Source organism: Patiria miniata, unplaced genomic scaffold, assembly GCF_015706575.1.
Source record: "Patiria miniata isolate m_02_andy unplaced genomic scaffold, ASM1570657v1 HiC_scaffold_13, whole genome shotgun sequence".
NCBI classification, from domain to species: Eukaryota; Metazoa; Echinodermata; class Asteroidea; order Valvatida; family Asterinidae; genus Patiria; species Patiria miniata.
The window spans coordinates 3,995,972-4,140,150 of NW_024037051.1; the positions used below are offsets into that span (position 1 = coordinate 3,995,972).

At 41.5% G+C, this 144,179-nt stretch overlaps 8 protein-coding genes and 1 long non-coding RNA gene across 14 annotated transcripts; 6 read left to right on the forward strand and 3 right to left on the reverse strand.

Moving 5' to 3' along the window:
* The first annotated feature begins 2,402 nt into the window (after positions 1-2,402).
* LOC119721520 lies at positions 2,403-5,328 on the forward strand. Its single transcript, XM_038191597.1, has 3 exons — positions 2,403-2,637; positions 3,667-3,829; positions 4,409-5,328. The coding sequence occupies exons 1-3, from the start codon at positions 2,403-2,405 to the stop codon at positions 5,106-5,108; spliced, it is 1,098 nt and encodes a 365-aa protein (XP_038047525.1). The 3' UTR covers positions 5,109-5,328.
* A 9,197-nt stretch (positions 5,329-14,525) lies between these two features.
* Positions 14,526-55,650, reverse strand: LOC119720243. Of its 2 annotated transcripts, XM_038189866.1 has the most exons (11): positions 55,516-55,650; positions 51,879-52,186; positions 43,039-43,339; positions 24,298-24,533; positions 23,162-23,307; positions 20,130-20,213; positions 19,177-19,290; positions 18,084-18,125; positions 16,635-16,718; positions 15,527-15,799; positions 14,526-14,881 (listed from the first exon to the last, which is right to left on the reverse strand). In XM_038189866.1, the coding sequence occupies exons 2-11, from the start codon at positions 52,096-52,098 to the stop codon at positions 14,711-14,713; spliced, it is 1,671 nt and encodes a 556-aa protein (XP_038045794.1). In that variant the 5' UTR covers positions 52,099-52,186; positions 55,516-55,650; the 3' UTR covers positions 14,526-14,710. The 2 variants fall into 2 exon arrangements, with proteins under 2 accessions (XP_038045794.1, XP_038045803.1); XM_038189875.1 differs by lacking the exons at positions 51,879-52,186; positions 55,516-55,650 and adding an exon at positions 47,632-47,902.
* LOC119720257 lies at positions 37,621-39,390 on the forward strand. Of its 2 annotated transcripts, none has more exons than XR_005270085.1 (3): positions 37,621-37,708; positions 37,740-37,913; positions 39,331-39,390. It is a non-coding gene; the product is annotated as an uncharacterized LOC119720257 (long non-coding RNA). The 2 variants fall into 2 exon arrangements; XR_005270086.1 differs by having other exon boundaries at positions 37,641-37,739; positions 37,771-37,913.
* A 1,660-nt stretch (positions 55,651-57,310) lies between the features above and the next one.
* Positions 57,311-62,382, forward strand: LOC119720265 (transmembrane protein 26-like). 2 transcript variants are annotated; one of them, XM_038189905.1, is made up of 3 exons: positions 57,311-58,203; positions 59,343-59,511; positions 61,423-62,382. In XM_038189905.1, exons 1-3 carry the CDS (start codon positions 58,013-58,015, stop codon positions 62,047-62,049), a joined length of 987 nt encoding a protein of 328 aa, XP_038045833.1. In that variant the 5' UTR covers positions 57,311-58,012; the 3' UTR covers positions 62,050-62,382. The 2 variants fall into 2 exon arrangements, with proteins under 2 accessions (XP_038045833.1, XP_038045823.1); XM_038189895.1 differs by having other exon boundaries at positions 57,313-58,203; positions 61,417-62,382.
* A 3,598-nt stretch (positions 62,383-65,980) lies between these two features.
* Positions 65,981-68,723, forward strand: LOC119720275 (transmembrane protein 26-like). Its single transcript, XM_038189918.1, has 3 exons — positions 65,981-66,380; positions 66,623-66,791; positions 67,145-68,723. Exons 1-3 carry the CDS (start codon positions 66,178-66,180, stop codon positions 68,000-68,002), a joined length of 1,230 nt encoding a protein of 409 aa, XP_038045846.1. The 5' UTR covers positions 65,981-66,177; the 3' UTR covers positions 68,003-68,723.
* A 6,881-nt stretch (positions 68,724-75,604) lies between these two features.
* Positions 75,605-81,172, forward strand: LOC119720295 (transmembrane protein 26-like). Its single transcript, XM_038189940.1, has 3 exons — positions 75,605-76,405; positions 76,782-76,950; positions 77,687-81,172. Exons 1-3 carry the CDS (start codon positions 76,215-76,217, stop codon positions 78,335-78,337), a joined length of 1,011 nt encoding a protein of 336 aa, XP_038045868.1. The 5' UTR covers positions 75,605-76,214; the 3' UTR covers positions 78,338-81,172.
* A 109-nt stretch (positions 81,173-81,281) lies between these two features.
* LOC119720284 (transmembrane protein 26-like) lies at positions 81,282-93,789 on the forward strand. Its single transcript, XM_038189929.1, has 3 exons — positions 81,282-82,898; positions 90,664-90,829; positions 91,251-93,789. The coding sequence occupies exons 1-3, from the start codon at positions 82,612-82,614 to the stop codon at positions 92,166-92,168; spliced, it is 1,371 nt and encodes a 456-aa protein (XP_038045857.1). The 5' UTR covers positions 81,282-82,611; the 3' UTR covers positions 92,169-93,789.
* An 8,484-nt stretch (positions 93,790-102,273) lies between these two features.
* LOC119720305 (protein angel homolog 2-like) lies at positions 102,274-114,873 on the reverse strand. Of its 3 annotated transcripts, none has more exons than XM_038189949.1 (6): positions 114,718-114,873; positions 110,826-111,465; positions 109,588-109,823; positions 106,885-106,954; positions 104,898-105,518; positions 102,274-104,458 (listed from the first exon to the last, which is right to left on the reverse strand). In XM_038189949.1, exons 2-6 carry the CDS (start codon positions 111,382-111,384, stop codon positions 104,097-104,099), a joined length of 1,848 nt encoding a protein of 615 aa, XP_038045877.1. In that variant the 5' UTR covers positions 111,385-111,465; positions 114,718-114,873; the 3' UTR covers positions 102,274-104,096. The 3 variants fall into 3 exon arrangements, with proteins under 3 accessions (XP_038045877.1, XP_038045885.1, XP_038045889.1); XM_038189957.1 differs by having other exon boundaries at positions 114,708-114,860; XM_038189961.1 differs by lacking the exon at positions 114,718-114,873 and adding an exon at positions 114,521-114,684.
* Positions 114,874-127,869: 12,996 nt separating this feature from the next.
* LOC119720327 lies at positions 127,870-139,066 on the reverse strand. Its single transcript, XM_038189972.1, has 2 exons — positions 138,717-139,066; positions 127,870-131,031 (listed from the first exon to the last, which is right to left on the reverse strand). Exons 1-2 carry the CDS (start codon positions 138,805-138,807, stop codon positions 129,032-129,034), a joined length of 2,091 nt encoding a protein of 696 aa, XP_038045900.1. The 5' UTR covers positions 138,808-139,066; the 3' UTR covers positions 127,870-129,031.
* Positions 139,067-144,179: the final 5,113 nt, after the last annotated feature.

Consider the following 144,179-nt stretch of genomic DNA (forward strand, 5'->3'; position numbering starts at 1 on the left):
CGATCAAAATTAGTAGCAAAATCGCTACATCAGAGTTTAGCGTTTAGGGTAGCATTGGCTGTCTGGCCGTACGGCATAGCTTGCGATAGTACTGAACGGCCAGATGCAGTCGGGCTAACCCACCAGGTACCGCCTAGGAGAGATAAACAACTTGCAGGGGAGCTAACCCTTAGGAAATACCCTTTGAGTTGTGGGAATGGAAATTTGCTCTCCTCCGAAGTACCAACGTCACTGTTAAGGGAGACACAGGGAGTGTTTTTTTCGTACCTGGGTCATTCCATGTCAGACCAACGCACTTTTTTACCTCATGTCTTCCGATTTTGATAAAAATTGCTGTGCTTGTAGGTCCTGATGAGCAATGAATGCACACCAATTTTTAGCCCGATCCGACCTACCATGTGGTCAGGGCAGAAACCATAAAAAATGGACATTTTTAGAGTAAAATACCACCCTTTTGGTAGAAATATGTCAAAACCATGTCAATTTTCATCGAATATATGCGAATTTGGTATCAAAATAATAACAATTGCATGCTCAAATCAACTCTTTTGTCAAAATTAAAGTTTGCGAAAAGTAGGTCACGTGACCTTTAATATGTTATTGTGACCTTTGACCCAATTTATGTACTAATGTATCATTCCGAAAATCAACAAAATTAAAATGACTTGATAGAGCATGTCTTCCTCTATCAGAATCCACTAAAAATCAATTGGGGTCTTTAAAATTTACAACTTTATGACTATTTTTGTACAGTTGGTAGGTTACATTTGAGTAAATTTATAGACTTTACATTAGAAATCCACCAACACAACTTACTATTCTGTTCCTAAAGCTACTTAAATTAATCTTGGTTTGGGAATTTCTCATGTTTAGGGCTGGTGAGGTCTAACCAGACTCATAATATAAATTATCAGCAGTGGCGCACCCAGGATTTGGCTTTTTTTTGGGGGGGGGGGGCAGCTCATAGCTTTTTGTTTTCAAATTTCTGTAGAGGATTGAAAAAAAAAATCAAACAAACAAATTGAAAAACCTTCGAGGGGAGTGGGTTCAAGCCCCCCCCCCCCGTGCCACTGATAATTAGTTATTTCACAAGCGCGCTTGGAATATTGGAATATGAAACAATGCAATGCTGCTGTGACCCATATGCCACCCGACGCACTACATTATTCCGTGTTCCACGAGCCATAACGCATTTATCTTTAAGCAAACTTGACGTCGAATGCGTACATTGTACGTGGTGAGGGATGTAGGTGCATAGTGTATTGGACCATTCAGCAGCAAATAAAAAGAACACAATACATACATGTACATGTACATTCGATATCTGGGGTGCAATATAGCTGTGCAATATTATATCAAAGATCACACTGTTGTTGCTATAGATGGACTAATCAGGGTATAGGATTCAAGTTTGCTTGAAGATAATACTCAATATCGCAATCAAAGGTCATGGGCGTCGCCAGGATTTTTTCTAGAGGGGGGCAAAAACATTTTTTGCCAAAAAAGGCTTGTATTTCTCAACACATTCTCGATTTATCAGTTTTAGAGGGGGGCAGGGACATTCCCCCCCCCCCCCAACTCATTAAATTTACACCACTTTGTCTTCGCGCCTCTTTTTCTTTTCTTTTTTTCTTCCTTTTTTTTTTTTTTTTTTTTTTTGCTTTTCCAGGGGGGGGGGGGCAAGTGCCCCCCCTTGCCCCCCCCCCTCGCGACGCCCATGTCAAAGGTACCTTAGTCATTTATCACTGCGCTTCTTGAAATTTAATGAGTCTTACAAATTTCACCTGGATGTGTGTCCGCTGTACTGGGTCCGGGTAAAAGGCATAGAGCTGTTGCGTACCCTAAACAGTAACTGCTGATGACAATCGACTCTCAAGCATTCGACGTCAAGTTTGCTTGAAGATATTTGTTAGCCCACTTGCACTCGTGGAACACGGAATAATGTAGTGTGTCGGGTGGCAAATGGGTCACAGCATCATTGCATTGTTTCATTTTCCAAGCGCGCTCGTGGGATAACTAATTATCAGTGGCACCGGGGGGGGGGGGGGATTTTTGGGTCACTTTTATTTTTAATCTTCTACAGAAATTTGAAAACAAACAAATTATTAGCCCAAAAGCCAAATCCTAGTTGCGCCACTGCTGATAATTTATATTATGAGTCTGGTTAGACCTCACCAGCCCTAAACATGAGAAATTCCCAAACCAAGATTAATATAAGTAGCTTTAGAAACAGAATAGTAAGTTGTGTTGGTGGATTTCTAATGTAAAGTCTATAAATTGACTCATTTGTAACCTACCAACTGAACAAAAATAGTCATAAAGTTGAAAGTTTTAAAGAACCCAATTGATTTTTAGTAGATTCTGATAGAGGAAGACATGCTCTATCAAGTCATGTGGCACTTATGGCTGATGTCCAAGCCATGTTCCATCAGGTCAAAGTCACTCATGAAGAGCGAGATGTCTTGAGATATTCGTGGTGGTCTGATGGTGACAGCTCTCGACAGCCGAGTGTGTATAGGATGACTGTACACTCCTTCGGCGGTACATGGAGTCCAAGCTGTTGCACCTTCGCTCTGCAACGTACCGCTGAGGATAATCGAGCGGACTTCCAACCCGACGCAGTCGACACAGTCATGCGTAAGTTTTACGTAGACGACTGGTTGAAATCTGTCGCCAGTGAAGAGAAAGGAAGTCAGCTGGCACAGGAACTCCAAAGTCTTCTAGCTAGAGGAGGTTTTAGGTTGACAAAGTGGGTAAACAGTAGCCCACAAGTTCTTGCGTCCTTCCCCATGGAAGAGAGAGCGAAGGATGTCAGGGAGCTCGATCTGAACTAAAAATGCAGTGGGACGTTGAACTGGACTGTTTTGGCTATAAAATCAGTCCCAGCGACAAGCCATTGACGCAGAAAGCTAACCTGGGATGAGCCACTTCCATCAGAGCACCGCGACAGTTGGCAACAGTGGAAACAAGCACTACCAGAGATAAAACAGTTCAGGGTGAACAGGAGTATAAAGCCTCATGGTTTTGGAGAGGTAGTTAAATATCAACTGCACCATTTCTCGGATGATTCAGAAGTAGCTTACGGAGCGACAACCTACTTGCGTATGACAAACTTGGAAGGCGACAATCGGTCTTGCCTTCTTTTGGCCAAGTCACATCTAGCCCCCTTAAAAAGATGACCATACCCAGGCTGGAATTGATGGGTGCGACAGTCCGTCAAACGTGATGCTATGGTTCGTAGAGAGTTAGATGTGCCATTAGAGGATTCAGTATTTTGGACGGACAGCACCATAGTACTGCAGTATGGGAAGAATGAGGAGCGACAGTTTTTTACTTTCATGGCAAATAGAGTTGCAGTTATCAACAAAGGGTCGTCACCAAGTCAACGGTATCATGTTGAATCTAGGCTTAATCCTGCCGATGATGTTACAAGAGGACAAACAGCTGAGGAGCTGCTTACTAACAAGCGATGGCTCAATGGACCCGACTTCCTTTGCCTGGAAGATAGTGAATGGCCAAAATCGCCAAGAGTATATTGAGGTATACTGTGAGACATTTATTTCAATCATTTTGTTAGAGTCATTATTGAACTACAATTGCAGGAATGTAGAAGTGTACTGAAGTATGCCTGCAGCTGTTTACCTTAACATTACCTTGAGTGACCAGAGCTGAAGCAAGAAGCCAGTGATTGGCCGAGCTGGTGTCAGAGCGACGAACAAAAGCACCAGTACATTCAGCAATATTTGGACAAAGAAGGAATTCATCTAGAGTGGGACAAGATCAAGAAAAACCCGGGACTGAGGGCCATTGCCAAACTCATGCTTAACAGGTAGGCGAGACATATACATGTATTATTTTTACTCATGCACATTTTACCACGATGTTCATTCGTTTGCGTAGAATACTTTACTTTTCTGGCGACACCTCTCAACCTTCCATAACATTATTTATTTTGTCACGAACAACAATCCAAGGTGTATCTCATTTCAATTTGTTCGAACTCCCCCTGAAAACAATTGCTTTATTAAATAATTTAAGGGAAAACAAAATGTTAACCTTCAAACAGATATACAGAGTGCACATTTGAGTATAAAAAAAAGAAGGTTTTTTAAATTTCCGGAAGAGCTTTTGAATCATTAAGAAATGTGAGAATCGATTATCGTTGTAATTATGGCAACACATAGTCCATGCACGAACAAGCGCAGCTATTATTTACACAAAACGGTAACACTCTTACTTTTAAGAGTGGGCTTGCCCCATATATATTGAATATCAGGTTGAACACAAAAGTCATGTGGTCACATCAATGTAAACTTATAACAATGTTTTGGGTTTTTTTTTTTTTGTCCTGATATACAACCAGTTGTTACTAATGATTTTTTTCTTTTTTCCCCCTCCATTCTTTTAGTTTCTGGGGCAAGTTTGGTCAGAGGCCCAACATGAGCAAGACTACGTACGTGAAGGACCCTACCGAATACTTGGACATGATGACACGCGATGGTCTTGAGATACAGGGCGTGAACTTTGTCAATGACGAGATGGTGGAGGTCCAGTGGCAAAACACAGGAGAGTTCGTGGAGTCATCAGGAAGGACCAATGTGATATTGGCCGCATACACGACCTGCCAGGCTCGTCTTAAACTGTACGAAGTGTTGGAGAAACTCGACCAGCGAGTATTGTATTATGACACCGACAGTGTAATATACGTCAGTCGTGATGGTGAATGGGAGCCCGAAACTGGTGACTTTCTTGGGGAACTAACGAACGAATTAGAATCGGACAATCACATTGTTTCATTTGTATCGGGTGGGCCCAAAAATTATGCTTACAAATTAGCCCGGCCAGACAAGGGCGGTTACCTGACTCACTGTAAGGTGCGAGGTATTACCTTGAATTATAGGAACCAGTTCCTTGTTAATTTTGACACCGTGTCCCAAATGGTACGCAATGAGGGTCCAAAGAGAGTACAGGTGACAGATCCGTACAAAATATCGCGAAACAAGAAAACCATAAACATTGAAACCAAAGAAGCGAAGAAACATTACCAGGTTGTTTACACTAAACGTGTACCCTTGGAGAATTACGACACCATACCTTACGGATATTAATAAACTGTTCACATTGTATGTCATGAAATACCCCAATGGGGTTCAGTTCTGAATCGAAAAGTCGACTTAAATGCGAACGATTTAATAATTTCTCAGCCAAAATAAAACCAGACGGATTTTTCTATAATTATTCGTTGATACACTTTGTTTATTCTGTAGACTTTCACATAATTGTTTCATATGTAGGCTAGAAAATAACGTGTGAATTGGCAGAGTACATGTACATCCTTTTGTTGTTTTTCTGATACTTATTTTTTGTTTTTAAAGGTAGATTGGTTCATAAAACCTTCCTATTATATTTGCTCCAATATACAATGTAATATAATCCTACGCTTTGCTCATTGTATCTATATAAACACGGAGGTGAAATAATATTTAAGATGAATACATGTACGAACATGTATGTGTATACGGATTCGCATCAGATACAAAAAATAATTTGTACGATGGTATTTGTTGTTATGATATTTCGATTGTATACGTCTGAAAATAGACGTTTTATGAAGTTGGTCAAATAGGTCTTAAGAATTACGTTACAGTTAACGTTTGCTTCACACCTGGACCTCTCATACTTCCCACAATGACGTCCACTTTGAACGATAGTTGTTTGATAAGCCGCAACTGAGACGTGCGTGTACATGTATTTGAATTGTGTTTGACTTCAAGTCAATGTAGTGTGCTTATGAATTTGGCTTGCTGTAGTCCTCTTTTTACACGAAAAAAATTCGGAAATTTGTAAAGTTATAATGCTTTGATTAAACTGATTATTAACACGTAGTTAAATTTGATACGTATTGCTGTTGAGTACTCCAATTTGCACGGTTATGAAATAAATGTTTTGAACAAAATAATTTTGTCAAATGCGTATTATTTTGGTTGTTTTTTTTTAACGTTTTTTTGTTGTTGTTTCTTTTTTGGTTATACATGTACATGTACAATGAAAAACAGAGGGCTTCTTGGTTTTAACATAATTTTTACAATGTAATATTCGCAGAGATAAAACGAACTGTCAACACGTACTCTATAAAAGTACATGTGTGTGATTTTTTTACAATTGATCGCGCTATTGAATTCAAATAATGTTGACTATTATGTAGTATATAGCACGTACACACTCTTGGTTCAAACGTCACAATAAACGTGACAGGCAAAATTATAACAAACATTTCTTGCCTAGGCTTAGTTCAGTTGATTTCTTCCTCCGTGGCTGTACAAAATGCACGAGAGTCAACGTTGTAAATGTGTTGAAAAGGAAGTATTGGGATGCATCACTTATACGTAAATAGTTGCTGGGTATTTTATGTATTAATATCGCATTGTATGTTTCATTCATTTTTTGGTTTGTTTACTATTACAAGTATCTCATTAGGCGTACAATGAGTATCTTTATGTATTATGCGGACACGCATTATTTCAATTTTTACTTTCCCTTTAAATATGGTGTACTTGTATCATGGAGCAAGCTTGTATCCAGTACATAGGGGCCTACAATCATACATAAAATCCTACAATACGAAAATACGTTCTTTGATTTTGTTCATTAATATGATTAAATTAATTACAAGCCACATCATGGGTATTTACTGTATACGTATACTATATAAATAATCCCACACAACAAACAATGGTACGTTCCTTTAATTATTTGCATTTACGCAAGCCCCTCCGCCAGTCACACTCCCCCGTGCTGAATGGTAGATTCCCGTTGCTCATTTTATGCTAATGAGGGTCACGTGGGGCCAAATCCGGCTTTCTGATTGGTCGAGAGCCCGTCAAAAACGGGCAGAATTACCTGGTTAGACGGGCTTCACTACTTATATATAAGTGTAAATGGAACTGGTTCAGAGCATTTCGACTAGAATTTTGAGGCAAGAAGGGTTTATGCTTCACTCTGTTATCTCGACCGACAGTAGACCATGACGTGTTTCCTAGTAACACTGACAGTAACACTAACACAGTAGTGTAGTAGTGCGACCAGGAAATGCGGCGTTGACAAAATGCATCTTATTATTAATTCGGATTATTAATTTGTTATTACGGATTATTTAATTCGTTATTACGGATTATTAATTCGTTATTACGGATTATTTAATTCGTTATTACGGATTATTTAATTCGTTATTACGGATTATTTAATTCGTTATTACGGATTATTTAATTCGTTATTACGGAATATTAATTCGTTATTACGGATTAATTAATTCGTTATTACGGATTATTAATTCGTTATGACGGATTATTTAATTTGTTATTACGGATTATTAATTCGTTATAACGGGTTATTAATTCGTTATTACGGATTATTAATTCGCTATTACGGATTATTAATTCGTTTTAACGGATTATTAATTCGTTATTACCGTTATTACGGATTATTAATTCGTTATTACGAAATAAATCTTGTACTCACACATACGTGATCAGTAATGCACTGATAGCTGGATAGGGTTTAATCAAAATGCAAAATTTCGGGAACAAATATCATCGACCCTGATCACAGAATGGCCGGTCTTAAGTTTTGCCCCCCCCCCCCCCCGAAAGGAAAACAAAGAGAAAAAAAGGAAAGAAAAAGAGGCGCGATGTAATATTGCTGTAAATTTAATGGGTTGGAGGGGGGAATGTCCCTGTCCCCTCTAAACAATTATGTTGAGAAATATGTTTTTCCCCCTCTTGGAAAAAAAATGTAATCCGTAATAACGAATTAATAATGATCCGTAATAACGAATTAATAATGCGTAATAACGAATTAATCATCCGTAATAACGAATTAATAATCCGTAATAACGAATGAATAATCATTTATAACGAATTAATAATCCGTAATAACGAATTAGTAATCCGTAATAACGAATTAATAATCCGTAATAACGAATTAAATAATCCGTAATAACGAATTAATAATCCGTAATAACGAATTAAATAATCTGTGACATAATAGGATGGAACGCCGTATTATCGCGGTACTTATCACGTTTCTCGTTCGGATTACAGATTGCCCTCTAACATTCCCGAATTGTCCTGTCTTTTGTGTAGTACTCTTCCTTTTCAAATTGATATAAAAAATCCGACAGCGGTGTGGTTTATTCCGTGTACGATGCCTGTGAAAATAGACATGCTCGGAGTGTGCGAACGGAGGTGGACTATATTATCGCGGTATGCGGGAAGTGGTTTTTATAAAGATCTCAACTTTTTTTTCATAGTTAATGTTTTACCAAAACATCCCCTGAATAAAGTCTGATATTTTCCCCGTAACGTTCAAGTTGATTAAAGACTATATAGCCCTGCAGGATGATTTCTTAAAACCCTGCCTTTCCCCGAAAGGAGAACAAAAATATAGGGGGCGAGTTGACCTGACACCCTTTCATGGGGGGGGGGGGGCATTTTTAAAGGATTCACTGTCTCCTTCGAAATGAAATTGGAAAATCACACCAAAATAAATTTCTCTGCTAGCTTGCTAACTTTGTAACGGGTAGGTAAACTCAAGATTTATGAACAGAAATATTTTAGGACCTCGTAATTAGGGGGCCGCGCATGTTAAGTGACGTAAACAATACATGTACTGTCACCGTACTGTTCTAGGCCTGGGATAGTCCTATAAATGTGTCTCAAAATATCGGACTTCCACAGTATAATTATTTTCTATATAAATCATAAAGGCTCTCCTGATCTGGGTGATATCCAAAACTGCTGAACTATAACTTCAAATATTGAAAGTGTAGGACTTTTGTTCCCTAAATATGGCGGTTTAACTATTATTATTAACTGATTTATTGGTACAGTGTACAACATAAATTAGAAAGATGAAATAACAAAACTCTAAAATTGTTATATTCCTTCCAAGTTTATTTTATTTACATTGTAGTACATGATCAAGCATGAAAGTTGGACACTTATCTTGGCTGTTTAAACTTTCTGACACAATCTTTTAAAAAGGGAAAAATAAACAAACAAAATACATGAAAGTTGAAGTTACATCATGTTATTTTGAAGTGACATACAGCAAACAATATGATACATCTGGCATGGTAAAAATATTCAAATGGCATTCGTTACTTTTTTCTGGTAAGAAACATTTGCATATTTGCTTTCAATGCAACTTTTTTGTAGTGTTATTTAGAAATTGCACCCAAAAAGAGATTCTACTGAAAAAAAAACACCATTAAATCAAATAAACATACCTTAAGTACTGCAGTCTCTCACAAAAGTCTTATACATGTACTTAATAAAAAAGTACTTGTTTCACTTAGCACATGTTTGTACCACATTGAAAGCAAATGAAAAATACCAACATCTTATTTTCTGAGCTAAATCACCATCGAATTTGCAAATACAATGACATTTTATTTTTAAAAAAAAATCATCGTTCTTAAGTGCATAAGATATTTCACAATAACGTTTCAAAACAAATATTTTAAGGTGTAAAAATATATATATTTATTGTATTGTATTACATTAATATCGTTTTATGAATACAAAATGCTACATGAGAAAATGCAAAATTTATATTTTAGAGTTACATGTATTGTCATGCTTCAGTTACCATTATGTAAAAGGGCGACACAACTCAACTTTTCACAAGTTATAGAAAATTGATACAGCAATGAACTAAACTCGGATATCCCTGATCTTCCCTGACATAACATGTGAGGATTGTGTACTTTGAAACTCCTGGACCCAGTTACACAGAACTGCTACACAGCAAATATTGCTCGGCAGTATGTGCTTATTAAAAAAAAAGTTGATTACCAGTCACAAGCAAGAATCACAGCGAGACACTGGCTGGTAGCATGTTTGTTTGGTTGGTTTTCTTTCTCTCTTTTTCTGTGCTTTTCCAAGCATGTGGTCTCCATTCGTAGCAAATCTGTGTGCTGAGCACGCCAATAAAAAGAACATTGACTCCGATCGTCATTGGCAAAAAGTAGGGATATTTCAGAAGCATCGCATTTGGTAAAAATTACGAATAGCATTCCACAAACTAACCCAATGTCTAATCCTGTATAGGACACACAGGACAGAATTTTGAAGTACATAGTTACAAAGACACTTGTTTAGGAAATCCTTCATCACAGACATAACACTTGGAACATGCTGCCAACATGTTTCATGTTACAAAGAGAATTATATCAAACAACCCAAATGCGCTTCTTGGCACGCCTAGTGACATTTCCTTCCTTCTGAACTGACCCAACCCAGTGAAATGTTCAGTTCATTAACTTGCAACCTCTCGTGATCATGTCGGGACTCGGATAAGTTAAGAAAGTCGTGGCAATATGGATTGCATACTAACATAATTATGTACATTCCTCTTATTTAGCATCATCCTATTGTTCTGTACAGCACACTAGGGAATACGTGCCCTCGGTATGTGGTAGGGGCAGTTCTATTTAAAAGAGGGCGCAATAATCAACAGCCATTGTCTACCTGTTATAGTATACAAATAATGAATGTTTGTGAGTGCAATGGTAAGAATAATTTCGTGAGGTGACAGATGAAATGTTTCATTCCATGAGGCGAAGCCGAGTGGAATAGAACATTTCATCCGTCACCGAATGAAATTATTCTTTCCATTGCACGAACATGAAACATTCATTATTTGTTTTATATAACACCTGAATAAAACCACGTCATCTGATTGGATGACTTTTAATAGCCTATTTATTCAGGTTAAAAACTGTTCATACTTTGTGGAAATGTGAATGTGAGAGAAATATGATATCACAAAAAATTCTCAAACAAAATCCACTGGCATTGACAAATGTTCAACTTCTGTGAATTTACAGAGTGAAGTCGCCCAATGATGTCACGAATCTGCAGTTGCATTAAATTCTGCACGGAGTATGAGTCACCATTTAGTAAGCTTGGCTGGAAGTGCTTGCAAGTCAAAGTAAAAAGATAGTTCCAAGACTGCTAACCCTTTTAGCCCAAGCATTTCCCTGCTAATTACAGCGCAAAAAGCCACATCTTTTACTATCTTACAATTTCAATCTGTGTCTCGCATACAACGTACACGTACATCTGTACCAGAAAGACGGTTATTCTACTTGTAGATTCAACTATGATATTGAGCTACACTAAAACTGTGACAGGACTGAGTACACATCCTAACTAGTTCATTTCCAATACACATACAAAACAAAACAATGGCAATCTTTGCATAATTAATTACAGCAGTTTTACATACGGATATTGGAGTAACCGACTGTGTACACCCGTTCCGATATTTGGCTTTCTGTATTACTGATATAGTTACAATATTGTACAAGGCACAGAATAAAAGATTGGTCGCACCATTTAAAAGGTAAAAAGTTGTACGAGAGTAAAGACCAACTGCCATTAAGACTGTGATCAGGCAAGGTATATGAGATATGCCAGAGTTGTTAATCAGAAGTTAATGCACAAGGCATGACACAAGTAACCACGTATAGACAATGCAAAGGAATGCCATTTGTCCTAGTTCATTGGAAAAGCTTGTCACTTGACTTAAAACTGGATGGTTTGTGATTGGCATGTTAGCAACTCTGTTCTTTGCAAGGTACAGCAACACACATCTGAGTTGGAAAAACAATAAAAACATTTCAAATGAAGTACATGTGAACTTTCCAGTACAACAAAAATTCTTGGTTACATTTAATTTGTTATTATTCTGAGTACTGCGGTCAAAAGCATAAAACACCATACATGCAAAGAGGTAATAACCTCATTACCCAATTTTTGAAGAAGTACTTTGCCTTCTTAAAGAGAACAGTTATAAGTACTTTTGTTAAATCTGTGTAGTTTGCTGGCAAATCTCTATTTTCTGCTTGATACAAGCACATATTGGAGAATTTTGTATCTTATTTACAACTATTAAATGCTAAAATTATGTAGCCGCCTACAAAACAATTGCTGAAAGCACAACAAACTGAACTTAAAATATCAAGCTCCCGTTCTCAGACAGGAAAACATGATCACTATTAAGCATGGCAGTGATTTCAAAATCATAAAAATCAAAATTGCAACCATTTAAGGGCAATATAAATGCTCTAATCATTTCCAAATAAATCTGGCAGCTTTGCTTATAAGTATCATTGCAAATTGTGCATCTTTGGGTTTGCATGTCTCCCAACATAATGTTAAGTGGTAGTCATTTATTTACAGTTGAATATTATGTACACAACTTTACTTAACCCCTTCTCACTGACTGAAAGCTATAGAGTACCAGAGTGAATACATCACGTGCACAATTGTGTGTGTAAAAGACATTAGCGTGTGATTCAGCCCGTAAACCAACATGTGCGCACACACTCCATTCGTTCACTACACTCCACTCATGCACTACACTTCCCGGTTCAAAATGACGTCAGACTTTGGTACTCTATAGCCGCAGACCAGTAGTATGCCGACATATGCCGTCTGTGGGCAGCTGCTACTGTGCAGTGCCCCTACTACTGCTACTGCCCAGAGGCTACTGGGCAGTGAGGCATAAAAACCCAGTGACAAGGGGTTAAATCAGGAAAATAGAGACAAGGTAAAATACATGTATGGACTCTGTGGATAAACAGTATTTTGTGACCTCTTTTGACAGCCCGGTCGCTGTGACACACCGCATGCGTGCACTGGTTTGAGCACGTATGGTGCGAAGTACGCACAACAAATTCGATTCTGGATGAGCACACTCCTGTGCTGTCTTCGCGTGAGCATCAGACGTCTTACGCAATGCGTTCAAGAGTCCCTGCAGTGGTCTTCCCCGACTCTCCCTTTGTATTACCAGTGATGACGGGGTACTAGTGCACAGGGTCAGTAACTATGGTAGATTCCCCCAAAACCGAATCCTTGTTAAATGGCACCAGTACTGTAGAGCCAGCTTACATATAACTGACATCCCAACCTTTGATATTTGGATTTTGCCATTCACCAGCGTAACTTTATAAGTACTGTGCAGCTTAGGACTTGTGAACAAAAAAATTCACAAAGTTACTTCAATGGGCTCGACCCAATTTTGCTGGTGTGCGAAGAATGTGGTTTGTTGAGCGAGTACTTTGAATTAGCGGGAGAAAACGAGTGAATGACAAATGAACAAATCTTTGCAGCAGGACATAGACTCGGAAACTGTAATGGGAAATTTTCCAGTATACCTTTTTGACCAGTAACTCAACAAGCGTCAGTGCATAGAGGTTCATTCCTGCTGCCCCATGTTACATGTTAGTATGGACCAATCAGGGTACGTGATCACTGTACATGTACACCCACAAAGCCCCCTTCAATGGAGATTGCACAAAGCAACTGCCCTGTGTCGGATTGCCTGAGCAATAGCTTACACAGTGCTTTTGCCATTGACAGGGGCCTCCGTGATAGCTTGCAAGGTGGTCTATATATGCTGCCGAAGGCGTGACTTCACTCGGAGGTCATTCCAGTGCAACCATGGTTATCAGTTCAAGCAAACTGCTAGTGGCCAACATGAACACAGTCGTCTGGGAAGCAAAATACGTGCGACTGCCATTGTAATGGTGCGGTGACAAGTAGGGTATAATATTGTGACCATGTGTGTTGAATGTGCATGTAATGTGTCATTAAAGCTACAGTCCATTATTTGCAGCTATACGAAAAGAAACTGGTATAATTATTGTTGAAAAAACATACTTGGTTGAAAGATAGTAAGGGGACTAAACTCCCTGTGAAATTATTCTTTCTGGCAAGCTGTCATTTTGAAGTAATCAATGAAAGAAGGCCTTTCCAACGGTGCTTTGTAAGACGCATCGTAGGAAATTTAAATTAGTAGTTCGTTTTGTTATTCGGCGAATTGCGCGCGCAAGCATTGGCACGACGCACACGCACGCGCGGTTGCTATAATTCGTTGGATCAGTGCGCAGAATGTGTCTCGGACACTGAATTCAGGCCCAGTTCAAAACATGATTCAGCAACTTTTGATTTGAAATTGAGATCCTAGAATGCTGTTTTTAGTCTCGGAATATACAGCTGAAGCTGAGCTGAAACTTCATCAGGTTAGTTGTTCAGTACCCTTCTTTAGATTTTGAGCACTTTTGTTGCTTCAAACGAACAAAATGCACAACTTACAAATGATGGACTATATCTTTAAGGAATGCGCATGACCTGGGGAGGAGGTGATGTCACCCTTCGTCAGCGTATAAATGTCAGACTCGGGGAAAAAGGAGTGACACAACATGCAGGTACAACAAAAAAAGCTTGCTTAAACTTACAGGATAAACCTAAGACTTCCTAAGTACTGTGCTGGGGAGATTACATGTATAACATTAACCCGTCCAGTGAACTGTCCGATGACAAGTGATAGATACAATACATGTACAACACTAAACTGAAAATCTATTAATGCTACTGTACATGATGCCTGCACTGCTGCGTAAGTGCAGCTTGGGTATCAAAAAGCTACAACACCTATCGTGTTTTTTTTGGTATTTTTTTTTTTTTTTTTTTTTCCTCTGTTTTTTTTTCCCTACAGGATGAAACTTGACTTAAATTCTTCAATTCATTCGATTCAGATTAAAATTTTATTATAAAATTACTTTTTAAAGAAAAAAACATCATATAAAAATTGCTTAAAAATATATACATTTTTACCCCATAAAAAAAAGTCTTGTTCTTGTCTAGCTTGTCTTTGGGCACTGCCAGTAGTGAATATAGCAAACTCTTTGTGCACTGCCATCATCTCCCGAACACCTACAACGATAAGTGATGGCTGAGCCTGTTGTGTCCACCATCAAGTTGGCTAAAGTTCCACCAGTGGTTGCACACGCTACTCCAGTGATGATCTTATCCTAAGCACAAAAAGAGGAGAAAGAAGCACGGACTATGGTAAATTTTAACTTTCTTCTCAGAAGCACATTTCTTTTACAGATACCCCCTTTGAGGCTGGTGTTCCAGAGTCGAATAACGCCAAATCTTTCTTAAGATTTGAATTTCCAGCATCTTGTCAACAGGAAATTTGTGCATAAAGTTTGCCCATTTGAAAACCAAAATGTACTAGGGTGGACCCGAGTCACTTCTTACACCATTCAGTTCATCGCAAAACTGGTACTCCAGACTGAAACTTGTGTTAGGGACAAGACCAAAAACATTTTTCCCGTCCTGATGCGTCCGAACGGGAAGGAACGCCCCTATTCTTCATATTCTTCCCGTTCCCATTCTGCACACATTCCTGTTTGCATCAATACAGTAGCACAGTCATGGTGCGTGTGCACGTTTTGTGATGTACACTTGAACTCCCTTGAACGACGGGGCGCATCACTTAACATAACAAATGCACAGTACAATAGAGCACAAGCATATTTGTTGGCAAACACAGAATTTGCTGACAGGTGGATGATTTTGCCGGCAAGATCACCTAATTGCAAGGGGGGGGGGAGGTGGTGGGTAAAGGACACAGGAACTAGTAAATGTTAAGGTCCCAATAGATCACGTACCGATGGTGTAGTGACCAGCCGGCTGAAGGTGGCACCTACAGAAGTGTCAGTTGAGGTAGAGAATTCCTGGTGATCACACATGGAGAGGTCTCCTGCCCCCGGCTGGCCTGGTGGGCCTTGCTGTCCCGGCGCCCCGTCCGTCCCGTTCAACCCCCGAGGGCCTTGCATCTTGCTGATGGTGTCCAGCTCGCCGTAAATGGTGCGGTTCACCTGTGACAGGTCCAGGTCAAACTTTTGCCGGAGGTTGGATATTTCTTGCTCCGCAGTGCTGATCTGTTGCACGTACCAACAAAACAGAGAGCAATGAGAAAGTTTGGTGAAACCACTACAGCATACAAATATAACATGGTTTGAGGGTGGACAGTCGATATTCGCTAGGTTGTCAACGTATCGACTGTCCACCCGAAATAAACCATGTTCCATTGTATATTTGTTTTACAATGCCTCATACATATTCAGTTGCCAATTTTCCCGTTGCAGTATGCACCTCGCGGGCCTAAAATCTAAAAAACTTGTCCAGCTCACCAGAAGAATATTATTTGCTCAACCTCAGAAAATTTCAGTTCGTTTGCAATACAGTTACTACTGTTGTCAATACAGTTGTTTGTGGACATTTTTTTTTAGTACAGAACGCATCTTTTTTGTCCACAATACTCGCCAGTTCGGCATCATTGAGCTCGGAAAACGCTAATTAACATTTACGTGTGCAATCATCTTTTCGTGTGTAGCTAGGACGATGTTCGCGTGTGAGTACTTTACCCGAGCAACAGTTCCACGATTGCTTCGTAAAGCGCATGCGTCAGTCTACTTCACACGCGTATGTACCTTGTGCATGAATGGTCGCGTGCGTGCTTGGTAAACAGCAAAAATAGCATGGCACGTGATTGCAAATGGCCTGAGAATTCGGCTTTCGATCATGAATATATATGAGGTATAGTAACAAACTATGGTTATACATTTAGGTTAAGACATTTATGGTTAAGACATTTAGGGATTCTATCAACAATTTGCAGCTGACTTTTTTTGTTTTTAAGTGTCTTCTTTTTTTAAAGCTAATTACTTTAGACATTGACAGAGAAGGTTTGAATTTCAAACAGAAGTTACTTACAGCTGTGCTTTGTCCTGTGTTTGTGTTCTCATTGGTAGTGATGCGCATGCCCTGTCCAGCAACCAAGGCCGTAAGGCTCCTCATCTAAAGTTTGGGGAAAAATGCAAATGAAAACATGATTGAAATACTGGTGATGAATACTGGTTTCAGGCTGTATACCTGTAGGGAGCAGCAGGTAGGAACTGATGGGTGAAGGGAAATCAAGCCTAGCCAATTACAGCACCTGTACTAAATTGTATTACGATATGTTAAATCACTGATGAATCCAAAACACCACAGAGTGCTTGGGCGGCTTCAGACGCTACAGTGAGTAATTGGCAGGGCGCTTTGGGGCGGTAAAGGGACTAAAGTGTTTTTGTACATGTACATATGTAGAGGAGGAGTGGCTGGATTGAACTTTCCTTAATCCATCAAATTCAGCCGGAAACATTTTGGGGAATAGATTTAATGATAGTTTTTAAACTGGTAACAATATGTTGGGTCTGCTTATGTCTTAGACTTGGTGCCTAGTTGCTAATTGTACGGTACCGGTTACTGGCTCCACGCACGCAAAATATCGCTGCAATGCGCGTAGTCTGGTTCCCAGACCAAAAGATGCTCACTACTGATGTTCAATTACTGACTTGGCGAATACGTTTTCAATTTTGTACACAACATATGGGTGTATTTTGAATCGCTAGCGAATTCTATGTGAGCACTCTGATTGGTTCAAATTCCAGAACATGTTTTAAGCCGCAACGGCAGATCATTCTCATTGCTCCGAGGGTTTTTACTTTGTGATGTGTAACAATACAAAGTTCATTATTGGGCATACACGACTCAAATAAATCAACTACATGTATATCACAATAAATACATTTTATTTCTATACACAATTGACCAAGCTGAGTGAACTGGTCGTTAAAATGTCACCAGATCTGCAAACATGTCCCTGACGTATTGAGAAGAATTCACCATGTAACGGAATGAATGAGTCCTCTTTTTCATAGCGGTGCGCGATTGGATCTCACCCCAAAAATGCACTGCCTATGTATTGCGCTGCTTGCATACATGTAGGAACAACGATGCGAGAATGTCATCATCAAATCGTTAGATATGTCGCAATCCGGCCGATTACGTACTGGTCTTATACCAGCCGCGCCGATAGAGTTCAACTGAAGTTCACAGACAAATACGACTATCTAACGACTTGTCAACAAGTCTAGTTATGTCTGTGCTTTAGACACAACTCAACAACAGCCATGCACCCTATTGTTTACATTTGAAGCCGTGTGGCTTCGTTGTTATACATATCCTCATCTTAAGCCACTTTCCGCATGGATATTTTCAGTCCATTTTGTCTCCCTTGCACAGTGAGGCCTACAGGTTTGAATAGGCCCAAATATGCAAAGGACACTAAACAGACTAAAAATGCAAAAACGGTTTTAAACTACACGACATGCAACTTACCTGTATGTCTAGCTGCCTGGTGCTATTTTCTAAAGAGGTTGTCTGTGTACCAAGGAAAAATTAAAACACAGTCAAATAAAATGCTGTGTTGAATTCTGCATGTTAAGATGTCACAATTGTCCGCCTTCAAGTTTGTTTCGCAAAACACGCCCCCAAAATAGCACACATTCCTATACCAAAGGATGAATCTAAGGTGAACATGATGCAGGCAATCACATAAAAAGTTAAGCAGCTAATTTTTTTAAACTTGGAAAGGGCACCTATTGATGCTCACTGGGATATTTACATGTAATTAATCCAAGTTGCCTGATTAAATCATCAACTGATATCCTTTCTATTGGCATGAAGAATTGCAGTTAACTTTTGGGGCTTCTTTGGTAGAAACCTCCTTGAATCTTCCAAAATCTACTACCCTGTAGGGGCCCCAAATGACACATTCCTTGTGCTTCATACTTCCATGGGCCATTTAATCAAATCATCAAATCTTCCAAACCTCCACGGGGATATGACAGATTTTGGAGGGTTGAGGTTAAAGGGAAAATACAACATTTGCAAACATCAAAAAATAAAACTACCAAATCATTTTGAAATACCTTGCTGGACTGTTAGTGAATGACAGTGTAAAGCATCCTGTAAAATCATGGCACCTGGTATATAGTCATTTTCAAAAAAAGTGTTATTTTTGTATCAATTTCCAACGCTGATCGGCCGATCAGCGTTGGAAAAAACTGGCTTTTTTTTCAAATACTGGCCCCAATTGACCATCGCACTTGTTTTCAATCGATTACACACACTATGAACGGGTACAAGCCAGATAGACTGGTTCCCTGACCTTACAATTCCCCAATGTATGTAAACTGTTCTGTTTCTTCTTCAATGGAGTCAGGGAACCAGACTACAGGAAAATGATTGTTTTTCTTGGTTTTTAAAGCATTTTTGAACCCAAAACCTCAAAAAAGTCAGTGTAACTATATTTGCTATATATTTCCAACCCCCCAATTCCATCCATTTCTGAAAATTACAGCAAAAGCAAATGATGTATATTCCCTTCAATGAAAATCACTGCGGAAGACCAAAATGTACATTCACTTACTCTTCCCTTGGTGGCCTCCAAACTATTGATGGTATTAGACTGGGTAGCCTGGAGCAAAGCAACTGTTCCCGTGGGACCGTCCAGAGTAATGACCCTGCTTTCTAAACCATCAATCTGGGGGGTAATAGAACAGAAAAACAGCATGAAGTGAAATGAGAGAACACAGCAAGTTTCCTGAAGCCAGAGACTCATCTATGTCATGTTAGCCCTTTAGTTAACACACTGGCCATAGGCAGCGAGAACTGAAATTCATCTACAGCACCATACAGAAATGTTTGTAGGACTGGAGTCCATCTCGAGTCGCAATTTCGGTGACTCGGACTCGACTCAAAAAATGACCTTTTCTAAACGAAATTCTGATGTTCATTTTCTGAAAGTAACGTTAAAGCAACAAAGCAACGCAAAGAACGTTGAGCACACCAACCATACAGCACTACTCTCCAGGAAGTGTTTGTTATTAAAGGCGCCCTCCCTATTCCCACGACAGCACATCACTTTCACATCGTTTACATATACAAGTATGTGTGTCCACATCCATGCAGATCCATATCGTGCAAATGTAACCCAGACTCAGGTGTGAACAAAATGACTCAAGCTTCAGACTCGGACTTGACCCAAATGACTTGTGAGACTCGGGACTCGACTCAAGAGACTCAACTCATTGCCATACAGCCAGCAAAATCAACCATCTGTCGAAACAACAGTAATCCAATCAGTCACGTCATTTTAGTTGGGACAGCCACATTATTTGCCTCATAACACACATCTGACTAATTTCATGAAGGTACATGTACTTGTGTTTGGGATACCTGCCCCACAGCAAAGTGACATATTATGGGCACATAGTTCATGGACGATCCGTCACATTGTAGTCTTGCAAAAATGTCACTTCATGATGCACCCAACAAACTGTACAATGTCCGTTGACTGAACGATAATTCAGACAGACTAACCTTTATTGTATTCAAGGCTACTTTGGTACTCAGTGACGCATTGACTTCACTTCCCCCACCAAGCATGGTCTCTAGTGTACCAATCTGTAAACAAATAACAGAAAAACATGAAGATAAACAAATGTTATGTGCAATATGCTGTATCTGTGCACAAGATTGTGGGCAGCAGTTCAACATTTGTATTAAGTGGCCGTCAGCCCTGGATTTAATTTCTTCTACAACACTACATGGAAAATATACACAATATACCGGTACATGTATGATGATATACACACTTACTTAGCATGAGTTAGCAGCAGCATTTTAAATAAATCTCAGAACTGCATTTGTTTACAAGTTCACTCTACCGGTAGTTTTGCTGGACCAAGTCATACAATTCATTTCACTTCTTGTTTTTGCTGGTCGAGAGGGATCAACCTATAGTCCTTTGTGTGCTTGAGTGTCTGACTGACTCACTCACTGACTGCCTGTTAATTGTGAACGAGACTTGCTTTGGTCTCACATTGGCCCAAGAGTTTGAAATAGGATGACCAGTAAGATCAATGAATAGACAAATCCGGCGGTAACTATTTTCTGCGGTAGCGCAAGGCTGAGACGCGCTCAGGTAGTACACATGCACTCCAGGCTCCTTGACCAATAGTAATACCAAAATGCGCGCGTGCCTCGTCTTTAAGAACGCATGCAGCATGCACGCGTGAGTGTGACACCACCACAGTAAAAGCTTCTAATTGTGGTCAGCGGATTCCACTATAGGCTTTATTCATGAGTCGGCTATATTAAATTGAAAGCGAGGTAAAATCTTCATTTCTGGAATTTGCGAACAGAAATGAAAGCAATGAAATAAAGTTCATTACAAAGTAATTCCAGTCTGCTCTGATGATTAATTAGTTTAAACTTTGTGATTAAAACACACCGTAATGTTTTAAGCCTCATTTAAGAAAAAAAAATTGAAAGTGAGGCTTGGAACGCAGAAATAGTCTGGCACCATCCCATTCAACAGTCTACAATTTATAAAATACATTCAGGGAACATGATCAAAAATGGCTTCCCTGTGATGGGCTAAATCCATCCCACTGTGCAGGCCGCATGCATGAAGAGACTACCAGTGAATAATCATTCTGAATCCATTGAATGGAATTTTGTGCGCACTGGGAACAGCCTTACTAGATTTGCCTTGCCTTGGTATGTACAGGTTGGTTAAAAAAAAGGACACCCACTTTTGACAGCAATTTTCACCTACTTAATGAACGTATTTGATATATTTTTTCACATAGTGGTAAAGTATAGGCCTTTAACCATGCATGGTGAAAAAAAGCTTAGTAAAAGTCGCAAAAATAGTGATATTATGCTTATTTGAATACAACTCACCAAAATCAGTCTTGTCCACGGGTTATTCTATGTAAATTGGACGTTTTCATAGTTCATACAAATTAAAAAACCTTCCCACCAAAATATATTTTGCCCTGGTAACTTTTATTGAAGCTGTCCAGTTATTCATGTCAGTGTTAAGATCATCTACTCCATGAGCTGTTGGCTTAAGTTCATTGTTGCATAACATTACATAACATAATCAAATGTCATGCCCTTTCAATGTTAAGATGGGCTTCATTGTTAGCGCGTTTTTTTTCAAATGATAATGTTCAAGCATGCATTGGTGCATTTTGTGTTGAGAGCATTTCAATGCCTAAGAGAAAGGTGGTACCTTCATTTATATTTTGATGCTATTAAAGTAACACAACGAAAAGAACAAGAATTTGAAATAGCAATCCTTGTTTGAAGTGTGCTTATATTTTGCCTTCAAATAAAGCTCCGATAGCTGAGCTCAGTCAAGCGAAGGGAATGTATACCTCCGTGGACAAACAAGTTTCGCACATGAAATGTTCAAATTAGCATAGCTCAACAACAAAATGTGCAAATGCAACAATTTTTTCGTCACGTTTGCTTAAAGGCCAGTACTTTAATAGCTACTAATCGACAGTTAAAAGTAATTTTTAAAAATAGGTGAAATTGCTATCAAATGTGGGTGTCCTTTTTTTGTTAACCACCCTGTATCAGAGATGAAACTCGCATATGGCAAAAAAATCGGAAAATAGGCCGAACAAAATACGTGTCCGAAATCTAGGCCGCGCTGCAGTTACACATGTACATGCATGTACAATACACTTCATGCCCAATTTCCGGACACCAACTCCTGCTTTAGTTTCGATTCTAACAAAATTTTACGATGAAAAAAAATGGTCAGTGTTTTCATTGCATAAAATGCCTGAATTACGGTTAGAGTAATGGAGTCATCAATAAAGAAGTTCACTTCTTACTTGAAAAAGTCGAGGGAAAAGTCCGAAAGACAAGGGCACCGTTCATGGTGCTTCAATCATGTCCATGATTCAACCACACAACTCCACTACTCCACTTGCATTCTTACGTGGGGAAAAATCAGGCATTATCGTCTTTCTCTTCCAACAAATGCCAGTGAAATGTTTCGCTAAGGCTCTCTTCGCTATCCTTGAGATAATCATCACGATTTTTAAAGCATTGCATTTTGTACAACTAAATCTGAAACCTCAGAAAATCGCACAACATAATGATCTTATCCTCTGGATTGTTCACAAGGCCACCGGTTCCCGCTAGCAGACGGTACGGTGCGGTACGTACACCGGTACCATTGCATATATTCGCACGCACGTGCGACACAGTGATTTTTCCATGTCGCCTGTCAATGTTTAACCTTTTGTCCAGCCGGAGAAGGCTCCCATCAGTGTTATGCTCTTTGTTTCTACCGTTGAAACACTTAATAACGCCTGGTGAAAGAGATTAAAACTACGTTCGCGATGATTTTAATGTGCCATTTCCATCGACTTTTCATCGACTTTTCTTCGAAATTATGATTGAAATAAAATCAAATTTTGTGGGACACACTGTAAAAAAATCGGAAATTTCGTTGGAAAATTCAAAAAGTCGGATTTCCGATTAAAATCGGAAAAGTTTCATCTCTGCAGTATACATTACATGACAGATTAATGAGAATATCTTACTCTTGCTTGCAAGTCCAAAATCAAGCTTTGTTGTTGCTGTATCATTCTCAGCAACTCATCAGGGACTGAGCCATCCGACCCCGGAGTTGTGGCAGGGGGATCCGTGACTTTGGGCCGCACCTGCGTGTCTGACGAGCCATTGGAAGCTGCAAATTGTTTTCAAAAAGGAAAGTGGTTTGTGGTAAACATTCACTGTCTCCTGACACTTGTAAACCCCAATGACCTAGACGCACACTTGGTATTTGTGTAAGGTCACAATATTGGCAACCAAAGGTGGGACGTTACCGGTAGATGTCTGAAGTGAGATGAAAGCTGCATGCTGTTAGTTTTCTCTTAAATTGTTGGGAGAAACCTCCCTTTAACATGTTTAAGTGGAAAACAACATCGAAAAGATAACAGGCCTAATATATTTCACTGCAAGGCAGATTGTTATTTTTGGACAGTTAACTTAAGTAACATGGTGTCCATTTTCCACTTGTGCATTTTTCTGCAAGTATCAAACAAGGCAATTGTGGGCTTCTTGTAAGTCTTGTCAAGTAATCTATTACTATTAAAATCAGATTGTCGGAAAAAGCTTGAGGAGAAGTGGGTTTATTCACTAATAAGTAGACACTGTAACTAACGTTAAGTGAACGCTGGAACTACAGTGTAACCTTAAACTGGTGTGCTCTGATGTTTAAAAGAGTAAAAAAAAGGCAAAAGCATTTGGCAATAGAAACATCTAAATTGACTGTTCTTGTCAAGTAATGTTATTGTTATTATCAAGCTGCCTGCAGTTTATGAGAAAAATTAAATTAAGTTTAACGTTAGCTACTCCGTCCACTTAACGTTAGTCACACTCAACGTAAAGAATATTGCAGGGGCTGTACATTGTAAATTTGTAATTCAGTATTTAAAACAAAGTATTTCGGGGGAGTAAGAATAGATACATGTAATTAGGTTTCCTAAAATGAGAATACTTGGAAAAATCCCCCTCCCCTAAAAGGGTGTTCCCCAATCTAACTCTTTTAACTTCTTTTAAAAGAAAAATGAATAAAAATGGGTTCCAGTTTTTCAGTTGAGGTAAAAATGGACAAATGATGGACCCCCAAATACACCCAAAAGACCAAACAAATACACACACAATCCATTCATACCTGGCGTCTCTATTTTGCCTAACATGATGAGCACCACAGCGATGATGACCACAGCGACTAAGACAAAGATGAAGACAGTGGTGATGGGATGACGCAAACATCTAACAGGGAAACTACGGCCTTGACCCTTGGAGGAGGAAGGGGCCTTGGGGCCACTCCTCTGGTACCCCTCCTTGCTCGTGGTGATCTTCTCCATGGGACCCTCATAGCGATCATAGATTGGGTTGACTTTCTTTCTGCAGATAAACAAACATGAGAAAATAAAAAGCACTGTCAGATTATAGTTCTGAGCTCGGTAACGGTTCAAATATTATGGTCACATCCTTGTCAAGGGGAGGTTGCAGCAGTATTAACCCTTTCCTCACCATGGGCAACTTTTGTCCACAAGGAACTACGCCCGTGCTGCTTACCAAAGGCGACTTTAGTCGACCAAGAAACCACACAAAGAACACCCTCAACACAGATTTATTCACTGCTTTTTAACAAGCTAGCATATTGGTACATTTGGCCACCCATAAATACCAGCTGAAAGAGTGTTTTCGGATATTTACAAAAATGTAAGAAAAGTGCTTCCGAAGTATGTCCACGCACAATTTGAGGTATGGAGTGCCTTTTGGTGATGTGGTGAAATGGCAATTGCAGTTTCATCATGTTCTTGGGACCAGATAAAAAAAAAAGGCATAACTTTCTTATTTTGCACATACGACTTTGATTTGTACATCACACAAAAGAGTAAGGCTCAAGGAACAAACTTTACACGTAACATATTTGATTTTAGTCGCTCCTTGACAGTGAAAATCAGGGTAGATAAAGTGAGTTTTCAACTTGTGGTCCATTTTCCACGCTCTAGTGATTTCCGCATGACCGAGCAAACAATTTGGTTCTGGGGAGAGCCAAGTCAATTAACAATGCGGTAAGGAAAGAAGTCAAGTTCTCATAAGTCAATTTCATGTCAGTCACAAATCCTTCTATCTCAAGAGCAGTAGCAAGTCACGTGTCATCCGTTGTTTTTGTCCATCCCTTGATGTAACCTTACTTGTGATTAAATTTTTGATAGAATCTCCAGCAAGCATCACAGTTGCTGAAATCTGATCATTAAAAATCTCTAAAAATGTTTGCTTTTTTTCAGCTGTTTTTGACATAATCAACACAGTACAGCAAGGTGTACATAGTATGTAAACCATCAAAGGTGAAACTATAAAATATATTGCCTTTGACTTTCAGTTAATTTGCTTTGCAAAGTTTCACTGTACATGTACATGTTAAATCATATTTGGTTTTTTTGCCAGTCATAACAAACATTATTGTTTCCATAAATAGGTCAACATCATATGATCCAGGATGTGGAGTTGGCAACGTTTCGTACATCATGCCATTCCGGCTCAACAAAACTATACAGTCATTTACAACCCAGGCCTCTTCACAATCCTCTGTCTGCATAGGATGTGGTATTGCCCTGGTGTATATTTTTGTTCTGGGTGGTACATTTACAGTACAGGTACATCCTTTTTCAACGAAAAGAAAAAGGGAACAAAAAACAAAAAAACAATGGCAACAACGAATGAATAATACTCAGTCACCCAAAATTTGGGAACGTACGTACATGTATGTGCATATATTGTACATTATATTGTTTTTCACATTGAGTACAAATCAACGGATGTATCATCGAGCAACTGGACAAATACCGGTACCTTTATCTTGGCCATACAATCACGCAAGATGGGCGTTGTGAAACAGAGATAAGAAAGAGAATTGGCATAGCGAACAAAATCTTTTTGAATAGGCAAGTCTTACTTTCAGGCAGAAAGTTAAACCTCAAATTAAGGAAACACTTGTTGAGATGCTACTTCATCTCAAAACTGATCAATGTATGCGGCAGAAACCTGGACTATACATCAAGAATCTATCAAAAGACTGGAAGCACTAGAAATGGGGTTTTACAGAAAAATGCTGACAATGTCCTACAAAGTCACAAATGAAGAGGTTCTGGACAAAGTAAACATGAAAAGAACAGTAATGAATGACAATTAAAAACAAAGAAAGCTACAGTATTTTGGTCACACAATCCAAGCCGATCTATAGTCATCAGAGGCCAGCTCGAAAGGTGGAAGGAAGCGGAAGAGAGGACGCCCCAGACACAAGTGGACAACAGACATCTTAGAGTGGAGCGGCTGAGATGTATGAGGGATGTGTGAGAGCAGCGCAGAACCGACTGGACAAGGCTGGAGATCTCTGATTGCCCACCTGCTGGCAAGCGGAAGGCACCACGACTAACTGACATGGTACCTGTACAAGCACATGTACACGTGGATGGTGTACATGTACATGTACAAAATGTATATCCTGTACAAGTACAGGTACATACATGTACATGTACTGTGAAAGCAATACATGTATATACGTGACGTGTACAATTGTACATGTACATGTATTAGTAGGCCTGCCATCTTAAGATACTTATTTCAAGCAGACAGACACAAGCAAAAACATAATCTTCAGACCGTCTGCGTACATTTGCCATACATGTACATGTACATACATGTACATGGCAAATGTGCATGCAGACGGTCTGAAGACTGTTTTACATGTACCGGGTACTGACACCATCCTTCCTAGAAAATTTGATTCCTGAAACCACATCCTCACAACATCAATAGAGAACGGCTGGAGGCCACTGAATTTTAGTGGATTTGAAATAAAAGAAAAATGCCTGCATTGGGAACATATCCCATGAATTGATCAAGTCAAACAATGAACACAGCGGTCACCAAGATGGGGTGCCACAAGTACAAATTACATGTGCTATACATGTAGTATTGCACTTGCATCCGTGCACTGTAGTTATTAGCAGATGTAATAAATATAGTAACCATCACTGAAACAATTGAATTACTGAATGATGTACAGTGATTTGTTCACATACAATGTATGTGTATGGTACTTCATGTACAGGTATTAAGAGAGAAATTTAGGGCCGGAATTACCAGTACATGCACTATCATCAAATAATAATGTTTCATAATGTTTCCATTGGAAATCACTTTTAAAAACCTATTCTAAAACCCAATTACCAGTACCTTCTTCAAACAAAACCACAAAAACTGATTTCAATGATTTCATCTTAAACCTAAACTAGACTTTCACTTGCTCTCTGTCCTACCTTGGTTTGGGGATTTCCTTCAATTTCACTTGAAGTTTATCCGGGAAAAAGAAAGTTGTGGCATAAGTTGGCTCCTCCATATTTAGAGACACACCAGGACAAAGCTGACCCTATAAAACTGTGTCTACATACATGTACATGTAGATCAAAGTACACTATGCCAAAGCAGTTGCCAACGGGGTGGTTTTTCTTACTTCCTCAAGTTTCAAAATCTCCTCGCAGGCATGTACAGTATATTATACCAGTATGTGTCCAAGATGAAATGTCTTTCCTCAAACGAAGCTTTAAGCAACTCTTAATGCCAAGTTCCGTGAATTGCTCTAAATCACATTTAACTGTACCATACATTAGTTTACGTCATCAAGCACATCCTGTTGAGAAATGCTGGAAGTTACTGGTAGTCCCCGTCTCCAAAAAACTGAGCAAATGATGGGAAATTCAGCTGTTGCCACCTACTGATGTGACTGCATTATGGCCAAGCTACCCAAGCATAGATAATCGGTCTTTGGGGCAAGGTCTTTGCCAATCTAGATCCCGTGGGGATTTATATTAAAAAAGTTAGGTTGCCAGTCCAAATAAATAACTGTGCTTAGCCCTATGGCTGATAGAAGTTCTATAAGGGGGTATAGGATGGCCTTCCAATGACAGACAGGTCGAAGGTTCTGGTTTTCAATTGGTTCATGGCTGGTCAGTAGTCAGATGCTTTTGTTTAAGTTGAAGTGTTTAATATAATTGTAAATTAAAATGAGGAGTTATTTTGTCGTTTACTGCACTTGAAGTTCACACATTCTAGTATTAGGTACTGTACAAGTATATGGAAATAATTATGGAAGGAGTTTAAGAAATTACGCATTACAAACAATCATCTCCCCACCGAAAAGTTGTATTTCGTTTGCAAATTGTAAAATAAGTCCTAGGCACTCCAAGCAAGAATCAAATTGAATAAGTTGAGAGCTACATGTAATGGACCAAATTCAATTTTTTTGGAACTTTTTAAGAAGGGTAAAAAATGGGTGTGGTCAGGACTTAAACTCCCGACAACTGTACATGTACATTTTGTTTTAAATACACATGAAAACTTACATACTATGTACAGGAAACCCCTCTTTAACTGTGGCTCACAAATGGGAATGACATTTGCTACAAAAGAATTGCCAGGGATCATTGTTCCTTAAAGGGAATTACAACATTTGCAAACATCAAAAACACAACTACCAAAATATTATGAAATACCTTACTGGACTGTTAGTGAACAACAGTCTAAAGCATCCTGGTGTGCTGTCATTTTCAAGAAAATTGTATTTTTGTATTAAGTTCCCTGACCTTACAATTCCCTGATGTCTATAAATTGCTCCATTTCAATTTAAGTGGGGTCAGGGAACCAGACTACAACTTCAAGAACATGACTGTTTTTCTTGGTTGTTTTTTTCCCAGCATCTACGAACACAGAACTTCAAACAAGACAGTGTAACAATACATGTATTACTGACCCCCCAATCCATCCATTTCTGAAAATTACAGCAAAGGCAAATATTGTATATTCCCTTTAAAATCATAGAGTGGTTTGTTTTATTTCTGTAATGTCATCTTTCCTTGAAATCTAAATCCAGGTCAACATTCACATGACAAGCAATGTGTGTAAAAGTAAAAGCAACCAAGGAGGACAACAATGCTGGTTTATGAAAGTGAAAGTTAACAATGTGAGACAAAAAAAGCACTTCCAAGGAAAACCCACTGTGCCCCCTCAAAAATACTGAAGGTAATTTGAGGCATGATTTCAAACGTCTTTGGGGATTTCTGTGTCAAGTTGTCATAAATTAGTCTGAACTCGTATCACCTGTCATCCACGGTGCCCTATCACTGGTCGAACGTCTGACATCTCCTGACATGCAAATTTATGCAAGCCATGCGCCAGCCAATCGGAGTTGACTTTACTAAATCGTGATGTCATTTCATTCCTGAATCAGGACTAACGCTGTGATTGGTCAATTCCAATGCAGTGTTTTGTAACACAACAACAACCGGGAGCGCATTCGCGTAACATGATACCGAGTGCTGTGCGCCGTGACAGTTTTTTTATCCATGTCTATGATGCGCAACCGGTGAATGACCGAAGGCCCGATAGGCCTATAGAAAGCGCCCACTGATTGGTCAAAATCTAGGAAGTCAAGAGGCGGGGTCTTGCCTAATTAATCAGCAAATTTGTTCGCGTGTAATATTCGCCGTGGTCTATTTAATATAGACTACATGTAGTCATAAATTTGGTCGACTTAAATTTAAAAATCGAAACAAGTTCAGATTTGTTCATCCCTGATTTCGATCTGTGGACACATTGATAATAACCAAGCTCTTTAGTTTGGCTTGGTTATCAGTACTACTGTCCTTTTGACATCCATATCAAACAATGTAATCTTAGCATCATAATAATTTACTGGTTAAAAAAACACACCTTCAAACCTGTTGAGTGCCTTCAATAATAAACCTCCAACAACACTTATCACTTGTAAGCAAACAGGGTTAACTTCCTGTACCTTATTTGTCCTCCACAGTTTAAAAGGGGGGAATGGGGGTTCAACCTCAAAAATCTGAAAAGCCCCCAACTTGTTTGATTTGGCAGATTTGTGGTCAAGAGCAAATGACCTGTTTCTCTGAAAAGCTGTGGGAAAAATCAACTGAGCTGTGTGTGCTCAATGTAGAAACCTGTGGAAATTTACAAAAAAAGCAGGCTTTCAAGAGACTTAGGCTTGAACGTTGTAAAGTCTGGCATGTTGTTTTGAAGCTCAAAATAAAGGAATCAGGGCAGTGGCATACATATTTTTTTGGGGGGGGGGGGAGGGGAGTCGAAACAAGAACGGCAACAACATGTATAGGACTGGGAGGAGGCCCTTTTCAGTTTAATCAGGGGACATGAACCCATACCGGTACTTTGAGAAGCCACAACAAAAACTGTCAAAAAATTAAAACAGCTGCCTTGAATTGACCATGGTACCAGATCTACATTGTATATTTCATTAACACTCATTGCTTGTAAAGTCCCCCCAACTCCCAGTTCACGGACCACTGATAAACGCCAATCAACATTGATGATTGGAGGGTGATGGCCCCATGATTGCCCTTTGATTCAAGGGCAATGGGCTGGTCAGCCAGCCCTGTCTGTCAATATGTCAGAACAGGTGGAAATGGGGTCAAAGGTGACTGGCTATTCCTCCTCATATTCAGCAAGAAATAATTATGCCATCTTTTCCAATTGTCCCTACAGCAAACAAACAAATCTGAGTGAAAGAGGTATGCCCTGCAGCATATTACTAGTTTTATATAAATAATTAAGACAACCCCCTAACTTGTACCAGTACACCCGCCATGTATGCAGTTTGTGTTCATCAAATTTGAAACCAAAAGACAAAAACAAAACCAAAACACAAGTATTCTGATAGTGATACATATCTATACCAAAACAAATCCGCCCTTGGGGTACAGATGTTTTTCCAATGCAAGTGACCACACAATTGACTCCAATATACATGTATGTCACATGTCATGCAAGAACTTGTAACTTTGGTGCAGTGACCACTTTGCAATGTGACCTGGCCCTCCTCATTGGTCAGTTCAGTTACAAAACTTTCCGTTGTGTCCGGGGACCTTGGCCTTAGTGAATTGCAAGCTTTTCCTGGTAGCAGGGTCACGCTTGACCTAGTGATGGAAATAACTGCTGTGATCGCTGTTCAAAAAATCACAACAGCAAGTTTTTCTTTTTATTTACAGTATGTATTTAGAAACAGTATTATGGTGGCTGGGGTATTACATGTTCATGCTGCTGGTATGCACACGTTTTTTTTTATGCAAAGTTTTTGAAAAATGGCCATGCTGGAAAAATGCATGTTGCAATTTAAGAATGAACTCTGTAATATTGGGATATACATGTAAGCCCCATTAGAATAATAAATTTATGTATAAAGTGCAGACTAATCCACCTCAACTCGCTTAAACAAAGAATAAACATAAAATGTACTATTTCAGTTTAAAGCAAATTCCAGTAGAACCTTAATACAAAGACAATTCTAAAAAGCCGTAAAAAAAAAATTCAGTCAATATTAATCAACTCAAATTATTCAATGTGTTTGTTTCACAATTATGATGTATGATGTAATCTTCCTGGGGGGGGGGGGGGGAGAAGGTGGAATATTGGTGGGATTTGATAGTTAATTTCCATTTCATGATTTGAAAAGAATGGCCTATATATATTTAGTCATAAAAGTAAAAGGACCAAAGCATTACCAAATGTCCTGATTGGGTACATTTTGGAGACAGAAAGTGACAGAAATAAACCACTTGTTAATAAATTGAGTAATTAGTAATTTCCACACTAACATGTAAAGAGCAATACAATTTTCGCCGAATTAACTTATGTGACGTACATGTGCTTTCACACTAGACCACTAGCTGGGTCTACATGTATTCAAACAGTTTGTTTGGGAATGTGTTAAAATATGGATTTTCTGTGACATGCCAATAGCATAATCAATATAGTATTTCCTGAGGCCTTGTGGTTTTAGCAAACAAGTGTCACAGCTGTTACTGTTAGCACATGATGAGATGAATTATATAATACTGTTAAGTAACAAGTGCTTTGGGGGGGGGGGGGGTGGTTGACAATGCCAATCACATACTTTTGCATTTCAAGTTCTTTTAGACAACTGACATCTGTTAGCAAAAATACTGAGAGAACATGAAATCACAACATCTCTCCCAATTCTTGGGCCGTAATTACTGGTAATTACAAACCACACTGACAATCTGATATCCACTGTAGCTCACTATCACAAGTCTCCCCCTAAAAACACAGTGAAAATGCTTGATATCTTCCAAGAAAAGTTCTGTTAGCAGTGTGGCTGTAGCTCTTAAAAGTATTACTGCAAGTCATTCTGTCAATTGAAGAAAGCTTGAAAGAGTTCATCTGAATACAATGCACACTTGTGATAATGCTTGGTACTAGGTTCAAGAGTCAGATCACATGATTGTACTGAACAATAGGACAGAGCAAACACACATAAACATATAATTGGGACAACATTAATAATTTTGATGCTAGATAATACCAGTACATCTACATTGTACGATGCATGTCTATGGGTCTACTTTGTACATGTATGACTATGACTTTGTCTTAGTTAAATATGTACATCCCTCTTAAAGGGAAGATACAACATTTGCAAACATCAACAAACGAAATGATCAAATTATCACGAAATACCTTACTGGATTGTTAGGGACTGACAGTCTAAAGCATCCTTTAACATCGTGGCTCCTGGTGTGCTGACATTTTCAACGCTGGTCGGCCGACCAGCATTGGAGAAAACTGGCTTTTTTCAAAAACTACATGTACATGTATTCCTAATTTTTTATATTTAGTTATTCTCACTTTCCTTTGCAATTGATTACACACCTGTGAAGGGGTACAAGCCAGTGCTAGACTGATTCTATGACTTTGCAATTCCCTAATCATGGTGTATTAATTGCTCTGTTTCATCTTAAGTGGGGTCAGGGAACCAGACTACAAGAACATGGTTGGTTTTCTTGGTTTTTCCAGCATCTACAAGCCCAAAAAGTGAAAAAAATCAGTTTAACAATATTTTCTATAACATACTAATCCTTCAAATCCATTTATTTCTGAAATTGCAGCAAAAGCAAATGTTGTACATTCCCTTTAAAAGAGTACATGTAATTCAATAGTTTGAATGTACAATGTACATCACTACCAATTACATGTCCGATTAAAACTATATGACATGGTTGAGGGCCAACAGTCTATTACAGGTATATTAGCTCCCCGAGGTATTGGAAGTTGACAAACGACATGTTCAGTACATGTACTGGAAGTTCCCAAGGTGAAGCCAAGAGAACTATGTTGTCAACTTCCATTACCCAGACTAGTCAGTAGTAGAGATAGTGAATGGCCAAGTGAGAATATGGCTCTCGCTCATGAATATGTAATGAGGTACATGTATAGTTGTGAAACTTTACATAAGTTAGTTTTAATGCATTCACCTTTTATGTACTGTACCAATAATTAAAGTAGAATAATTGTGCTGTCATTGAAATGCATGACAAGGTTTGCAAACTTTCATGTATCGCTTACTTGTACATTGTACCGGTAGTGCATATTCCTGGTGTCTCTCATGCATGTAAACTACCGGGTATTCTCTTATTTATTATATAACTGAAACCAATATTTCAAGAATACTGGTACCAGTATGTTCTGTTCACATCTGGAAATGGTTGCTTTTCAACAACTGTGAACACCTTCATAATGCCAAGTCCTGTAGAACGGCCGATTTACATGTACACATTATGCGGTGCATTGTACAACTGTTTTCCCCATAAATATTGATTAAACAAAGCAATTCCCTATGGACTGCATGATCATCAGATCACGCCACCTTTTGAAAAGATTTCCAAGTCTAAAGACTGAAGTGCATTTGATATTTGACATCCTGTGTTTGTTCACGTACACATGATCAGCTGACTCTGCACGGCCAAGTTATGGGCCTTGAAATATCAGATGTTCAGGACATTATTGCATGTTGACTGCAAAGAGAACCCTCGGCAACTGAAAGATTCCACTATTAAAAGGGAACTTTCAACATTAAATAATAAATAATAATTATCACATTTTATAACTTCACTTGATAGCAGGGTGAGAAACTGAAAAATAAAATAAAATAAAATCATCATTTTATTTCTTCAAAATTAACCGCCCCAACCTGAATTCAACATGTTTCTCGTGGCCTGTGTTACAAGATCGGGGTATGGTATGCAGTGTGTACACAGCAATCAACCATGCATTGACCGTAGGGCCCCACCCATGTGACGATGGAAATGCTATCCAATCAGTCAGTGTATGTTTGTAAAAAAAATAATCTACAAACAAAACAAAAACTCCTACCCCAAAAATCACATCCATAACCCAAAATATGTGTGTATTTTTCACAGAAGGAAAAGAAATGTACGGTACATGTACATGTACCGTACATGTACGGTATTTAGCTTAGGCCAAAAAAAAAATAGTTCTGCTTCAGGTTACCCTACATGTACTTTTACTACTTACCCTATTTTGACAGCCCCTACCCTAATTTTTTGGGGGGAAAGGTGAGGAAACAACCCCCAAATCATCAATTACTACCTTTTACTCTTGACTACACGCAGACACCTCCAAATGATTGAACATAAAACAATTGCCAAAAATAATTTCCCTACCTACATGTACCAGTACCTACCCTATTTTTTAATGCCATGTAATCGCGGAAGCAGAAGTATTTTGTTTTTTTGGCCAAAATTAACATACATGGGGCCACTTTTTTAAAGGAGGGGTGGCACTGGCAAACATACCTGTAGAGACCTGTATACAACATTTTTTCTTTATTAAAGAGGTTGTGGAATGCTCGAAGACATTTCCGTCATTTTTCAGGTATATGTATGGTAGCCTAAGGTGTGATGAAATAAAAACGACTACTGTGTCTGTCATGAAATGAGAGCTGTTTTTCAGGTCCTGTTTCGACCCAAATGTGCAATTTGTGTATAAGGCGTCGTTGGGGGCAGCAAACAAAACATAATAAACAGGACTCCCGATAATAAACAGGACTCTCGATGCAGCGTAGTATAAACGAGTCCTGTTTATTACGTCACGATTTACTATGTTTGTGCAGTCAAAATGACCTACTGGACTCTGCAGAGTACCTGTACATGTATGGTACATTATTTTAATCGTTCTCAAATATGAATGTGTCCCCCCCCCCCTGCTTTGAACAAAATGGACCCTGCACACAATGTAGGCAATGCAACAGATGCAGAATTGGGTCCTAGCTCTTTGGGGACTTTCCAGGGCAATTATATTCAAATCCCAAGGACCTTCGCAGGTGGCTCAGACAATTCCAAACTTTTCTGGGATTTCCAGGATGTGTTGAAAGTTAATAGTTTGCTTTCACTTTCTAAAGATAATCTTTGGAATGTTGTACATTCTGTACATATGGTATACATATCAGCATCCTGCATCAGATATGGGTCATGTGATGAAAGTGATTAGTAATAGCCATGTCCAGCCTACCGTACTTGTATTCTGTAAGGTGTAAGGTGCATGAAAAATAACGTGTGCACATATATTAAAGTCTAATCACTAGACCATGACATTACAACGGTTGCCTTATATAGACAAACATTGGAGCATTCTCAAGAGACCAAGGGGAAATATTTAGAAGTTCTTACAATATAACTCCCAACACTGGTGGCATGACTTGACCTGTCAAATCTCCACAGTGACCAATTATTTGATAGATATCAGTTCGTCAAGGCCAACTTTGGGCCAACTTTATGGTAGTTGAACTCTATGCATGACAAAGTTACTGATGTACACAAATGTATGTACTTCAAAGTATTAACAAGCTGCCCTGGATTGCTACATGTACAATGTATCGGTATCTTGGGCCATGTTGTACCGGGTATTGTACTCCACAAGTTCAAGTACCGTACTTGTAATGAAAGTTTTTGCAATATTACTCACAGTTTCCACAAATCCCAGAATTATACAACAGTAAACATTTTCTCGAATGTGCTGGTTACATGTATATGGTCAAACTCCTCCAAAAAAAATGAAAACACTATCAACAACTGTCAAAATGTTGACAGTTCATGTCTGGCAACCTGCCAATTTTCTTAACTTTGTACATTTGTACTCAAGTGCTTTAGGGCACCATATTGTACTTCAATGGTACCGTACTTCAATGGTACCATATTTCAATGGTACCGGTACACCATACTACATGTACATGTACATGTTCATGTACAATACTCCTGGCATAATTGTGTAGACCCAATGTACTGAGGCAACAAAAGTTTGAAGATTAGTCCACTCATGGGAAACCCCATTCACTCCTACGTGAACAGGAAAGTACCGGTACTAAACTTTTCCAGAAACATTAAGAATTTTCCCCCAAACGTTTTGAATTTCACTCCAAAATGACCTTGCAGAGTGTTGACACAAATCAGGAGCACAAACATTCTAGCACATTAAGGGATAAAGTCTGATGTAAAGAAATGTTTTGTGTGCATACCGGGTTCGGTACCGTAGTTACTGTATTGTTCAATTTATGTTCCCCGAATTTCCCCAAACCCTTGACAACAGTCAATCTGGCATGAGGAATGGAGTCTATGCAAGATTGCTCCGGGGGATAATGTTAAAGTAAGAAAGGCAAGGAACAAAGAAACTTTATAATCAGACAATGCGGAAATGCTATACATGTATGCCAGAATTTTCCATGTGGGTGCTACCGGTATGGTTTTTTTTTTGGGGGGGGGGGGAGAGGGAGAGGGTAGTAAACTACCTGTAGGTAGAGTTTCTTTGTATATTCTATGCCAAAGACTTGGTTTTGGAAAGCTGCCAGCTTTGAAATTGATGAGCCCGATCGACGCGGCAAAAATTGTTCTAGCTGATTGGTTAACTCTCATAAAGTAGAGGGGGGGGGGGGGGACGATTTGCAAACACAAAGGCCCAGGTACTGGTACGTGTCTGCACACCTCTACCGGTAGCTAGGTTACACCAGTTTCTGCTATTGTGAAGCATTCAGACATTCCATATGTTTTTTCAGTTACTTAGTTGCAAAAGTTAGGCAAACATCCATGCAAGACTTGAAACAAATATTTCCAAGTCATACATCTGTAGGCATTATTTCTTGTTAAAATCTCAAGGAACAGATTAAGATCACCTTTGATTAAAGATCACCTCGTGGTTATGAAGAAAACATTTAAATACAGTGACTTGAAAACAATGAGCAACAACTGTTATGTGTAATGCAGTAACTTGAGGGGAAGTCTCCTGTCTTCTATACTACAATCGCGAAAATGATTCGGGGGCGCTGCCATTTTCCCGACCGGTCTCCGACCGGTCTCCCGTCCCCATCGCGCCTGTTGGCTGCGGGGGATGCGGAACGGGGCCCGGCTATTTTCGCCCCATATTTCCCAGAATTCCTTTCCCCATTGAGCCGGCCGCCATCTTGCGTACGAACCGGTGTCACGTGAAAATTCGACTCCTATGAAAATCGGACCCCTATTTCCCTATTATTGGTTGATCCCTCGCACGTACGTGACAGGTCACTCTCCCAAAATGATCCTAAAATAGCACAGTATCGTACTCACGCGTGCGCAGGACTACCAATGAGTCCACATTTCATGGAGTCGGATATTCACGCTACACCTGTCGTGCCACGTATACGTATACGTTCGTATAGAGGTGCCACGTATACGTATACGTTCGTATAGAGGAGCATGCGCTGCAGCGCATGCAACGGTATTCCATGCAACATGCAAAGCTGAAGGCATGCTTGCCCCACATTTTCTCAGCACTACTAGCTTCGTTTGATGGTCGTTTGATGCATTGATTATGCTACAATTTTCTCTTTCAATGGTAAGTCCGGTTTGTGCTATGACACATTATAGATTATAGTTAGTAGTAATTCTTTCGAACACCTCTGGCAAAGGATTATAAGTATTCTTTCGAACACCACTGCTGGCAATGACAATTGTTGTTTGTGAAAAGTGTGACCCAATCGCGTGGGCCTCGGACATGGCGATCGTGTAGTATTTACTAGAAGGGCCCGGTTCCTATAGGGAACAAAATCCACTTTAAAAAAGCCCGACCAAAATAGTTGGAGACATTCTCAATAAACAGGTATGTAGATAGAGGGCCGGGTTTTGATTTTTTTTTTAGAGAAATTTGGGGGGGGGGGGGGAAATTACGATGACAGCACAGCGAAAACACGCAACCCGAAAATAAAGATGGCGATTTCTGCGCGACGCCCCTAACCACTTCGCCCCATCCCCACTTCGCCCCATCCCCACATCGCCCCATCCCCACTTCGCCCCATCCCCACTTCGCCCCATCCCCACTTCGCCCCATCCCCACTTCGCCCCATCCCCACTTCGCCCCATCCCCACTTCGCCCCATCCCCACTTCGCCCCAGCCGTTACATGTAAAAAAAAAATCTCATCTATTTTTTTGGCTTAAAAAAAAACTATTTCAATAGATTCACTAATTGCTAACCAACGGAAAGAATTAGCCCATCACCAAATGAACAATTCATAACCAACCTCTCAAGCTAGGCTCTCCCCTACTGAGAAAAAAGCTTGAAGTAAAAGATCCAACTTTGTTCCCAACCCGGCTATACCAACCCGTCTCCCACTTATCTGAGAACGACAATACCTTTGACATCCTAATTTCACTCTTGGAGGAACCAATCTCATCAATGAAGTTGTAAGTCTCACATATCAGACAAATTTTGACGGAACATTTTCCTCAAGGCAGTGAGTTCCTTTGAACTCACTGAGCTGACCCATACCTACGGGATTCTTTTGAATCCAGCGGCTGATGATTTTATTTAAGCCATCATTTCTCTCATCTGTGTCTCGAGCACCTCATCAGAGAGTTTGTATTTTTCCTGAGTTTCTAGAATTGGGAGCATTTATTATCTGGGGTCTTTGGCAGTTTATTTGGTCTGCACCCCTAGCCTTCCCTTTTTTATACTACATGGGGCGAAGTGGGGATGGGGCGAAGTGGGGATGGGGCGAAGCGGGGATGGGGCGAAGTGGGGATGGGGCGAAGCGGAGATGGGGCGATGTGGGGATGGGGCGAAGTGGGGATGAGGCGAAGTGGTTAGGGGCGAAGTGACATGGGGCGACGTGGAAATGGGGCGAAGCGTCCGACACCCGTGAGCACGCACGGCGCGCAGAATCGTAAGGCACAAACCGCGCAGGAACAATTTATTTGTAGCTATTGTTAGCCGATGTATTTTTTTACAAGTTTTCTTTGTTACTCCTTTACACAGGACTCCCGATGACACCCACATCACATGACCAGCTCCAACCATGCTCCAAGCATGCTCCAGTGCATGCTTCAACCAGTTCCCAAAGCAAGAATCTCGACTCAAGACGAAGACGTGACGTGCTTTTTCTCTTTACCCATTCAAAACACATTTTTCTTCTAGCCATAATTTTATTATTTAGAAGTCATGAAAATGAAATAGTGCAAAAATAATCACTCTTTTCTGCTGTTTTATGTCCATCCTTTTTTAAAGTTATATCCTTGGCTTAGTTGTATCCAAGAATAATTATGGAATGATTACCCGTCTCGCTTGAAAGTCTTTCATGGAATGTTTTTGCCTATGCTAAACAAGCCTGGACCGACGTCCCTAACGAAAATCGCTCCGAAAATTTGCTACAATTATATCCCCTGAGTTTTGTCAAAGTACTACCCTGTATTGAATGCAAATACATTATTACTAAAAAATGTGTGTGTGCATTGTACCTGATTTCATTTTCACAGTTTTGTAATAAATACATTTAACATGTGGTGCTTGACATAATTATGAAGTGCTCTAATATGTCCTTTCTTATAGTTTTACTCTCTTCTGCAAATAAACGTGTTACAATACTTTGCTCTACAACCCCATCACCATAATAAAAACACGAACTGTTATAATGACATTAACTACTACTTAATACATAAAAAACACCCCCTTCACCATAACGAATATAAATTGTTGCCCACTTCCCCGGAAATATAAGTGACCATTCACAGGTGTAACATAAGTAGGCATGGGCGTCGCAAGGGGGGGGGGGGGCAAGGGGGGCACTTGCCCCCCCCCCCCCCCCGAAAGCAAAAAAAAAAGAAAAAAGAAGGGAAAAAAATGAGTTCAATTTTAAATTTAATGAGTTGGGGGCTAAATGTCCCTGCCCTTCTCTAAAACTGATAAATAAAGAATGTGTTGAGAAAAACAGGCATTTTTTTGGCAAAAATATGTTTTGCCCCCTCTAGAAAACAAATCCTGGCGACGCCCATGTAAATAGGCCACACAATATCCAACCCCCATCCCCACTGGCTTCCCACTCCTCTCCTCTGTAGTGAGAACTATGAATACGACGTTGTAAAGGTCAAGATCAAACCGCGTTTCATCTAAACTACCTAATTGTACAGTTGGTGTATACGTCCTTTATGGTTTGGCACCTTGAAAAATCAATGTTCAATTTGACTGGACAATATTCCAGCACAACATTAGTTATGAGCTTTATATACATGTAATGAGACATTGCATGAGACAATCGGTCGGCAATAAATACTTAATTTCATTCAACTGTTGACAGCAAGACCTTCCTAATCGGTGCGCAATTTAAAACAACATTTAAACGGTATGAATCCCAGCACAAACATAAACCTCCACAATATCAGCGATTTCAATATCACCATCTCCCCTCTATAACAAAAACCATTTCTCCCCGTCCCTGGAAATATTTCTCCCCATCCCCGGAAATATTTGTGACATGGTTGACGGGTTGTACGGAAATTGGGCGTTCCGACTAGCACCTTTCACCCTAACTAGCCCCTCCCCTATATTGACAATATGTCCTGGACCCTCGCACAATCTCCACAGGAAATGTTATGTGCGCGCACGTTGCTAAACGCAAATACAACTTAGGTGAGACTGATGGCGAGCCCAAATAGGCTCGCGTGCAGCAGAGCGTCTGATTCTTTATTTGACTTAACAGTTGTTTGGAGTTATTGGGGTTATTATCGAGATTTCACTGTATACAGTAATTATTACGAAACAGTCAACTCCACCCATCTAGCGGGTGCCGCGCGAAGCGCGGCATCCCGCTAGTGTATTACATCCTTCACATTATGCCACCACTTCCTCACTGTCCCAGTTCTGGAAGACAGCCAGGGCAATTAACATACAAAGCTTGGCAGTTTCCCTTGCCCTCTAGGTTCTTGTTAGTGACCCCTTGAGCACTTTGATGAAGTTCACTTGAGTTTTTTGGTCCAAGAAGATTGTTAGAATAAATTGGGGGGGGGGGGGGAATGTAAAGGTTACATGTACACATTACAAGAAAACAGCAACGGGGGTCCATGTCCGGAACTGCAAAATGCACACATAGGCTGAAATCCACTTTCTGTAGTGAGAGATTGTCTCTGCGAACACCTTGCATTTACTTCAAATGGGAAAACCCAAGTACCGGTATGGGTCTTTTCTTTACAACTACCCCCCAGGATACTAAGAATGGTTCTTTCTGAACAGATTGCATTGCACTGTTTGTGTCTGGGATTTGTATACAAGCCATGGGTTTTACAAAAATGAAGGAGACCTGGGATGCACCTGGCATTACATGTACATACACTGTATACTGTGTTAGTTTTCAAGTACAGTTTTTAGATGCGTCATTACATTTTATAATTATATCAGACTTAACGCGATGTGCAAAGCAGATTTTCTTGCATGTATACATACATGTAATTGCAAGTGACTGTTATTTAAATTCTTAGGAGGTGAATTTACCAACAAACTTCATGATGAACAATACATGTACACATACAATGAGATCTTTAACTTGCTGATTTTCCTCCCAGCAAACTTTCAAGTCTCCCAAACTGTTCTTTTTTTTGGTGACAGAACCCTTAACTGCAACATTGCCTCCAACCCTACATGTACGTACGTACATGTACTAAACCGAGGTTCTTGTACCATCAATCCTCAAGCACCCTGTCTGTTATTCCCTAAACCGCCCCAGCACTGTATGGCTTTATAAATTCATTAACCCCAGCCTAATTTACTAGGAGCCATACCCATTCAGGCAAATTCCAACACCCACATGGGAAATTGTACACACACACTGTTGGACTTAGTTTCTGGAGGTATGCCAACCCCAGTGTAAAAGACCATCTGTTTAGGGGTACTGTACCTATCCCAACAGATTTAAACACTAACCTACTGTTGGAGTTTGATTGGTTATGGGCTGTTAGGGTTAATGAGCAACTACGTGTTCAATGCTAATCAATTATTAATCAATAGAGACTCCAAAAGCAAGTTTAGTAGTTCATTGGCAAGAGTGCACATCAATGTGTGACTTATTTCTGGAAAGGATAATCTAAATGCCAAACACTAACAAGCTGCATTTACGTAGTGTCAAGTGTGCATGCTGGAATACATGTTTCGATACACTCATTTCCCAAATTATCAATGTACCCGTATCTGAAAAAAATCCAGCCGCACATGCTGTTCATGTACATGTAGGCCCCTACAGTACTTAGATGCGTTTCTTCTGTACCGCATTGACTGTGTCGCTTGCTCAGGAAAGGATCGCCTTCAAAATAATTTGTAATTATACCGTTGAAAAAGAAAGTGATTTGTGGTAATTTTGATCGATTCCCGAGTTACGCAGGTCGAGTCCGAGTCCACAGGTCCAAGTCCACAGGTCCAAGTCCGCAGGTCCGAGTCTGAGTCATTTGTCATCGTGCCTCGACTCTGAGTCACAGAAAATGGGACTCGAGTCGAACTTGAGTCCGAGTCCGAGTCGCGAGTCATACAACTCTGTCTTGTCTACCATGTTTGATGGTACCCGGTTCTGCTTACGGTGGACCCGTGATGATTTCAGCATGGGTACGTGAGATGGTAGTATGAAAAGGCCCATACTCAGCAAACCACGTTACGCACAAGCTCAACTCGAATATTAAAAGTTGCTATACATGTAGATGTGATTACCTTGGTTTCTTCTCAGCAGGTTCAGTGATAGTCAGCGGCGTGCTGGAGATGGAGTGAACCGGCAGAGGCGGCGGGTTGAAGTACTGGTCCACCTCGGTGTGTGAGCCCTGCCGTTGGAAGCTCTCCTTCCCCTCCATCAGCACCACGTCATCCGTGCTGGACTCTGTGGGCTGGGGTGGGAAGGGTAGCTCCTCGTAGTTGTGGTTGTGGTGTGAATAAGGAAGCTGGGACCTACGGTTGCTATCCTCCAGGGCATAGGTGGGTGGGTTGTTGTAGTCTGGGGCCGGGCGCATGGCCATACCTACAGATGAGAGAAGAGAGGGAGTGTCTCTTTAAACTGTTGATATATATTGTTTTCAACCTGCGCCAAGGTTTTATATGAAGGGTCAGGTTTTGCATGTAGGCACCTGGTAGGCTATAGTAACCACCCCCTTTTTGGGGCATAAAAACGTGAGCAACTTGGACACTGTTTTACCTTTGGACACCCCATTTTCCAATGCTGACTAAAGCCCTGATCATGCTTACTGTACATGTATGTGACTTCTTCTGTAACCCTTGCTCTTAGAGTTTTACTGTTTTTTAGCTGCCATCCTCAACGTGGGGTGCAATGAATGAAAGTCCTGAGCAACCATGGAGCAACAATGACTCTACATAAATGGAGATATTTGGAGGGTAACGAAAGACAATTTCCCTATCGGAAGATAACCTTAGCATTCCTTAGGCATTCCCCAAAGTAACTCAATGAAATGATTTGGAGACTTTAGTGAAAGAAAAACTGCGAAGGAGTCAGGACACACGCCTGGTACAGTTACATGTACCGGCATACTTGCTTGAATTTTACATATACATGTACACATACTTTATGAACCAAGTTAATAAGATCAAGATTCCATATTGCGTGAAATTTCACAGTGTACAAGTCATGTACATGTACATGTATGTCCATGTGTATGCTCATTGAATTTTATAACAAAGTACACTTTCAGCAGTCACTTAAAAAAAAAATCCCACACTTGGTGCAGAATGCAACCTATTCAGGAAATATTATATTCTTAGCCTGTACGTGATATGAATAGTAGGTCTATAATTGAATTTGAATCACTAGTTAAACTTTAAAAAAAAAAAAAAAAACACCCACACAAAACAATCTCAGATTGGTGTTTTGAGTATAATGGATGCCAAAACTTTTCTGTCACAAAAGAAAAAAATTGGTACCCGGTATGTGACAGCCCAGTGGGTCTATTGTCATCCTGAATGCCGATGGATGGTTTCGGGTCTAAAAGTAGTGCCCTTTTGTGGTTTTGTGGTGAAAGCTCTGGTTTCTGATATGAATCAAATGTTTTCATCTACCATGAATCAACTGTGGAGTACTTTTTGTACCCATATTAGGTCACCAAAAAATCAGTAGCATGTTATATTCAGTTTGTGGATAATATTGACACTGTCTATGCATGTCGAATTGTCTGTGTTATACAAAGATGAAGATTTTTGCTGTTTTTACTAGTTTTTCTATTTTGGGGGGCAAGTCGCATCAGAGATATGTATCATACATTAATGAATGACACCTTGACACGTTGTGCATGTCAACCAAAACACTTCATACACAATGCAACACTTAACATCACAAAATTGCATTTTATTTTAATTTTTTTTTTTGCAAATGAAACTACCACTAACAATAACTGGTGCTACATTGTAACAATAAATTCAAAATGTTGACATTAAAATGGTTCCCCCATCGACTCTGCTCTCTTCTGATGTTAACAATGCAATGATAAGCATCAGGCTGAGGAGGCCTTCATTAGGAGAGGGATTAGTAACGAGTAGACTGAGATGGCTGCCTCAGGATGCAGCTAGAGACATGGGCTGATGACACACCTCTGATGATGCATTCAAGTGATGCAGACAACTTTTCAGTGGTGTGTCATCACTTGCAAATGAAAACTTGTTTGAACGGGATATCAACATTTGCAAACATTAAAAAAACAAGACTATCAAACATTATGAAATACCGTTCTGGACTGTTAGTGAATGAAAGCATCATGATAATCTTGGCACCTGGTGTGCCACCATTTTCAAGAAAAGTGGTATTTCTGTATCAATTGCCAACTCTCGTCGGCCGACCAGTGTTGAAAAAAAAAACGGCTTTTCTTTTCAAATAGGACCTACTGCTCCAAATTACCATACTAATTAGTAAGCCTGTATTTTATTTGCAATCGATTACACACACTATGAACGGGTACAGGGCAGCTAGACTGGTTCCCTGACCTTACAATTCCCCGACGTTTTTAAATTGCTCCAGTTCATCTTAAGTGGGGTCAGGGAACAAGACTACAGGAACATGATTGTTTTTCTTGGTTTTTCCAGCATCTACGAACACAAAACTTCAAACAAGTTAGTGTAACAATATCTGCTATAAAATACTGAACCCCCCCCCCCCCCATGCATCCATTTCCGAAAATTACAGCAAAAGCAAATGTTGTATATTCCCTTTAATCATTGGCAAAGTGTACATGTACCAGTAGTACGAGAATAAATTAACATTTGTTTTGAAAAAAAGTGTAAACAAATACATGTACATGGTTAAAATACATTCATATTGCTTGGCTATGGAATTCTTATTTCAAGTGTTAAAAAGATTCCTGAATATGGCATTTTAAATGTTAAAGTTGACCGATTCCTGAGTCAGCATGTAGACAGAATATCAGTAGGATTAGGTTCAGTGGGCTCAGTGTGCAATGGTTTCTACAGACAGCGATGACATTTTCCCTTCTTCCCTGGATCCTTTTCATGAGTGACGTGCACACACGCACGTGGGTTGGCCAACACGCGGTGGCGTGATGCCGTCGCCCTCGCAGCTCGGTTGTTTACAATTGCAGAGAGTAGAGACAGCGGGAAAAAAGAAAGAGCCCCCCCCCCCCCCCATCCCAACTCTGTGATTGGCTGACTCATCCTGACTGTGTGCATTGAGATTTAGTCACCCAAGCATTATGCATTGACGGCGGGCGAGACGGCTCATTTTCATATTCTTACTACAATCTTCCCGAGTACCGGTATGCACGTACATTGTACATGTAAATGCACTTGCATGTGTCTTTAGAGCGCAGCCTCTGTAAGTGTGCCCGGATGGCCAGGTCCGGTGTGTATACAGCAATGAATGGGGAATAATTAGGCATGAGGAGACTTGATTTTTATCGCTGCAGGATTAATGGGCTGTAAGACTTGGACAATTTGCTCAATACAACCAACGAAAAACTATCATGTCGATCAGAAGGGAATCTCAATGGCATCTTAATTACTTTTTAACTCCGGGGGCAGGTGAATTTGATGTGATGCCCGATACTTGGACACATGCTTTCATATTTGCATGTAATGTCATTAGATCATTTTGGCTAATTGAATACATAATTCATTGAAATGAGTTGTACATGTACACATGCACAAGTACATGCATTACCAATTACATATCCTGACAGATTGTTCAATTATTCAATTCTAAATTATCACCTAGAATATTTCACCACGTGTACTGTCTGCACAATGTATAAGGCCCTATTAAATGCTAAAGGGATACTGTAAGGATGTTGCAAATGTGTACTGGACAATTTAATGGAAGTCTCAGAAATTGAGGCCAAGTTCACGACTCCAAAGAAAAGTGAATACTGCAAGTTTGCATCCATATTGTATTACGTACAGAACATTTACATGCTACTTGCTAGACATGATGTGTCACATCATTATTAAACTCATGCCTGGTACATACTTAAGTATGAAGTCATCCTGGATCCAGCATACTACATCTGTACATGTACATGTATGCATTCTATCTTTGCATCGTTTCCAAAGGAATGGCAGAGGCAGACATCTTAACACATTATACAGATGACTTGAGTGATTCACATTCCTTGAGTTATTTTGTTTCATCATGTGTTTAACTTAAGTATCAATTGCCATGGTGTTATCCATACATCAGATGATGAGTCAGAAGATTTTCTATAAATTATTCATGTGTATTGTGTATACCGGTACATGTATGTGGTTTCTTAAGTTATTTAACTATAAATAATATGGTAACATTAAATTGCTCAGCCCTAATTATAACCCCCGTGAGTGATTTAATACATCGTACATGTAGGAACCTTCCTCACTCCTCTTGTAAAATCCAACACCATGGTAAACTCAACACCCAAACTGTTGGACTCTGATTAAGGTGACAAGTACCGGAACTGTATGCCTAAAACGTACCATAATCAGTTTACTAGCGCAGTACTCACTCCAACAAATTCAAACGAAATGTACAGTTGGGTTTTGAAGGGTTAAGGATGGTTAGGGTCAAATTAAAACTTTTACACATGCACAAAGTATCATCTTACAGTAATTATAGGATTTTCAAAGTTACTGAGTTGAGTACATGTACATCGGCTTGGAAGGGTACTACATTATGATCCTTGTCAGAACAAATTAATACAATGTAGAAAAACTAAGCAATGCCCAAATGAATAAGATTTTTTTGCAAAATGTTCCACTGTGCACATTACCATCATGACCACTGAGAACAAGTTCTACATGTACTTGAAGAACATATTTATTTACCTTCCATTTCTAGTTCCATGGTTCACAACTCCACGTTATTCATTTATCCATGATTCGTTTTTAGATGTAAATGTTTATGACTTCGTTTCCGCCTCCTTTTTACCACTGGTTGAAACTGCTTGTTTACTCACACACGCAGGCCTCCTCATCACAGTGTCACAGAGCACTCTGCGGTTGTCAGTGTCCGGAAAAACTTCTTACAGAAGAGGGCAAAGTCTGTTATTTACAACTCTTTCAATAGTGCTGCAGTGCACTACAAATAACTGACCGAATGGCCTTGGGCGACACAATTTTGCATAACAAATGGCCAAAGCAAAAAAAAAACTTCAGAGGATCTATACACTGGTACACCCTTAGGGTCAACAAAAGGGGCACATGCAATAGTACACACAATGGGCAAGTTTATGGAAAGCACCCTTTGGTGATGAATGCACACAATGCATAATGGAGACTTTTTCTAGGTAGCTACATCTGTTACATACTTCATCAAAAGAGTATACACATTTTATAAAAAGAGGAAGTACAATGTACCGGTATGTATACTTTCCTCCCACATCATGCCAACTTATCCACATCTTTTACTTGATCTTGATACATGTACCAGTACATTAAAAAAAATGTATTTTTCATTGTTAAATAATTAAATACATGTACACTGTCTATTAAAATTAATACACAGTTTGTACTGCACATGTTTTTGAGACAATTGTACATGCACATACATTTTGTACATCCATGTTTGTTTCAAGTTCAACTTAACAAAATAGAAATCTTTAGCACTTGAAATGGGTGCAATCTAAAAGTCCAAAAGCGGTACGTACAGGTACAAATGTACACGCCCATACATTGTACATATGTTACGGTAATTTATATTGGTGAAAACGGGTAAATGTACCGTACACACATGACCTTTGATAAAGAGTTGCAATGCTGCATGTGGCACAGATTATTTTTGGAGAATGGCCTACTGTGAGTTAAAATTTCCATAACATTCCATCACACCATTGCATTTGGGTTGTGGCTGCATGAGTCGCTTTCACCAGAAACTACTCAACTGTGGATTTCTCAGATCCACAAGTTCCTGTTCATTGTGTACTACATGCCAGCATTATTCACCAGTGGTCTAGGTGATGAACACACGCACATGTTTCAAATAATCATGCTACGCTAGAGTTCATTTCTTTTCAGTGTAAAACTATTTACCATTTCTACTACTTTAACACAGTAATCAGAATTTACTCAACTGCAGTCACAAGTCATGGGGTACATTTTAAGTTAATAAAGATACATTATTGGGAAGTTTTACTTTCCCTGAAAATGAAAAGGATGTAGAATGTACATGAACCGGTACATAATGAGAAAAACTTGCTCAAAGGGAAGACATGGGATGGTTACGAATTGAGTGGCTCATCGCAAGGGAAAATCGCTGATTGAAAAGAAATGTCCAGATTTTACTGAGCTATAATATTCCTCCCATGTCACAATTTAAAGCCACTTAATGTTTGTTTTATAACTGACATAGATCCTGAAAACTGAACTACTATTTCAATACAAAATTTGTGGGAAATACATTTCTCTCTTCCAAACCACCCCTTCACGAAATGTTTGAACCCAACAATGTAACATGTTCATGTAGCACAAAGTGAAAGTTAAAATCCCTGCATACTTCAACAGTAGGGGGTGATCTATTTTACAAATTTGTACTACATAGGTTGCGCATTATGTATGTAAGTAGGAAACCTGTCCAAAATAGCTCCATGCTACAAGGGTGGATTCAGAGTCACCATAAATGGTGCATGCACCACTGAAAATATATGGCTCAACATGTAGCAAGCTGAGTCTGCAGGTTCCAGGGTCAAGAGGTGGATAGCTTTCACTCCCAACAGGGGCCACCAACTGGGTCTCTAAACATAACCCCAAGCACAGGGGTTAAATCCTTGGGTAACTTGCTGCACAGCATGCACAGTAAAATCTCACATACTGGTACACACATAGACATGCATATTATTATCAAGTCCTGGAAGCATGTCCTACAGAAATAGATGATGAAAATCAAAATTTGGGCAGCTACATGTACATTGTTGCACCATTGCCTGAAAAGTTATGGCAATTGATTACATGTAAGACTTGACTGAGTAATTGGAACACTACTGCTGTTGCAATTGCTACATTGTGCAATTGTACCGGGTATCCTTAAAGGGAATATACATCATTTGCTTTTGCTGTAATTTTCAGAAATGGATGGAATTGGGGGGTTGGAAATATAAAGCAAATATAGTTACACTGACTTTTTGGAGGTTTTGGGTTCGAAAATGCTATAAAAACCAAGAAAAACGATCATTTTCCTGTAGTCTGGTTCCCTGACTCCATATAAGAAGAAACAGAGCAGTTTACATACATTGGGGAATTGTAAGGTCAGGGAACCAGTCTAGCTGGCTCGTACCCGTTCATAGGTTTGTAATCGATTGCAAACAAGTGCAATGGTCAATTGGGGCCAGTATTTGAAAAAAAAGCCAGTTGTTTCCAACGCTGATCGGCCGATCAGCGTTGGAAATTGATACAAAAATACCACTTTTCTTGAAAATGACAGTATACCAGGTGCCATAATTTTACAGGATGCTTTAGACTGTCATTTACCAACATCCTATTAAGGTATTTCGCAAAAACTTGGTAGTTTTATTTTTCGATGTTTGCAAATGTTGTATATTCCCTTTAACCCTCAAGTCAAAGAGCCAGGTGAATCTAACAGCGATATCACCACACGACCCTTTTAGATTATTAAAATTAACGCATTTAATAATAAACATGTACATGGTTTATTGTGGGCCCTACATGTACCATACAGCTAGGGGACATGCACTACCATAGCTCTTCGCAGTGAAACTGTCACTCACAGCCATCTCAAGAAAGATGGCATGTCGGGTACACACAAATCCTCACATACATGTATCTAAATAAGTGATTATAGCAAAAGCAAATGCATGGTCTCACTTCTGAACTAATATTGCCAGCTCTCCTTTCTAAGTTAGAATCTGATGGAGGAACCAGAAACAAGCCTAGATCTCACTATTTTTCTTTCGTTGGTAAGCTGTACCCTTCCTTTCCCTAGTACAAATGTAAACAAATGAACTGTTTATGCCTGGAACCAGTGAATTTTGCAACCCGCAAACATTCCTGAATTGAGGGTTGGAGATAATGCTCCCAAACTACCGGAACCACAAACTCTGTCATTCAAGTAACTGCCCTAATAAATCCCATTTTTGAAGTACACAGTGTTTTACACACTCCACTTTCAGGCTGTACTTGTTTGAGGAAAACGCACAACAGGGAAACTAAACAAGTCTGCCAAGGAAGCAGTTACCGGTTTAATAACAGACCCTGAGGGTAATATTTCCTTCATCAGTTTCGACTCGCATACTAGTGTAGTCAGTCAATAATTAACAGACTATTGCTGACCAGTGATAAAAATTGCTACTACCCGGAAATATAAACCGGGTAATGAGTTTCACTTTCGAAATGTCACTCTCTTCTGCTTCTAAATTCCTCTCGAGCAAAGAATTCTGAGTGAGTGCTTTCTGCAATTTCAAATCTGATTATTTATTTCCTACACAAGTCCTAGAGTTATAGCTTTTCTATAACTGCATGTCTTCTCAACTAAGTCCCCATTTACATTTAACTCCCCACATTTTCAACCCCAACACAAATACGCCCTTCCCGATCTATGATCGGGTAAATCAGCTTGTGCATTAATAATGCTAACACATTCTGTTAAAGGTACATTGTGCCATACATTTGTAAGCTTGGGTGATTCCAGTAGTTTTTAATCGATAATTGCAATGTTGTCCTAAAGGAAAAAGTCCAAATTAACTCCCAGTTTAATCATAATCCAAAAATCTGTGAGAAATCCTTCATAATATAATAAAATTAAAACATACACATGCATGTACTGGTAGGGCTGAATCACTAAATGGGAAACCATTTGTTTTGGAGTGAGTGGAATCTACTTTGTGGGAACTGGAATTCTTACTACACTTGAATGGGAATTGATTGATTCCTCAAAAAAAAAAGGGAGTCATGATTCCAATTCAAGGTACGAATTCAATTCTCTTTGGTCCCAACCTGCAGTCACCTAAGCCTACGTGTACATGTACACACTTGTGTCTCTGACAGGAACTAGTTGACCAATATTGAAAATCGCACTGTAAGTACCCACTACCCAGTTACGTGGATCTATGGACCCTTCTTACCATTTGACATGGCTGTCTCCATCTGGTGGTTCACTCTGCTGGGCTGCATGGGTGGATCCTGGGGTAAGAGTATGAAACCTGCCGTTGGACGCATCTCAATAGCCTCCTGTTTGCCAGGAATCGGTTGCTGCTGCTGCTGCTGCTGCTGGGAATGCTGCTGCTGTGTGATGTAGTGTGGTTTGTGTGGTGGTTGGGCTTGCAGGATACAGGGGTAGGACATACTGCAGCCACGTGACAGTCCCCGGATTGGTTAGACAGGATCAGCTACAGCTAGAGTGTTTTGTAGCCGACTACACAGCTGGTGTTTCCTGTGTGGAAGTATGGAAATACTAACTTAAGGGATGTTGTCTAATCATTACGATAATGTGATATCTCCAACCAGTAACCTTGATGGATGGGTAATATAAAAGCAGGCATTCAACTGGGAATTTAGAATAAATGAGGAAATTCCAAACCTCACAAGACTTTGTGCCGTGTTTTTCAATTTGTAATGACATTCATCACAAGGAAAAAAAAACAAGGAAATCAATGGCTCCGAGGAAAAGTTGCATGCCTGAATATGCTTATTTTCTTGCCACGTATTGGGGCGTGTTTTGTTTTCAAAACCTGACCTGACTATCAGCTGACAGGCAAAGTTGAAAAATGACAGTATAAGAATGTAAATATGTTACTGTTAGGTAAGACTTGAACTAAGTTTTACTAAAATATAAAGTTAGAAATTACGCATCAATTATAATTTAGCTTTGTTCATAAATGTTTCATTTAAGCTTTTACAAACAATCAACATGCTTGTCCTTGTGTACTTTAATTCAAAAATCCAATACTACATGTACGTATGCAGTTAGCCTTGTACCTTGCGATTAAAATGTTGAAATTATTTTCCACAAAAAAACCCCAATCTTATCACAATATGTATTTTTCGTTCTACAATATCAACAAGACCTTGATTTCGACCTGCAGAGGTTAAAGAGGATTACAGAGGTCATCGTTCGATGTGGTTAGACCAATGATAGAATCCATTTTCAAGTTTTAGGTGATTTAACTATGACAAATGAGCCTTCACAAGCCTCTGAGTAGAGATTGGTAATCTTTCTGCACTTGTTACCTACCCCTTAAAAAAAAAATCAGTGTACGTGCAAATTATCCCACAACAAAGCACAGAATTTCCGGGTAAAGTGTTCAATGTTCAAATTTCAAGGTTTACTCAGTTGATTTTTGGATAAGATTACAAAAACGAAATACACCCTTTTTGTGGTGAGATTGTACAGTGTAGTTGTTTGTTTATAGACAAAAGTCGCCTGGCAGTAAACTGTAGACTTAATTTAACAGGCATGCAACTGGGAAATCACAAAAAAAGAGGAACATGAAAAAAAGTAAAACTGCTGCAAACTGCTTACTGACTGGATGGACCTGAAATATATAAATCTTAAAATTAATGTGGCCTGACGTTGCTCCTTTTGTGTTTCTTCTTTCAGCCCTGCATGTTTGTGTACACCCCCATGTTAATGTATGTACCTCTGTCATTTCTGTTTTAGCCTCTGAAGAAGAACTTGCTAAGTTCGCAACGTCAGGCCACATTAATTTTAAGATTTATAAAAAAAGAGGAAATTAAAATTTGTCCCAGACTTTGTACAGTGTTTTTCTATTTTCAATGGCACACATGGAAGTAAAAAAAGAGGAAATCAGCTGATCCGAGGAAAAGTTGCATGTCTGATTTAAAGGTTCATGTACACCAATTACAAAGGCCATACACATGTGTTATGTATGGTTTGCTAGATTGATTTCCAAAATTTTAGGGGAAAGATTCCCATATCAATTTCACAGTGTTTTCTCTGTAAATACTTCAATATTTTCCCTGCTAAATTTGACTTTTTAGGAAATATTATCACATTCTGATGGCTGATACTTGATAGGCCACTGAAGGGAAAATTTAGTGATGGCCAGATATGGGAATCTTTCCTTTTCAGGCTAGTATAATACTAGCAACAGTTCCAAACAATTATGCACACTTCAAGTTCAACATAAATTCACAACTCAAAGTTATGTTAGTTACAATTTTTCAGGCAATAGTTGTAGCATTTTCCTTTAATGTTGTGGATTTTAATTAGGTACTCCATAGTATTAGTAGGCCTATCATGCCTATTAAGGTAAAGTATTGTACAAAGAATACAACGGGACTATCCGTAGTGGCTTTTGTAATGGCAGCTGTAGTACTAGTACATGATGTGGCGCAATTGTCGGAGCCACAGAGCCTGATGTTGATTGTTGAATATTGTCAGGTCAGGCTCCATGGGTCAGGGAACCAGACGATCGACTGCCGTAACAATAGCCAATAGTAGTAGTACCATGGAGGAATTCCTCTAGTACGTAGCGAAAGTATGCATTTGATTAAATCACGATTCTGTGGATGTTTGGCATGTTTGGGGCCAAAAAAAGTTATGATTATTTTTCCTAACAACCTTGATCGACAGACAAGGTACAGACTTTTTTGTTCAGCTTTTTTGTGTATTTGTTATTGTGCGTAGGGGGAGTATGCAGATATAGTCCTTTCACTACATTCATGTTGATAATGCAGCCATGATATTATTGATAATGATATTGATGATTACGAATAAGCTTGAGTAACTCCAGATCCAGCTTAACAAGCTCATCAGGAGTTCACATGTAGGCCTATGTGAATTCCTGATGAGCTTGTTTAAAGGGAAAATACAACATTTGCAAACATTGAAGAATAAAACTACCAAGTTTTTACGAAATACCTTACTAGGATGTTGGTAAATGGCAGTCTAAAGCATCCTGTAAAATGATGGCACCTTGTGTCAAGTCATTTTCAAGAAAATGATATTTTTGTATACATTTCCAACGGTGGTCGGCCGCCCACCGTTGGAAAAACCTAACTATTTTTTAACTACTGCTCCTAATTTACAATTTTTTTTCAGTCCAAATGTTGTTTGCTATTGGTCACATGTTTATGAACGGGTGCAGACTAGCTAGACTGGTTCCCTTACCTTACAATTTTCCGACATCTATAAATTGATCCATTTTATCTTTAGTGGAGTCAGGGAACCAGATTACTTAAACATTTTTGTTTTTCTTGATTTTTCCAGCATTTTCGAACACAAAACTTCAAACATGTCAGTTAAATAATATTTGATCTAACCCCTCAAATAGTTCATTTCTGAAAATTACAGCAAAAGCCAATGATGTACATTCCCTTTAAAAGCTGGAGAGTTGTACTCATAATCATATTCATAACTCAAGCTAATTATGAATGAAGAAAAACGGCTAATCATGCTGACCAATCATTCAACAACAGTAAAACAACAGATAAACAATATATTTATTGAAGCTATGATTATATGAAGGAAACATGCATAAAAACCGATTGCCAAATAAGGAATATAAGTTTCCGACTAGTATCAGTCCGCGGCGTACACACGGTATCGTATGCATCAAATGCATGTTCATCAGCTTACCGCGCCCATTGATGACAACACGTGGACAGACTGGACACGAACCGGCTTCCCTTTAGCACCGGATATATCACACTTTACAAGAAAATGTCTGACCATGGGACACAAACAGGGATGAAACGACATAAATTTTAAACATCCAAGAAGATTTACTCTTCACTTACCCCTTTTTTAGCCAAATTCTACACGGTTTTGTGATCCGGACTCCGGCAATTTTTCCTCACGATAATTCTCGTACGCGTAATGTTTATGAACACACACGTAGTTTGTTGTCATTTCAGACGACCAATCACGTGGCGGCTAGTATTACGTGGGCGAAATACCATTAAAAAAAATCTCCATGACGTCACATTCAGTGTGATCATATTGAATTTGGAACTCTGCCAAGTTCATTCACGCGGCAGTTTTCCCGCCACTTGCTCAGAGGCTAGCTCAGAGGAAATTGATTTTTCTCTGAATTTCACGCAGAGATTTTTTTATGTCTAACTGACGTGGACACGTTCATCAAATCATCCGAGATCATGGGATATATCTAAAAGCGCTCCGGCGTATATAGTAGCGCCTTGGCCTAGGCTCGATCCCTACTTATACTAGATTCTGGTACATTTCTCTGGCGCTGGTGGTCAGCCGACCGCCGCGTTGGAAATTGATACAAACAGGAGCACTTGCCCCACCCGCCCCGTCCCCAGATTTTCCCAGGCCCTGAAGTGCCCCTCTCTCGGTTATAAAATAATGTGCCCCGTCGAGGTAAACTCTGCCCCTCAAAATCAAAAAAAAAAATCTTGAAAATGATAGCCAAGTACAAAAAATACGTGCGCCGAGCTCATGAATAAAAGTTACACATTATTGTAATCATATTAGATAGTTTTGAGGATGATGGATGGTATATATTGCACCTATCTAGTCCTGGACTTCCGTTCTGGGGCTTCCAATTCTGAGCATTTCGGAAATTCGGATGCCATCGGGTCAGAAAAGTGGTGCTACAAATAGCAATGTTGTGGAGAGTTCATTTTTTGACTTGAAATTGAAATGGCGCCTACTTTTTCAGTTTGGGAAATTAGGGGTGGCCTTCTTAAGCTTAATGTTTGGGGTTGAGAATTTCTCAAAAAGTCATTAGTCAATATTACCCACCAAAAATTGAACAAAAAATGACAGACGACAAGTTGTTCATCATATTTCTGTGCAGCCTGAACAACTGTGATTTTTTTTTAGTATTGTTAAAACTAATTTTGAAGTATAGGATTTATCGCTGGTCTCTATGGAAATTCGTGTCCATTCTCTGTGCTTGGTTGAGCCCTCGGTACAAAATAGGTAATAAAGAGCGCCCCCTTTAAACACGTGGGTTTGCTTGTGAAAAAAAGAGCGAACACGAGAGGGCGCGCCGAAGTATGATCATCGAAGTTCTGCACTAGCCTTCGGCTGAGCTGTGTCCTCAGCGCACCTACATTAACAGATGCGAAGCAAAAGTAAGGGTAAAGTGGTCAAGGAAGAGACAATAAAGGAAACAGAACCGGGGGGGGGGAGTCAAGTCAAAGGGAGTCAAGGGGTGAGGTGAGAGTCTTTCAGTGAACAAAAGGAATGATAATATCGGAACTGAGGAAAACATTGTGGCTCTGTAATAACGACGTTACCCGTGCATAGTACATACAAATTTGATTTTTCTTTTGAAATAATTACGATGTTTTCTCCTGTATTCAAATCAAAAGCAATTTCAGAGTTATGAACTTTAGCATTCCATTTTTGGCCCCATTTTCTAGTATCTTTAGCTCATTAGTCATGTCATTTTGATTGACCTTGCGCAATACGAGTTGAATCAGGTACGACCGATTATAGTTTTATTGACAATTTTCTGGTCGTGGCAGGACCACCATATTCCCCAAATTAGCTTTCATCAATGCATTGAGTTGACCCTTCACCAGTTGATTGATTTCCGAATAAAAGCCGTTGGACAATGACATCTCCCCGGGCAACCAGTCCCATTGGCTGATAAACATTAATTCTGGTTGGTCAAGTATAAGCCTCAAATTGTCGCAGGTCACCAGTCAACAGTGGGTCGGTGTGTCCTGTTGAACATGGTATACACAAAATGCAGTTACCCTGGATACCTGCATTACCACCACCGCAGCTGCTACGGGTGAATGTCATCAGAGCGTGAAGAAGTTTTGATATGACATTTTGATGGAAGTATCATCGATTCCGTGTTGATTTACGATCGAACCATAGCGAGCAATCCCACTCTGATTTTTATTTTGTCTGATGCATCAGACAAAGTGTAGCGCTAGCGGTGAGGGTACGAGTGGAGACAAAAACCTCGACGCTGTCTAGCTATCATTCACTGGAACAAACGGGAGGAGCCATAGTCATCAGTGGGCGCGATTGCATCTGAGTTAATTGAGACGAACACTCTGGTAGCTGGTGCAAGTGGGTATGGTCTTGTCGAGAATTGTCCCCCGTTTTTTTCCTATTAGGCCTACATTGCTAATTGTCATACCTACTGTTGCCTGTGACGTTTTCGATGGATGTTGCAACTCAGTCAACCAATCTATAACACATTATAACCGACAAGTTTTACGATCCATAATATTAACCCACTCGGCCTAACTACTTGACTTCGAACTCCATCTGTGGTGGCGATTTTGAGTATTGTTTTACAACGGAAGCATGGCGTGTGTGGCGTTCCTGAAGGCCCTGCTGGGCCGTTGCCTCTTCGCTATTCACGGCATCATCACCATTTGGCGAGTGACGGAGGTGTATTCGGAGAGGATCTACTATCTTCTCGTCATCCCGGTTTGTCTGCTTCCTCTGGAGTTAATAGTTACGCTGAAATTCACCGACAGGGGAGAGTGGAAATGGTAGGCCTATGTACATTTTCCCTCCTTATTTTTGTTTTCATGCACGCTGGTCTCTTTTCAATTTACAGGTTGCTCCAAAAAAACCGGCGGAACCTCACACTTCCACTAAAATTGCTGAATGTGGTATGGGACTACATGTAGTATAAAAAAGATATAGGCACGTTATTCAGCCTTAAATGGTATCGTTTGGAAGAAAACTGATAACATTGAACGTAGTTTCCGCTGGGACAGTTTTTTTAACGCGTGTCAGTAACGGAATCCAGTTACTAGACCCCCCCCCAAAAAAACCCAACAAAATGTGCGCAAAATCGTTTTCTCTGTTCTCTCACAATGTAGTTGTTTGTGCAGGTTTTTTTTTAACTTCAAACGAAAACAAAATGCAGCAAAGCAAATGTTCCTACGTACATATAAAAAGAAAATATTTGGGTTTACGGTGCACCAAATAGCTGAGAGAACGTGTATAGGCCTATGGGTGACTAATATTCATTATTTTGTGCACCCCTATTTTGCCCCTCAACTAATTTCGGTTCAAGACCGTGAATGTTGCTTTTTCATTGTGGGGAAAAAAGTTATCCAAGCTTCAATACTATTTTATTCAATCTGTCGAAATCGATGCTTTACTTAATACCAATTCCTAGTTCTTATGTAATAAGATTCTGAGCTCTGAATGGACCACTGTGCAGATGGTTGTGAACTACATTATACAATCACTAAATTGCGCCCTCTGTCAATGAACATTTCCGAACTAAATGCAAGCCGCTCTGTAGCTAGCTGTTTAATAACAAACAAAATAGTATATATGACGCCTAATTGGATTAAGACTTTATTAATAAAAGGGATTGTACCATGGTGAATTTATTTTTTCTCCACAAAATTACCGTGCAGTGGCCAAATCGATAAAAGGTTTGGAGGGGCAGAACTGAGTTATGTCACGAATACATGTCAAAAGATCGAGGAACATGCGGTGACTTCATTTATATTTTAAAAAGAGCAAAAGTTGTCCCTGCAGATGAAGAATCTCCATGAAAAATTGAGCATTCAGCCCGGTGCAGCATTACTGCACACTTAAAAGGTCAACATGTAAAATTAATTGTATTGAGTCGGCCTAATTTGATTGCCCCAATTTTCTGCTCTTTAAGGTTTTGTCCAAGCGTGTTGTTGTACTTGGCTAGTGTGGTGCCGGGGCTGTGGCTCCTGCAATTCGATTTGTACGACAAACGCATCGCCTACCGCGACTCAATGGGCTGGAAGGATTGCTCGTCGCAGACCGCCTACAATTCATCGGGTCTTACCTCCGATGTTGCAGGGGTAAGCGAACACCCGGTGTCATTATGAAATGTTGACTCTCGTGAAATAATTATGGTATCGTTTACCTTGTGGACTCGACCTGTCGCTGTGTTAAGTATCTTCACTTAGGCATGCGCAATGCAACCAATGAGTCCGTATGTCATAGAGTCAAATTGCATACTACACCGGGACCATTTATAAATCGTGGAATGGCATTATAAGTTTAGCATGGGATTACAGCGATACGGTAATATATTTACAAGATTATGAAGCGATGAGGAAAGTTTGCAGTGTTCTAAGCATCTGCTTCTATAACGGACATTATAAATGGTGGGTACGATTACATTACATGACTAAATATTAATCCAGCACACAATCGCCAGTGCACCAACCGATGCAGATAATCTTTTTACATAAAACAATAATCAAGATTTAGAAAGAGAAAACTTCTGTGTTGATAAAGGAAGATAAAGCCTGAAATTAAAATGTCTCGCGGCTAAGCTTCTCCTTTATTTTCGTTAACATTTGTTCTCTCTTCGCACTCGGAGAGTGTTCAACGATGCGAAGATTTCCTGCCTTCCTACAGCCGATGGGTTCTAGATTTAGTCGGGCTGGCTTGAGTGTAGTCCTTGTCACTATAAAAATAGTGACAAAGACGTTTTAGTCTTCAATTTAACTTTAAGTTGTCACCAAATGACCACAACAAAATCATTTTTAAATTTTTCATCCGATGTACGAGTATATAGGCCTACACCTTCGCTCGTACCCCCCCCCCCCCCCCCCCGCCCTGCGAACAGGACGCTGGGAAGGGTTGACGAATTAACGCTCTGATTGGATAGAATGTGCGTGACCTGTGACCTGCAAGTCATCGGGGCCCAATTTCACGGCGCTACTTAACAGTTAGCAGAAAAGTTGTGTTTAGCATAGCAGAACAATTTGCTAACCTTAAGCACTATTTCACGGCTTGGACGTGCTAACGGTCGCGCGCGCATGGAGATTTCTATTACGTCACTACGTTAAGCAATTTTTTCCTCTGAAGAAAGCGTGCCTTTTGCTGTGCTTATGCTTACGGTCTCCATGAAATAGACGGAGGCTCTGTTAGCATAAAATCGTGTGCTTACCAGCGCCGTGAAATTGGGCCCAGGGCCTCGACCCTGCAAGATTTCAAACGGCCGTTATTGACTGAGTCATTACTCTTTTATTACAATTCATAACTTTTTTCGTTGAAAAGCGTAATAATGTAGGGAAATCTCTTTAACTTAATATATGTGTCACTTGCTCAGGATCCGTTTCGAAGTTACGGAGGGTCAATGCATTGCATTATGCGACGCTCAAAATATGTCCACATGGTCCGCAATGAAAAAGAAATCACATCCGGTATGGAATGTGTGCATTTCTATGAGAAAGTTTTCGTATAGCATTTGGCTAACTGCGGTCTGGAACAGCTGCAGCCAGATCATCCGTGCAATAATACATATGTCACGATAAATTACCTAGGATGCCATCCCCACTTCCTTCACAAGATTCTGTGAAGCTCATCAGACCTTCCCAGCGCCCTGTTTGCAGGGCGGGGGTACGAGCGAAGCCTTCACCGAGTTGTCAACTTTTGGCCCGATATTTTCGCTCACGTCAGGCAATTTATCAGTTTCCAATTGATATCTAGTAACAATTTTACAAATGCCCCTTTGGGGGGATTTTCTGAAGATATCAATGTACCAAAAGTCATTGCATTTTTTGAATTTTGCACTTTAATTTTCCTATTGAAGGGTTCCGGAAGCGTGCCACCAGGGGTGAACTTTCAGGCTCTATCGATGTGAGATGCTAGAAAGAAAGAAACAGGCAGGGATAAGGGATAAAATGAGATAATGGGGCTTATTCTAAATCGTACGGTGATAATGTTTAACTTATGAAGTGGTTCTTTGTTAGTTTCAGGTCATCATTCCCGTGGCCCTATCTGACGATTCCTGGGCATTGGGCTTGGAGCAATTCCTGCTTGCTCTCCTGATTGTTGGAAGATGGCTTCTCCCCAAGGGAGCGCTCACGCGCGACCAGCTCTCCCAGCTGCTGCTTGTCTACATTGGCATGGCGGCCGACATCTTGGAGTTTTCCCTGGAGAGTCTCAAGGAGCAGGTTGTCATCTGCAACCTTCTCCTGATCATTATCATCCTGGGCATGTGGAGCTGGAGCTTGCTGCAGTTCACGCTGGTGCTGACGTCGGTGTCTGCTCCCCGGACCCGGGCCGCCAGGGTCACCGGTGGGCGCTCCTGCCGGGGCGCCTTGGGCTGCTGCTCTAACGAGATCTGGGCCCTGTGCATCACCATCCTCATGCAGGATGGCCCGTTCCTTGGTATGCGTCTCTATCTACTAATTTACCACAACGTCATCAATCAGATGATGTTGTTCTTCACCATCAAGAACACTATGGTCATCGTGCTACAGTTCTACAGGATGGCCATCGTATGTCACGGCGATACATCCAGCACGGTCAGCAGCACGCATACACATGCCATAGAGGCAAGTGAAGAGCAACTCAAAACACGGTCGCCAGCAATGCCTTAAGTGGTTTTCTGATACAGATCCAAGACCAGATCTCCATTGCATAGTTTTTAAGTATTTTGTCGGACATGACATTCTCACAGTTCGTTATCATTTCAAACGCCACCAGAGACACTTTGCACTGGGGTAGATTATTCGGTTACAGCCCGATGGTCCAAAGGTTCGATAATCCGAAGAGTCATAAGTCCGAAGGTTCGTTGGCCGAAGGTTCAATAGTCCGAAGGTTCGATAGTCCGAATTGCGAAGGGCCCATTAGTCCGAAAACAGAAGGTTAAATAGTCCGAATGTTCGATAGTCCGAATAGACGATAGGGTTCCATAGTCCGAATCGACAATAAGGTCCAATAGTCCGAATGGACGATAAGGTCCGATAGTCCGAATGGACGATAAGGTCCGATAGTCCGAAAGGACGATATGGTCCGATAGTCCGAATGGATAACGGTTCGATAGTCCGAATTGACTATCGGACCTTATTGTCGATTCGGACTATAATAATGAACATTCGTCGGACTAGTGAACCTTATTCTAAATTCGGACTACCGAACCTTCGGACAATTCTTAATGAACCTTCGGACTAATAAACCTTTGGACTAATAAACCTTCGGACTATAGCGGACTTCCCCCCTCCCCTTATGGGAATTTTGTGCATTCGGACTAGTATTCTTCGGAATAAAGAACCTTCGGACAATCAAACCTTCGGACTATCGGGAGGTTCCCAGATTGTTCATAAGAGTATAATGCCCGATAAAATGAGGCGGCATCAGACGTTTCGAAACCGATCCCGGTCTTTATTCGTTCCCCCCGTCACTATAGTGTCAGACAGAAGAGTTCTCAAAGCTTTGCATGTCCTGCAGCCTAGATCGTAAATACATGTAACTCTCTTGAATTGTCTTGCTTTTAGATTTAATAGATGTATCTGAAATCATTCAATGTCTACGGAATGCTGTACCAAATCTGACAGGCTATCGCGAGGCATTATAGTCGTGTGTTTTCCCCGAGTGTTAAGTTAAGGTAAGAGGTAATTTTGTGTGCATTTGCACAAAGAGTTCTGTCACTGAAATTTCGATTCATTTAATCTGTTACTTATTGTTGTCTATTTTTTTTTTTAGTTAAGTACTGTATTTGAAATTGTCATGTAGCAGAAAATGACCACTTCAGAATTTTTTTTAACAACCGCGCTTTAGTCCGAGGTTGTACTGCAGTTCGTCGTGTCCCCATTTAGTAGCAAGTATTTTTAGATGTTTTATAAGTTATGAGATTTGAAGGTTTACATGGTGGAAAGATACTAGGACAAGATAAGTTTGCGGTATGCTCTGCCCGTCGTCAGGAGAATTAGGGATTCCAACGATGATGCGATGTTATAATGATGGGTAAGGTGAGGCGTGAGAAGGATGCAAACTGGTGAAGCTCGAAACCGGTGAAGCTGAGAAGGATGCAAGTTGACTGAAGGATGCTGGATGATCACTGGAGCGTGTCAGTACACAGTGAAGGGGGCAAAGGGCAAGGAGCTCAGGGTATAGGTGACCTATAGGCGAGAACTGAACCTAAGTTGTCCTATGGTATAGGAGACCCATCGGACTTGGACTTGAGCATTTGTAAGTTATGTTTCGAAAGAATGTGAATAAACAAAGATTTTCCGCATAGTACGGGATAGTGTAACAAATATGTTTCAATAAGCTTTTCTCTAAGTTTCACCCAGACGCCACGCCTATCTGACAAAGAGTGATTAAGATTGCCCGATTAGGGTATAGTAATCTGCTAAATTCAACCTAAACTTGTGGTCATTCAAGGCCAAATTTAATTTGGTCTTGTATGGCTACAACTTTCAGTTGAATTTAACATACATTCTAACCCAAACAATTGGTTATAGAATAACCCCAGTTTGGTAGTTGCAGTTTTTACCCTTTCTTGGGTAAAATTAACCCAGGCAATTTTTCAGTGTGCCCTTTTCCATTCAAATGCCCTTTTTCACCATCGTTTACCCCCCCCCAAGATTTTGTAAAGAGTGCCTTTTTTTAAGAAGTGCCCTTTTTCAGAACAAATGCCCTTTTTAAAAAGAACTGTGTGCCCTTTTTAATGACATCGGCCGTTTCGTGTGCCTTTTTTGAATTTCACGCATGTATCGCCCTGAAAAGCACCATTGTCCGTTAGTGTGCATAATCGTAATAATCTACATTTCACCACGGATGTACAAGTGCCCTTTTCAAACAATTTTACCCCCCCCCCGCAATCAAAATGACCGTGCTACGCCCCTGATATTGTCCAAAGCCATGTAGCTGAGCGTCAACGTATATACGCATACCGCTGTACTTTAAGAAGTCCAGAGTCATGCATATTTGACGCGGAATCCGTGTCATTTATGACACATTTCCAGGCCAAAATGACACTTCCTTTTATCATTTTCTAGGTCAGTTTTGACCCAGAAAAGTGTCATCACGATCCTGAAAGTTATCAGGTCAATTTGGCCCGCATTCCAGGTCAAATATGATTTTTTAAAGTGTAAGTGATTCACATTATTCGGGCGATTCACAATGCAGTGCGCCACCAAGAGTTTGCTGCCATGGAGAGTCCATTTTTCACGTTTTCGGTCGACAAAACACGGCCCATTTGAACGAGTGTCCGCAGTAGACAACTTGAGATAATTTGGTATAGATTGGAGCATAGCGTTCTGCCGCCTTACAAAAAAACACCATATTGATAAAAAGAAAAGAAAAGGGCAAACGGTTACTCGAGTCACACGCTTACGAAACTACTGACCGGACAAACTAACAATTGAATATCCCGCGCTGCGAAATTGTCGACCATCTCCCACAAGCACTGGGAAAGAGCCAACTCTTAGTGGCGCACTGCGAAATTTGTATGACCATATGCACGACCACTATTGTAACGTCCCCTATACTTTCGGACACACAGCATTATGATTGACCTCAGACCTTGGTTACCCTTTTGTTAAGGACCGGCCAAGCTTGAAGCCTGTGCTTCATGTATATGGTTTGTGCAACGACGAAAAATCGTCCGGAATACGCACAGTTATCCTAAGAAAGGTATTCGAACCAAATAATGATAACAGTTGAAAAGACTGTAAACGTTCACACCATATTGCAAATATGCGGATTTCATGTAATTACCGTTTGTATGAATTTCTGGGTACACATTTTTGGTCCTCAAATTTCGAGGCGTATACGTGCGAGTGCTATAGTCGCCATTCCAGTCGCGTATTTCAAGTCAAAACGTAATCAAAAGACGCGTGTGCGTTGGGAATGTGGATTTTCTGTGACCCAAATCTTTGAAAAATTGCCCGTAAACAATATGAAACAAAGTTGAAATGCACGAGTGCGGCAGTCGCTGTGCTTTGGCAATCTTCATCAACTTGGACGTATTTTGTATTAAGGAATAGATTATGGGCGGCAAACAAGCCGCTCATAAATGCATGAAATTCTGTGTTCTGCAATAATAATTATTGTGTCCAAAATTGTTGTTCCAAAATGGTGATTTCGTGCTGAGACCGAACAGCAAAAACATTTCTGCTATGCTTTCTGGGAATTTCAGGCCCACATCCTGCCTTTTGTTTGCTAACTGTTGTCCCAGTACACAATAGATGTCTTGATGATGATCTTATAATTTTCCCCCTTCGGCCAAAAGTTTACCGGGAGAAAAAAAAAGCATCCGGGTTTATTTTGTATCAAGACAATAATTTCAATGCACGCATTAATACACCCGAGGTATTGTATATACGCATGGATCGTTGAGTCATTGGTATAATGGTTCAATGCTTTTTGGACAATGATTCTATACAGACTATTTTTGGTGTCCCTTAATAATAAACGAGGGTTATAGAAGCTTGTCCCATACAGTTCTTTAACGGGGTTCACTGGTGGCATTTTCAGCTCGCTCCGCCCTGGTCTATATCCATGCACTGACTTCCCCCAGACGGCATGTCTTTTATTCCTCTGTCATTAAATTTGTGATTTTCAAAGAAGACAACTTTATTCTGAGCCCGAATACTGGTAGGTTGAGTATCTATCGTGTTTTGGAGATAGATAACAACATTGGAATTATCAACTTTGGGGGAAAAACCCAATAGGCCCACATCAAACTTCGTAGTTTTACTTCGTCCATTTGGGTAATAATCATGGTATCTTGCGGTATGCTTCAGCCGTCTCTGAAGGCCGTGCTGGCCCGTTGCCTGTTCGCTATCCACGGCATCATCACCATTTGGCGCGTGACGGAGGTGAACTCGGACACTGTCTACTATCTTCTCATCATTCCGGTCTTACTGCTACCGCTGGAGATGATTGTCACGCTGAAATTTGCGGACAATGGGGAGTGGAAGTGGTATGTTTCAGAAAAAAAAATTCCGTTCATTTATTACTCAGTTATTTAATCCTTGCTATGGGTAGAAGCAGATCATTACCAAATGCCCTTTTCCGATGCAAAAGTTTACCAAAAGATTAATTGGACCGGTTATCTAGATATAGGCCTACATGTAATTAGCACAGTAATAAAACTATTCAAAAGCGTATTAATCGGTGACCATTATGTTGCGCAATAAATTGATTAGCTATTGCTTCCATTAGGTTTTGCCCCAGTGTTCTCCTGTACTTGACCAGCGTGGTGCCGGGTCTGTGGCTGCTGCAATTCGATTTGTACGAGACTCGCATCGACTACCGCGACTCGAATGACCTAGAGGACTGCTCGGGCGAGTTCGCCTACAATTCGTCGGGTCTCACTTCTGATGTCGCAGGGGTAAGACCCTTTAACTATGGTAGATCATGGGTTGTAACTGTACGACTAAACCGGCGTTGCAGCCCATACTAAAAAAAACATCATAATATTACAGTTAACAATGAGCATCTATATATACCATCTCTAACCTTAAATGTAACATTAACACTTTTACTGTATGTATTCAGATGCTCCTTCATACCTATGCATGTGTAAACGTATCAACCGACCGATCAGATTTTAAACGATAGTGATCAGCATAGGAGTTGATGCAGTGGTAAATCAAAGTGTTTTCAACCATCGTTTCATGAGCTTCAGTCTCAAGACGGGTACATGTGCATGACTAATCTCTTTACATTTTCCCCTCTTTCCAGTTGCAAATTTCCATTCCATTGAGCCTTGCTGCTGATGTCTGGGCTATAACCCTGGAGCAAATTCTGATTGCTCTTCTGATCGTAGGAAGATGGCTTCTGCCCAAGGGAGCACTCACGCGCGAACAGCTCTCCCAGCTGCTGCTCGTCTACATCGGCATGGGCGCGGACATCCTGGAGTTCTTTGGGGAGAGTGTGGAGGAGGAAGCAGTCGTCTGCAACTTGCCGCTCATCACACTCATCATGCTATTCTGGAGCTGGAGCCTGAGCCAATTCACTCTGGTGCGGACGTCGGTTTCTGCTCCTCAGACCAAGGATACCAAACGGCGCAAGTCCATGGTGTCTGGCGGGCTTGGGGGATGCTTCGGAAGTGAGATCTGGGGCCTGTGCATTACCATCGTCATGCAGGATGGGCCGTTCCTGGTTATGCGGCTTTACCTCATCATCGCATACAATGCCTCCAGTCAGCTTTTACTGTTCTTCACCATCAAGAACATCTTGGTAATTCTGCTGCAGCTGTACCGGATGGCCATCCTACCATGCGCTAGTCTCTTCCCGGGAGAGAGTGGTGACCACGATATTGAAGGCCAGCAGGCAGAGGACACGACAGACAAGTCCAACGAAGGCTCCCAGGCCGGTGATGATGACGATGAAGAAAAGTCGGAAGAATCGAATCGCGAAGGCGATCAGGGGCTCGATAATGAAGGCCAGCAGGTAGAGAAAACGACAGGCAAGTCCAACGAAGGCTTTCAGGCTGATGATGATGATGACGATGGGGATGATGATGATGAAGAAGAACAGCCAGAAGAAGTGAATTACAAAGGCGATCAGAGGCCCTCCTGGATTGGCACCAACATGTAATGGGTAATAGGTGGTGGTAATGTTCGGGTATATACTTTCAGAAAGAACAGGTCGTGAACAGGCCTGCAGTAATATTGTTGGTTCAATGCCGGAAGAGAAAGATCATTATTCTGTCTCTTAAGCCTCGTATAATTTTCATATCTATACTGGTCATACCAAGTTAATTTCTTCAAGACAGTATACAAATTGTTAAAATGGGACGTGCTTTGATTCACTCTATACTCTGCTTCGGAATACATAAACATCACCTTGAGGAATCAGTGCACTCTATTTAAATGTCACAGATGACTTTTTTGGTGATGGTGGTGGCGGTGGTATATAATGAAACATCTTAAGAGATTGAAAGTACGAGATATGTCTTGAATTGTTGAACTCGTCATCACAATAATGTCTTATGAGTGTAAGAGCTAAAAGCCCGAAACTGCATCCTCGTAGAACCTTGCTTAAAAAACCAGGTATAAGCAGTATAACAAGGAACTTCTCTTCTTATAATCTGACAATCTTCTTATTTTAATTTCTCATCAAGAAAAGTGTTGGGTTTATGACTATAAACCAAGCAGCTATCGCTGAACATTCAGTGGAGTCCCCTTCAATAGACCTTATTCATGAGGGAGCCATCTTTGATCGTGTTCCTTGAATGTATTTTATAAATTGTAAACTGTTGAATGGGATGGTGCCACTATACGTTCCAACCTTTTTTTTCGATGTGGCTTAAAACATTAGGGATGTGTTATAACGAATTTTAAATTATTCATCAGAGCGGACTGGTATTTATTTTGTCATTAATTTTTTTCCATTGCTTTCATTTCTATTCGCAAGTTCAAAAAAACGAAGATTTGTACCTCCCTTTCAATTTAATTTGGCCGACTCGTGAATAAGGCCGAATGGGGCAGTTGTCAGTAAAAGGCAGGCACAATGCTTTCGCCATTAACGGCGGCCTCTCCATGGGTACACAGTGAAAGTGCTCGGAATGGTATACACTTAGGCTATGTGTTATCTACAATACGTTCTAAAGGGGTTCTCTACCCTTCCATTTAAAAATATATATATATATAATTTAAGGGTGTTTGACCGGTTACAGCCCGATAATCCGAAGGTTCGACAGTCCGAAGGTTCTTTAATCCGAAGGGTCATTAGTCCGAAGGTTCGTTATAGTCTGAAGGTTCGATAGTCCGAAGGTTCGATAGTCCGAAGGGCCCATTAGTACGACAACAGAAGGAGGTTAAATAGTCCGAATGTCCGATAGTCCGAATAGACGATAGGGTTCGATAGTCGGAATCAACAATACGGTTCGATAGTCCGAATTGACATCAGGACCTTATTGTCGATTCAGACTATCGGACCTTATTTTCAATTTGGAATAATGAACCTTTGGACTAATGAACCTTATTTTCGTCTCGGACTATTGAGCATTCGGACTCATTAACCTTATTTTAAATTCGGACTACCGAACCTTTGGACTATTGAACTTTCGGACTTATGAACCTTCGGACTAATGAACCTTCGGACTATTGCTTCAAATGTTCGGATTAACGAACCTTATTTCATTTTCGGACTAACGAACCCCCCGTTTATGGGCATTTTGTGCATTCGGACTATCGAACCTTCGGACTATCGAACCTTCGGACTAAAGAACCTTCGGACTAAAGAACCTTCGGCCAATCGGGCGCACCCTTTTTACCATCCTATGGGTTACAACTGAATTGGTGGAGAAATGGTACTAAACATCGGAATCACTCATAAAATTTTCCCTGAACTCGTTAATGCTAGTTATTTTGACAGAATTCGGAATCGTTTACAGTTACTAAAGCAACCAAATTACAGAGAGAGAGGGAGGGAGAGTCAATTCTGGCATGGTTTGCTGATCCAAACTGCAGGCCACCTAGGCTTATACAAGTACACAGTGAAACACCTTTATAACAAGGTCCTTGGGACTTAACAAATGACCTTGTTATATTCGGTACCTTGTATTATCAGTACAAATAGAAAAAAAAAGAAAAAAAGACTTGGGCCTAAATTTCGCTCGTTATAAGCAGGATGTTGTATTAACAGAGCTCTTCTTATATCGGGGTTGGACTATATTGTTTATTACTAAATGCATTCCACAAATCATAACTTTCATTTTACCTCAAAGTTAAAATACTCTCTTTCAAGTTCTTAATCTCCCGTAACCTTTAAAAATGTATAGCACTAGTGGAATGGTGTTTTATAGAATATGTTGATTGTTGACTGTCGGTTACTTTCGAATACTGTATACTAAGTATTCAAATTGGGGTGAAAAGAACAATTTGTAAATATTATTTCTCTCTGGTTAAGTTGTCTGTTTTCGAGGACTATACTCGTGAACTTTGTAAACAATGCATCCCACAGATTGGCTCATGATATACAACTTGAAACTAAACACGTCATGTAGGCCTATAGACGTAAATGTCTATTGATTGTTGTGAAATGGCTTTTGTGAAGAATCATGTTAATGACCACTTGTTCGAAGTTTAAAGGAACTTTATATGAAAATGTATCCCATATGCAATGGTTCATATTATATACAAACTAAATACACGGTAGTGAAGTGTCTTCTCAATTCGAAGGTTTTTGTTTATGATTGTTGTGACAATAATCACATGTACTATGGTTATGAGAGAAACACCAACAACGGTACATGAAGACCAACAAACCACTCCTGGTCTGATACACTGTGGTAGTGCAAATGATCAAATCTACACTCATCTTGTTTGACATACTAATGGGACATCCCCTGTCTGGTGTGCCGAAGTAGATAGCAAGACAGTGTGAGGGCACAATAAGCTATGGCGAAAAATGCAACGCCGTGGTCAATTTTCATTTCTTCCTTCTGGATACCGTCCAACCACTACAGGAAATACCACGTGACTGTAGAACTTCACATATTTTGCACCCGTTTACAAAATTTGAATAAACAACTTTACGAATTGTTACAAACACTTCTTAGAGTAAATTTACTAACGAAGGCATGGCATATTTGCTCAGTTTTGGTAAAATATTTTTGGTCAATTTTCGGGGACCCACCGACCGGCCGACCGACCGACATCCAAGTGACTTGTAGAAGCTCCTGCCAGAGCTTACCAAACGCAAATGGACAGCTCCTGATTTGAGGTCTTATAGGCCATGTGTCATATACTGTTTAATATGCATGGCAAAATACTTGGGTTGCCCGGCGGTTGGCTATCGGCATGACGTCACAGGGCACATGGTCTGTACATGACGACCTGTTTGGATTCAACAGTGTCCGATTTCGGACATGACTATAGTTGCAGATTTGAGATTAAGTTGATTGGCGATTGCGTTAACTGGCTGACTGATAAGATTGTTGGTTGTTTTTTTTTAAACAAAATCACTTATGAAGTCAGAGTGTCAAGTTAAATATATATATAAATGTAATGGTATCTGTTTATATTTTGAGACGATTCTTAGCTGATATCGGTTTTGGAGAATTTTATTTGCGACAGGTATTATGCGGTAAGGTGAATTTTTGGGGTTAACAAAAGTTGGTACATGTACTTTGGTTTAATATTCCTAGATTAGCTTCAAAATATACTATAGGTTTCCCGGCTATATTAAAACATTTTTTATTTAAATTCACCAACTCTAACATTCAATTTCGTCCGATAAAAATTCCACACGCTTTTAACAAAACCAATTTAGTCTTTCAAGGTTTTATCACCTTCTTTAGTCACCCGGTCGAGAATATTCGTCATTGCAGATCAAATTCGTCTAAGCTGTTGCCAAATGGCAGAGTTTCAGAGATCAAATTCGTCTTATATAAATCAATTAGACGAATTTGATTTCTGAATAACAAAGTTTGGCGTAGACGAAACGAAATCTAATACACCGGGACGAAAACGTGTGCTCATTGTTTGAATTTGCTTGAACTGAATTTGAAATTGTCTGACAAAAGACGAAAGTAAACATTGGAAGTGCACTAAATAAATGTTGATGGACGAATTTGAATATTAGAAACGGTGAATTTGAATGATAAACGTTTAAAAATAGCCGGGAAAACCTATACTATCGTTACAACTTTTTTAAATGCGTTTTGTTTTCAATAAATTGATTCGTATCAGTTGTGGCGTTAATGCGTGTCAGAATTGTTCGTTTTTAACACCATTTAAATAATGTTTGCGGACTGTGGTGGGAGCCTAAGCTATTTTGCTGAACATAATGTCTTATTAAAATGTGCTCCATGCAGGTATCAACAAGTAATACGTTTAGACAAAAACGAGTCATACACATGCCTGCAGTCTTATGGACTTCTTTTCAGAGGACTCTGTGATAGCTGAGTCTGGTTGCGTGACCTGACGAGCGAGCCCTTGACGTATATGTTAATTATGTGCATGGGTCAGATAGGCGGGTTCCTAGACAACTTCGTAGGTCAGGTAGCCGTCACGGCTAAAAATAAACATGACAAATGCAGGCAGGATCCTGCCCGTTTCCAAAAATGTCCAAAGTTTACTGAATACATTTCTGTTGACAGTCGGATATGATTCGCAACAGCTCTGGTATTTCCGTGCGTTAAATATTTTCATTTACCAACTAAATTCCTGCCATGTTTATGAGCATTTAAAAAAAATAGGAGTCCGTAAATTTATTCACAACTATCAATGCCAGGCTTATACCGAGGGTTTGCGTGATTGGACTCGAACCCTCGGATTTATGAACCTTCGGACTATATCGAATCCTTGGACCGTCGAGCGGACCCCATACCGAGTGAATGTCTGTATTTTTTGGCTTAACACTGAAACCCTGCTTTATTCTACTATGACTGCACGAGGCACAACTTAGGCTTGAACACAGCTTCTGTACATTAGGCCTATACGCTAGCTACTTATAGCTAGCTACTAATTTCATTATCAACATTTTCAAGACTTATGGATGCACCCCTGTATTAACATTGACACCAGTACTAAATGCCCAAACTTCAAAATTATTTGAAAAATACTCAAAACTCTCACAGGTATTTAAGCTGCACAGAAAAGTGGAGATCAACATGTCAACTTTCATTTTCTGTTTCATTTTGTGGTGGGTTGACTATTGACTTTTCGAGAAATTCTCACCCAAAGAAGGCCAGGGGTTCATTGCCATATCTTTTGAATTCCGGGCCAGTAAATAGGCCCGAAATGTGACGCCGACCGAATCACGATGTGCATGCCGTCACATTCTCCGGTATTAGAGCATTTTGTGGGTGGAGGCTAGTCTGAGTATCACCCGTTCTACGGAGCGAGTCGTGTGCTCCGTACGAACGTCTGATACCTGCGTGCATGCAAATATTATGCAACGCAGCACATCAGCCAATCACAGCCGTTTACAGTCATTTTCCGTCCAGATTGTGACGGAGGATGTTGATTAGTCAACAGCTGTCAGCTGACTCAGCAGACATGGCGGCCTCCATGAAACCAACTTTTGTCAACAGAGACATGGAAAGATGTTTCTCGGAAGTGCTTAGCTCTCTGACAACATCATTTCCGGCCAGACGAGACATGATTGCGCTCCAATTTAATGCTTCTATCAAATTGTCGTAAATTATATTGAAATCTTGCGAGGGGAAACAAAAAAACAACAAGTTACGTACCGAACGCGATCCAACCCGACTACTCGTATGCGCCATGTTTTCCAGCCAGCCGAACTGCTTGTACGATATAGTAGACGCCTGTTGATTGGTCAAAACTTGGCCAATCTACGCGGCCGTCTTGCATAATTAATCGTGGAATCTGCACGCATGTGATAGACCCTCGTATTCAACGAGCGTCTATTACATAGACTAGGTGGAGGCCGTTCGTGCAGAGGACTGTGAGCTCGTATTTTTGTGAATTTGGCTCTCCTTTGCACTGGAGCATGAGGCATCCTAAGCTTTTTCAAATGTCGATGGGCTTCAGAACCACTTTTAGGAGTGATCATCTTTGGATAGAATCCCCCTCCCCCAAGTCATTTGGTTACAACCCAAACAATTGAACAGAAAACGAAAGACGGCGAAGTGAGCTTTAATTTTCATGGGTGCCACAAACACCTTGGAGAGTTGTGAGTATTTTTAGAATTGCGTGTAATGATCACTGAGGTCTGTGGCAGTCTATTTACTAGTCTATTTGGTCCACATAGTCTGCAGCCTTCAAGTCAGAACAGTCAGATTCGTTAGTCTGGGAACCAAACTATAGGAAACAGTAGATGGCGCTGTTTTTGCTTCGCGGTTGCAGACCAGTAAGTAAACTGTCATAGGCCTCAGTGATACGTGTAATTACGCCCACTTCCAAAAATGTATGAAAATGCTCACAACTCTCCAATACAAACATCAAATTAAAGCTTATTTCATCATTTTTCATTTGCTGTTCAATTTTTTGGGGGTTAACCAATTACTTTTGGGAGGAAATTCCGTACAAAGATGATGACTCCTAAAAGTATCCTTGAGGCAGTCATTTTGAAGAAAAAAAAGGATTCCTACTAATTTTCACAGACATAGGCCTCTTGCCATGGCTTATAATGTATTCCTCCAGTGTAATGAGGGTGTTAATGGCGTTCACAGGGAATGGATAGCGTCGCTTGTTCCACGTTGGCCGAAAAGCTCGGCTAACTGCAAATTTTATTTTTCCCACATGGTACTATAGAGATAAAGGCAGTTGTGGATCTAAACGGGAAATTTGGATGATTTTTTTTATCCTAGGCCAACTTCATCCCTCCCCTCTGCTCCCGTTTTGTGAAATAAAAAACCTTTGAAAATCTATAGAAAGTAATAACAAAGACAACAACAACATAATTATTCAAATTAGGTTTTGCCCTTCACCGACGTTTTTTAAACACTGTATACTCAGTGTATTACCTCCCGAGTGAAAGTTGGAAAAAAATCACTCGGGTGGGACTCGAACCCACGACCTCCTGCTTTCTAGTGCAGATGTCTTACCACTCGACCACCGAGCTAACGGGATCGTGGGTTCGAGTCCCACCCGAGTGATTTTTTCCAACTTTCACTCGGGAGGTAACACACTGAGTATACAGTGTTTAAAAAACGTCGGTGAAAGGCAAAACCTAATTTGATTTATATCACCCCGACGCAAAAATTCCATCTTATAATAACATAATTATTCTCTTAGAAGATGCCAACAGCAAGCGGTAGAATTCAGTTCCCAATTATCATGGGCGCAAGTCTCGAACCCGCACCACCCCTAAGAATGGGCGTGCCTTTAATATGCTGCTATCGCCGCTTCTCTCCAAAATGTGGACCCGTACATGTATCTAATCTGAGTGGGATTTCATTTTTAAAAAAGCCACACAGGCTTTTAGGTTTCACGACGCAAAAAAGGACTTAAAATTAAGTTTGACTAAGTTCCAGTATAGAGCGGTGATGAAGTCAAAGACTGCGCATGTCCTTGATAATCGCTTGGCAACCTCTTATTTACCAGCCGAGTGCTTCACCGTTACTATCCCTCCTCTTTTCAATGTGACAACAGATTCACGCACAAAGCATGGACACCATAGAAAGATACAATAGGGAGGTAGCGGATCAGTAAGGATTATATTGACCGTCATCTGACCTGTTGGGCGAGGAGGTGATGACGTAACAAAAAGAATACATACCACAAGTAGCAGATCACAAATTCGCACGTCGGGCACGTTTGCACCTGTTCGAGTTCCTGAGAGTAACTTGTTCTTTCCAACACTTTTGTTCTAAGAATTTGCTCAACAGATTGAAATATCCCTCATGTTTCTGGTGCTGCGCAGCTTTGACTCATTAACGTATATTCCTCAGATAGGAGTCTGTGTGGACACCAAGTTGTCACCCATCTCCGATGTTTTCGTGGATACAATCAGCTTAATCGTACGATGTTGAGCTGACTCTAGTGGACGACTTTTTTTAAAGAGACTGAATTGTAATTTGCCTGTTAAAACAAATGTTGAGGCAAATACTTGCGGCAACAGGTGTTTTGAAGTGCCCACGAACAAGCAAATCGATGAAGTTATAACGAGTGTAAACATATCAGGAAAGGACATATTGACATCACGAACAAACTGACTGAAACGTCAGCGTTAGGTCTAATAATACCTCTGGTACTTCTCAAGACCACTTCCACCTTAAGAGTCACTTCGCACGGTGCATCCGAAAAAAAACAACCTCTCCCTGGTTGAAGTCTGAGGGTTCAACCACTTGCATCTGCATCTGAGTGATCTACAAGTTCAGAGAGAATCCACCATGGGTCTCATGTCGTTCCTGAAGGCCCTGCTGGCCCGTTGCCTCTTCGCTATCCACGGCATCATCACCATTTGGCGCGTGACGGAGGTGCATTCGGAGATGATCTACTATCTTCTCGTCATCCCGGTTTGTCTGCTGATTTTAGAGATGATAATTACGCTGAAATTCACCGAAAACGGAGAGTGGAAATGGTAAGGCAATACACTTTTCAGAAGGAAACATTTTGGCAAACCTTTTGTTTTTAACGTGGGGAATTCCAATTTTCTAGTCAGCGTGGGGGGGGGGGGGGGGATACACCACTCTTAGGTATGCCTGGTGAAACCGATACACCATCTTCTCAAAAAGAACATCTTCTCAAGAAGAACCCGATCTCAAGAAGAACCCTCTCTGAAGTAAGTCACTCCACATGTTGTGTGCCTTAATATTATCCTATGTTAATTACACTCTTCGCCGTATGCAAAGCTGCCTTAAGCCTCATTATTGTGTGGTAATTTGTTATTGCCACTTTAATTTCCTCATCGATTCCAAATGATTCTAGCTACATTGTGTCTATTTCCTGTTTGGCAGGTTTTGTCCTAGCGTTCTGCTGTATCTAGCCAGCGTGGTGCCGGGCCTGTGGCTGCTGCAGTTCGATTTGTACAACACTCGCATCGCCTACCGCGACTCCATGGGTTGGGAGGACTGCACGTCGGAGACCACCTACAATTCATCTGCTCTCAGCTCCAATGTTGCAGGGGTAAGGAACTGATGTTCTTATGGAAGTAACTCAGCGAGATATTTTCATGGGACTAACGGAAACAACTCTTTCCTTATTGCTGCCATGGAAAATTCGAAAAGCAGGGTGGGGTAGACTAGGACCTGGAGTGCGCTGAAATGTTCAAAACTCAATCAGCCTGCACATTTCTCCAAAACTTCCATTGGGCAAAACAAGTCCTCAGTATTTCACAAACCAAATATGCAGACTCAATTCAATTCGTAAAGGACACATTTATTCAATTTGTTTTGCACATGAGAGGGAAGTCAAGCGATTTAAAAATGAGGCTAACGACTGGACTGGTACATGTCCAACCATGGTCCAAGTATTTGAAAAGACTGACCTCTTCATTCAGTGCCATGAGTCTGGTGGCGACTAAGGAGAAATGTGTATGTAGCTAATAGAGATTATTTCCGGGTTCTTTCCACATGTTTCTTTTGGCATGGTTGATTGATGCAGTACGGAAGCGGTGTTGGGCTGGTTGTTTCAGGTGCCAGTCTATTTTCTTGTAAAGCATGTTTTCAATACCTTAACTTTTTGGGACTCTCATACACAAGTACTGAGATTCCCAAAGTTTCGGACTAGGTGGGGTATAGACAGTAGGGCGACAGTATAGACAAAGTTCTTTCCACTGCAAATGAAGTTTCCACCATGCATAAAACCTATTTCTCTTTCCAAACTTAATCAATATTGTTAACATTATTTTGTACATTTTCAGCTTCAAGTGAGTGTCCCCGTGTCCTTGTCAGACGATGTGTGGGCTCTAAGCCTGGAACAATTCCTGCTTGCCCTCTTGATCGTAGGAAGATGGCTTCTCCCCAAGGGATCGCTCACGCGTGACCAGCTGTCGCAGCTACTACTCGTCTACATCGGCATGGCGGCTGACATCTTGGAGTTTTCCCTGGAGAGTCTCCAGGAGCAGGTTGTCATCTGCAACCTTGTCCTGATCATCATCATCCTGGGCATGTGGAACTGGAGCCTGCTGCAGTTCACGCTGGTGCTGACGTCAGTGTCCGCTCCCAGGACCCGGGCCGCTAAAGTCACCGGTGGGCGCTCCTGCAAGGGCTGCTGCCGGTGTTGCGAGAACGAGATTTGGGCTCTATGCACGACCATCATCATGCAGGACGGTCCGTTCCTTGCTATGCGTCTTTACTTACTCATAAAATTCAATGTCATCAATCAGATGATGCTGTTCTTCACCATCAAGAACATCTTGGTTATCCTGCTGCAGCTGTACCGCATGGCTATCGTGTGTTGCGATAAGGCACCAGCAGTAGAACCAGAAATAGAGGCGATGGAAGCTGGGGAAAACAACGAAGACCACATCAGCTCATCACAGAAATCGCTAGCCCCGCAGACCACTAATTAAAGGGCTATGTATTTTTTTCGCGCAGTCCTTGTAAATGCAGCTTTGTGTCCCATTTTACCTTATTCAATTTTCATTTTGGCATTTTAATTGCATTTATTTTTGTGCCTTTTGCGATTTTAACGCTTATCCGAATTTGCATATTCATGAGCAAAAGTGTGATGTCATTTCAGGCAAAACCTTAATGTTACAAATACTTTAGCGCCAAATTTTGCCAGAATTTGGGATAGTTTGCTGTCGTTAATTTTCTTTTCTTTGGTGATTCATTGTTGTTTCAGTAAATGGCAGTGGGCCAATGAGTAAAGTTTTCTCACTAATGTTTTCAACGATCAAATTTAGGGTTCACAATTAGAACAGGGAACCCCTAAACTGAACAGTGTCTTCCTCATAGACATAATACATGTACATGTAAACGCATGTCTGTGGTCTTCCTGAAATGACATCACAGCAACAGCGCCCTCATTAGTCAGGAAAAGCATGGACAATTTGTACGATTAACCAAAAGGGATGCATAGTTCAGTTTTCATACATTTAAGAGGAGAAGGAAGTTGCACGCCTATGTTCCCAAGTAAACTTCATGTCACACGCCCTTTAAGTTACGCGGCCTAGCACTATAAGAGCATCTTCACTTCTTGTGATCCAGAATGATGGTTGTTGATCAAGCAACTTTATGACAATATCACTGACTTCATTGTACATGTTCATTGTACATGACTGTATATGCACCCAACTACAAGTGCTTCGATCATTTTCTTACAGCTTCAGGTCTTGGCAGCCGTTTCGCACTCTTCACCATTACAACGGAGTTTGCCAAAAGAACCCACTGTACATGTACATGTACAGTCACTAGACAAACGTCGACTTTATGAACGTACTCATTCTGTCATGGGAAATACATCCATTAAGAAAGTGTGCGAACACCTGATGCAACTGTAAAATCTCCCAATCCGTGGAATGACACGCAAAGCACGCCAAACATGTTTTGAATAGGGAAAATAGTATTGATGTGCATCCAAATTAAGTTGTTTCATACTGGACTTTTGCTCACGACCCAAGTTCACAGTTGTTATTTCCCCTCGGGGGGCTAGCTAATTTTTGGATTTAGAAAGTCTTGCCCGGCGTTGTTTACCATAGAATGCGTAGTACATGTGTTCTCAGTTCGAAGGGCACAAGATGGCTTGCAGGTAAACATCTCATGCACTTACAAATTCACACGATAGAGGGCGCTGTGTATTGATGGGAACCAACCTTATGATTTATTACATGTAAAAAAGGGACATTACAAATTACCTTGTTACAAAGAGGTACCTGGTATTATCAGTAATGAAAAACATAAGAAAAACAGGCTCTGGGCCTACAATTTTCCTTGTTATGAGCAGGATGTTGTATTAACAGTGCTTATAAGTGTGCTTAAAGTTGAGAGAATTTTACATTTTAAGTTAGATTATTTCATTAAGTGAGTTTTAATTTCAACGTAGCTCGAATCGTCCTGTCACTCGTGTGACTTATCCGTCCACTTACAGGGAGGCAATTCAGGTGTGGTGCCGTTACAGTAAGGCGATTTCAAACGGCAGTCAAATAATATATTGGCACAACAACACTTTTACAGGCATTATTGCGTCAGTAGGAAGTCATTACGCCGCTTTACGCGTGCCTCCCATGATTAATTCGTGAGAGCATAATGTGCACACGTTCCCATTTGCGACCAGTGGGCGTACCTATGTGTAAACTTCTGGGGCACCTTTGGGTAAAAGCTATTTTTCGGGGGGGGGGGGGCACTGAAGGCAAATGATATATGTTTTTATTAAATTCAAGATTTTAAATGGGGGGGGGGGGGACGTTCCCCCAGTAGACCCCCTCCCCATAGTTATGCTACTGTTTGCTATACTATACAGTAACATGCACATGGACATGTATTGCTTCTCAAGCTACATGTTGCTTTATATTATGTTTTATTGAATGTTTAATATTTTTGTGTATGTTAAGAGAGTAAAACAAAATGTTGTTTAAATTTGAAGTGATACAATGACCAAAGAGTAGTTCTACATAATGTACAAAAAAAGCTTTGCCTGCCCAGCCCAATTTGTTGCCACAAAGCCTCAATGTTTTTAAGCCGCCCAAGCAATTTCGAGCCACGCACTTTTGCATGTCGGCTACAATTGACACAATCCAACTTGAACATTACATTCATTTCAATGGACCATTATCATGTTGCAGCCATTTGATTTTTTTCCCCATTCAAATCAATGTAATCAAAGCGAGGCTGGAGGGGAAAATAGTCTGGTTCCTTTTTGCACAAAAACATTATCATTCAGTACTGATATTGGATACAGGGAACATGACTAAAATGGTGGAAGCATGATATAGGTCTATTGACCAATAGAAATAACAACATGACGTAACGCTTTGTTTACATGTGCGCTTTCCTCTGAGAGTCAGAATGGGACGCGTTACACCTGGCTCTCACGGGAAAGCGCACATGTAAACAAAGCTAGACGTCATTATGTCTTAGGTCTGTTGAATGTTTTGATAATTTTGGGTGCAAAAAATATGCATTGTTAATTGACGCACTTCAGAGCTTATACATTTGTATAACGAAGACAATTTGGTGTCTTTGATCATTTACTGATGATGAGCATTCCACACTTACCATCACTGTTGTACACCGACCTAACGGCGATTTTAAATGATTGTGCGAATCTTGTATTTTTTTATATTGAGTTTTTTTTAACTAAGCTTTCGAGATTTTTGTATGTGTGGTGTTTAAAAATATAATAACAAATAAATAAATGGTGTATTATTTTACAATGGAATAAAAACACACTTTCAAATTTCAAATTTATATGATTCCCAAGAGGATTTACATGATAGGGGTTGTAAATATAACTAGAGACTCCCACTGTTTAAATGGTGTCTTCTTCTAACAAAATATAGGCATTACTGACAAGACACGATGTGAAGATTTTTTTCTCCTAAATCACCGGTCAAAGTTAATGCACTTCCATATGACATAATGAAATTATTCAGTCCGGGTCACGAGTTGACTGTAAGCTGCGGGCGCACATAACACGGTCCTCCCTGGGCCATGATCTTTTCTCCCGCCAAAAAAGGATAAGCTGGTCGTGTGACGTCACACGCCTACCCCTGCCGGCAAGATGAAGTCACAAAGCTAATAAAAGGATGATGCATGCACCGAAGCCAGTCCAGGCAGAGAACTCCATAAGTATTTGATGTTATTATTTTTTTATAGTCAAGCTAACGATTCCACCGCATAAGGTCGGTGCTGCGTGCAGTCACATCGTGAGTGTTTCAAGTTCGTGCGTCGGTGTAGGCGTTAGGACATATCTCGCCCAAGGAGCATTTAAAAACGATACGGGTCTCTATCTGAGAATACGCGGAACGGCCACACTCAGCCTGCAGGAGAGGCTAGAAAATCTTTGTGTTCAATCCGGGTTGTTCTTGCGGGATTCGAGGGGTTTATCTCCAGTGATGCGCAAGGAGGATAGCATCTTCATCAACACAAGCCGCACGAAACGAGGCAACCGTTGTGAAGATTAACCGAGTGAGCAGAGCTCCTCACGATATTCATTAATACAGGGAAACATTCTGGACGTTAAGAGCTAGGAAAGTACCAACTTTTTCGTGGCTTCTTGTGGGCTAAAGGATGGAACCTCTCGCAAGTCGACCTGATTGTCTTCACTCGCTGCGCGGCAAGAATCACAGTCAGGCATTCTCTTCTGTCTTACCTCATGGTACGGCACATTAATCTGTGGAAATGGTTATCGATGTCTCCTGCGTCACAACTCGATGAGTGTCTCGCTGCTGTCAGCTCTCCCTGATTGGAAATACTCGCGTACTTCGCCCAAACCCTTTCACTCCTTCCAAGAATAGCGGCTTATGAACCCGGTGCGAGAACGGACGTGAGAAGTCATCGACGATATGCAATCACAACCAGCTGATTGAGTCTTCTTTTAATAACGTCGACGTTGAAGACTTTTCGAATGTAGGCCTACGTGTGTCAATTCACTTGACGGAATAGTCCAGAGTGGGCTTTTTTGTATCGCGCCTCAGCTACATTTTTTTAAAGGTAAATGTTTTGGTAAGCTGCATTCTGGTCGCTTCAGTAACACTGACAATGCTTCTTTGACGAGAACATTAAAGCGGAAACCGGACTTCAAAGTCTCGGACTTGTGATGTAAGGATGCTCTGTATCTCCTATCGCGTCATACGTGTATGTCTTTGAATCCTTCCATCAGAGATAACAATCTGAGGCCAGGATGAGCCAAACGGCTCACCACGCGGAGGCAGGCCTGCCTGCCCGACTACTATCCGCTGTGCACATAATACCCCTGCGGCGGCCCCGTTCAACAGTGGCCAGCGTGGTGTCCTTCGTCAAGGCCTTCACGGCCCGTCTTTTCTTCGCCATCCACGGTATCGTGACCGTGTGGCGCGTGGCCAGCGTGCGGGGCAGCAGCGTCTACTACCTAATGGTCATGCCGGTGGCCCTCATGCCCGGGGAAATGATCTTCACGCTGCAGACCACCGATGCCGGAGAATGGAAATGGTAAGAGTGGAATATTCAGAGCCTTCTTGAGAAGGGAAATAACCGGTGGCGTCACTAACTGAAGGGGGAGGGGTTGCACTGGGGGAGCACTCTCGAAGCCTGAGCCTTATTGTGTCCCACGGCAAATGACCTTTTAAAAAGAAATTGAGTGTCCGTTCCAGACAACGAGTCCCTTAAGTTCCCGACCCCTGCAACTTTGGCCCAAGTTATGCTACAAATTCGCTTGTCAATTAAACCATCAGACGAAATGTGCGAGTTACATCAAAGAACCCCCCCCCCCCCCCCCCGTCAAAAGTACGGTTTGTCATAAAATTATTCCCTTTGAACTGTGGCACAAGGTTGAATTTGCAGGGTGTTAACGGGGTCCACCCGATGTTCCCCAGTTCCTATGTTCCCGAGTCCCTATGTTCCCCGGTCCCTATATGTTCCCCAATCCCTATGTTCCCCGATCCCTGTGTTCCCCAGTCCTTGGGGTTAGGGTTATTGGGGCTAGGGGCCGGGAAACATAGGGACCGGGTAACATACGGACTGGGGAACACAGGGACTGGGAAACATAGGGACGGACGGGTGCGTACCTATGTTCCCCGGTCCCTATATGTTCCCCAATCCCTATGTTCCCCAATCCCTGTGTTCCCCAGTCCTTGGGGTTAGGGTTATTGGGGTTAGGGGCCGGGAAACATAGGGACTGGGGAACATAATGATCGGGGAACATAGGGACTGGGAAACATAGGGGCGGACGGGTGCGTACCTATGTTCCCCAGTCCCTATAATTATGTTCCCCGGTCCCCAACCCTAACCCTAAGGACTGGGGAACATAGGGACTGGGGAACATAGTGATCGGGGAACATAGGGACTGGGGAACATAGGGGCGGACAGGTGCGTACCTATGTTCCCCAATCCCTATTATGTTCCCCGGTCCCCAATCCTAACAATAACCCTAAAGACTGGGTAACAAAGCGACTGAGCAACATAGGGACTGGGGAAATTATAGGACTGGGAAACATACTTAGGGACTGGGGAACATAGGTATGCATCCGTGTTAACGGTGGTCACTTCATCTTCCGGATTTTGGGCACATTACATTGGTTACAATTTTAGTACTCTTCAATATTTCTTCGGGGGGGACCACATGTTGTCCCGCACCCCCGGGCCCCCAGTAAACGTTTTGTTTTTTTAGAATACCTATTATGATAGGCCCATCAGGATTGTTGAATATTATGAAGACTAATGCATTATTAAGAGCTTAATCAGAATCTCCAGCAGTAAACGTCGATCCTCTCAATCATTAACTCTCCACTCACAGGACTAGAGTCTATCCCTTAATCCCAACCCCACATGTACCTCTAGATCCAGGTTATGCGATGATCCCTGTGTGTCAGTTGAGCATTTTCAGCATCTCTGGGGAAACTGTCTGCTGAGATCTGAAATTTAAAAAGAGCATGAAGCATGTTAAGCTCAACATAATTATATAATAGTTTTAGACGTTAGGCAAATGTGTGGTTAAAAAGCAGAACCTGAGAATGTCTGTTAGATTCTTGGTTTGGACATCGAGCTCACGACTCTTTCCCTTTTATTGGATAACCTACAAAGAAAGCAATCTAGCGATACCGTTAGGTTACTGTGATATTATAAAGTGGCCTTGAGATAGCCTTTTGTAATTTGAATTAAATTAAAGATTTTTGTTTACAATTGAAGGTAATATACAACATTTTATTTTGCTGTAAGTTTCAGAAATGGAGGATTTGGTAGTTAGTACATGTGTATTTTATAGGAAATATTGTTACACCGATTTGTTCTTGTGTTCATAGATGCTGGAAAATCCAACAAAAAAATGTTGTTCTTGTAGTCTGGTTCCATGACCCTACTTCTGACAAAACAGAGCAATTTAAAAATGGGGAATTATCAGGTCAGGGAACCAGACTAGCTGGCTTGCACCCGTACACAGATGTGTAGCCTACTGCAAACAAAATGTGGACTTACTAAATTTGGTAAATTGGGAGCAGTATTTGAAAAAGGTGATTATTTTGCGGTCAGTTTTTTCACGTTCTTCTTTTAATAAATAACTAATAATTCAAGAAGATACCATTACACACCCCCCACTGATCGACACAGGCCTACGCCGTTGGTTTTATTAAAAATTTGTTCTTGTCATTTGTTAAAATGGTTGATAGAAAGAAACGTCTCGAGATTACCTTCACATTGCCTGTATGTATACTGCTCTTGCGCTTAAAAAAAACTTTACTATACACTCAAACAAAAAAGAAAGTCCCCCCTTCCAATACTGTTTTGTCTAACTCAAAAACTACTGAGCACCTCTCGCTCAAATAACGACTAATCAGTACAGAAATTCCTTAGCAATCCAGCCATACTCTTTATTTGGCCCAAAACAGTGATAATGTGCGCGAATTTATGCAATTTATGACAAATGATACTGAAAACAGTTGCACTTTTTTATACGTGCAAGTTGTGGTTCACAATCACCTTGCAAGTGTACAAAAGTGCAACTTTTTTCGGTACCACTTGTCACAAATTGCATAATTTTGTACACATTATCACTGTTTTGGGTCGTACGAAACAAAGAGTATGGCTGGATTGCTAAGGAATTTCTGTACTGACCAGTCGTAATTTAAGCAAGATGTGCCCAGTAGTTTTTGAGTTAGACAAAAAGTAATAAGGGCGGGGGACTTTCTTTTTTTGGTTGAGTGTATTTAGTTGCATGAAGCAATACATATAATCGCCTTTAATTAAAGACGTCTTCCCGCCTGCACGTTTGTCTTCAAAATGAACTAATGGAACTAAGATGACAGATCTGATAACGCGGTTTAGTCAACGGCGCGGTCACTAAAAACATTCTCTGAAGGGAGCATGCCGCGAGGCGGGGAAGACTACTTAATCGCCGGCTCCATTGACGGCAAGTAACAATATAACGAAATACAGAACATGAGGCGAAAGAACAGCGGTGGGACATTGCAAGTGATGACAGGTACGACGCGATGAGGTTCCGAGCTGCATGGCTTCCATATCTCACATTAACGTCCCGAGAATTTTTTTTTCATGGGTGAGGAAAAAATGTCTTCGAATTTAGATTTAAAGGCGGTGGGCTGGATGTCATATGAGGCAGGAAAGGCTCAACGGTTTTTGGAGAGGGAGTTCGACATTCTGCTTTTGCACCAAGTAACTTGTAGGATTTTAATTATTTGCTTTTCGTGCATGCAATTTAATAATAACATCACTCAAAATCCAAAGAGGAATATCCCAAATCTAACCGGTTGAAGTTTCAGCTTAATGGATATTACAGTTTTCGAGAAAACAGTGAAAAACCATGCACCACCTTTTGATCCCGAAATACGACTTCGTCAATAGCACTCTTAATTCCAAACATTGACAGATCATTGGAAATCAGCTGCATTTTCTTGATTTCTTCTCAATGACATGGAAGCCAGACGGAATAATTACACAGGGTGTGTAGTACCAGTACGGTCTTTAATCCAAGTAAGCTGTTTGGTAATAATTCGGAAGGTTACCTTTGGGATAAATGCAAACGGTCGTGCAATGAGCCTATTATGCCATTAAAATGGCCTTAGTTTGATTGCGTGAGGGTGCCGCCTCCATTGCACACTGCAGTTGCGGATAAACGTGGGTGGGGTGAAATCAGTGGGTTTCATCTGAAACCAGAAGGTTGCAGGATCCCCATGAATACCCCACAGCCGCCACTGTGACAAGGGAGGGGGAGGGTGGTATTTTCATGGTACAAACTTGTAAGTATTAAATAATTTTTAACTATTACATAATGCCAAATTCACATTTACACTGGAGGGGCCGGACATATTAAATCATGTGAACCTCTGAACAATCCACCGCGTTCCTACGCCACTGCCTCACTGTAAAATTACACGAATTCAAAAATGCGATCAGTCCTGAGTAGACGATTAGGCCTATGCGACCATACTCACAATCCCGCGGTGCCATTTATGTTAGAATCGTTTCGCCGTCTGATTCAATTTAAAGATACTAAATACAGCTAGATTGCTAAAACATTGATGGCGATGTACTTCTCTTAACTAAGTATGTATGGAGATACTAATCCTTTCCCTAGGGCAGCAATTGCCAAGATTTAATTCTCAGGATTATTATATTCATCAATAATCGTATTTAGAAAACCATTAAGCCTCAATAATCTTGTTGAAAACGTAATCTTGGTAATGGGATTAAATAAAGTTCAAGGTTGGAAGCGGGGAAATCGCAATGTCGATTTAGCCGCAGAAAACGGCCTCAAAATAAAATTGAACTTCGAAGAAACCAGATTCAATCTATGGAGCGCTGCACGCAGACGAAAACAAATGTGGGAAAAAAACCAGCTGACAATGAAAATCCCTGTCACGAGCTGTCAGAACAGGACAAAGAATCTAAAGAAAAAAAAGAAAATCGCGAGGATACCATGCTATAAAAAGCCCGCGTGAAAAAAAATCTTCATCATTAATATTAGAAAGGGGATAGTGAATATATCTTGATATGCAACTGATAAAATGTAGCAGTAACGCTTCTATTTCCATGCCCGTATAATTGAATTTTGTCGCCCAAGGGCCGATTATTTGGGTGTGTTTTGTAGCAGAGTTCGCAGTGCATGTATTTAGTCTGATATACAGAATGCTCGGAGTGTGGATATTGAACGTTGTTTTTGAACCAGATTTTGTATTGGTATGCATGATATACACCATTTGCAATTACATTTAAACACATTAAATGCAATATGCACAGTGTGGCCAGCTTTTTCTGTGTTTAAATGTAAATTTCAAAAGCAGTGATTTCGAGAAAATTTATAATATTATGTAGGCCCTAATGCTTGTTTTATATTATGAACTAAATTCCGTATGCGAAGAGCTTATTAATTGCAAAACGGCTTCCACTTTGGCTAATTTTGAAAAAGTTACATTCCTACGAATGTATAATCAATTACTTTCTGTTGATTGTTTTTGAAACATGAAACGATAGATCGCATTTACTTGGAAACTTGATCGTGATTGGGTATGCAGGATTCTTTTCCAAGGGGTTTGAACTTAAATGCCATATCGGAAATGGCTATTGATAACTAACATTGTGCTGGGTATTCTGAAATTTTAAAGAAAGGAATTTCTCTAAAAAAAAACAGGAACAAGAAAAGCGTGGGTGAAAAGCAGTGTAGATTTAGATTGAAAAGTTCTAAAAAGACGAATCTCGTTTTGAATTAATTTAATTCCAAGCGCATTGTCTCTTGTTTTAGTCTAAAAGATTAAAATGTATCACTTTTGGTGAATAATTTGCATTTCACCATGTGTGAAGAAAAAAAGGGCGAAAGAAAAAGTAGCCTGTGTAACCACGGGGTCCGCCCGATAGTCCGAAGGTCAGATAGACCGAAGGTTCTTAGTCCGAAGGTTCTATAGTCCGAATGCACAAAAATCCCATAAGAGGGGGTTCGTTAGTTTGAAAATGAAATAAGGTTCGTTAATCCGAACATTTGATGCAATAGTCCGAAGGTCCAATAATCCGAAGGTTGGGTAGTCTGAATTCAGAATAAGTCCGAATGTTCAAAACAGTCCGAAAGAAAAATAAGGTTCAATTGTCCGAAGGTTCATTATTCCGAATTGACAATAAGGTTTGATAATCAAAAAAGACTTGAAGGTCCGATAGTTCGAATCGACAATGAGGTCCGATAGTCCAAATCGACTGTAACTGGCCGATGGTCGGAACTGTCAGACCGACGAATCGTATTTTACATTCGGACTGTCGAACTGTATTGTCAGTTCGGACTATCGAACCTTATTGTCCATTCGGACTATCGAGCCTTATCGTCCATTCGGACTAACGGACCGTATGGTCGATTCGTATTTTCGAACCATATCGTCTATTCGGTCAATAGAACCTTCGGACTATTTAACCTTCTGTTTTCGGACTAATGGGCCCTTCGGACTATCGAACCTTTGGACTATCGAACCTTCGGACTTCCAACCTTCGGACTATCGGGATGTCACCGTAACCACAGGAGAGGAAAATTAACGACCACTTTAATAAATGTCTTCTTCATTGAAATGATGCGATACAATCCTATTGAGCCGTTGTTAATGTTGAGTCTCTTCTGAACAGTAATGTATTGTGCACCTTTGTGGAACGTTTTAAATTTAAAATCAGTTAACACTGTGTATACCCTTAACATCGAAAACAATACTGCTGATACATTACATTCTTTCAAAAACCCCGTTGCCTCGAAAGTCTCGAGCATTTTGCAATAAAAGCCTTGACGGGTAACCATGATTTTTTTTTTGGGGGGGGCGAGCAAACTCCAAGGTCATGCACTTTTATAAGCACTCTTGAATTGGTCCAAAGGTGGGCTGTGTTGGGGTATGTATGCGCCCCGTCTGCTCATGGGACTACACTGGTCGATAACGATCGATGGCATAAATGCCACATTAGTCGATTTGTTTACTTGGATTCGCGTGCATGGCTACACAAACAAAGACACTTTAGAGAAGTGGAATGTGCAACGATGTAGGGCCATGCAGTGAAGATTAAAGTACGGCAACATCCGTTACTCTTCTTTTATTTATCTTCATGTTAGTTTATTTCTTTTGCACAAAAAAATACTAAACACGCAATACACAGACTACACGGCTATATATATGGCCTTTCAACATAACGAACATGACTTCACCCGTATAATTTATAACCGAAACAGTCTTCATATTATCTGACTTCATTGCCCAATGACTAATTATATTTAATGTTTACCAAATTAGCCGGTTAATCAAACTAAACATGCGTAAACTATAATTATGTAAGACATAATGAAATTTATCTAAGGGAATGTGTACCTTCTTGTCTTTATAAAAGATGGATACTTCAGTGGAGTATCAAGTGGGGAACATGCTATCAATACACGCACTATGAGCCCAACCTCGTCCCCAGGAGATACCGTATTTCCAACCTCGTTTCCAATAGTGGGCCCTGGGATGGGAACTCTTTACCCGTGTTCTGATGCAGTGACACTACAGTGCATACATGTGCCATAGTATTGATAGTTATTAACACTGCAAACCATCCGTATTCAACAAAGTGGGTCAATGATCTTTAACAATATTAATAAGATCCTCACTTACAAGTATGCAGATACGACCTCAATCATTTCATCACGTATCCTGATACCTAATGAAGTAATGGCTTTGTTATATGCGCTTTCCTATGGGAGCGAAAGTCGGGACGCCAGGCGAAGTAGGGACCGTATAAACGCACATGTAAACAAAGCGTGACGTCATTAGGTCTCATGCCTATTGGGTCCGTATATGCAATGCATGGGTTTTCCAATCAAGCTATTAAATCTAGTACCAAAGAGATTGTGCATTGTGGTGTGAATTACGAATTGTGAATGTTACTAGTACCGCCAGACTATTATGTGCGCCCAGAACACATCGCCCACAGGGAGCCTAATTTGCATGAGTAGCCTTACATTTTGGATGTGCCATCAGGGTTAGAGGGCAGGTAGTGGTGGGAGCGTACTGCTCGACACACTTGGAACGTGTGACACGGTGTCATATTAAATTTGGACTTCTATGTTATTTGGTCTCTTTTACCTAATATTGACTCTAAACGTCACACGTGACCGTCAATGCCATAATTTCACTAAGGTATGCGTCATAAAATCATTGAGTCCGTCACGCACGGTATTTCATAGAGTGCAAATTTCAAACTGCACCGGCCTTACACTAAGTGTTTGTTTATTTGGTGTCCTTTTTAGGTTATGTCCGAGCGCCCTACTTTACTTGGCCAGCGTGGTACCCGGTTTGTGGATGCTTCAAATGGACTTGTACCAAAAACGTATGGACTACAGGGACCACATGCATTGGAAGGAGTGCGCCATCAAAATCAACTACAACCACACCTCATTCACGCAGATCCAAGGGGTATTAAATGACAATGTTTCTGTCTTTTCTCCTCAAGGGGCGGGCTTAAGGTGGCACATGGCAAAAGCAGGGCATGACTTTACTATACAGTCATTCAATTCAATTATACGCTGGTTACATACATGAGAGGTGACTGGACATCTAGCCAATCGTTTAGATGTCCTTTCATTTGACTTCATTATTTAAAAGTGCAGTCGGTCGTAGCTCTGTAAAAGCCTAGTTTTCAAATTTGCTGGTAACCGGTTTTGTTGTGGATGATACGTGTATTAGATAAAATGTAACCATACACACTTGCCAACTCTCCCAACACGCGGAAGAATAGGGGAGTTTGTGTACATTGTAGTTAAAATTTGGTCTTACACTACTACAACAAAATAGTCGCTGCATTGTTCATGTTATTTTTTCTTCGTTCCCAATTCAGCTGACTATCCCAGTTGGCCTTGCCGACGACGAATGGGCTTTGGCACTCGAGCAGTTTCTTCTCTGCCTCCTAATCCTTGGCCGATGGCTCCTGCCGAAGGGCTCCCTGACCAGGGAGCAGTTGTCTCAACTCCTGATGGTCTATATTGGCATGGCTGCCGACATCTTGGAATTCTCCCTCGAGAATTTGCGTGAGGGTGCCGTGGTGTGCAACAAACTCATCATCATGGTCATCCTGGCCCTGTGGAGCTGGAGCCTGATCCAGTTCGCTATGGTCTTGACCTCGGTGGCTGGACCCAAGATCCGCGTCTTTAACCACAGGGGGAGGGATAACTCTTCCTCTTCTATCTCTTCCACACGGCGTGTGAGGGCCACTGTGGCTGAGCTGCAGCATCCAGACGTCCAGCACCATCGCCGGCACAACGGCTGCTGCTCTTCGGAGATCTGGGCTCTCTGCATCTCCCTGATCATGCAGGACGGGCCTTATCTGGCCATGCGGCTGTACCTCATCATCCGTTTCCACATCATCAACCAGATGATGCTCTTCTTCACCCTCAAGAACATGATGATCTTCCTGTTGACGGTCTACCGGATATACGTGCTACGGATGACCAACAACCGCAAACGGAAGCGGCTGCATCAGCAGGCGATCAAAGTGCGGGTGGATCCGGAGGACGGACTGATGAAATCCGGCCTGGGGTTGCCGCTGGACTTGGGCCTTGGGACGCCGCCCGAGGTGGTCCCAACGGCTGAAGACAAGGAGATAACGAGACCGGCAGGCCGGGAGACACTTCAACAGAACGGCTTCACGGAGCGGGACTCGGATGTGGAACTGACCCAGATTGTGCCTCACGTTGAGGAGAGGATGAGAGGGAAGCCTCGGCTCAGGGAGGATTCCCTTGAGGAAATTGAGCTCTGAACAAACAAACAAATCTATGACCGACCGTTATCATTGATTCAAAATATGGAGTTGTTCTACCGGGGTCACTCGTTTGGGTCTAACAAAAAAACCGGACGTCACCGGCCAGTAATGACGCCAGTGACGTTAATCACGTATTTCAGACTAAGGGATGTTGGAAGAAAAAACAACAACTTGTGGCCCCATAAGAAACTTGTATCCGGGTTTAAATCTCCGTGCAAACAAGAAATGACTCGATGGGAGCTATATATACTGTCTGTTTGGAACTATTATGTCCATTCATCTAAGGATTAGCTTGGATCTCCACTTGTATAGTGTCCAAAAAGGGGTGGGGTGTGAAGAGGTATGCTGAAAAAAGGGCGTGGCCTCCAAAATCAGTCCTCTCTTAACAAGGACTAATTAAACTATAGGCAATGGTGTAATAGCCACGGAAACATGAAATCAAAACGTCAACATTCAAAGCAAGGTCTGAAACGGAAATGTACTACAAATGTTTTCCCCAGACAAGAAAACTGAAATTTTATTGGAATTTACATATTGAATATGTTGATGCACTTGAAACAAGATGAAGCAAGTTGAATACAAACACCATTCGAAAATATCCACAGCATTATCTAATTCTTAAATAGGTCGTTTAAGTTTCAAGTTTTTTCGGGGTTGAAAATGCTGGTATTAGGCTCATTCTATAGAATAAGCCAGCAAACGGTACTTACATGTTCGCTATTTTAGATTTGCAATATCTTCTCAGGTTTTAAAATAACAAACGGAAAGCAAATAGGCCTACGCCGTAGTATAGCAATTTCTAGAGACGACGCCATTATGTGCCAATATAAGCCACGAAACCTTTTGCAATGGTTTAAAGGAGTTTTGGTGTGAAAATGTAGCAGTGATAGTACTATTTTCTGTGGAGCTTGTTTCAGGAAGTGTAATATTTTTGTCAACACATTGATCGATATTACATCTTCATTCGATATTTGTGATCAATAATTATCAGTATTATAGATAACTTTGTGCTGACAACACTAGAAAACAATCGTATATTTGTAAATTTATATAGTAGATGTAGAACTGCATGTATTAGGTCTTATGTGTGTGTTGTGTCGGCGTTGGAATCACATACCAAAGAACATGACGGGTGATTAAGCAAATTTGAAAGGCTGAGAACGAATGCAAATAATTCTGAATTTTATTGCATTTGACGTAAGAAATAGCCCGTAGGCTTTGACCGAATGTGAGGGATTTGCGAGGATCAGGTTTAAATCATTCTGAATGGATGAATTACATTTTTTCCCCTGCGATTTGAGTTGATTGCTTAGGCCCGTTTCAGACGTCGTGCTTATGCCGTCCATCCTCGTCGCCAGCATCCCCACCTACGCCGCAGACATCATCGTCGTCATTGCATAAGTCACTATTTGTTGCTGCGCTTGTTTGTTGATTTTTTCTTTCCTCGCACACACGTTGGGATTCCTAATTCCTAATTATGAATGGTGTTCAGGGCCAACTGCGAATTGAAATTATATTCGACACGGCATGTAGGAGACTAGGAGCACGACGTTTGAAACCGGGCTGTGCTTCTGCCGCATAAGCACGGCAGACCCCGTGGAGTGCTGTGGCCTCGTGGTTGAGGGCACTGGATTCGTGATCTGTGGGTAAAGCTGCAGGTTGTGGATTCGAGTCCAGCCCGGGACATGGTGCGTGTGCCCTTGGGCAAGGTACTTTGTCAAATTGTCACTCATTACTTCTCTCCACCCAGGAGTAAATGGGTACCTGTGAGGGCAGAGATGGCTATTGTGATTGAATAAGCTTCCTTGCGCCTAACAGGCTGCATCGAGCTGTATGCTCCCCAGGGAGCTGATCTGAGATGGTATTTGGAATGTTAAATTGGCCCAATGATCAGGGACAATAACAATGTAAAGCGCTTTGATCTTGGTTAAAAGCACTATATAAGAACCTGTTATTATTTTTTATTATTAGTATTATTATTATTATCTAAAGTCTTTTGCCGAGCTGAAATTAACTTGCCGAACCAAATTGGTTTCAAACATCGTGCTTGTGCCGTGTCGAATAAGAAAATTGTATAGGATTCTATACAAAATCACTACAAACTTAAAAATATTCACTAAGATCGGTATTAAATTTGTTTTCTTTAACAAAAGTTGTTCGAAACTATGCTTTCGATAAAAAATGGACACGAAAAAGTATATGTATGAAATAGGCACTTATATTCCAGTTTTATTGGTATATTAATGTTCAATAATAATTTCTTGTAGTGGATTAACCACTCTGTAAATAAACTTTGTGAAATGCAAATGCACCTGTCTAACAATAATAAAGCGGTGCATGTACGTTAAATGGGTTTTCTCATATTTTGTTGTCTAAAAGTACCAACATTATAGGAAATAACAACAAAATATCGTCTAATATTGGTGAACCGTTGAGAAAATTCGTTACTTTTCAGGCAGTTCCGCAAGGCCTCATGCATAATTCAAAACCATAATCTATGGGAACATTCGCCTGATAGATGACATAATAATGTTATCTTCGCCTTATCAAATTTTGGCAGGAGGCTAATTGAGTTACTTCCAATTTCTTCGCACGCCACTTTTGCATAATTCCTGGTGGGAAAAAAACTGAAAGGGGTTTGGGATGAGGGATTAAGAACAAGCCGGCCGTGTGCCTCCCCTCGCCGCATCAAATGGCCATAAAAGGCCGGCAGGGAATCTGCCTCTTTTATAGATAGCTCGAACAATCGGGTGGAACTGGCTTGAACCGTCAGGGAGAAAACAAGTATTAGGTTAAAGGTGGCTATAGCGGTAACGTCAGTGATGTAGCCTTTCCAATGGTATTAGTCAGAGGGTCGGGGATAATGACTAACACGAGAATTGATGCATTAACGTTTACATTAACGATCATTAAAATTGGGAAGATGTAGCCTCTCCATAGGCCTATGTATACTGGGGAGACACCTTGGGTGCTCATTTTTCCGAGAGGAATCGTTTCAATTACATGTAATACAAAGCCCTTGTTTCTAATTCTGATCAGGTCACAGAGTCGTACAGCATTAGAACAAAATAATAACCAAATATACATAGTTGTATGCCTGAAGTAAATACATGTATCAACTACAAAATTGCTGTCAAAAAAAGTAGCCGCAGTATAACAAACAATCAAACATCCCCTTGTGACCCTATAGGTCCGGCTTCAGTAGAGCGCAGGACAGGGGTTAAAAATAAGCATTTCTTAACGGGAAAGGCGAAGGAATTCTCGTCGCAACATGAAGTATCATATTTTCTTCAACATTGCATTAACAAATGGAAATGTTTAACTGAATCATTAAACAAAAAGAAACTAACGGGTTAGCAGAAGTGTGTTTTATCCAATTGCATTTTGAGATATGTTTTATTGCCACTCACTGCTACAGATAATACATTGCCTAGTAGCCGAATTCGTGTGCTGAAAATGACTCAGCTGAGGTAATTTTCTGTGCTTTAAAGTTGTACCATCAAAACGGCCTCTGTTGTGTTACAAAGAGGACACTCGGCCATACTCTTAATCTATTTGGCGTTTATTAATTATACAAAAGGAATTAATAATATGTGCTTGGCCGGTTTAAGACAAGTTCATTTAAACCGGCTAGGGGCCTGGGTTGTTCGGCTCGGGCCGGTTTTAAACGTATACTTGTTTAATACCGGCCAAGCACATATTTATTCCCATTCATAAATACCTTCTGGTCGAAAAGTCAAAACAACTCAAAAATTATAACACCCCTCTTGCTGTGTTATGGTATGTGCCTCGCGCGAGTAGTACTTAAATATCCTTATATGGAGATTGGCGCACGTGAGGCGCAGAACGCAGCGGTGTGGGTGAAGTGTGAATAGGACTCTGTGAAATACGGACCCATTCGTAGTATTGCGCATGCCTAAGTGAAGATTTATGGGGCTTTACATAAAAGGTAAAAGTAAGTTTTGTATGTGGAAAAATTCCCATGTAATCCTGTTTACAGGCTTGAGTTTGCGTTCTGCGTATTTATGTCAATATAACAAAAATGTCCAAACCTTATATCGGTACTGAACGCTGCGGTTTGCTCTCCCAAATTCATCTATCACGGCAGTTGATTAAAATGGATTTTTCCGACTCAGAATTTGCTCAACGCCACTTTTATGATAGCTTGACTATTAAACTGTCGGAGAGCTTGATGGAAGGTATACATTATCTTCATTGACCGATTCTATTCAGGGGTCATTTCATTTTTGCTCAGCAGGTATTTTCTTCTAAGCAGATCCACGCCTTTGGGCCTGGTGGTTGATTGTGGTTCGTATTTATGCTAGCTCATTTTGGTACGAGGTTTCCTTTTAGATACATTTATTTTAAAATACATTCAGACATTGTTTGTTGGTCGTAATCTATAAGGGCATAAGAGCGGGTCGATACTTTTCAATTTACAGTAACGTTGGATTGCAAATCCCATTATGGAAAATGATAACTAGAGTTAAAGATATAAGCCAGTATGCATTTGCACATACGTGGATGTAGATCTATGATTTCGAAATTGTGTCACCATTATTTTCATTGTTTAATAAACATTGAGCTGTTCTGGAGAGAAACAAATTGCTTTATGGTTCATGGTTTCTAATTTATATTGTCCCTCAGAGAGATGTGTCTTATTAACTATACGATTCTATGCCTCTTTGCCACAGGCAAACATGTGATAAACTAGATCACGTTCAATGCACATTGTGCTCCTTTGGCTTTTGCATTTTCAAGCTGCGATTTGAAATTTCAGACAGTTGGTTTTCTATAGAAACAAAATGCAGTAATGAATACATAAGTGAAACGCGAATTTAAAATGACAATTGCCTGGCTCACATGAGCCGGGCACAGTTTCTGCCAGTTTCTTTCCTTGGTTGTGTCCCCGCTACCTTTCCATAAAACTGATCGTCCCTTCGTTGTTTTTCTCTATAGTTTTCGAAGCTACAGAGGCGGTGTACTTTGGAGGAACCCTCGTTTCATTATGAAGAAAACAATACTTCAAATAAATAAGATGCCATTCCGGAATAAACTGTTCCTAATTTTTCCTCCCTTCAAAATGGCATTAATCGACGATCACATTTACCATTTTATTGGACAATTCAAAAAATATTTTCAAGAATGTTAACCCCCATCCGGATCCCCAGGAAAATTTACTAGCAAGGTCATTTTAATTAGGGGATCCGGGAGGGGTAAAAATTCTTCAAAACGGCACTTGCACATCCGTGCTGAAATGTAGACACGTTTTTTCTCTCCGGACACTTGGCCTCTCTAAAATCTAATAGGGGTGGGGGGGGGGGGGGGTCTGGTAGCATCTGTCGATGTAGGTGCTGTTCAAAACCGACGAGCATGCACACTATACTAACGGACAATAATAGCGCTTTTCAGGGCGGTACGTGCGCGAAATTAAATAAAAAGACACTAGCAGAGGCCGCTGGCACAAAAAGGGCACGACTTTTTTTTATCAAAAGGGCGCTTGTTTTGAAAATAAGGCACTTATAAACACAATAAGAGCACTCTTTGCACTTGATTAAATGCGGTCAGAAATAAATACATGACCGCTACTCGATATCGAAAGAAATGTGTGACGGCGATTTAGTCTAGATCGTGAAGACCGGTATGTCTTGTCTTGTCTGGTGCTATAGCTGCACAAAACGCCTAGCTCAGGTGACTATCAATGTACAGTTGTCCATCATGCATCGCTTGAGTACTAAATTTTCAATTGGCCGTTGATCAGGCACTTAAATGTGGCCATGAGTCTCCATTCAAATCATTACGAGCCAAGCCTTTTCCCATCTGATTTGAAGAGATTCTGTGGACCATGTCGGTGACGCTGCTTGCACGCCGACAGTTATTCTTAAAGAATCTTGCTGTGGTCTCCTTTGAACTTTTTTTTCAAATTTTACACATGGAGGTTCTGGTGACGGTCCCAGATTGGGCTGCAATACTGATAAGTGTTTTATAGGCGATGTTCTTGGCGTTAGATGAGCAATATTCCAGAGAATCCGCTCAGGCGCGGTTCTACGGGGGGGGGGGGGGGGGGGGTCTAAACGTTTGTCTAGCACACACCCCAAAAAAAAATCCAAAAAAATGGCAGTAGCAAATGTTAGTCGTGAGAAGGGGGCATTTTGTACACCATATAGAGTGCATAATTGTAGGATTTTATCAGCGCTCATTGAATTTCGGAGGGACGAGTCCGGAGAAAAAAAACCGGTCTACATTTCAGCTCGCCTCCCTGCAAAAAATTCTGGATCCACCCCTGCTAACCCCATATGCTCTAGAACCGCGCCTGGTTCCACTTCAAGAGTTGCATGCTGTTTGCTTTGTTGACAGTTTGGGTGATGTATTTACTCCAGGGTAAATTGCGACACAGTTCAACTCCCAGGAAGGGAAGATGATCGACTTTCTCTAGAATAGAACTTCCCACATAGTGTTGATGTTGAGAAGGACCTTTATGATGCATGATGAAACTTTTTGATGTATTACATTTCATCTGCCAGGTTTCCTCCCACTTATAAAGAGAACTGATGTCCCTCTGGAGTATGTTACAATCTTCTAAACTGCTACGAAGAGCAGATGTAATAAGTCTTGGCTCCCATGGCCGGGCAACGACCTTACTCTATACCCGACGGCACACAGGTGGCTGTAATGATGGGCTTCCCCCAAACCCGCAATGAGGGGGACCCCCGGATGGCCCATCTGCGCTGCCGTCACTCATCAACCTATAACGTGTCATTCGACCCGCCACCTGGAACATTCTCAACCTGAACCCACCTGGCCACTCCTCGCTCCTCTCTGCCAAACTTTCCCGTCCGGAGATCTCCATCGCTGGACTCCAGGAAGTTACATGGACCGGTTGGGGCGAAACAGACATCGGCAGTTATCGAATGCTATGGATCGCGGCCACAACCACCTGCATATTCAAGGAGTATAGCTATGGTCATCCATCGCTGCCACGTGGTGTCCATTATGACGAGGAAACCTCTCGGCCCATGAATGCTCTATGTCCATCTAAAGCACTCACATGGTTATGTCACCGAAGACGAAACAAAGGACACCTTCTATCACAAACGGAATAGTGAGCTCAGAAACATCTCCCGGCATGACATCACCATCGTACTCGGGGACACGAATGGAGTACCATTGGCCCAGATCGCTTTGGTCTTGAACACATCATCGGACCACAACCCTTTGCCTCCACCGCCACAAATAACAATGGCGTTCGTATGCAAGATGTATGTGCCACGCACAACCTAATGATCCTGGGCACCTGGTTCCTGCATCGGCAGATCCATCGCACCACCTGGTACAGTAACACCGGCTCTGTGTCGAAGACCATCGATCACATCCTGGTCAGCGGACACCGGAGGGTCGCCTCCGATTGCCGGGTTTTTCGTAGCGCTGAGCTGGGTAACACTGATCATCGTCTCCTTGCTGCCACCCTCCATCTGCACCTCCACAGGAACACTCCTCCATGCCCCACCTCTCCACGCCCTCTTGATGTTGTGAAGCTCCACAACCCACTCTACGCCCAGGCTACTCAGCAGAGGTCACTAATCGCTTTGCTGCGCTAGATAGGCCCCCAGAGTCTCAAGGACGACTGGGATCAGGTTCACTCAACCCTAACTCCAGTGGCTTCAGAGGTGTTTGTAGTACGCCGTCCAAGGAGGAAGCCTTGGATCTCAGATGCTTCCCTGGACCTGAATTGTAGACCGCTGCCAGCAATCCTGGCTTCATAGACCCATGGACGGCTACCAGTAGCGTATCCAGCTGATGTCGGGGGCAACCACACATCCGCACCGAAATGTAGACTTGTTTTGTTTTTCAAGCCACTTGGCCTCCGTAGAATCAAAACCCCGGGGGAAGGGGGGGGGGGACTGGTATCCAAATGGGGGTGCTCTTCAAAACTGACCATTATTATGCATACTGCAAATTATATGCCCATTTTCACAGCGCATTGTGATGGTTTTGGAGCGGGTTTTCTTTTTTGGGATTGACGACAGAACACTTTTACCATTTATTGAACTAATTGCCGACAAAAGGTGCCCCCTGCCCCCCCCCCAAGTCTACCGCGAGCTGAGCAGGCAAAGCTTAAGACATGACTACACCTCCTGGCTACATCGGATCGCCGATGCAGCTGAGGACAGCTTTCAGGGAATTTTCGACCAGGTTATAAACTTCCATCAAGGAGCTCTGCCAGGCCGGCAGCCAATGCCAATTGTCCCCCCCCCCCCCGCTTGCTGATGACAGCACTGTGAAGCCTCAGCCAAGCTACATCGATGGTGTCACCACTACTCCAGTGTCCTCTGCAAGCCTCCACCTCCTCCATCTTGTCCTCTGCAAGCCTCCACTTCCTCCATCTAACAGGCTGCAGGTGTTTTCCAACTCGGGCACCACAGATGATTCCATCTCGCTCGAACCACTCTCTTTCAATGAGATCGTGGACGCCATTAGGAAGCTCCCAACTGGCAAAACCCCAGGCGCCGACGGCACGACTAGTGAAATGCTTAAGGCGGCAGTTGATCCCATCACTCCCCAGCTACAACAGCTGTGCCGCCGCATCTGGAAAGAAGAGTGAGTCCCCGCCGAGTGGAAGGAGGGTGTCATCCTCTCATTTTACAAGAACAAGGGTGACCAGCAAAATACCTCGAGCTATCGCCCCATCGCATTGCTCTCCATCCCCTCTAAGGTTGTCATGGCCATCGTCCTCAGACAAATTAACCCCCTGCTGCTAGCCAAACGTTGCCCTCAACGAGCCGGCTTCACACCAAATCGCTCCACCACAGACTGCATCCTTGCGCTGAAAGTCCAGGCACAACAACGGAGGTCATATCGTCCGCCGCCGCACACAGCGTATGTCGATCTCAAGGCAGCCTTGATTCCCTGGATAGAAACATCGTCTAGCTCCTTCTACAGGGTATCAGAGTCCCTCCTAAGTACATCCGTATCCTGCGGGACCTCTACACCAACACTACCTGCAGGGTACAAGCTGAGGGCAGTATATCGGATCCCTTCCCAACTACATCAGGAGTCCAACAGGGCTGCATTGCATCACCAAACCTCTTCAATGTTGCAGTCGACTACTGGTTGGACAGCTTGATGGAACGCTGCCCTCACCTTGGCATGGACTACAACTTCCAACTCACCGACATCTGCTACACGGATGATGTTGTGCTGTTTGCTATGTTGCTGGACATCTTGGCTGAGGCTTTGGAGATTCTCGATGAGGAAGCCTCGCCCCTGGGCCTCACCATCAGCTGGACCAAGACAAAAGTTCAGTCCTTATCCACCTTTCTACAGCCACCCCACCAGGAGATCAACATCAACACGGAGCGGGTCGAAGTGATGGATGAATTCGTCTATCTTGGCTCCAAGATCTCCAGCGCATACTCATCGGAGCCAGAGACGGTCCGTCGCCTTCAACTGGCCCAAAGAACCTTCGGTCGTCTCCCCTGGGTATGGCAAAGCAGCAAGTCCTGCACAACCACTAAAATCCGCATTCCGAAAACCTGCGCCCTCCCCATTCTCCTCTACGGCTGCGAATCATAGTCCCTCTCCACCGCAACCAGTCGATGCCTACCACCGGTCTTGCCTACGCTACCAACGACAAGGTCTATGCTCGAGCAGGTTCCCCCACACCCCTGTCCACCACCATTTTGAGGAGCAGACTTCGACTACTGGGACATGTAAAGCGATCTGGCGACGATGTCCCGGCAAAGCGTGTGCTGACTGCAGCCTCCCGCCCAGCCCCAGAGGGCTGGCCTCACCCCCCAGGACGCCCACGCATCACCTGGGCATCTCAAGTGGCAGTGACGCACCCACTGGATGACCTCTTCTCCTAAGCCTGAGATTGCCAAGCCTATAGACATCTGATCGCTACAGTCACTTGAAGCAGCCATGCGCGATTCAATGGATCTATACAAGATCAGGTCATCTGCAAACAGTTTGGTACAAATGTATACATTGAGTGTTTCTTAAATTTGCCCACTGAGCTCAAATCCGATTGACCACTGATATGTCTACAGGCATTTTCATTTGCCTAAGACTAATAAAATCAGAACCACACTATAGTTGGAAATACTTTTAACCAAGAAGACAACCATTTCTTTTATTTTATGTTTAAAAATAACACTGTGCGTTTGTCCGAAGTAATTTATAGTACTATTTTGAAACCTGCACATGTTTTACTTTATGAAATAATAAATAAAGACACGGTAACTTTTTTTTATTAAAAGATTAATCTAATAATATTTCTATTAACAGTTAATAATTTTTCTTGTCACAACTAACAACAAAATTTGCAAAACTTAAAAAATAACCGAAATAATAAACTGAAGATGTCACTGCATTTTCTTTATGGCAAACTTGCCACTTGTTTCCTCAACAATGGAGATCAACATTTATAAACTAGGAAGTAAACAAGTTTTGCAATAATACTGCTTTATATTTGGCATATTATTGGCAGTAGCAAGTTTTTTAATTGGAGAACTTCATTTCAATGATCAGCTATTGTACAAGGCAGGTGCTTCAGACTTCTGTTACAGTTATTGCTTCGCGCAGAGTTTTTGAGCTTATTCACCTATTATTCATTTGTGTAAGGCAAGGTTAAAACGTGTTCAAAACAAATACTTTTACAATAAAAGTCCAACTTCAGCAAATCAGAAAGAAATTTAATAAGGTAACGTACATGTACAGACACTTCATGCAAGTTGCGGCTGCAGATGCTTAGCCTCAATGATCTTGCAAGCGACTGAACTGGACTCCAATTAACAGGTGGGGTATTTAGGGGGGCCTCATTTTCTGGAGGGGGCCACTCAATAGGTTTTAACAATAAAAAGTTTATTTCTGCCGGCCATAATTTTAGCAAGTATGTTATCAAAATGAGGCTCGTAACTATTCACGTTTGACAGTAATGTGTGGTTACTCTTTAATACACGTTACTATAAAGCGTTACTCTTTAATACACAGGGTGGCAAAAAAAAAACTGGAACGGCATATATATACGCGTAATTCCGATAGCCTGAGACTCAAACCACCTATACGTATGCATGGGGAATTCAGTAAAAAGAAAAATGAAATCGCTCGATTTGGACTAGTAGTTTTTGTTCCGATGAATTACTAAACCACATGACTTAATTGGATACAGGGATTAATTGTTATGTAATAATACCTACACGAAAGACATGTGCTTCACAAAATAGGCTCTACAGCAAAAACTACTAGAAGTTCAGGAAAAGAAGCATTAAAGTCCTGTTGCTGAGGTGTTGGTTGATTTGACTTCTCTTGACGCAAAGTAACCCAAATCAACCAACACCATTTGTATTATTACATCAGTGTTGTAGTTGAGCACGTTTCCATGGGTGCGAGTACGAGTACAAGTACTTTGCCATGAGAACCAGTACAAGTACCTTGCCATGAATATGAGTATGAGTACAAGGCAATCTTTTGCCATGAGTACGATGAGTAAGACGAGTATGATTAACATTACCAGGAGTACATTTCTTTGAGTAAAAGAACGAGTATGAGTTCTTTCTATGAGTACAGCACATTAGGATGGGTTCACAAAAGCAAATTTTCAATTGCAGAAAATGGGTTCTTTTTCTGCATATACCTCTCAAACAATAAACTTTCCAGCAGGAGAAAATTTTCATGAATATAACTAGAGTACCAATACTTTGTCACCAGTGGGAGCACATATACGAGAAATGCTTAATTATTTACTTGTAAGTATGAGTACGAGTACTAGCGCATTTTAACAAGTACAAGTACGAGTATGCAGACAAAAAAGCTGAACAATCTCTTTTCTTATCAAGAATTGTTTTTTTTTTAATAGCACCATCTACAAATCCGTTATGAAGTGCACTGTTAGAGGGGATTCAGATTACATGGAAAGAGTTGTATCTACTCAGGGGCGGTCAGCAGAAACTTGGCTTGCAATGAGAAGTGATCAGAAGACAGGTCATAGTTGGGCAAGCCTCCCATGTCGCTGGCCTCTTCATCCGTCAAGAGACTGAGATACTCCAGAAGCCTCAGCTCCCCAACGTACCTCCTCGGGAACAGCCCTCCAAGAGGCCCTTTGATTTTGGTCGCGGAACTGGAAAAGAAGATGTAGTCCACAGTGCAGTTGGTCCTGCTATGGTTGGTGGTGACCTCCCGAACGTCACCGTCATGGTAGTGGACAGACTCCAGAGGGAAAGGATGATGGATACTGTCTGAGAAGTGCTTTTCCCAGTCCTGGGGCAGGTCCGCTATGTCTGGCAGATCTGAAAGGAGAAAAGTTCCAGATGGTTTTGATGAAAAGCCTGGCTGCAATTTCACCCCAACTCTTTGAAATCCCAAACTAGAGTACAAGCAATGTTATCTGTTTACTACACAGTGCAGGATTTTGGAAGATTTGGAAAGGCTCAAAGTTACACTTGATCATGATCAAAGTGGATGTGGCCAACAATTAATTAACCCTTGCTCTACTACACCCTCAAAATGTTAAGAGAATGTTCCATGTTTACTACATTGATATTACCACAAGGGTGAACAGCCCCAGACTCCAAGGAATGCCAAAGCTAACCCTTTGATGAAAAAAGGAGATCCTTCAGGATCCGAGTATTATACATGTACAATGTATCTGGGAATAGATAGTTCTGACTGGGAACAACAAATCTGGGCTGGAACCAAGAAAAAACAAAAACAAAATATTTAATTCACCTGAACAGTGCTCTTGTTCTTGTGGATCACTTTTCTCCATGTTCTTCAATCGCTCTCTCACAACACTCCGGAACTGGCAGGCGTCTGTCACTCCGACATCATAGGGCCAGAGGGGCCAGTTCAGAGGGTCAAACGACCTGCGACTGGAACCCTGACCTGAAACTAGGACCTTCTGCAGGCCAACATAGTCTAGCTTCCGGTTTCTGATGAAGTTGTAAAGGGGTGAGTGGGGCAGACTGTTGAAGTCACCACACAGTATGATCGGGTGGTAGAGGGGGTTCTGTTGCTGTTGGGAACGCTTGGATAAGGGCGAAACGGCAGCAGCCATGCGGTCAACTTCAGCCAGCAAGACCCCAAGCTGGGCCAGTTTGATGTCCCCTCGCTTTGGGTTGTACAGCAGATGCGTGGTGGCCACACAAAGCCTGGGAGCCTCGTCCTCGGGCAAGCCCTTGGCACGCAAGAGTGCAATGATGCCCACGTTGTCTCGATCCAGCAGCTGGATGTTGGAACGGAAGAACCGGACTTTCTTGAACTTCTCCAGTGCAAACTTGTCTTTCTTGTAGAAGAGTGCACAGCCGTCATGCTTGTCACCAGTCCGTTTCTGATACACAGCTGCATACCCTGCAGGAGGTACGTGTTATTTTAACATTAATTCCAACTTAGCAGTTCAAAACAAAGAACAATACCTAAAAGGCAAAAAAGAGATTTGCGACCACTTTCTAAAGCCCAAGTGGGAAGGAAGTAACGCATGCGTGTACTGGTTCATGCCTGTATAGCTCGATGTACGCACATTATTTTATTCTGAATGTGCACAAACCCATGACATCTTCTCTTTGAGCGTCAGGTGCCGTCAGCAGTGCATTTGAATGTCTCTCCCTGTGGTCTTCCCAAACTCTCCCTTGTAATCGTTTAGAAGGTACTTGTGCCCAGAGTCAATAAGAGACGGCAAGAGAGGGAACATTCATAATAGATAAATAGGCAAACTGGCAGGAACTAAAAAAAAAAATCAAGATTCAAGAGAGTCAGACATTAGGATGCAGTGTTTCAAGACAAAATGAGCTGTTCTCTCTTTCTGGATCCTTTTATCTTGCCCAGCATTATCCCTTGTTCCACCCAGTCCCCTATTTTTCTTGATCATTTAAAAAAAAAACTAACTGAGAAAGATTTACAATACAACGCACCACCAAGGATTTAGAGTGGAGAGGCCTTTTTTGGAGAGGCCTTTTCGTCATTCCGAATCCACACTTTACTAAAGATTCGTCATTCCGAATCCACACTTTGTGACCAGTGTAAGAGATTCGTAGATCCGAATCCACACTTTTAACAATAGTGTGACGTCATAGCAATGTTTAATTACCAGTACCCAACAGAATCCGACTGTATATGTTTTCAGTTGCCTGCTAAATCCTACAGATTTCAACAGGAATAGATGCAAGGGGTTTACTGCTCAATCCAACAGGACCCAGTGGGTATGTAAAATAGTTGGATCCTGTTGGATTAAGCAGGGTTAGGGTTGTTAACAATGAAAGATGGATGACTGATACTATATATAGGAAGTCAACATTAACAGCGTAGTTGAAAATTAGCTTCTCGGAAATAATTGGTTGTTCACTCTATGGACTCAGCACATACTTCATTGTGTGCACATGACGCAGCAGTATGCACAACAAATTATATTCTGAATGTGCATATTTTGAATTATATTCAAACCTGTAGCGTCTTCGCGTGAGCGTCGGGCACCGTCAGTAATGTGTTTGAGGGTCGACTTGGGTTAGCCCCGTGCTGTTCGATTAGCTCCGACTCTATTCTCGGGGCTCACCCGGGTCAGCCACCACAGACACTGCTCATGGAGCAGAGTCACTGCTGCAAATACGTCACACAAATGCGTTGTTCATTCCTAGAATCGGACAAATTCTAGGGCTTTTAAATTCACAATCCCATTTAGAACATTTTGCACACATAGACTGATCACAATACAGGGGCTTACCAAGTTTTTCTAACTCCGGTGAGAAGAACTCACAGAAATGGGTGAATTGTACTTCTTGCAGACACATTATCTGGATATTGAAGAGGAACAGTTCACAACAGTGAGTTCACAACAGATAGACTTTGCAATATATTTTTTAACTGTGTAAAGGAGTGGAGGGATCACTCATAAAAATGGCGATTGGCTTCAGGACTTTTTTAGGGGTGATCAACCAAAAATATTATAAACAAGTCAGGTGTGTTTACAAACACAAATGCCCCGCAACCGTGACTGTTCCCATGACACAACACCACTCTTTTAACATCAACTTACATGTACCTTGGTCTCATGGAACGTTCATTAATTGACAGCATTAGTGTCTTCTGTAGGTTTTATATGAATTAATCCCTGATCCCTATGATCTCAGAATAAATACAAGATTTCTATTGTTTTAGCCACTGTGACCTTGACCCTTGACCTTTTGGCCCCAAATGCAAAAGGCTTCTTAGGATTACCAAGGACAATCCACAAACCAAATTTGAAGTTCATATGTAAAGTATTTCTCAAGTTATCGCGCTGACAAAATTTCTTTTGTTTCAGCCACTGTGACCTTGACCCTTGACCTTTCGGCCCCAAATGCAATAGGCTTCTTAGGATTACCAAGAACAATACACAAACCAAATTTGAAATTCATATGTAAAGTATTTCTCAAGTTATCGCGCTGACAAAATTTCTTTTGTTTTAGCCACTGTGACCTTGACCCTTGACCTTTCGGCCCCAAATGCAATAGGCTTCTTAGGATTGCCAAGGACAATAATCCACAAACCAAATTTGAAGTTCATATGTAAAGTATATCTCAAGTTATCACGCTGACAAAATTTCTTTTGTTTTAGCCACTGTGACCTTGACCCTTGACCTTTCGCCCCCAAATGCAAAAGGCTTCTCAGGATTGCCAAGGACAATCCACAAACCAAATTTGAAGTTCATATGTAAAGTATTTCTCAAGTTATCGCGCTGACAAAATTTCTATTGTTTCAGCCACTGTGACCTTGACCCTTGACCTTTCGGCCCCAAATGCAAAAGGCTTCTCAGGATTGCCAAGGACAATCCACAAACCAAATTTGAAGTTCATATGTAAAGTATTTCTCAAGTTATCGCGCTGACAAAATTTCTATTGTTTCAGCCACTGTGACCTTGACCCTTGACCTTTCGGCCCCAAATGCAATAGGCCTCTTAGGATTACCAAGAACAATACACAGACCAAATTTGAAGTTCATATGTTAAGTATTTCTCAAGTTATCGTGCTGACAAGATTTGTCCGGACACACACACCCACACACCCACCCACACACCCATACTTGTTTCACATGACTAGTGTGGACTTTCCATTGCTTTCGTGTAGTTAAGAAAAACCAGTGAAAAAACTCATTTTTCTCAAACTGTGAAAACTCTTTCAACCCAATTTTTTTCTATGATTCCCTTTAGTGTTTCTCTTCATTCTGCTACCGATAAACCTAACCCAAAAATGCCTCTAAACCTGTTTTCCAGAAATGGGGAAACACTGTGTGGACGTGGGGTAAGTCCACACAACGTCGGTGCTACCTACATTATGTGGACGTCTTTTGTTCGGAAGTCCACACTGCGTATGTAAGACAAACTCACCCACCCAGACTTGTTTCACATACGTAGTGTGGACTTTCCTTTCTTTTCGTGTAGTTAAGGAACACCAGTGGAAAAACTCATTTTTCTCAAACTGTGAAAACTCTATCAACCCAATTTTTTTTCTCTGATTCCCTTTAGTGTTTCTCTTCATTCTGCTACAGATAAACCTAACCCAAAATGCCTCTAAACCTGTTTTCCAGAAATGGGGAAACACTGTGTGGACGTGGGCAAGTCCACACTTCGTCGCTGCTACCTACATTATGTGGACGTCTTTTGTTCGGAAGTCCACACTGCGTATGTAAGACAAGCTCACACACCCACACACCCACCCACCCACCCACCCACCCACGGAAGGACAAGGCGGAAACAGTATGCCCCTTCGGCTTCGCCGCGGGGCATAAAAATCAAAAAGGAAAAGACACAAATCAACGTTTCAACTTATTGTGTGTGAATCTTCTTGAATCTAAAGTTGTTTTTTCTCTCTTTGTTTTTACACTATCGGTTGCATCGGTGGCAACTTATTAAATTCATGGTCTGCAACCATAGGCCAGCCAAAAACGAAGGTGACATAATGACACAAGGGAAGTAAAAAAATACTACTATATCATGTATATCAGGTACATGTGTATGCACCATAAGGTCACGACACAATATGCATGTACATGTAAGAATCAAGATATGTATCATGAACTTAGGTTTAACATTGCAGTAATTGAATCTCTCTGATATGTTGCATTGCGTAAATTGTCTACTTGATGTGTATGCACTTCATGTTTTTATTTTTCCAATATTTTCGATTCTGTGAAACTGCTACAGCTGCTTATTTGTAGTCAACTGTCACTTTTTTGCAGTACATGTTAAAATATTTCCACATCTACAAGATGTGTTGTCCACAAATTGTTCAAGTGCCTGAAAAGTCTACTTTGTGATTACGTTTATTCATAGAAATGTATCTCAACAGTGATAAATAATTTGGTATTGTGATGAAGTACAGTATCTGAAAGTATCGTGATTAAGAACGGTATCTGAAAGTATCGTCATAGGCAAAAAGAGATGGCATACATCTGCATCTGCAACTCGCAGCTCCTTCAGCAACTTCTCCTTGCGATAGTCCCACCTCAGGACCTCCGCGGGGCAACTCTGATACAGATAGTCATTGGTCTCAATCAGACACTGAGCCAAGACATTGTAGCTCATGACCGACACCTCTGTGCCTGATCCAGGACTGTGGCTCTCCCTAGCTGGGACGGACGTCCACCTTCGCTTGAACTTTAACATGTCTGACCTGTGTGGTTCAGCTGCAACCAGAGATGGAAGATTACAAAATACTATTTGTTAGAGGCAGGTACCAGTACAGGTAAGGAAACTGGTAACTGGAAACGGACCTACCCATTAGAAAAAAAAACCTTTGCTCAAAGTGAAGATAGGGATGATACAAAATACCCTTTGACATTATTCCCCCTGAAATGGTTTCGATCGTAAGAAAATAATCACTGAAGGTGGTGTTAAAAAGTGTGCCCTCAGGCACACTTACATGTACTGCATGCATGCTTCAGTAGCAGAATCCAGTTTAATCATACCCCAAAACAGTTTGTCTGTTTTCTCAATATATATAATAGCCACTGACAGTTTAGTTGTTATTAACTTCACTTAAGATTTTGAACAATTCTGTTGCTTAAATGAAAAATACGAGGGCTGTGCATCAGAACCGGGCACTCAAGTACCCTGCCGCTGATGTCAGGAACCGGTTCCAGATTATGGAATTACTAACAGTAACCGTCATACATGTATACTTAGTAACTTCTCAGACAATGAAAAAGAAAGGTTTTGAATGTCAGTTGTGGAGAATTTTCAATATGAAAGCCAGGCTACACGGAAAACCAAAACAGATTCACGTTTATGATGCTTGCAAAAATGCAATTTACACAGTAAAGCTACATGTACATGTACATGTGTATTAAGCTCACAGTACACAAGTTTGTATCTTGCTGTATTGAGAGACCAATGTGGTAGTAGTATTGTGCCGACCTTTATGAACAATCTGTACAGCAATTTTCAAGATTAAAATTTTGTTTTGGGGTTTCTTTAACGGGTATCCGGGTACCCGTGTTTTTTAATCGGGTACCTGATTCCTGTACTGCCCGTAAATGCTCACCCCTAAAAAAATGTACAAAAAGCAAATGATCCTACGTACATACTATGTTCACAAGACTGTGCTCAATCAAGAGATTACAACACTGGATTTTTTCCAGAATGTAAAATCCGATTCAACATGTTTGATGCGAACATTTTAAGATTACCTGAAGCACGACCATCTCCACTTGTGATTTTAGTTCCTTCTTCTTTTGTCCCTTGTCGGTTCACTGATGACAACCCGTGTCGGTTTTCTGAGGAATGGGATGCCCTACTGTCTGAACAAAGCTTCTTGGAATCAACTGAGCCACTGTTCATAGTCCTCTTGGACTTTGACTGTTCCCCTGGCGCCCCATTCCTGACACTCTGGTAACCATTCGCGGATGATGAAAATGCACCTGATGGTAGGGAGGGGAAGCTGGCATGATATGAGCGGGCAAAGAAAGCTGGAGGAGCAGGAAAGCCAGTTGATGGCCTTCCAGACAGGAAGCTTTCTGACCCCCAAGACACGGGGGCTCCATTTTGTTGCACTCCTGGGAAACTAGCAGAGCTCCTCAGGGGAGGTGGAAAGCAGTTTGGATAGGTCTCTTTAGTCTTCTCTCCAGTTCTGGGACGCTCCCGACTAGACTCCGCCATCGTTAAAATCAACCTCGACAACTGCTCTGGGAAAGACAATTGTCGAGTTCTGCGAGCAGACTCGGAAGCAAATCTGGCAGGGCTGAACATTCACCCTGCCTTGTTGAAATGAACTGCAGATCCTCAGTACTCTGTGGTTGGACTCCTCAATGGTCACTCTTGCCAGATTTACTGAAAGTAAAGCACGAGAGATCAAATAGCAATCATTCCAAACTTTGTAAATCAAGTTAGTCATAAGATATTATTTTGCTTCACCAACATTTCAACAACAACAAAAACACCCCACTGTCCCCTGGCCCATCACCAAGTACATGTACAAGTGCAAAAAACGTAGTGGCTATCGTTATGACAGACATAATGCATTTTCCAATACTATCGATACAGCATTGTAAAAACACAATGCGAATGTATATCATACATGTATTTACAACTGCCCAATCAACTATAATGCTTCGGCGGTAGCTCGATTGGTTTCACTTTCACATGAGATTAATGAGCCAGGCATCCAGGCTCACGCAGAAGGCACTCACAGTCAAATGCATAACGCATGAAACAGTTGGTTGTCTTGCTTTCCACTACAACGCACCAAACAAAAATTGAACCCACTAGCAGCACCCGAAAGTGGTATGGTACTAACATACAAAGCACACACAGATTTTTCGATTGTCATAACGTGATGCATTGCATTTGCATAATTAACCACACAACATGGACGACAGCCGTGGTACTGGACGTTTTTTATGGATAAGCCACCAAAATCATCAACATTTTTTTGACATATTAGTTTGTTTTTTTCAGTTTGAAGTCAATCATTAGCTTCGTGAATGACTGCTGTATGGTATATGAGGTATGTAAATGGAATCTGGGTTGGGATAATACAGAGATAGGCCGTTTTTTTAGGGTCTCTTTTTGCACAATGCATTGCCGTAAACATCAACGTGATGTCTCACCTTGGATTTCGATAACTCTCTGCAAAATTAGTATTAAAAGCTGAATTTTTGGTGATGCAATGCTCACAACAGCAACTTTGCAAGGCAGAAGTTTCGGGGAACATTGAGGAAACTGTAGTGAGTAAGAAGCTTGCAAATTAGATTCACACTGGTTTTATTATGCAGCACAAACTTTTGCAGGATATGGATACCTTAAGTTTTGGGACTCTCATAGTCATACGCAGTATTGAGTGAGAGTCCCAAATTTTCGGACTTAACTTAAACCTGCAGTGATATTCAAGGTCATGAAATGATGAAGGTGTCAATTACCAACTGTTCAGATGTGTCAAGAAATATCAGAATGTCACTTTTGAATAAGGGAATAACAGTGTGAGGATCCGGTCTTCACTGCGTGATAATGACCGGGTTTGGGGGTGACCGCTGTTAATGGACCGAGACGAAGTCGAGGTCCATTAACAGCGGTCACCCCCAAACCCGGTCATTATCACGCAGTGAAGACCGGATCCTCACACTGTTATTCCCATTAACAAATACCTTTATAACGAAATAAACAGTTAAAATGCTCCAATTTTGTGACTTTTTCCCGGCGATATTTCCAGACTTTTTTGTGTTCATGTTCATGGGCCATATTTTAGCTTATGCGTGGTACCCTGTCTCTTCAATAAGCGTTGTTATATACACCACAGCCGGGCCCAGGCTGCGCTGGACAATTGCAACGTCTTCATTGCGTACGCGTACGACTTCTGCTGCCGTAGCCAAACAAATTACAACAATGTTTTTTAATATTTTTACCTTATGGAGGAAGCTGAAATTTCGTTTACACATTCCTTGTGTCCAGAATTACAAAGATGCTTGGTTTAGGAAAGGTAAATTTGTCGATGGGCGAAGTATTTACAGAAAATAAATCGTAGATCCACTCTTTCGTCGTAAAATCCTCAGTATAGTGCACTGTCGCTGTACGATGTCGTTTCAAAACTTCCTTACGCGCGCGCACCCATAGTAACTGTGTTGCGTACGCGCGCGTCAGTCTCACGCGAAGGTGGTTGAGCGCATGTGCAGTGCTGTATTGTTACAAGCTGCCGTATGACTGTTGTAAATTTGGCCAATCATTGCCTTCCATGGGGCTGGATCAATGCTGGTTCAGGGGCCATTTATTCGCTTGTTCTTTGAAGCCGGTCATTATCACCGTTAATGCCCGGCCACGTGATCGAGTCTCGACCAATCAGAAACCATCAACTCTCCAAGGTATTTATTAACGTCATATAATTTAGTCAGTTGTTTTGGTGAGTCTTTTGGAGTAACTATAGAATGCAGGGCCACGCCGGAGCAAGGTTTTTTTCTCTACTTGGAGGCGTGGATCGAGGCCGGCGATGTGAGGATAGGAGTATTAAGAGGCTACAATATAATAATATGCAGACCTGCAAAAAGTGCTAAGTACAGCGAATGCACTTCTCTTCTCATCAAGGAAGGGAGGGCGCGCTTGTAAATGTGTCGGGGTACTGGAGCCGTGGAGGCGCGGAGTCGCGGAGACGCGCGCCGATAGAGGGCGCAATTCTCGGCGGTATTTTTTTGAGAACGAAGCATCCATATCCATTTTTAATTTTCTCGCAAAGGAAGGGAGGGCGACGGGGCACTGGAGCCGTGGAGTCGCGCGTCGATAGAGGGCGCAATTCTCGGAGGTAGGTCGACTGCGGCTCCACGCCTCCACGCAGCCGTTTAAATGTGTTGGGGTACTGGAGCCGTGGAGGCGTTGAGTCACGGAGTCGCGGAGACGCGTGCCGATAGAGGGCGCAATTCTCGGTGGTATTTTTTTGAGAACGAAGCATCCATATCCATTTTTAATTTCCTCGCAAAGGAAGGGAGGGCGACGGGGCACTGGAGCCGTGGAGGCACGGAGTTGCGCACCGATAGAGGGCGCAATTCTCGGCGGTATTTTTTAGAGAACGAAGCATCCATATCCATTTTTTTTATTTCCTCGCAAAGGAAGGGAGGGCGACGGGGCACTGGAGCCGCGGAGTCGCGGAGATGCGCGCCGATAGAGGGCGCAATTCTTGGAGGTAGGTCGACTGCCATATCGTCTGCGGCTCCACGCCTCCACGCAGCCGTACGGAGGTGCGGATGTAGAGTGGAGTGGACCTGCATTCTATAGTTGTACCAGTCTTTTAACCAAGTTTAACATGTTTAAGGAACGGGGTCCTAAAGAGAAGGATTACCAACAATTCGTTATAAGAATAATTAGACTTCACAAGGACAGTACACCATGCATTATAACTCACTGCACAACTATGGAAACTACTCAGTATCAACAATGACCATGACGACGAAACAGCTCTGGCTGGCTCTACTCACCAGAAAGAAATCCGACTGTTGAACTGACTCCAATCCAAGGAATTCATTCAGCAAATCACTTGGCATAATGGCAATCTATTCGATTTTTATATGCACGTAAACATGTTCACTAACCCTTCATTACCTTTACCAGCCACAATTTTCCCCGAAATATCCCTTCACTTCACTTCAGCGACGTAGAACAGCGGAAATCCTGAGGAGAATTCGCACGAACACTGTCGCATATCATCTCGCCGGCCGGCTGATACCACTAAACTTGAGCTAGTCCTGTTATTTATACAAAACGAAAGTCACACAAACACATAAAAAGGGAAGGCTCTCTGTGAAATAAAATACATTCTGTAATTTCAAAATATATTTGTATTCCCGTCTCTCCCCTTTTTGGTGTGGATGAAATGGTGCTACTTCTAAAATCAGAATGCACCCTTAATTCTAGAAGTAAAATATTGCATTTTATCGAGGGCTTAAAAACCTTTGATGGACTGATTGCAAATCTAAAGATTGTGCAGCGCCCTCTATTTTATTAAAAAAAAATAAGCGGGGGCAGTGGGCGTGACTGTTGGTCACTTTCCAGATACAGGTGCGTTGCTAGATGACGGGGGGGGGGGGGAGGGAGTTGCGTCCTCCCTTCTTTATTCCTTTTTTTTTTTTTTTCAGCAACATCGTTCTAATTATGCAAAATTATGTGTCTGTCACATATATTGAACAGCGCGCTCATTAATCAGATAGTATAAGGATGATCCCTCACGCAAGAGCATATGTAATGGGATGGCGCCAGACTATTTATGCAGGCACAATGCAGCCTTATTTTACTGTCATTTTTTTTAAAATGTGGCTTTAATATTAGGGAATGTGTAATTACAAATTTTAAATTATTCATTGAAGCAGACTGGAATTTATTATAGATGAACTTGCTTTCATTTCTCTTCGCAAGTTCTAAACATTAAGATTTTACCTCACTCAGTCAATTCAATATGGCCGACTCGTGAATAAGGCCCATACTCGGACCATCTCGGAATTGGACTTGGACTCGACCTGCATGACTAGGGACTCGACCAAAATTATCACAAATCACTTAATTTTTTTTCAGTCGATATAATTACTAACAAAATGTAGACGATCCTTTCCTGAGCAAGTAATACGGTCAGTGCTGTGCAGAGGAAACGCATCTAATATAAGTACTGTACTGTACATGGCACAGAGCGTGCGGCTGGCTTGTTTCCGATATATATATTGATTTGGGAAAGCCGCTGGAGATGGTTTGAAAATCTTCAGTACTCACACTCGAAAAGGCATACGCTTTTGATACTGTAAATATCGACACTTAAAATATATATATGATATATATATATCCAATGAAATCGTCTTCTATCACAATTCACAGTGCTCGATACATCTCTGTAGAGCTATGCAATAAATTCAGAATATGAGTTAAACAAACTTTGGCATATCTCTCTTCTGGACAGACTGTTTCGTACCATAAGGCATTCATCTGCTGATGAGTGCCTTATGGTACGAAACAGTCTGTCCAGAAGAGAGATATGCCAAAGTTTGTTTTACTCATATTCTGAATTTATTGTATGATATATATATATATATATATATATATATATATATATATATATATATATATATATATATATAGCACGTCGCCAAATTACAGGAAGTTCTATGGGCTGATTGGGCTCCGTGCACAAGTACCCCCTCAATGGTAAGAGGAAGGGAGACTTGGGGAGACCTCATCTGGTTCCCTGTCCCCATTACAGTCTAAGGGAGACCGTACGCGGTGTGTTCCGCCCATCCATGGCCACGCCACGTGCTTGCTCTCGAAGGTGGCAAATAATAAGCGCCCACTCTCGTTCGCGCACGGAGCCCATACACGCTATCTCATGTCTCAGGCCTAGCCAAATGAATTCAATATTTCAGTTAATGGGGATGGATGGAAATAGGCAAGAGAGTGGAATGCAAAGAGCTGCTCTTTGCAATGCACTCTTCAAACAGTGGTAAATCTGTGCCGGCGGGTGGGGGATGGGGGAAACCAAAATCCAAAAATTGCAATAGCCAGCCCCCCCCCCCCCCCCGTCTAAAAGTGTATGGGGATATACCCCCCCCCCCCCGTCCCCCGGGATTTACGCCCCTACTTTCAAACCGGACCGGATGGATGCTATGTCTTCTGATGCACACAGCCTCGTCACTACATTACTTGTTCATTGATGATCGCAACTTATGTGCACGGTAGGGATTGTCTACAGCGCAAGCCATGAAGCGCCACCTATAATCATGATAGATGGCAGGATAGGCTACTTCCCTTCGACCAGTAGACTTGTCTCAAGCCTGGTTCAATCATTGGCAAGTGAATTTTCCCAATTGACTCCCAGACCAAAGTGCATCCGCCCTCATTATGAACGTCCCTGGCAAGATGTGTGACACCGATTCTCGTCCGCCATGCACTTGAAGCATCCAGGGACTTGTTGGCAGTTGCTAGTCTTGTATCCACACGGGACCGCAGCGAGCAGGTGGCTGGCGTACAAACGGATCACCGGAGCTGTGAAGTCGTTTTAATTGTTGTAGTCCGCCTATTTCCGCTTTCGCATCTTGGAGGTGCGATCCTTCCCTGGCCTATACTTTGGAAGTGGGATTCATTCTGTTGTGTGTATGTTTAATCTTGTCCGTTCTCCAGTCTGTGAATAATGCGTGTCTGTTTGTCTTCACTGTTGGTCGTCGATATTCTGATATTTAGTCCCTCCGTTTGTCAATATTGTTTTGTTTGTCATTTTGTGTTTGGAAGGTCCATTTTTGTACAAGAACTATTATATGATAGTCCCAGGGCACTATCTTTAAGACCAACCACTGAGCCAACACCGTCGTTAAAACCTCTAAATACTGAGCTTGACATTATTTTTGTCGAACCTCAAATTAGGTTTCTTGGGGCCAAGTTAATGGATCCGATAAAAAACGGAAAGTTGTTAAGCACGCCATATCCGATAAGCAAAAACGGCTTACCAGCCAACATTTCATGTAGTGCTATTCGCTTGTGAATGGTTCTCGGCTGGTTTCTGCTCAGCAGAAACAGTCGACTCGCGTTATAACGAGGTTCTCCATACTTGGTTAATTTCCTCGTATATTATCCGGATTCGTCTTATGTGGAAAGCCATTTTCTCCACGATGTACATTTACCGAGTATACTCATCAGATCTTTGAAATTTAGCCCTGAAAGTCTTTATCTCATACAGAAATCTGAAGCATTGCTCACGGGGACATAGGTGTAATGTTGTTCACCGGATGGTGTTATCCTGGCTGAACACAATGTGTTCCACGTGTGTGTAGCTCACTTCAACAAGCAAGACGCAGGGGTTTCTTATCGTGATCTTGAACGCATTATCGCCACATCCTCACTTGATTTGCTTTCAAAACAACTCTCATAGTTATGTATAGGTTGATGCCAAGTCCACGAAGGGAGGACTTCCTCCTGTAGAAGCTTGTTTTTGCTACTGCATCGGAGGACACAGTGCTGGTCCGTATCGTTTGTTGTGATACCGGTCTCTCCAAGAGTCAGGGGAGGATGGGATCACTGAAGAACGGCCCTGGACGGCCAACGACCCAGCCCCTGCCCTGCCCGCCCGTGATGAAGGCCGGCCGGCCCGGAAAGAACTACGGGAGAAAGAAAATGGGCAGCAGCTGGAACAGATTCATCAATTACGATTCACTGTAATTATTGTCTTCAGTTTTCCGAAGTCCGAACTAGGAAACTGACAACGTAAGGACTGAGTTTCATAAAAAATAAAAAAAAAGTCCAGGAGGTCATGTAACAATAGTAATTTCACCGTATGGTTTAAACCTTTATTAATGCAATATTGTTTAAATCTGAAAAATAGTAAAGTATCAATTTTTTTCTCGATGAACTCTAACGTGGATGAAGAACTTCCAAAGCAAAATGACCACCTGAATCGTTCACACGAATTGGCTGAGTTTGTTTTTAGTGTTATATAGCGATGAGTTGCAGATAAAGTTTCTTTTGAAAAAAATACTTTGCAGGTAATTGACACCATTTGCAAGCATTCAAAAATGAAACTGTCAAATTGAAATATCCTTCTTGATTGTAAATTAAAAAACGGGATCAAGCAACCTGTGGAATAATTGTGCCTAGTATGCCGTCTTGTTTGAGAAAAGTGGAAGTTACCATCATTTCCTTATCTTTTTCCTTGCAACGGAAAAAACATGTTTTGCGAGGAGAAAAACAAAGATATATTTTCACAGTTTTCTCAAAGTACATCTACTTAGCTGAAATAACGACATGTTACATTCTTTAATAACCTGCTTCAGATTTATTGTGTTGTTCCTTTAATTGGGAAAAGCGTACGGTGTCCATTAAAGTATTCCTGCTTTACACTCGGTAACCCACAATTTACTTGCTTCGTCATGTCCCGAATGAGTTCATCTTACCGGGCCAGCAAGCTGATTTACCCGGGTAATGGTCGTAAAGTTGTTAGGGCGTTTACCACAAACACCCAGTCATAATTCAGGTTGATTTTGTAGTAATGAATTGGATGAGAGGCCGTCCAATCTTGACCCGTCGTACTGATACGAGGTAATCATTTTAACCATGGTATAATCCGTCATTGGTCATAGGTCGTCGAGCATTGCTGCAATCTATTTTCCTTCATATTCAATCAAAGATTCGATGTTGTGGCTGCATAGTGACCCACTCATGTCTTTCTTGGCTTGAGGGGGGGGGGGAGGGGATGCTGAGGTCTGGGGACACGAATTGGCTCCCAGTAGGGCCAGGAGGAAGGGCATATTTGCCCCAATTATCCTGACCCCTCCAGACCCTGTCTTTGAGTGGCACCAATAGCCATGTTCGCATTGAGCTTTTTGCCGTAAAACTAACGGAGAAGTCCGGCAATACGAAGACTGTTGTCAACTTAACCAAACTCAGCCCATCCAGTGCGGCTGTAGGAAAACATCCTAAATTGCCAAGTGACGACTGCCAATTGAAAGTTTTACGGGCCGCGACAGTAAGTTTTACAGGGCCAACTGGATCGGGAAGAATTACATTCATTATTACAGTTTTACTCAACAAATGACTTTCTGAAGTTAATCATAACAGAGGGACATTGGCCATTAAAATGTACCTGTTATAATCTGTCCTCGCCATGTGCTGTGGGTATGCTGCCATCATATCACAGTTAAACATTCTCCATAATTCTCCCGCTGGCCATATGCATACATCCCGCCAATTCTTCCCGAGATATTTTTAGACCCTCGGAAATGTTTAGCCGAGCTGCAGCCTCTTTTTCTTCTTCTCTCCTTGCCTTTCTCTCATTCTCGTGCTGAGGATGGTTTTAATTAAAGCAAAAACGTGTATGATTAGCGGCAGTCCGGCACTGGGGCCCAGAACAGCTCAATTAGACCGCTCCTCTTGACGTTCGGTTGCCATGGAAACCGTCCAACAAAATCTCACAACACGTCAAACCCAAGTTCCTCCTGTGTCTTTCATCGGAGTCATGTTGCCAACATGGGTCCATGCGGGCTCGATATGGCATTCTTGAAAAAAAAATACTAGAATAACTTGTAAGTAGACTAAACCGTAGATGAAGCGGAGGGGTGTTTTTAATGAAGAAAAATCATCAAGCTAAAATTCCGGTGGAACTTGAAACCTCCAATTGTTTTTTCCGAAGTAAACCTCCACAATAAACCCTGGGTTTTTGTTTCTCAAAAAAAGTCTGTATTATTTTTAGTTGCGTCCGGCATGTACTCGGTCCGAAAGAGGTCGATTCCCACACACCACATTCACATCCGTGTAGGTATAAAGGATATCGCCAAGAAACTCTACCGGTCAATGGAGCCTCTTCCCTCCCATATTCAACAACTCCACGGTGTATCTTCTCCGAGTGTTTTTGTTTTACTTCACTCGGAGAACCTTGTCACTTTTTTTCCTCACCTGGATTTCTGTCAAAAAAATCTGTCTGAATCGAGGAAGGCAAGTAGACATGTCAGTCAATGCAGGTATTACCGTAATCGCCATTCTATCACCACCACCGTCTCGAGTGGTTCGACCACCGCCTCTGCCTCGAGTTAAAAACGGTGAAGACTTGGGGCTAGTTTCCGGGACCTAGCGACAGGTATGAAATGGAGCGTGGATGCAGGGCTGTAATAGGGTGGAATCAGGATGAGGTTGGGAAGGGAGGGGGGGTAAAAGTTTAACTGATTCAAGAGTATGTGCCAGAGACCGTGATGCATGCTGGGAAACCTGAACGGGGACTTGTGAACGCTTGGTGGCAGCAAAGGCGCCGGTTCATAATCGATCGAGGTACCTATATAATAGCATTGGACTTGGTATCATGGTAGTTAATATTTCTTTTACATGGCAGCCATCTTGGAAATGCAGTACTTTTGCTTCTATTCACGTAGGTACGTAATGAGAAGACTTTTTCTTCAGTCTCTAGTGGGGTATCTGGTATTATTAACGAGAAATGGAGAAATGGGAAACCTCGGCTTCCTTTCGGCTTCGTCGTGGGGATATTTTAGCACCCTGACCGGCTTGGTGCTCAAAATTATAAAATCGGCCACATTATACTTCTGAAACATTAAATTAAATATTATGAAGTTTGGAGGATTTCCATTAAGCTAGAGGCCAGAGATGCAGCTTGAGCCGGAAAGAGAAAACCTATGATACCAGTTATGCCTCCCTTTAACTAAGGTCCCTTTTGGCGGATTCTTATATCAAACTATCATTTCTACATATCAAGACTTATAATGCCAGAAGTGTGTTTCCAACGCTTATTCCTCTGCTCAAACAGCCATTTTTCCCAAACTATGGACAAGTTAATTTCTTGTATTGTGAACACGTCGTGCAGACCGGGCGTTGCATTGGCATATTATATACCAATTGCCATATACTTCAAAGCGACTTTGAAGTCAATCAAGAGCGACCGAACAAATGTGATACTTAGTTTTATCCAAGTTCCCAGTTTATGAAGCAGCCTCATTACATACTTCTCCCAGGAGTGTCAATACAACGCGGGAACTTAAACAGACGATTCTGGAGATTGCCGTGACGGGATGACGTCACTACCAGACTGGCCAACTTCCGGCCAAATAGGAGGGGGGGGGGGGGCTTTGACCCACAAAGGGATGTCATTATTATGCAAAAGATTATTACATTGCAAATTGGCTGTGACCCCGTGACAATCCCCCAGAGGCGGCAATTTCAAGCGGATGTGTTGTCTGGGAGGGAGGTTAGAGGGGTGACCCCTGCTGACCCGAAGTTTTACCTCAAGAGGTCAGTCCAGGGGTTCATTTAACGAGGGAGCTGGGGAATTGTTGCTGGGTTTCTTGCACAGTTTACTCTTTTACGTAGATTCAATATTCAGAGTTCCGGACACAAGGAGATTTGATAATGTTCCTGGATACTGGATAGACACGCAGCCTAGATACATTTATAATGGCCTTACAACTGTAAGGCTTGTCTAGGAAATACGATTACCTAGAGAAGTCTGCCCCACGTCATTCCTCATGTCCGTGTTCATGAATGTTCGCTGTTTGTTTTCCGAACGATACCATTTCGGGTGGAATTATTTCACTAAGAGTTTTATTGATGCCAGTCCTGTCTTCACTTTGATCAAGGTTTCTGCATGTCGTTAAATCAATAGGTATACTTTTCCGGGTAATTCACAGCAAATGAACCTTTGCGTGGTCATCGATCGCCGGAGGGGAGGGGGAGCGCCAAGGGGGCACTCTCCCTTCCCCTCTCTGGAAAAGTTACAACAAGAATCATTATTACTGTTAATTTAATGTATATTTTAACAACATGGACGGTTTTTAACAAAGCGTCGAGTGATATCTAGCACCTCTCAATTTTTTTCCACGGCCGATGATTTCTCCATTCTCTTCTGGTGAGTGCTTCAGTGGTCTCCCCTCTAGAAAAAAACTGCTGGTGACGCCCATGATCCTGTTTAGCTTAAATGCAAAAAAACCGCCTTGTCACTGATTGGAACACATCTTTTAATCGTAGAAGTGTAACTCGATAGGTAAAAATGTGACTTGGTCGAGTTCTCAAACAACACCGTTGTTTCCCATCTCAATTTTGGCATTGCCATTCCAAAGCTTTAAGTTACCGGATTTTATCATGGCCATTTCTCTGTGTTTTTTGCGCAAAGTAAACGATGAAATGATTTCACTTTAAAGGTTTGAAATTAAAAGGTGTCACATCCTTCAGTGGCGGTTCTACGGGGGGGGGGGGGGGGGCTAGGGGGCTTTACCCCCCCCCCCACATTTTGTTTAGCCCTCAACCCCCCCCCCCCCCAAAAAAAAAAAACCCAATTCAATAAAAACAAAATGTACTAGCAAAATGTAAGAATTTGACGTACATGGGATCGGTCTCCCCTGAATGAGAAGGGTGCATTTGGTTAATATAGTGTGCCTGATCGTAGGATTTTATCAGCGCTCCCCATTGAAAATATGGCCCTTCCCCCCCCCCCCCCCCCCCACATTGATTTTCAGAGGCCTTAGTTTCCGGAGAAAATAACCGGTCTACATTTCAGCACGCTTCCCTGAAACAATTCTGGATCCACCTTGCTAGCCCCCCCCCCCCCAAAAAAAAACCCAAATATTGGCTCTAGAACCGCGCCTGCTTTTCATACAATTCACCCACATGGAACGTGCTGGAGATCAGAAATGTAACATCGGATAAATCTGTCCTTTAACTTTGCAGGCACGCTCACAATTTACGAATATACGTATAGTAATAAATTACAATTTTTTAAGCGCTGAGGAAATAGATATATGGCCAAGAGGATCTCAATCATAGAACTGCTGTCAAAACGGGGATTTTTTTGTTAGTAAAAAATATGTGAACTGCAAAGTTTTTTGGGGTTTTTTTTACCCATTCTCATCATGTTCTGGCGCATTTTACCCATAGCTTATTTCAGCTGTGAACATTAATGTATCCATTCGCTGGTACTCATCCGAGCTACATCACTGACAAGCAAAGTCCAAAGCCTTGGGAACCTGCCAAAATCCCAACAGCTTCATTGGCACGAACTAAAAACTGCATAAAAACTGCTTTTCATTTCTTCTCTCATCTAGAAAGGGAACTTTGAAAGTCTCACCGCTGCTTATTAAGATAAGATGGTGGCTTGTTATTTGGATGTCTGGTGCCGGGTTTAATGAAAAAGATAAGGTAATGGAATCGAAACGGAAATGCAATCTTCCCGTCTTGCGAGGCTCCGAGAGGACCTTAACCACACTGCAGATGAAAATCAAGAACTTGTCAAAATTGTTGTTACAGCCCATCAAAAAAAAAAACGGACGGGGGGAGGGGTTTAAAAAACAGAAGGGGGAAAAAGGACATTTCATGCTGGAATGCCAACTGGATTGCTTATCTTAAACCAGCGTCGCGTCACGCATCCATCAGAGCGAATTTGCGCGGGTCAACCGTGAATTGGGTGTGTGCAGAAACGCTTCCCGCCATAACCCCGGACTCGAAGCCTGAGAGGATATCCAGCACTGGGCAGCTGTCTATGAGCTGCGGCCCCTCGTAATGAAAACATCCTCCCTGAAAATCTTCCCTATGCATAGGTCCTCTTGTGGGATCGATGTACATAGTATGCACGCCTTGGAATAGCCTTGTTGTTTACAGGCTAAATGCATTACAGTGGTAAGACCCTATGAAGAAAACCCTTAGAAAGTAAGGAGGCACTTGTAACTCAGAAAAGGGGTAGTATACCACAACCACCTCTCAGATTAAGGGGCAAAATTAAGCTCTTTATTGTTTTTAAAATCCATTTGTGAGCTGCCTCTGGAAAACGAGCCCTCCACGACTGGCATTACGCCAGTTTACTTTATTGATTTGTTTAGTTGCTTTCATTCAATTTGCTAACAACATTGAACCTAATTAGCAGCATACTTAGTTTGGCAAGGTTTGGCAATGCGCTAGACAGTTTAGGTTTAGGAGTTTTTTTGGGAGGGGGTTCAATACTTTGCCATATTAAATGTTACGGCTTTCGAAATAATTAACAGATAATTTTCAACTCAAGTCTCCGTTTTCAACAAAGCAGCATCTTGACATTCCCTTTTAGAATCCTTAGAATCTTGAGAGGTTTATTCGCCACCGCAATAAAAACATTTCAATATATTGTTTCACAATTTTTAGTTTACTGCAGTGAACAATTTAGTTTTACCCCTTTTTTCTGTTTCTTGTTACTTTTTCCGAATGTCCCCATCTTCACACAGTATGTTTGCTTAGTTAAAGTAGCCTACGAGCTTTTTTGAAACGCACACAAGAAATTCAAACAAATAATATATAATCTTTGCTATATATTTTTAATAGGTCTTCGCCAAAAATATAAAAATACAAAGGCAGTGTTATATACAATGCTCTAACAAAAGTAACAGAAAGATTCAGCAATGAAAAAACATAAACTGTCCGATAAGCTACCCTGAATGCTCACAAAGAGGGCCTAAGACAAGCAACACAGCATGGTGACTAAAAGTCAATGCAGACAATAAACTTATACTTACACACACAAAAAGATACATTTAAGATAAGGTCACTTTAAAATACAATCGTCGGTTTTTAATTTGACAAATGAAGGGTTTGATTTTGCATGTAAAACTGACACAAGCGCTTACGTTTTGTTCGGGACTCATTAATGAAATTTTTGAAGACTTGTTCATTTCAAACTGATGGTCAAAGGTCAGCCTGTAGACGGATTTCAAATGATTATACCGTGCGTCGGTGCACTCTTGTACAGAGGATTAAACGAAACAATTAAATGGCCCATCACATGCATTTTTCTTAGGAACACATTTTGTGCAACTTTCTACTCCTCGTTAATGTACGAAAGCTATTCTGACATCCCTGTTTGGTTAATCCTATTGAAAAGTGCACATCTTTAAACATTTTTAAAATGTCCATGCTTTTCCTGACAAATGAGGGCGCTGTTGTTGTGATGTCATTTCAGGAAGACACTGTTCAGTTTAGGGTTTTTCTGTAGTGAACCCAACATGTGCTCATTAAAAGCATTGGTGAGAAAACTTTGCTCATTGGTCTACTGCCATGTACTGTACAACAACGAATCACCAAGAAAACCAATTTACGGCAGCATAATATCCAAACTCGGGCAACTTTTGGTGCTGAAATAGCTGTTACATTGAGGTTTCTGCCCGAAATGACATCACAGCTTTGCTCTTGAATATGCAAATTTGCATTAGCATAAGACCCCAAAACGCACCAAATTGCCCTTAATAAGGGCATTTTCTTTTTGAAAATAAGGTTAATGGGACACAAAGGTGCATTTACAACGACTGCATTAAAAAAATTACATTACATGGGCCCTTTGAGTTCCTGCTATCATAATGACTATACGCACTGAACTCTCATTGAAACTCTCCCCGAAAAAATATAGATTTGGGTTTTTTATTTGCTGGGTTTTTTTTCTAGTAATACGAAATGTATTTTCTTTGAGTGAGATATCAAACAAAACCTCCCGCCTACGTTTAGTTATGGATTATTAAGTTCCGGTACAAATTTAAAATATTTGTGGCCCGATAACAATTCAGGCGCATGTTTTTGAGTGTTATGGCGCAAAAGTAACCAAAAATATAACCGTATTCGGAGGGCTTAAAACGTCCAAATTAGAGCATAGCTTTTTTCCGTATAAAAAAAAACAAATCGAAAATTGGTTAAGAGAAAAAAAATCAAATACGTTGAAGAGCAAACCTTCGACTCCGAATGGTTTCATGTAACTTTTCATGAGAAGAAGTGCACACCTCATAATGCTTCGGCTTGCCAAATCAATCGATCTTTGTAATAGCTCCAGGGACATGACAGAAGATTCGGATTTAACATAGGCCGTCCCACTTTGCCTCTAGCTAGTTTGTCACTTCAAACTAAAGGAGGATATAGCGAAATAGGTGCGTTTTGGTTTCCAGTATTATTGCTGATGACGTCATGGTTGCGACATCATCCATGACACAAAACATGAAGCCAAACTCAACTTGTGCAATGTCATAATGTCAAACGTCGAATTCTAAACATGCAACTCTGCTCCGTTCGTCCGTTTCATGTTCTGTGTTTAAAAACTAAATAGAAAATGGGACAGAATATTTTCTCCTGTCTTTAATTTGTTTTTATTACTGAATTATTGTCAGTACTATTAATACAATACTCCACACCACGCCCTGCATGGAAACATTGAAAGTAAAGTAACCGAGAGTGATAATAGTAATTAAGGCTATAAAACAAATACATGTACTGTGCATTATTAATAAAGATTTAATAAGATTTGCATAGTTGCAATATGAAGTACTTCAAAAATGCATACATCGTTTTTGACAATGTCATAAAAATAAATAGTGCAAGCTATAATATACAATCAGACCTTGCATTCCTATATCATGTCGGCAGTTCCACGTTTTAGTGTGTCCCGCTGCAACAGAAATTAGTTTATGTTAAAACACCCGTTGCAGATCTATACGGGGTAAGGGGTTTAACATCCCCCTCGGGCTGCCAACAAAACAAGTCACATGCCTGCTAAGCCCCACTCTTGACAGCTAAGCCCCACCCCACCCCTTCAGCCAAGCGTGGATCCACCGTCCTTACACCCATTCAAGCCAAATCAGTAAAATACGTTGCTCCTTGCAAGGAATGTCACGATGCAAAGATAGTCCATACGTAACATTCACAGTTTGCGACTAGGCTGGCACAAACTAGTCAAAGAAAACTGGCATTCTATAGACCAGAATGAAAATATCAAGACACAGTCGGTATCTAGCTCTGTCCTTATTTCTATGAATGATTCATCCAATCAGACACCATATTAACCGCAAGTTGCATACCCCCTTTGCCAAAGAACCCTGTGTATAGATCGTTTGCACTGCGCCCATCTTTGAGAGTGCGAGTTTTTATTGAACAGGGATACACGTGTATAATCCTCTTGTGCAGGCATTGTTAATGAATCAACGTAACAAAACACACATCAAAGATGGCGCTGAATGCAATCGATCTTTAATAAAGCTGACATGCATAAGCGAGTGATACGTGATCATGTGGATGTACTCTGATCAGTTAATAGCAAACTTCCTTTGTACACTCCCCAGCAGAAAAAGAAAAGGAGACCATCCATTCTAAATGTCTATAATCCCGGATCCATTGGTCTTAAAGGATAGTCGTTTTTGTATCACAAGTTCGCCAAAAGTTCCTGAGACGCAGTGGAGACGATCCCATACCAGACGCGTCAAACTGATTAGTGCTTGTGCATTGCCAACACAAAAAAGCAAGGGAAATTTTTGGTTAACCAATGGAAAGACGCAAATCCGGAATATCCGGAAAAGGACTTGGGTGAATTATCCGCAAAGTTCCGGTTATACTTGATCATTGGTTTGAGCTACGACTTTGGGTAACTTGGGGAGTGGCCGGATGACCGCTGCATGTCCAGCTATCAGCGGGATCAGTGAGTGCAGCTGTCACTAGCTTCAGAGGGTCTAGTGGTTTACTGATCCCCTCCTCGCATATGCTGAATGATACACCACAGAACTCCCCCCAAATATACTATTGGGGGAGGGGGCGATTTACGTATACCGTTTGCATACACTCTGTGCACCTGCGTTACTTGAGGTTTGTTTGGATACTTCTTGTACTGCCCTTCACTCATTGTCACGTCCATGTGCTTCTTTCACAATGATCAGTTGGTGGTAAAATTAAAAGCAGGGTTGCTCAAAAACCCGCCAACCAATTGTAATTTCATTTTCGGTTAATTCTAGACGTTACATTTGGATGATTTTCATATACACAATTCACAAGCAATACAAATATAAATGGGTTCCCGACAATGACCTGCAAATGAAGGATCCTTGTAAGTTCTATTAAACTAAAGCTGAATTAAGGCACGTTTGCTGTTTTGACAGTTTGCGAAATTTGTGTTAAAACAATTCCGTATAGTCTGTTGAATCCGTTTCTGCAGAGTCAGGACCAATATTCTGAGCCTCATCGGGTACAAATGAGTACGACGTGGTGTCTGGCGAAGGTAAGGCAACGGGACTGGAGCTAATGGACAGGTTAGAGCTGCCCTGACTGGACACTGATGTTCTATGATCCCTCATACTCATGTAGCCATCGTCGTGTTTCAGGAGCGACTCCTTCATGGAGAAGATCACCGGGCAGGGCTCCTCCACACTGCTGGAGCGCTTCCTGGGATGGTCGTAGTGGTTCCGCGCCCGGTTGTTCTTGGGCACTGAGTAGTAAACTTTGGGAGCGTTCACCTTCAGAGATGTCTGATATGATGGCTGGCTGATGCTACGCACTAGGTGGCTGGTCCTGGGAGGAGGCTCTTTGTCTGGACACTCGGCGATGTCATGGAGCTCCTGGAAGCTCTGCTTCCGCGTTACCTGATTCCCACCATCGGCAACAGTGGGACAGGCCCCGTTCTGTCTCTCAGTCACACACTGTCATTCTCATGACTCTCGGGAGGAGAGTGCCTTGTACTAGTGCTACCTTGTCGACTGCTAATGCTCAGTGCATCGTTGCTGCTGTTCCTTCTACTAAAGCGAAGTGCATGATTACTATCCACACTTATGCGGTTGAAGGTCTCTGGGGCGCTGCTCTTTCTCCTGGCTGCCGCCCCGTGCACGCTATTCCTGTTATTTGGCACGAGGGTTGGCTCAGATATGTGCGAGATCCCGTTGGAGTTTGTGTTGATGGCAGTGTTGGTCACATACGGGACTCCTCCAGGCGAGCGGCCCGTGCGTCTCACTCGGCCCAGTCGCCAGACTCCCTGCGGATTGTTTAGCGTCATATAGTCCCGCTCAGGGTGCTGACTACCATCCAGTCCGATGTATCCGTCCGCTCCAACCACTACGGGGCTGAGCTGCATGCGGCAGTACACTTTACGCTCAGCCTCAAGCTTTCGGATGCGTCTCCGCAGAATGACAATGTAGACAACCAGAATTAAAATGGTGACCAGCGAGAAGAGAGCGACAAATACGGCCAGGGTAAGAAATTTTCCTGAAGACTGGGTGGGCGTTTCGTTCACAGATGGGCCAGGTGCCGGTGAAACGAAATGTTGTCCTGGAATCTCAACAACAGTTCGGTATTGTTGAGTGGGCATGTTGGCGTTTGGTGTTAACATGGTAGATGTAACTGTGTCTGTGATACTGCCTTCGCAAGTGTGGTCCAGTAATCGCAGTCCAGCAGGCATACCGTAAGCGATGGAACCCTGGTTGACACCCATTCCGTATAGAGCCAGAGAGAATCGAGTCTCCGCCTTTGAGTGTCTGAGGAAATGCACACCTCGTGCAAGCACCATCTGCGCCATACAGTATTCGCGGCCGTCCAGGGTATGTCGAAGTCGGTCCAGTCTGCCAAAAGACGACTCGGGTATTTCGAATAGATTGTGTTCTAATCCTCTCACGTCCTGGCACTCGATGATCACATTGGCGTAGTCGGTCAGTTGAGAGTAGGACGAGTCGATGGTGTAGAACACGGCATTGCTGGAGAACTGCTCGAGAGCGGGAACCAGCATCATGAAGGGGTCTCCTGTGGTCTGGTCTGCGTCACCGCCCAGACTGTACTGCATCACCAGCAGAGGTTTGTCAGCGGTAATGCTCCGGCTGGAATTGGACATGATTTCTATCTCAAAGAACTCCCCGGCATGGAGCGTGGCCCTACCATACAAAGACACGGCCACTGTAGTGTCGTCCCTAGCAGCCATGATGCGGAATGCATCTCCACTCGTCCGCCCGAACAGGGGAGAAGTAATAAAGGAGCGACCCCAGCTCTTCACTGGGGGAAGCATCTCGACTAAGTGATCACAGAACCGCATGTTGACAGGTACGTCGGCGCATTTGCTGCCCGATAGCACACCGATCTTTTTGCTGGCGACAATCCGCGTGCTAGTCAAATCTTCGTCAGCACTGGCGAAGTGGACTACTTGTAGTCGATTCAGCGTTACTCTTATCTGATCCCCGCTCCAATACCGCTGTCCCTCGTGCTCTATAGTCCCGGATAGCGTAATATCCACCACGGTGTCATCCAAGATTCCCAGGAGCGTGAACTGGGACTTCCTCTGATCCCTCTGCAGACGGTCTGAGATGCTGTAGGACACCACGTAATATTCTGTGCCCAGGGCGTCAGTAGGCAGAACCAGGAAGGAATCCATGGAGTTACCTTCCTCCACTCCGTACACTGTCACCTCGTGGTCGGCCGTGACCAGGACAGCGGCGGTGCTAGGCCCTTCCTCCCGCACCACCTTGACCCGAGACTCGTGTGAGATGGAGACAGTGATGTCGGCATCGCGGGGGGATTGTACGGTGACCCGAGTAGAGCGAGCTGAGGCGCCGATGATGTACAATCTAGGGTCCGCAGACGGGGACATTGTCTCCATGAAGGCCACAACAAATTCCGTACCCTTGCTGTCAGCCACTGGGCAGGGGTCATTTCCTGTACAACATGAACAAACAAAAAAATGTTTTACTTTCACTAAGAATTTCAGACTGACATGCGACCAATACTCTAATACTGAACAATACTCTGTGTGCGACATATTTTCCTCTTCATGACACGAAACAGAAAAAAAAAAAAAAACAGACACACTACTGAGGTTTTTATCACAAACGTTTATCCTGTTTTGAAATAAGGACAACGGAGGTCAACGAACGTTAAGCCTTCCAAATTGCTTTCAAATTCACCTTGTCAGGCGCGGATCCAGGGGAGGGGGGATCTATAACCCCCTGCTCTGACACACACAAAATTATAACAATTATAGTAATATGTCTGCCTGTCCGCAACAATCGGACATAAAGAACTGACGGTCCTGAACCCCTCCCCCCCCCTGCAAAAATTCCTGGATCCGCCCCTGCTTGTGTGTGGATGCATGCGTAATAAAACAATATTAATTCAGACCAAAAAGGAACCACGTTTCGGTTCTCGTCGTAGGTTCAACGAAAGGGGTAATTGTCATAATAGCTTGGCAGTATTATCGTGTTGTAAACGCTTGGTACTCGAATCACTCTCATTTTCAGCCAAGGGTCACACCGGGGCTAGACTGACCGATCCGGTCTCTCGGCTGGAAGCCGGATACCACGAAGACAATGCAACTGATAATACAATAGCCTCGGAAACCCTTGAGCTTTCAGATAAGGACGGGCTACCGAATTCATGGAGGTGATACAAAAGTAGGTTAGGTACAAATGACAATGAAACTCAGACGAATTTCAAGTCACAGCCGGTAACCATAAAATCAACTCCCAAAAGATATTGAAAATAAAGATTCCACGTCTGCAGATCTTCACAATGATCGACAACGAAAGAAATTAGGTTTCTTGCAATAGAGTTGAAATGCATATCTCTGGAGAAGATTTTCATGTGTGGTAATGAAGACTTCGATATATGATTCCTATTTCAAAATGACAGTATGTCAGACGAAGGTGTATTTACTGTCTAAACTAAGTATAAATCTTTTTGATAATGATTATCAACTTGTTGTTGGACATTACCATTTTATTAAGTTTTGTATCAAAATAAAATCACCGATGACAATTGAGAACTATTTTGGTTAAAATTTAATACAGTCAAAAGTTAAGGATGTTCCATATAAAATGCACAAAAGTCAGAGTGTGTTCTATAAAAAGATCCGCAACTATTAATACGCACATCCTTGAACCTTATCACGTATGTGAAAGGTTTCTCCTCACTTTCTTTCCTCCAAGTTCAAATAGAATGACGGTTATGCATTTTATTAGTAGCGAACATAAATAGGTGATTATCAGTGGGTAAAGGGAACCATCTGATTTCTGGCCAGCCTACTGTCCCAATTAAACACATCCACCGTGAATGGACGATTGATGGATGACGTCACGCCACCGGCGCCATGGGATTGGTCAGGAGACATGGCTTATTAACCGCCGCCATGGCAACTAATTCAAATGCGTCTGTGCCCGGAGGCCCATCCATGTTTGGATAACAGCCTGGGTTTTACAAGAGCACTATGTTCTTGACAATTGAATAGTAACGCTCTTCTGCTTTATATTTAAGAAAACGGTAGTTCCACCAAAGTTCTATGCAGAATTTTGTTGAATGTTATAAGCTGCATTGGTTTTCTGTATACTGATCACGTGAAAAAGATTAAAAGTATGGCTTTGATGTGGTCTGCTCAAATAGTGATTATTGTAGACCTAATTTATCTTTGTGTCATATTGGTTGAACTTTTCTTTGATTATGGACAACTAAGATTTAAAAGTACACTTAGTGCATTTGTTTTATGGATGTATGTGCATTAAATATGTTACTTGCTCTGAAAGCATGCACTCAATGTAAACGAGAAGTTTGATATAAACCACAATAATCCCTCGCAAAATTTGCTTGTCGCATGCAAGGGGTGCTGAGCAAAATGAAGGGAGATATTACCGATAAAAATACGTGTACATGTATATCAGTTCTTGATGTAAACCCTGCGACTTTGTAAAAATGGAGAAGGCTACGTAACAGCTCGCATGTGAATGTCCTTGCACTTGATTTACTGGGGTACACGAGTTTGGCTATGTAACTAGTTGCACTTGAGGCCCTACTTCTGAACATGGACATATTATAGTATGACTCAGTTATGTTGGGGCTACTGGAAGTGCACCATGACTTGCAGATACCCTGGGAAGAAAATGTTGACAGTTAGGGGACCGGCGCACAGATGTTAACTCCGTGCTGCGTTTGCTTGGCGTGATCAACCTGTTTCCGTGCATACAATCACGCAGAAGCGCGATTCTCTACTCCTATATAGACCTAATTATAATCATCGACAAAAGTTTTAGAAGAATAGCATGGTGCTTGCGATCAGTATACGTCTGTGCAGATTGCTCTCCGCGCTGCTGTTAATGTGTTCAGACAGAGGGCTGACGCATCGTTTTAGGGGTCTTACCAACATTCTGGCTTTTTTTCTGCCAAGCTGATCTGATGCAGGGATTTAATAGTTCATGTGGTGAAATATTTGAATAGCAGACAATGTGAGCACGATGAGCTGTAAGATTTCCCCCTTCTTTGCTTATTCGCTGAGGGCACCATACGTACCAAGCATGAAATTATTTTCATAAAATGTGTAAGAAATTGCCTGAACGGCAACTCTTTTAATAAGTTGTGCATGCTCATTGATAAGACCGTACTCCTGCTCGTAAAATATCCTTTACTGCAAACTGTAAACTTGATTAACTACAGAGACTTAGTTTCTAATTTTTATAGCGGACGTTCGCATGCTTGGGCTAATCTTCTAGGCCCTCAATTGATATCGTACACACGCTACCCTGGATGTTGCAGCCTGAAGGCCAATCTCAGGAAAGGAGGCTCCCTTTGGTCTTGGATCACAGGCTCTGCTTGTTCTTCCTGGAGACAGACTATATCAAGATGTATACGGTCTTGACCGGGAAAGACAAGGCTTCCTCTCCTTATGTAATTTTTTTTGTTCAGACCATCATCAGCCGGGCATTTACGCCCAACTCAACATGACAGCTGTGGCGGCTTAGATAATTTAAAATCGCATCATTAAACTGGCGTGAGTGCGAGCCGTGTGTTCGCATACGTTTATATTGTACACAGACTTACATGAATAGTTGAGCTCCTCACCACTGTGAACCGAGATAGGCCTATAACTATAGTGTTTTCAATTATTTATTTTTCGGATTTTAGCTAATTAAGTGCAAACATAAACACACAGCTAAGCACCAAACTGAACACTAGTCTGGTAGCGAGCTAGGTATAAAGACTACCTTTTTCGCGTCGGAAAAACACTCAGTAAGAATATCAATGGATATAGACATTCGACTCAGCTGTGGGAGACAGGGTGTGTTAAAACAAAATGCTGAACCAAACAAATGGTTTAGTTTGTTGAAATATGACCTTGAAAGCTGTCAGTGTGGATGCAACTGAAAATCAAATGGTGGTTTACCAGTCTTGCACCACTGCATGCAGTCATGGACGACTGAGCACCATTACATTGATTTCAAAACAGAAGGTTAAACTCATCTTTTTCCAAGTTAGGCTGATTATGGGCTGACGAACTGTCTGAGCAATATACTGTACATTACTGTTATAGACTGTATGTTGAATGAGGAGGCCCAACAGTCAGTACTCCAATGTGTGGCTTTTCCTTACTAGGCCTATATAACTTCACCTTGTTCGGCCCATTCGGACAGTAACATACTATATGGACGAATCATGAGGGAGAAATTATGACCATTATAAAATTCTGAGGAACTGATCGAGAAAGAGAAACTTCTTCAGCAGTCTTCAGCACACATCTCAAATTGTTATGATTGCGGTGTGACCTCGTTTGGAACTACCATGGCCTCTTGGTGGTGCCACACAGGCCGCTTAACCTCCAAACTTTAGGTTGCAGACTTAGTAAATAAGTCAAAATCACCATTTGTTTGCGGCAGTTTCTTTCTTGACAAAGATATTTGTGGCTTTTGCAATTGAGGGTTTGTATAGCAAGTAAGCTAGGATCTAAGCTCTAGCTGATCCGGACTTGGAACTTAAATTAATGAGAAAATGAGGTTGAAATGGTCAGAAAGTCGCTCTATTTTGCAATGGATCGTTTTCAAAATGGCGCAGATGGGCTTTTTTTCTTCTCTCCAGAGTTTTCTGCCACTTTCTGCTTGAAGTTCACACCAGTGTGCATAAAGGATTGGAAGGCCGTACTTACAGATAACCATAATCGAGACAGATCCGACATTTAAACGAACTATACACGACGGTACCTGTGTGACGGATACACAGCTCGTCTGTACTATAGGCTGTGTCCGATTTACTTGGCTACGGCTTGAATTGCACAGGTGTCTATGGCAGCGGCTGCAGCCACTTCTCACAGACACGTGTGTAATATCAAGACCTAGCCAAGTCATTCGAACACAGCCCACGTCTGGATGTCAACAAAATTCACAACCAAGGAACAAACCAATTAAGCTAATATGCGCTGTCTTGTCCATACGCATAATGTTGACTTACATGCATGTGAATTATCTTTCGGCCATTTATTTTAGTCAATAAAACCATATGTTTGTTTTAATAACCCAACTCCACCGACTGAAGGGGAAAACATGTTCTATTGTTTTACCTCAATAATTGTTCCAAAGCCTGGCTTAACATCCGCTATCTTTTTGGACGGAACTGCTGGATCCGAAATCCTTCCCTATCACTCCAAGACACTTGGGTATAATGATGCAGGAAACACGACCCGGAAACACCAAGTTTTTTCTGCCTCGAAATTGCTTATTTCCTTCGTATCCCCACTCGACCCCAAGCCCGTACACGTTTATTCTTAGCCTGCTTAATGTAACCACGCTGCAGATATAGCCACATTTTGTCTGTTGACGCCATGCGCCAAGCGTTTGTGTGCTGTTTTCGATGCATCACTGGCAAGTTTATGTGATGGGATCCATTTTGTACTGCTAATAATTTCGGTGCAAATTTACACTTAACGTGTGTTTTCACATTATGCTCTTCATTTTTCAGCGATATGTGCAAGACCTGCTCCTGTAGTTTTAATAATTTAAGTTACATGCCTTTATTGTTGTATTTTTTCACAATGAAGCAGCCCTCTATTTGAATTTCTATCACACGGTATAATCTACAAACTACCGAAAACATTTTTATATAAAACTTTACATGAATCCTAAAGTAAACACAGCAACCTTATAGGGGCATTACGGCCTGAAATCTCCGAAAATGTAATGTTTCGGATTTTTTACTTATCCTATTTGAAAGGTCTGGTTGAAAGGAAACTAACCTATATCTTACCGTTCCCCCCAAAAGACGGGGAAAACCCGGTTGTTTACATCAGACGCGGCGGATATTTTGTGGCATGTACGTATACGCCTACTTGTTTCCAGCCGTAAATAAGTCGTGGAATTATAGGCTCTATTCTAAAACAAAAAAGTCAATATATTCACTCAACAGATGAGCACACATTTGTTTGTTTTTAAGAAATGCTTTCAAATGAATGTGTGTGTGACTGGAATCACGACTAACACCCAAAAAGTTCGATTTTTCGGAGTCAAAATTCGTTCTCGTGAGCCATCGCAAGAATTAAACACAAAAACGCCCAGTTTTTAAAGGATGGTCGTGTGGATGTTTACATCCTACTTTTAAATGCCCTTTTTAATTTAATTTCCTTTAAAACGCGTTTTGCAGCCCAATTGGGCGCATTCCAGGACGTAATGTCCCTTTAAATACAGAGAACGCACGCATGCATTTTGTTGGGGTACCGTACTATCTTGTTTCAACTAAATTTGACTAAACTGCCATTGACTATAAAGATTTTCTACGGATCGCAAAACCTTTTTTGCTCTTAAATGCGGAACTAACAAAATGCGCAACTAAACTAGCAAGACATGCACATTTTCTGACACAAAATTTTCTCTGAAATATTACAAGCGCCGGTATCATTTCAGAACCAGGAAAATATCTTTAACGCTTCACATGTTTTGGCAGACATTCATAATGAAGCCTGTAATTTGCTATGTGCCATTTTTTCTTTTTGATGCAGACAATAATAACACCGGATTTACCTGTAACACAATTACAAAAGATATACTCCGGGTTCAAGTGTCATATTCGTGATAACATTTCAAATTATGCTTATTATCATTTGAGAAATTTTTCCGCGCTCTTACAGGAACACCACTTAACTGAGCATGAATAATAAATACTTCCCAATGAATAACTAATAACAAGTTCGCGTATGATGTCCTTGAGCTGAGTACACGCCACACGTCCACCCCAGTGTTGGGGGTAGAAGAACTAATATCGAGCAACTTACGAGGTGTCGACGTGCATTTTATTTATTGTGGGTGTACTGTACTGTATTGTATTTTAATTGAATCTTTGCGGGACGCCTATTAACACTCTCTCGTTTCGTTTGAAACCGGTCCGCACGTAGCTGACCACTGACCACTTTTGGGAGACAAAAACACACTTTGTGTTTAACATTCAAATTAATCGACCCTTATACTTATAACATTTTTCATAAAAGTACCGTAGGTCTCTTGGTAAAAGAATGTTGGCAATTTCGATACAAAACGCCGTATGACATCATTGTTTGATAAGGGTCATATAATAAAGTCCACAACGCTGTGTCAAGGGATGCCAATTAAAAGCCAAAAAGAAATGAAAAAATAATTCAACTCCTCGTAGATTTCTTTTAATTATGGTTACATAAAGCATCTTCTGGCTTTAATATATAATTAGGAGAATAAACTAATTTTTATTATTGTTTTATTCACGGGATCCACGAGCACCGAACCATTCCGAGCCGATCATGTGGCGAGGGTTAGGCTTATGCTCTACCACTAATCTTGGTCCAATTACATTGGCCAGTGTGAATGGTTCCTTGCGCTTTAATGTCACTTAACATTTCAATTAACAACCAATTAATGTTCAATTAACAACTAATCCGATCACATAACTTTAATGCACTTATTGAACGAGGCTCACTTGAGTCTATTAAAAACAATGCAGCAACTATAACCTAGTCTTATAGGGCCGTGGAAATTGTGACTTATAGAATGCTTTATTCCAATTCGTATATAACGTTTCTTAATCATGATAGTCTCCATGTAGTTTATCCCTTGTTTTCGTCTCGTTTTAAATTCAGCAGTTTAGCATCATTGACAACTTGAGTCTGCATGGTTTCGAACATTATTTTGACATGCCGCATGGGGAAGGTCGTTCATTTCAAATGAAACATACAAGGTCCGAGCCATGGCAGATTTGCATGGATGCGTTTTAATATACATCAACTGATTTGCTTTGAGGTGCATATACACTGGCACAAGGATTATGCAGATCATAATTGTTCGATCCACGATCACATTTGCCCATGACAGCATTAATATAAAATATGTTAACGTAGATGTTGCAACATTTTTGCCATTCTTGGAATAAGGTTTTAGATAATGCAATTATTGTTATGATGAATTAAGCTTGGTATGCATAATAGACACATTCCTAAGTATCAATCCAAAACTGTTATTAAATAATTATAGGAATATCGGGATATGATCTTTCTAAAAAAAGAATGACACATTAGATTTTGTGGCTTTAACCTGAACTTTATATCTTTAAAGGTCTGTGCGATTACTCACCGTTTTGAACACCATTAGCAGGCGTTATGTAGAGCACGGCAACTATCCACAACAACACGGAAAGTGGCGGGTACAATACTGGCCACCTCATGGCGAACTTTTCTTTTGAACAAATTCAGGAGTGGCGCTGTTAAATTGAGAGAGGTCTCAACCCCTCAAACTGGCCAGACCGTAGCTTGCAAAGAAAAATCCTGTGAACCTGGGTACTTGGCGTACAAGGCGCACGTTCTGGGGCACGGTGCACCGCGGCTACGGCCACCCACTGTCCTAGCTCCACCGGCTCTGAGAGCGTGCATTACTCCCGACTGATTCACCGACGTTTCACCAGCTGAATGCCTGCCTGCAGCTAGCGGGGCAGGGGCAGCATGCATGCACACAGACAACTAGCGGAAGCTGGCCCTCACGTGATGACTTTCCCAGTAGTGACGTCACGTGGTTTCATATCCGTGTTTACACTGCACTAAATGCCATGAATCTGAAACAGGGAATTGGAAGCGCAAAATGATGTAGCTTCAGTTTTTAAAACATTTTTAAAAAAATGGTCCAAGGTAAAATATGGATACGTTTTTAACCTGTGCGATTTCACCCATCGTTTGATAACATCCATGCCTGGTAGGGTTGAAACCTACATGGATAGTTTATGTTGTACATGTACACGGGGGGGGGGGGACAAAAAAGTGTTGGTCCCCCAAAAAATTGGGTCCAAAAATAACGTCGTGGGGTTCTTTTGGATTGTAGATGCTCTGTGGTGGGATCTGATGCAATTTATGACCACTTTAAGCATTTTTTTAAAGGAAAAGATGGTGGTGTACCCGACGCAGTGCCTGCCTTTATTGCGACGTCACTTTTTAAAAAAGTTGGTTGTTCTTTTTTTTTGGGGGGGGGGGCAATGGCCCCGCTTGCGTTTGCCCCCCCCCCCCCCCCGGATCCGCCCTTGGTGTGCTGTGAGGCATAAGCCACTGGACATGATTCTTACTTGGTTTTCATTTGTGTATGGAAAATTAGGCCAGATATAATATAGTTCGGTGAGACGGATTGCATCCTCCTACTTCGAGATTATTTTAGGGGGAATCGAGTAGCCAGAAACGTTTAAAGCATTATCAAGGGAAAACGTTCCAGTATTGCTCGGGGCCCCTCTCACTCATTATCCTGCTTAAAGTCTATACATGTACGTGTTCTACATAACCCCCGGGGACAGAGGGAGAACAACAGTTTCTTTCAGTCCTCGGGAGTTGGGTCTTTTGTTCAAAACGGTCCTCTGTGGTAGGTTTGTGTGCTTAGTCTATGGGAGTGTGTTATATTACAGGGACAAAGGAAAACACAAAGCGTTGTCCTCGGGAGTATAGTAAAACAAGAGTGCGTTTGTTCATGGTGTAAATCGAGGACACACACGTGCAATATCATCGATGAACTGAGGACAGGAACCAAATCGAGGACGACCTCGATTAGAAAACGTGTACAAAACCAATGAGAGCTGTTGTAAAAAAGTTAGAGTAAATCATGGTCCGACATCCCCCCCCATTGAAAATGTTCTAGCGACGCCCCTGAATATGTGCACGCGTGCTAACTTTATTGATGTACTAACAGCACGTGATGAATCAGTCCAAACTTTCTTTTCACTCAGAACATTTTTGCTGACATGGATATTTAATATGGGATGTTTTATAATTCTAAAATGCCCATTTTGCATGCCAGAGTTACTCTCAACATAAGTTTCAAAGGGTTGGAGGAAACAAATGAAATATGTGGTGCTGACCGAGCATTCAGGAGCCGGACTTGGGGTTTAAGGAATGAATTCCCTGCCGACTCCATGTAGGACTCTTCTGGGATCTCGGATTTCCCGGCCCACCACACCTCCTTCTGTGTCCATCCATATCATCGAACCCGAATGCGAAACACCATGGAACGAGGAGGAAACGAGGCGGCACCCTAAGCCTTGGCTGCCGAGATCAGCCAAACGAGCCCCGCACTCGTACAAAGTTGCTAGCCTCGACTTTGCGGACTGTCTCAGCAGCAGAGCGAGAAAGTGTGCTGAAAACCAGAAAGATTTCACTGAGATTCGAACCAATAACCCAAAAGGTTTGGCGACACCCGAATTATCTGTCATGCCATTTAGCTGTCAATCAACATGCAAGAACTTAAAGGAATCTTCCTAGGCCCGTCGCTAAGGGGGGGGGGGGGGGGCTGCAACTGCCTCCCCCCCCCCCTATCGGCAACAAACATAAGCGTCAAAATGAGATACGATTTGTTTTTGTTTTCTTTTGGTGTGCCCCCTAGCCGGTACTTTGGCCCCTCCTATAATGCCTGGAGCTGACGACGGTGCTGAATATACCAGGCGTCGGTAACTGAATCAAATTAAACAAATATTTGCCCCTATCAAAAAGATCTAACTCCATTTTCATATCCAATGTTTTAAAATTAAGTCTGATTATAAAAGAATCTCATTTATTACCAAGTTCCATATTAAAATGGTTTGTATAACATTATACGCAGCTCGGTACTTCGTGCTATTCATGTCGAGGTTTTTTACCAGTAAATGCCCGTACAGTTGACATCAACATTTCATCACCACTCTGTTGTTTCCTCGTTTCCATGGTTTCAACTATTATCCAGATGAATAATAAATGATTCAACTGACCTACACCATTATGCAAATGCTGCATATGAACCTAATGACTCTAAATAGAAAGCCTAGCAATCCCACAACAACGGCAATTAGAATTGCAACTGGTCTTATCGCGTTGAACACATATTAATCTAGTGCTAACACAAAGCAATAATTGGGGGCCCTTATTGCAGGCGCAGTTAACGAAGCTTTTGTCCGCGGCCTTTCGCAGAGGTGCGTGGTAAATTTATTGCACTTATCATGAAAGCTGACTTCCCTTAATGGGCCCACGCTATGTCAATTTTTTTAAATGCAATCCTTGAAAATGCTCCTTTGTGTCCCATTTAATCGTATTTTCAATTTTCGTTTTGCCATTTTCAAGGGCATTTTGGTGCTTTTTTAATTGTTATGCTAATGCGAATTTCCATGCATGAGTAATGTGTGATGAACGTCATGTCAGGCAGGAACCTCAATGTTACGCTATTTCAGCACAAAAGTTGCCAGAATTTTGCATATTTTGCTGTAGTAAATTATCTTGTCTTTGGTGATTGTGTTAGGACATGGAAGTAAGCCAATGAGCAAACGTTTCTCACAAATGTTTTCAATCAACACATTTGTGGGTTCACTATTAGAACAGAAAACCCCTAAACTGAACAGTGTGTTCCTGAAATGACATCACAGCAACAGCGCCCTCAGTTGTCCGGAACAGCATGATTTTTTTTTTAATGTTTGAAGGAGTGCACTTTTCAATAAAATTAACCAAAAACGGATGTAAAACACTTTTCACACATTTAAGAGAGTAAAAAGTTGCACACAATATGTTTCATTGAAAAAAAAATCACTTGATGATTGGCCCTTAAATAATACCCGACGGAAGACATGTTCAGCTTCCTGTGTGTTGTATGCCGGGAAATTGGTCGCTGTGACGTTTCTGCCAAGGAGTTCCACAATGAGGCAGTGACAGGCAAGACACTTGAGATATAACCCGTATGCCGCACCAAACCGTGGTACAAAAACGCAATATACGTTTAGATGATAAAATTTATTTGGATGAAGTAAGAATTGTAACCCAACGGTGAATGCATTTTGCACATGAGTATATTTGGATAAATGCTCGGCTACCATTCAAGTTATCCACGTTAGACGCTCCCAAAAAACCTCTAGGGCTGCAGGTAAGTAAATAAATTGCCATCGACACCAATACCCCGACTTCCAGAAACAAAGAGAAATACCCATCCCTCTCCAAAGTACTTAAATTACATAGGAAATGAAGCCTGTCTGATAAAGCTGACCGTCTTTCAATTTGGGGGGGGGGGGGTGTTATGCAATGACGTTTGGGGAGAAATCATGCCGATAACGATGAATACTACATGAACTTAAGTAGTCCTGAATTACCCTATCGCCCTTTTAAGAGCTAACCACTCAACAATATATAGTGAAACATTTGGACCTTTTAAATTGGGACGGAACGGGACGGGTTGGTTTGGGATGGGATTTGATGGGATGGGATTGGGTGGGATGGGAGTGGGATAGAATGGCATGGGATGGGATGCGAAGGGGCGGGGTGAGTTGTGAGTGAGATGGCGTGTGACTGGATGTGACGGGGTGGGATGAGGTTGGATAGGATGGGTTAGGGTGGGTTTTATGAGATGGGATTGGGTGGGATGAGTGGTATGGATTTGAATTTGGATGGGATGGGATGAGTTTGGATGGGGTGGGTTTGATGAGATGGGATTGGGTGGGATGGGTGGTATGGATTGGGATGGGGTGGGACGGGGTGGGGCTGGATGGGATTGTGTGGCACGGGGTGACACTGGGTGGTACAGGCAGGCACGGAACAGGATGGGATGGGATGGGATGGATTCGGATGGGATTGCATGGATGGATGGGATAGGACGGAATGGGATGTGAATGGAGAGGGATATTATTGGATTGGACAGGATGTGATGGGATGGAGTTGGATATGGGATGGAGAGGCCCTGCTGGGACAGGATGGGATGGAACGGCCCTGGAACGGTATAGTTTGGATGGCGTGAGATGATATGGGATGGGACCGGATAGGTTGGGGCAGAAATGGATGGGATTGGATGGGATTGGATTGGATGCGAGGGGATGCGATGGTATGCAATGGGATGTGATGCGATTTGATGGAATGGGAAGGGATTTGAAATTGGTGAAATACGTACAATAAGTCCACGTTGCTTCATTCTGTCTTAGTGAACGCACAATGCCTTTGACTCTTGCTAAGAAAGAAGACCAAAGATCTATCTTTGTCTACTTGTCATCCTCTATTGGAGATCGATCACTCATGATCCCAAAGAGAAAGCCATGAACCCTGCCCAAACTAGGACGCCCTCCCACGGGTACACGCAATGTGCGAAATGATTTTATGAACGCCCATTCCGTAAATGAATATCGACAGGCGCAATGTTCCATCACATCCTCTGCGGCATTAACTCAATTAAGGGCACATCCTAACCCCTTTGACACGAATTTAAGCGAACAACGCATAATGACTTCTTTAACGGCCATTGTCATTAGGAGCCCGGTTAAAAATGTGCACGATGATACAGCAGTTGAAGGTATAGCCCTTTGCAAGCGCGAAAGAGGTAGTTTTATCCAAGTCTGATAAAACAACCTGATGCATGAGCTGTGTTATGCCTGCTCCCCTCTCCCCAGCCCAGCCCTGAATGTTTTCAAGCAAGACGTGTAACTTGGATACTTTTGTGTTTCATTATCCAGAACAGTTCCTTGGTGGCTCGTTGAGTTCTCTGCCAAAATAAGGTCACTTTATTATCTTTATCGGAACCTCATGGTGTGCTTGGAACGGATACACACGATAAACAATCACCGAAAAA

Coding starts and splice junctions, on each gene's coding strand:
- LOC119720284 (XM_038189929.1), top strand. CDS start 82,612: ATGAGCCAAACGGCTCACCACGCGGAGGCAGGCCTGCCTGCCCGACTA. Junction 82,899..90,663: donor GATGCCGGAGAATGGAAATG/GTAAGAGTGGAA, acceptor TGTCCTTTTTAG/GTTATGTCCGAGCGCCCTAC. Junction 90,830..91,250: donor CATTCACGCAGATCCAAGGG/GTATTAAATGAC, acceptor TTCCCAATTCAG/CTGACTATCCCAGTTGGCCT.
- LOC119720275 (XM_038189918.1), top strand. CDS start 66,178: ATGGTATCTTGCGGTATGCTTCAGCCGTCTCTGAAGGCCGTGCTGGCC. Junction 66,381..66,622: donor GACAATGGGGAGTGGAAGTG/GTATGTTTCAGA, acceptor TGCTTCCATTAG/GTTTTGCCCCAGTGTTCTCC. Junction 66,792..67,144: donor TCACTTCTGATGTCGCAGGG/GTAAGACCCTTT, acceptor CCCTCTTTCCAG/TTGCAAATTTCCATTCCATT.
- LOC119720295 (XM_038189940.1), top strand. CDS start 76,215: ATGGGTCTCATGTCGTTCCTGAAGGCCCTGCTGGCCCGTTGCCTCTTC. Junction 76,406..76,781: donor GAAAACGGAGAGTGGAAATG/GTAAGGCAATAC, acceptor CCTGTTTGGCAG/GTTTTGTCCTAGCGTTCTGC. Junction 76,951..77,686: donor TCAGCTCCAATGTTGCAGGG/GTAAGGAACTGA, acceptor GTACATTTTCAG/CTTCAAGTGAGTGTCCCCGT.
- LOC119720305 (XM_038189949.1), bottom strand. CDS start 111,384: ATGTTCAGCCCTGCCAGATTTGCTTCCGAGTCTGCTCGCAGAACTCGA. Junction 109,824..110,825: donor TGGAGATGGTCGTGCTTCAG/GTAATCTTAAAA, acceptor CTCTGGTTGCAG/CTGAACCACACAGGTCAGAC. Junction 106,955..109,587: donor TGCGAGTTGCAGATGCAGAT/GTATGCCATCTC, acceptor TTCAATATCCAG/ATAATGTGTCTGCAAGAAGT.
- LOC119720327 (XM_038189972.1), bottom strand. CDS start 138,807: ATGAGGTGGCCAGTATTGTACCCGCCACTTTCCGTGTTGTTGTGGATA. Junction 131,032..138,716: donor TGCTAATGGTGTTCAAAACG/GTGAGTAATCGC, acceptor CATGTTGTACAG/GAAATGACCCCTGCCCAGTG.
- LOC119720265 (XM_038189895.1), top strand. CDS start 58,013: ATGGCGTGTGTGGCGTTCCTGAAGGCCCTGCTGGGCCGTTGCCTCTTC. Junction 58,204..59,342: donor GACAGGGGAGAGTGGAAATG/GTAGGCCTATGT, acceptor CTGCTCTTTAAG/GTTTTGTCCAAGCGTGTTGT. Junction 59,512..61,416: donor TTACCTCCGATGTTGCAGGG/GTAAGCGAACAC, acceptor GTTCTTTGTTAG/TTTCAGGTCATCATTCCCGT.
- LOC119720243 (XM_038189866.1), bottom strand. CDS start 52,098: ATGTCCTACCCCTGTATCCTGCAAGCCCAACCACCACACAAACCACAC. Junction 18,126..19,176: donor TGGAGGCCACCAAGGGAAGA/GTAAGTGAATGT, acceptor CTTGGTACACAG/ACAACCTCTTTAGAAAATAG. Junction 16,719..18,083: donor CCAGGCAGCTAGACATACAG/GTAAGTTGCATG, acceptor CCCAAACTTTAG/ATGAGGAGCCTTACGGCCTT.
- LOC119721520 (XM_038191597.1), top strand. CDS start 2,403: ATGGCTGATGTCCAAGCCATGTTCCATCAGGTCAAAGTCACTCATGAA. Junction 2,638..3,666: donor CGCAGTCGACACAGTCATGC/GTAAGTTTTACG, acceptor TTGAGTGACCAG/AGCTGAAGCAAGAAGCCAGT. Junction 3,830..4,408: donor GCCAAACTCATGCTTAACAG/GTAGGCGAGACA, acceptor CCATTCTTTTAG/TTTCTGGGGCAAGTTTGGTC.